The sequence below is a fragment of the Peromyscus californicus genome, unplaced genomic scaffold, assembly GCF_007827085.1.
Source record: "Peromyscus californicus insignis strain IS unplaced genomic scaffold, ASM782708v3 Scaffold_20__1_contigs__length_68692818, whole genome shotgun sequence".
NCBI classification, from domain to species: domain Eukaryota; kingdom Metazoa; phylum Chordata; class Mammalia; order Rodentia; family Cricetidae; genus Peromyscus; species Peromyscus californicus.
This window is the reverse complement of record NW_026294503.1, coordinates 40,663,363-40,770,487: the sequence shown is the minus strand read 5'-3', so window position 1 is coordinate 40,770,487 and position 107,125 is coordinate 40,663,363. Positions and strand designations below refer to the sequence as shown.

The 107,125-nt window shown below is 50.8% G+C and overlaps 2 protein-coding genes across 2 annotated transcripts; both read left to right on the top strand.

Annotated features, from left to right (window-relative positions):
* The first annotated feature begins 17,434 nt into the window (after positions 1–17,434).
* On the top strand, positions 17,435–99,352 carry Zc3h3 (zinc finger CCCH-type containing 3). Its single transcript, XM_052748039.1, has 12 exons — positions 17,435–17,559; positions 18,842–20,147; positions 21,750–21,946; positions 49,449–49,599; positions 74,826–75,010; positions 80,524–80,566; positions 80,641–80,799; positions 80,889–80,958; positions 83,511–83,642; positions 96,132–96,316; positions 96,824–97,170; positions 98,855–99,352. The coding sequence occupies exons 1-12, from the start codon at positions 17,472–17,474 to the stop codon at positions 98,884–98,886; spliced, it is 2,895 nt and encodes a 964-aa protein (XP_052603999.1). The 5' UTR covers positions 17,435–17,471; the 3' UTR covers positions 98,887–99,352.
* Positions 99,353–104,202: 4,850 nt separating this feature from the next.
* Positions 104,203–105,740, top strand: Mafa (MAF bZIP transcription factor A). Its single transcript, XM_052747453.1, is given in 2 exon segments — positions 104,203–104,905; positions 104,907–105,740. Coding segments are annotated over 2 exon segments (1,080 nt in total). The 5' UTR covers positions 104,203–104,551; the 3' UTR covers positions 105,633–105,740.
* Positions 105,741–107,125: the final 1,385 nt, after the last annotated feature.

Here is a 107,125-nt window from a genome sequence, read left to right as displayed (position 1 = left end):
GAAAGAAGAAGAAGAAGAAGAAGAAGAAGAAGAAGAAGAAGAAGAAGAAGAAGAAGAAGAAGAAGAAGAAGAAGAAGAAGCAGAAGCAGAAGGAGCAGCAGCAGCAGCTGCGGGTTGTGCCTGTCAAAAGTGAAGCGTTTGCCTAAAAAGCAAACAAGAGGTCAAACAGATATGTATACACCAATGTTCATGGTAGCATTTACATTTTCTCTTTAGATTTTTAAATTTTTATTTTATGTGTGTGAGTGTTTCGTCTGCATGTATGCATGTGCACCATAGGTGGGTGCTGGGAACTGAGCCCCAGTCCTCCAGAAGAGCAGCAAATGCTCTTAACCACCGAAGCATCTCTCCAGTCCCCATGGTAACATTTTAAAGAGTCAAACAGATAACCCTTAAATAACCTGAATGTCCATCAATTCATGCACAGATAAGGAAAAAATAGTAATTCTTTACTGTATTTTGTTCAGTTTTGGACCCTGCACACACTCGGAAAGTGTTTTCTGACTAAGCTCCCTCACCTACCCACAGTGGGGTGCCATGGCAACTGGAAGGAGTAAGCACACTTCTACAATACACTGCAGGATGTCGATGAACTGTGAAAACACCGCCACAGGCAAATGAAGCCAGACCCAAACCAAACCAACTAACCAACCAAACAAACCCCACTCATTACTGTGCAAGTTATTCTGTATGAAACTCCCAGAATGAGCAAATCTGTTAGTGGTTGCCAAGGTCTAAGGGAAGGGGGAACAGTAACTCCTAATGGTTTTGGAGTATTTTTCTGGGGGTGTGAGCAAACATCACACACTTTTATTCTATTTTACTTTTATTTATTTATTTATTTATTTATTTTTTTGGTTTTTCGAGATAGGGTTTCTCTGTGTAGCTTTGCGCCTTTCCTGGAACTTACTTGGTAGCTCAGGCTGGCCTCGAACTCACAGAGATCCGCCTGGCTCTGCCTCCCGAGTGCTGGGATTAAAGGCGTGCGCCACCACCGCCCGGCTCTATTTTACTTTTTGAGACACGGTCTCATTATGTAGCCTCTGCTGGCCTGGAACTCAACTATATAGACCAGACTGGCTTTGAACTCACAGAGATTCACCTGCCTCTCCTCCTGAGTGCTAGGATTAAAGGCATGTGCCACCATGCCCATACACTTCTGAATATGGTAGACTCATGGAATCATGCACTTTTAATAGCTGGAGTATAAGGTAGGTTTATGAATTGCTTCTCAATAACGGCATTTATTGTAAAAACTCTGGACTCCCAGGGCGGGGGGGGGGGGGGCGCTGTAGAGATGGGTTCGATGGTTAAGAGCGTGTGTGCTCTTGCAGAGGACCCGAGTTTGGTTCCTAGCACTCACATGGTGGATCACGACCAGAGGATCCATCCAGTTCTTCTGGCCTTCACAGGCGCTGCCCAGACAGAGTGCACAGACACACATGAAGGCAAAACACCCACACACATAAAATAAAAATAAAGACATATTTTTATAAGTCTGGAGTTTAGTAGAAGCACTCAATCTAGCTATGGGCTCCCTGGGTCCCTAGTGTTCTGGTATCGCGTGCCTTGGAGCTGCTCTCGACACACACAGTTCCTTATAGCCAACCTCCTCAGGCCTCTCTTAGGTTGTGGATTGGAACATTGTGGCTTGAGCCCCAGGCTTAGTGTAGATAGAGCTCTTGAAAGTGTTCCCTCTCCCAGGCCCGGCCACGGCAGGGACAGGCTACTGTCAGGTCCCTTCACTGCCATCCCCCAGCTCTTCAGGGGTGTTTATGGGCCAAGTGGGTCCAATATTTCATTTCAAGACATGTTTCTGGACAGAGCTGTTCTCTACCAGGACCCCGGAAATTAGGAAGCTCATCCATATTTCTGACTCTAGGGATTTGCAGGCCCTCTCTATTGGACTAGAGGGACGTGGTATTAGTCTGGTGTGGTCTCTCCATGGTGAAGACTGGGCACCGGCCTGGATGGGAGTGTGGCTGGTGCAATTCCCTGTTCACATTTCCAGTACTATAAAAATAACCTGAAATAAAAAGTTCTGGACTTGTTGGCTCCTGACTCTAGGTATTGTTGGCTCCCGACTCTGCTTTGTCCCTTCCTGAGGAGGGATCAACATCCTGCCTTGGGCAAGGGGGGTATAAACCAACCTCTGTTCACCTGCTGATGCAGGCCTTGCAACCTGACCTTGAATCTAACTAGAGGTACCCAGGGCAGAAATGCCATAGCAATGGAGCCCTTCATCTCTCTCTCTCTCTCTCTCTCTCTCTCTCTCTCTCTCTCTCTCTCTCTCTCTCTCTCTCTCTGTGTGTGTGTGTGTGTGTGTGTGTGTGTGTGTGTGTGTGTGTGTGTGTCTGTCCATATGCACATACACCCATGCATGCATCCCTGTGTCTGGCCTGGGACTTGTCCTGAAGGCTCTGCAGTAAGTATGAATTAGCATATGGGACTAAGTGTTTTTCCTATAGCAGGTTCTAGGGATGAAAGAGAGGTCTCTGCCCCACCCTGAAGGTGATTCCTGGTATCCCTGAAATGTTGCCACTGCACAAAACTAGAAGCTTAGATTCAGATAAAAGGGCAACATTATCTTGTGTTGACAAAATCCCAGAACCAGTTCATCAGGTAGAGGGTCGATGGGGCTTTGGGCACACTTTGAGCTCTGACTGAACTCCTTTGCTGGTATAGTGGAAGGCCCCAAGGAGTGGAGAGCCAAGTGTATATGTATGTGTCCTCGTTCACCTCAGCTGTCAACCTGACACAACCTAGAGTCACCTGAGACAGGGGAACCTCAAATTGACTAGGTTAGATTGGCCTGTGGGCGTATCTGTGGGGCCATGGTTTTGAATGATGATTGATGTGGGAAGGCCCAGCCCTCTGTGGGCGGTGTCATCCCTAGGCATCCTTAGGTGTGCTTGGGCTGTGTAAGAAAGCTATGGGAGTACAGGCTAGGGAGTGAGCCAGGGAACAAGCCAGGAAGCAGCTTTCCTCTATGGCGTCTGCTACCATTCTTGCTTGAGTTCCTATGCTGACTTCCTTCAAAGATGAACTGTAAAGTATAAGTCAGATAAACCCTTTCCTTCCTGTTGTAGAATATTATTTTAAGGTGTGTTACTTTTTGTAACACATTTGTTTAACTCTGTGAAGCTGTGTTACTTTGCCTGTCTAAAACACCTTATTGGTCTAACAAAGAGCTGAAAGGTCAACAGTGAGGCAGGAGGAAGGATAGGTGGGGCTGGCAGGCAGAGAGAATCTATAGAAGGAGAAATCTGGGAGGAAAAATGAAAAAGGAACGAGAGGTGAAGGAGGAGGACATCAGGGGCCAGCCACCCAGGTACACAACCAGCCACGGAGTAAGTGTGAAATTAAGATTACAGAAGGAAAAAAAGGAAAAAGCCCTGAGGTAAAAGGTAGAAGGGGTAATTTAAAGTTAAGGAAAACTGACTAGCAACAAGCCAAGCTAAGGGCAGGCATTCATAATTAAGAATAAGCCTCCACATGTGATTTATTTGGTAGCTGGGTGGCAGATCCCCCAAAAGTGTAAAAAATCAACAACACCACCTCCCCTTGGTTGGAGTGTTTTATCACAGAAACAGGAAGCAAACTCATACAATATGTGTATGTTGTATGTATATGTGTTTATATCTGTGGGTATTGTGTGGGTATGTATATGTTTACTTGTTCATTTGCTTGTACATGTAAATTTATGTGTTCATGTTTCTATATGAGCATGTGCAAATGTGTGTATCTGTAAGTATAGATATATTCGTGTTTATGCGTACACATTTCCTCAGTGCATGTGTTTGAGTGTATTAGTGGGACTTGTGCCAGGCCAGGGGCTGCCCACTGCAGGAAGCAACTCCATCTGACATGCCAGGTCTTCAATCCCCCCTGGTCCTCTTCCAAGCAGTACCAACCCTCATGAGCCCTGCCCAGCTTGCTCCTTAATTCTATCTCTCCAGTTGGGCCAGCTCTAATCCAGGGACAGTGGGAAGTGGTCTTTGTTTGTTTTTGTTCTCTGAGACAGGGTCTTTTTATGTAGACCAGGCTGTCCTCAAACTAGATCCCCCTGCCTCTGCCTCCGGAGTGCTGGGATTAAAAGTTGTTCGCCACCAGAGTGCTGGGATTAAAAGTTGTTTGCCACCACCAATTAAAAGTGTTTGCCACCACCACCTGGCTCACATTTTCAGGTCTTTAATAATAACCCCAAACCAAAAGTTCTGGCTTTGTTGGCCCCCAGACAGCTGGTCTGAGAGGGCAAGATGTGAATAAACATAAAAGGAAGGCATTTGTGTATGCAGCGTGAGTCCCCATGCCCTCTCCAGCCCCCATTCAGTGGCTGAGGGCCCCTAGTTCCTCTTGAGGGCTAAGGAGTCTGGAACACATTGCTGCAACTCCCAGACACCCTGTGTGACAGGCTTCCTCCTTCTGACTTGGTTATGGGCTTTGAGAGGCGATGGGGGTGACCAAGGCTACCCCGGGCAACATCTGGATAGGTCTTTTGAGTTCAGAGCCAGACAGGTCTTTGGGGTGGAGCTATGACCAGGGCCTAGAAGCCTCGGACCAGGAGGGTTCTAGGGAGAGTGGGTCTCAGACGGGTCATTTGGGCGAGGCGAGCCCATATAGGGCTGCACGAAGAAAAGGAAGCTTACTGCACAGCTGTAGCCTGCCAGGATTGGCACTGGGCCAATAACAGCAATGACCCTCAGGGACCAACAAGCCTGGCCGCGGAGGAGGGATGGGTTGTGGAACACAGGAAGCCCAACGACAAGAGGGACACAGGACTAGACTAGCGGCCAGCCTCCGGGAGGTGGGTGGGGAGCACCGTCAAGGTGCTGTGACCTGCCGACCTAAGAATGGGAGGGAGGGGCTTCTATTTCGTACCCAGACTCTTGGTTTAGCTGCCTAGCCGGCCCTGGCGGGGAGGGAGGCATCACCTTGGCTCCTCCTTCAGTCCCTCAGCCTTTAGCCCGGTCTTGTGGCTGAGGCGAAGCTGAGCGGACAGCAATATGATAGGTCCTTTGGGTCCAGACGGACCGGGCGAGAGTGTCGCTTTTCAGAGTGGTCGGGAAAGGCTGCAGAAGGACCCAGGGTGTTGAGGAGTGCAGGGGAAGTGGCCAGTTGCTGCCCTCTGGAGACAGGCAGCGGGGGTTGAAGGGGGTCCCTGCTCCCTCATGTAACCCGGGCCCATCTGTAGGTGTCCATTCCTGACACATCCTTCTCGTCTTATTTCCTTTTGCGAGGGTCAGGTCCCAGTACCAACGGGATGGGTTGAAAGGACGTAGTGCCCTGTGTCTGCCACTCAAACGCCCCACATTTCCCCTGGGTCTTTCTGCCACACACTGCTTTGGGAGTAGGGCTTGTTTTTCAGGAACTGATAATCCATGAAGCCTGGGACTCAGCAGGTGGAAGACTGGAAGGTGAGGCTGAGGCAGAAAATTATGGGGACATGGGAAGGGAAAGGACCCCCCTTCCCCTGGAGTCAGATTGAAACCTCTCATCAGTTGAGAAGCAAGATCTAGCATAATTAACGTTTGCAGTAAAGGCTGCTGGCATAGAGATAACATTCTCATATATAGATATTTTATGTATGACTTTGGTTAGGACCTCTCTCCTTTCAGTGTTAGTTGTTGAGGGGATCCCTGTAGGTGCCAGACAGGGAAGCTAACCCCTAGAAGAAATGAGAGTGAAAACTTTGCAGATTGACTTTGTCAACCTGGATCAGACTTCGGGGGAGTTTAATGCCAGGGAGTTCATTGTCAGCATATTTAAAACACAACAGGGGGCTGGAGAGATGGCTCAGAGGTTAAGAGCACTTGCTGCTCTTTCAGAGGACCTGGGTTCAGTTCCCAGCAACCACATGGTGCCTCATAACCATCAGTAATGAGATCTGGTGCCCTCTTCTGGCCTGCCGGCATACATGCAGGCAGAACACTGCATACATAATAAAATAAATCTTCAAAGCACAGTTGCCAAAAAGGTTTTCAGGTAACAATCTGTCCACTTCTAGATGCACAACAAAGCTTAAGGTGCATAGAAACTCCTTTACAAAGTACATGTGACCATGAGGGTGGGTTCTATAGCAAAAAAGGCCTAGAATCTAGTGTGGTATCTGATCAATAGCATAGAGGTCACCAGGCGTTGGTGGCGTACGCCTTTAATCCCAGCACTCGGGAGGCAGAGGTAGGCAGATCTTTGTGAGTTCGAGGCCAGCCTGGTCTACAGAGTGAGATCCAGGAAAGGCACAAAACTACATAGAGAAACCCTGTCTCGAAAAACCAAAAAAAAAAAAAAAAAAAAAAAAAAAAGCATAGAGGTCAGCAGGCCATTAAGTACACGAGACATCTCCCCTAAGGATGATCTAGGGAGAGAAGAATCTAAGATAATCATTCCAGAGAATTTGGGTGAGGTCTGCCTCTATAGCAACAGGTGGGTGAGGTCTGTCTCTTCAGAGAGCAAAAAGGTCACCAGGTCATTAACAAATTCCACTCCCAGCCTTCTGGGTGGGAACACAGGTATTTTATCTTCTCCATTAAGATGAGGCCCCTCTGTGTTTAACACTCCTGATTTTCTCAGTGATCTGTGGACACAAAGACTTTTGTGCCCTTAACAAGTCACCTCCTAAGAACCACCTGGTGGACTTATTTAGGTTTCTTAGCAACCTTTTAAAAAATTTTTTGAGACAGGATTTCTCTGTGTAGCCCTGATTGTCCTGGGACTCACTCTGTAGACCAAGCTGGCCTCGAACTCAGAGATCCACCTGCCTCTGCCTCCTGAGTACTGGGATCAAAGGTATGTACCACCACTGCCCTGCTTCTTAGCAACTTTTTGAAGAAAATTTCAAACTCCACCGAAATCCAATATGATTATTGTAAAACAGTCAGTTCTGGCTACCCCTTGAGGAGCCTGCGCCCTCACTGGAGTGTCTTACTTTGAACGAATGTTCTTTGAGACCCCCACATCCGTGCTTTCCTCTGAGCATCTCTCTTTCTCTTAATTCTGATGCTTAAGCCTATATTAAAATATATTTATTATACCTTACTTCTGTTTCATATTGGCTATTCCTGAAATTCTTTAATGTGTCAACAATATAAATCCCCATTTGGTCTCAGTTGAGGTCCCTAAAAGTCCAAGGGAACTTTTTAGGTAGCTGAGGGTAACACAGGGGAGCTATACCTCCTGCCTCTGCTCTCACAAAATACTGACAAGTCCACACCATGCATATGTCCCCAAGAGCCTGTTGGAATGCTCCATTCTATGGCCAAGGATGCCCAATTCAACCTAAATCACACAAATTCTCCAAAGAGGAAAGCGGTTTGTTTGGCAAGAAGTTTATTTTGTTGTTGTTTCTTTACTTTTTGTTTTTTGAGACAGGGTTTCTCTGTGTAGCCTTGACAATACTTGAACTCACTCTGTAGACCAGGCTGGCCTTGAACTCAGATCCACCTGCCTCTGCCTCCGAAGTGCTGGGATAAAGGCTTGAGCCACCACTGCCCGGCTTGGCAAGAAGTTTTTAAGGAGAGAAAAGGAGAAATGTGTATAGGTTGTTTAGACCCAAGTTGACTGGACTTAACAACTGCAGTTGATGGAGGTGTCTCTGCTGTACTACCCAAGCCATATTGTTGGAATTGTTTCAATTACAAAAACCTATGTGTAGCCGGGCGGTGGTGGTGCACGCCTTTAATCCCAGCACTCGGGAGGCAGAGCCAGGCGGATCGCTGTGAGTTCGAGGCCAGCCTGGGCTACCAAGTGAGTCCCAGGAAAGGCGCAAAGCTACACAGAGAAACCCTGTCTCGAAAAACCAAAAAAAAAAAAAAAAAACAAAAACAAAAACCTATGTGTCATGGGCTGGGCCTGCAAAGCACAGGTACATGTAGAGCAAACAATCTCTATCAGGGCTCCTGAGAAAGTCATTGTCCCAGACACATGGGGCTGAAGCCTTCTTATGTCTAGTTTTACTGAGTCTGACAAGAGGGAACTCATACCAAAATAAACAGACTTGTGGCCAGAAGTGCTCTGTGGGTCTGAGAAGCTTTGCAGTAGGGGTTGGTGGGGTGTGGGGTATAGGGGCTCTCTCTCTCTTCTCTTTCAGTCACTTCCTGCTCTCCTCTCTGCAGGAGATATATAGGCCAGCCTGCCAAGGATCTTTTCCACTACAGTGAGTCATGCTCATCTGATGGCCCCTGCTTGCTGACGTTTGTGGACCTCCGCTTGGCCAGGATGGAGAGCCAAGGAAGAGCCACACCCTGAGAGTGGAATTGAAAAAATCCCCAAACTGAGTGCAGGCTGAATCAGTGGACGAGAGAGTAAACACCCCCCACCCCCCAGTTTTTCAAGACAGTGTTTCTTTTTCTTTCTTTCTTTTTATTAAGAGATTTCTATTCATTTTACGTATCAACCACAGATTCCCCTGTCCTCCCTCCTTCCACCCCCCAGCCTCCCCTGCAACTCACCGCCCATTCCCACCTCCTCCAAGGCAAGGTCTCCCATGGGGAGTCAGCAGAGCCTGGTACATTCAGATGAGGCAGGTCCAAGCCTCTCCTCCCTGCACCAAGGCTGCGCAGTGTCTCACCATAGGCACTAGGCTCCAAAAAGCCTGTTCATGCACTAAGGACAGGTCCCGATCCCACTGCCTAGGCCCCCCTAAACAGTTGAAGGACAAAGTGTGTGTGTGTGTGTGTGTGTGTGTGTGTGTGTGTGTGTGTGTGTGTGTAATATGTATACAATGGATCTGACACTCTGTGTGTGTTCTCCAGATAAAAATACTTTTAAAATGATGACACTTTCCCCTTAGACTAGCCCCAGGACATGGAGGCAGTATCTGGGAGGTCTTGGGAGTTAGGGCTGAGAAGACAGGTATGCCAGGCCCAGGGCACACCCAGGGTGGCTTGGGACCCGATCAGGTGGGAAGATCAGAGGAATCCCTTGCAATAGAAGAGCCAGAAGGGAGCACAGGAGGATGGAGAGGGACCAGAGAAAAATCTCCCCTGGGGAAGGAAAGGAAGGAGCCTACCACAGCATGGGCAACAGGGATGTGTGACTCACAGTGGTATCTGCTGGCTGAAAGACTATCCATTCGCCGCCACAACCTGCATCAGGGCAGCTCTGTGAAGAGGCATGCTTTATGGAGAAAAAACACATAGGCAGAGCAGGGTGGCAGTGGTGAACACCTTTCAGTCCTAGCATTTGGGAGGCAGAGGCGGGTGGAATTCTATGAGTTCGAGGCTAGCTTGGTCTACATATTGAGTTCCAGGACAGCCAGGGTTACACAGAACAACCCTGTCTTGAAGAAAAAAAAAAGGCAGAAAAACCTGAGGGAGAGAGCAGGCCATGGGGAGATGGCCACAAAGTACTGGCTCAGGGTGGGCATGACCAGAGAAGGCATAGCTATCCTGAAAGCCTGTGGGGTGGGGAGGGAACTGAACCAGCATCACATTCAGTAGGTAGGTGCTGGAAGTGGCCTGCATTCTAAACGAAGTGCTGGCTTCAGGCACTGGCTCCAGCTCTATACCTGATAGGGTTGTTATAAGGTTGAACCTGTGAGGCCCAGGGATGTGGCTCAGTGGTGGTAAGCTTGCTGAGCACAAGGGTTGGCCAATTTGTAAGTGTTTTTAAATTAACTTTTTGACCTTTATTTTTATGTGTATGGGTGTTTTGCCCGCATGTTTTGCCCGCATGTTTTGCCACGCAGTGCCTGTCGAGGCTAGAAGAGGACATCAGATCACTGGGACTGCATTTACAGAGGCTTATGAGCAGTCATGTAGGTGCTGGGAATTGAACCTGTGTCCTCTCAACTGCTGAGCTATCTTTCCAGCCTCCGTATAAATGCTTTTTAAGCTTCATGATGGGAGATTCCAACCCAATCATTCTGGGATATCTTCTCTTCTCTGTTTTGAGTTTTGCTGGAGTCAATCCCATCACCACTCACACACACACATGTAAACATCATGTTAATTTTCTGTAAAGTGCTATAAACATATTTGGAATTAATAAACAATGTGGTGCTTTATATATATTTTTTTTTGGGGGGGGGCGTTTTCAAGACAGTGTTTCCCTGTATAGCTTTGGAACCTACCCTGGAACTCGCTCTGTAGACCAGGCTGGCCTCAAACTCACAGAGATCCATTTGCCTCTGCCTCCCGAGTATTGGGATTAAAGGCATGCGCCATCACTGCCTGGCAGTGCTTGATATTTTTGATGTTAATCCTTGCATATGCTTCATTGTTTCCTGTAGCTGGAGGCTTTTCTGTGTCCCGCCTGTTCCGTGGCCGTGTGTAAAATAATCACTCAGAGGCTTATATTAATTATAAATGTTTGGTCGATGGCTCAGGCTTATTACTAGCTAGCTCTTACATCTTAAATTAACCCATTTCTATTAATCTATGTATTGCCATGTGGCCATGGCATTACCTGTCTGCTAGCATGTTGCTCCTTGGGTGGCCTTTTTCTCCTGTATCTCTGCTTGGATTTCCCGCCTGACTCTATGCTGCCTTGCCATAGGCCAAAGCAGTTTTATTCATCAACCAATAAAAGCAACACATATTCACAGCGTGCAGAAGGACATCCCACATCAGTTTCCTAATACTAAAATATTCAAAAGGAATCACGGGGCTACAGACATAGCTCAACAGTTAAGAGCACACATTGCCTGTGAAGGTCAGAGGACAATTTGCTGGAGTCAGTTCTCTCTTCCACTACGTGGGACCCAGTAATTGAACTCAGGTTGGTTGTCAGGCTTTGTCACAAGGTTCTCTACCCACTGAGCCATCTTCCTGCCCCTGGAAGCAGACTGCTTTTACCTTCAATTTGACAAATGTAAGTGCCAAGACCAGTGTCTGTAAAATAACTGTGACAGTGCCCATCTCAGTGACATTTGCCCATCCCTGGACAAATCTACCACCCCTGTCCTCCCAGCAAATGCCCAGGGCTCTGCTGCAGCCTCAGTACTGGATCCCAGGAGTAGAGAATTCATCCAGCACAGAGGACAATCTTAGCGCCCATGCGTTTTTGCTGCAAATAAATCAAAACTAAACTTAGTGGCTTAAAACAACATCCAAGTTCGGTGGTGGCGCACGCCTTTAATCCCAGTGCTCAGGAAGCAGAGGCAGGCGGATCTCTGAGTTTGAGGGCAGCCTAGTCTACAGTGTTAGTTCCAGGACAGCAAGGGCTACATAGAGAAACCCTGTCTCAAGAAGCCAAAAAAGAAAAAATAAAAAAGACTGCAGGTAGAGCTCTGGAGAGACAGCTCAGAGGTTAAGAGCACTTGTTGCTCATGCAGGACCCATGTTTGATTCCTAGCACCCACATGGCAGTTCATAAATACCTGTAACTAGAGGTCCAGGAGACCCAGTGACCTCTTTCAGCTTCCTTATGAACTGTACAGATGTGGTGCCTAGACACATATGCAGGCAAAATACTCATATGCATTTAAAAAAATCTTAAAGAAAAGACTGCAGATGGAGATTCCATTTCACAGAGTTTGGAGTATTTCTTCCCCCTTCTAAGTTTTGCCAAGGTCTAAGTTTCTTTAAGTGTTGAGGTGTGGGCAGGGCCAATCCATGGCCACTAGTTCTGGTACATAAGTCGCTCATGGGCTTGTCCCCTTGGCCACTCCCTTGGGTACATCTGGCTGTAAATGAGTGAAAAGAACCAGAAACATTCCAAAGTTCAGCTGACAGTGTGGCAGTGAGGAGGTTTGGAGGCACAGAGACAGGACTGTGTAAAGAAGGAAGCAGGAAGCAAAGATTTTTTTTTTAAGAATTATTTATTATGTATATAGTGTTCTGCCTTCATGTATGCCTGCAGGTCAGAAGAGGACACCAGACTTCATTACAGATGGTTGTGAGCCACCATGTGGTTGCTGGGAATTGAACTCAGAATCTCAGGAAGAGCAGCCAATGCTCTTAATCTCTGAGCCATCTCTCCAGCCCGCAAAGATGGTTTTGATTCAACCTCTCCATAAAGAAGTTCTATTTGGGAGTGGCTTCTCACCTTGCTTTCTGAAACCTCCATATGAGCCGTCCTTCTGCCTAGACTCCCTAGCCAATGGGTTGTGTTCTTGCCTGTGTGAGCAGATAGATGCTTCATTAGAAGCACAATTCATGTGGCCATTTTACTCATATGGATATTTATAGATATGTATTTGTATGTATGGATGCATGTCCATGCCATGGCATGTGCCTGGAGGTCAGAGGACATCTTCATGGAATTAGTTTTCTCCTTCTACCAGGTGAATTCCAGGGGTTGAACTGAGGTCATCAGGCTTGATGGTAAACACCTGTACCCAGTGAGTCATCTTGCTGGCCCTTTATATATTTTTAATTTTTTTGCTGAAGATATTTAATTGCTTTTGAGAAAAAAGTTTATATTTTAGAACATTTCCTACTCCCTGTACTTTTTATTGTTGTAGAACTGAATTCCCGTAGTTAGCCTGAAGAAATCTTTAATTTTACTTATTGTGCACGTCTGTGGTAGATGTGTAAGAAGTAAATCTATGAGGTGAGCTTATGGCTCATCACAGAGTCACAGATAGGCAGGAAGCAGTAGGTCCCCTTCTCCTCCCTGCTGGTGGCTGGTGCCTGCTTATCTCAGAACTCTGGGAGTTGGAAAGTTGCAGTCTGCTATGTGACTGAGCCTATGATCAGAAAAAGGGAGGAACCTCAAACTACAGAATATTCATTAGAGAAGACTTTCCATCCTGAACCAATAGCATTGGAATTTGGGGAAAAGGCTATACTAGAAGAGTGTGAATATTTTACCTATCTGGCGTATCAGAGTCTGGATAAGAAAGGGCATGATTTTCTCTCAGTCAGGGCCTTTAAAAACCACTATCTTGGACAGCAGAGATGGCTCAGTGGTTAAGAGCACTAGCTGCTTTCCCAGAGGGCCAGGGTTCAATTTCCAGCACCCACATGGCAGCTCACAATTTCCTATAACTCCACTCCCAGAGGCTCCAACATTCTTCTGGCCTCCCTGGGCACCAGGCATGCACGTGGTGCAAGTACATAAACAGAGGAAAAAACACCTATACACACAAATAAAATTCAAAAACCAACAAACAACCCTGTAGCTAGAGTTTTCCTGCCTGGCCCACAGTCAGGGCAAATCTCTCTCACCTGCCAGTCCCACAGCCGCTCAGACCCAACCAAGTAAACACAGAGACTTATATTGGTTACAAACTATATGGCCGTGGCAGGCTTCTTGCTAACTGTTCTTACAGCTTAAATTAATCCATTTCTATAAATGTATACCTTGCCATGTGGCTCATGGCTTACCGGCATCTTCACATGCTGTTTGTCATTGTGGTGGCTGGCAGTGTCTCTCTGACTCAGCCTTCCACTTCCCAGCTTTATTCTCCTCCTTGTCCCGCCTACACTTCCTCCTGCCTGACTACTGGCCAATCAGTGTTTTATTTAACCAACCAATCAGAGCAACACATTTGCCATCCAGAACATCCCACAGCACAACCCTTCACTGTTTTGCAACAAATAAGCTCGCCAGCCATTTTTGCCTTTTCTCTATGCTGACATCCTTTCTATGTAAAAACTGCTTCCCTTTAAATTATTAGAGTGAGGGTTTGTTTTACACACACACACACACACACACACACACACACACACACACACACACACACACATCAATGGCCTATCTGATCTTCTTCCTTTCTGTCTTTTCTTTCTTCTTTTTTTTTATTATTATTTTGCAATACAATTCAGTTCTACATATCAGCCACGGATTCCCTTGTTCTCCCCCCTCCCGTCCCCCTCACCTTCCCCCCAGCCCCCCCCCCCCATTCCCATCTCCTCCAGGGCAAAGCCTTCCCTACAGACTGAGATCAACCTGGTAGACTCAGTCCAGGTAGGTCCAGTCCCCTCCTCCCAGGCTGAGCCAAGCAATCCTGCATAGGCCCCAGGTTTCAAACAGCCAACTCATGCAATGAGCACAGGACCCGGTCCCACTGCCTGGATGCCTCCCAAACAGATCAGGCCAATCAACTGTCTCACCCACTCAGAGGGCCTGATCCTTTTCTTTCTTTTTTTGAGAACCTCTCACTCTGTAGCCCTGATTAGCCTAAAATTCTCTATGTAGAATATGCTAGCCCAGAACTCACAGAGGTCCACCTGCCTCAGCCTCCAGACTGCTGGATTAAAGGCAGGAGCTACTTGTCTTACTTTTCTATTACTATGATAAAACACCATGGTCAAGACTGAAGGAATGGTTACCAGCTCAGGACCCCCAAGACCAAGTTCTCAGCACAAAGGAGATTTACTTGTCCCAGAGGGACAGAGGGCAGGGAATAAGAGACAAAGACAGGAGACAGAGGGTGAGGAGAAGGGGAAGGGAACAAGGGAGAAGGGGAAGGGATAGCTGTCCCAGAAGTGGGGATAAAGGACCGCCTCTGGATAGAGGAGACAGACATGGCACACAGACAAATGGTGCTTTATAAAGGTAAAATGGGAAACCCTATGTTAGGGTGAGGTGCTTAATTTTAATTAGGCATGTTAATTAGGTGAGCCAAAAGGGGCTTCTGATTGCTGGACTTCAATACTTGGATAGCTGGACCTCAGTAGTCAGCTTCCGGGGGAGGTAGTGACCAAATAAGGGAATAGGCCTTGGTAGCTAGCTTTAGGAATGTAATCTAATGGTTTTTAGCAAGACAGAGGGGATGGAGGAGAAGGGCAAGGCTTGCCAGAACCATGTTTGCCATGCTTTGGCTGTCTAGAGTCCCTTCAAAGGCAACTTATAATAATAGGGACACATTTAATTTGCCTTATGGTTTCAGAGAGGTAGCATCCATGATTGCAAAGAACAGCAAAGGGCCCACATCTTGATCTACAGCCATGAGGATGAGTGAACACTAGGAATCCTGAGTCTTTTGAAACTTCCAAGCTGGCCCGTAGTGACACACCTTTCCAAGGCCACACCCCTAGTCCTTCCCTAACAGTTCTACCAACTAGGGACCAAGTATTCAAATCTATGAGCCTAGGGGAACCATTTTCATTCAAACCACACCACTTGTCCTAGTTAGGGTTACTATTGCTGTGATGAAACACCATGACCAAAAGTATGTTGGGGAGGAAAGGGTTTATTTGGTTTATACTTTCTCGTCACAGTCTATCATTGAAGGAAGTCAGGACAGGAACTCAAATAGGGCAGGAACTGATGCAGAGACCATGGAGGAGTGCTGCTTACTGGCTTGCTCCCTCTGGCTTGCCCAGCAGGCTTTCTTTCTTTTTATTTATTCTATGTGTTGTTTACACCATTAATTTATCCCATTTATCTTTTCTTTTCTTTTTTTTAAAGATTTATTTATTTGTTATGTATACACTGTTCTGTCTGCACATATCCCTGTAGGCCAGAAGAGGGCACCAGAACTCATTACAGATGGTTGTGAGTTACCATGTGGTTGCTGGGAATTGAACTCTGGCTGGAGAGATGGCTCAGAGATTAAGAGCACTGCTTGTTCTTCCATTTACCTTTTCTTGCACGTGTTCACTGCAAAGAGTCACTGGTCTGGTTCAGAGCCTCAGGTTCCTACTACACTATGGATGCCGGGCCCTCACTAGGGCTCCTCCTGGAATCCTGCTGTTGCCCTCAGTGGGCTTTCTTATAGAATTCAAGGCCGCCAGCCCAAGGATGGCACCAACCACAATGGGCTGGGCCCTCCTCCATCAATCACTAATTAAGAAAATGCCCTACAGGTTTGCCTACAACCTGATCTTAAGGAGGCATTTTCTTAATTGACATTCCTTCCTTTCAGATGATTTTAGCTTGTGTCAGGCTGACATAAAACTATCCAGCATACCACTATGCCAGATTTAATCTACTTTATCAGTTTTTTCCTTGTTCTTTGGCTGGAAATGTAGTTTAGTTGGTTGAGCACTTGTCTAGGGTAACAAAGCCCTGGGTTCAATCTCTAGCACCCTACACAACTTGGCTTGGTGGCACATGCCTATTAAATTGCTTGGGAAGTGGAGGCAGGAGGATAGGAAGTTTTGCCTAGAGTGAAATGGAGGGCATTATAGGCTACATGAAGTCCTGTCCCACAAAAGATTTGTCTACTCTAGTCATTTCATACAAGTGGGGTATTTTTTTGCCCTTTCCTGACGGCTTCATATTATTTAGCATAAATCTACATTATCCATAATGTAATAACATAATGTAATGTAATAACAGGGTCTCACTATGTAGCCCTGGCTGTCCTGGAACTTGTTCTGTAGTCCAAGCTGAACTTGAATCCAGAGATCTGCTTGCCTCTGCTGGAATTAAAAGCTTGTGCTATGACTGCTGGGCTATCTCCTTTCACTTAATACTGGGGCTTATAGGTGTGCACTACTGCCAACCAGCTCTAGACTTCATTTTCTTTTTCAGTCTTAACAATAGACTGTGCAGATATAGCTCAGTGGTAGAGGACTTTGCCAGAACTCCTCGAGGCCCTAACACACCTGGACACAGTGGCCTTTAATTCCAGCACTTGGGAGGCAGAGGCAGGCAGATCTCTGAGAGTTCATAGGCCAGCCTGGTCTACATAGTGAGTTCCAGGACAGCAAGGGCTACATAGTGAGACTCTGTCTCGAAAAAAAAAACAAAAAAAGCCACTGGATAATATTCCATTTCCGTGTGAACGGTCACTTGGGTTGTGTACAAATATGATAGAATCGGTTATTTTCTTTTTTAAATAAATTATTTATTTATATATATTTAATGTATGAGTGCTGTTTGCATGTATACCTGCATGCCAGAAGAGGGCACCAGATCCTATTCTAGATTGTGAGCTGGGAATTGAACTCAGGACCTCTGGAAGAGCAGCCAGTGTTCTTAACCACTGAGCCGTCTCTCCAGCCCCCAGAGTTGGTTATTTTGGTTACTCTTTGGTTATACACCTAGACGTGGAGTTGCTTGACCACCCGGCAACTCTACTACTGAGACACCTCCAACTGTTTTCTCGAGGTTGCAACCTTTCCCACTAACCCTACTCAAGGAGTTTTTCGTTTTAACATCTGTTACCACCCGCAAAAACAGCCTCCGATTCTTTTCTGCTGTTCTCGTGCTGCCGTAGCAAAGGCGTTAAAAGGGCACACCTTTAATTCCAGCTCCGGAGGCAGAGGAACGTGAATCTCTCTGAGTTCGAGGCCAGCCTGCTCTACATAGCGAGTTCCCTATGTTTCCCCAATCAGGAACACATAGCGAGACTCTATCTCAAAAACTAAAATAATAAAAGGGCTTCCTGAGTCCAAGAGAATTGTTACTCATCTCCTCCAAGTCTCCCAGCGGAGGAATAAGGCGCAGGAATTAGTGCGGAAGCCAGACTGCCCCGCCTCCACTTCCGGGCGCTTCAGGATGATGGCGCGTTTCCCGTTGTGCGCATGCGCCCTCGCAGCGTTGCCTGGGCGACGGTGCATCCCAGCCTCAAATCCACGCCGAGTCGAGCCCAGCGTTCTTCGGCCCCGCCTGGGGGAAACCGTCGCGCAGCGATGACGTCGCGGGGGCCTGGCTGGGCGTCGCGGACTCCGGAGATGGAGGAAAAGGAGCTGCTGCGGCGGCAGATCCGCCTCCTGCAGGGTGAGGGGGGGCCGCGGCCCGGGAGCGCGTCCACTGGTTTCTTGTGATCGCCGCGGACCCTTTCAGAGGCGGGCGCTGTCGGTCGCGGTCTCCGGACGGTCGGCTTGGGTGGGAGTATGAGCGGCCGGGTCGGGTGCGGCCCGCGGGTGACAGACCCTCTAGGCTTCGGGGCGAGTGAGCGGGCCTCGGAGGGCTAAGAGCAGGAGACAGCGCGGTGGCCTGCCCGCGGGGGGTCGCGTCGGCCGGCCTCCAGGCCCGGCCCCCCGGCTCCGGAGCGTTTCCCTCCGCTGCCGTGGAGTACCTTTCTCTCGATTCAGGCACAGCCCCCTCGTACTCTAAGGCTGACTCCCCAGGCATCTGCTTCCGCAGCTGAAAATTTTTAGAACCTAGTTGGTCTTTAGAAGTTTTAACACCTTTCCAAGATTTTCCCCGCCGAAAACACTTAGGGGTCTGGAAAGCCAGTGCTGGGCAGAGTCCAGGTGGCCTGCCCCTTCGGGGCTACTTCTTGGGGTTCCCTCAAATCGGCCCGAGGTAGCTCCCAGTCTGGGCGTGGCCTTCCTGTTGAGGGTGGAGGCAGAGACCCTGTGTGTGTGTGTGTGTGTGTGTGTGTGTGTGTGTGGGCGGGTTGTGAACCGGCCTGCGTTGCTTCTCTCCTCCTCCTGGGCTCCGTGAGTCACTTCATTGGAAAATCCTTGTGGTGGTGGTATCAGGCCTTTTCTGTGGGAGATACGGTTGTTAGCTAGTGTGGGCCGTCAGTGGGTGTATTGTGTTGTTTTGTTTCGGTCTGTCAAGCACTGGGTTACAGAAGCATCCGTTCTGAGGCGATTACTAAGGTGCAGGCTGACTTCTTTTCCATGAGTGGGCAAATAGAGGGCTCTGTGGAAGACTTACCTCTTCTTATCTGGGCACTACAGGCTTCTGTGGCCTCTTTTGTTTTTGTTTTTTTTGTATATGAAGTGACACTTGCCCTCAAAACACTATGGACCTAGGAGACCAGTGAATAGAAACAGTTATACCTCAAAAGCCACATTGCCAGAATAAGCAGACAAAATAGTAATGATGGGGAAGAGCTCATGGAATTGACAAGCCTAGAGATTTGGGCTGAACTTTTCTATGGTTTCCAGCCACTTCGGGCTGCTCTCAAGTCAGGAAGGGGCGCAGGAAGGAGAATGTGTCTAGGGTATTAGGGTAGGGGTAGTAGTCTTGATTGTTGCTGTTTTTATTATAGGCGGTTTTTAGTCACACTTCCTAGATAACTGAGCCTGTGATTCTGCCTTCTCAGGTCTAATTGATGACTATAAAACACTTCATGGCAATGGCCCTGCCTTGGGCACCTCAGCTACTCGATGGCAGCCACCTGTTTACCAGGGTGGCAGGACCTTTGGTGCCCGCTACTCTCGTCCCAGTCGGAGGGGCTTCTCACACCATGGCCCTTCATGGCGCAAGAAATACTCCCTTGTGAATCAGCCTCTGGACCCTTCGGACCCAGCCAGTGATCATGCTTTGCAGGCATCCATCAGGTCTGGGGACAGCCAGCATCCTGACCCCCAGCAGTATGTACTGGAGAGACAGGTCCAGCTCAGTCCAGATCAGAATATGGTTATTAAAATCAAGCCACCATCAAAGACTGGACCCACCAGTGCTTCAGGGGCCCAGCGGGGCTCCTTGGAAGACTATGACGAATCCTGGAATGACCAAAGACCCCAGGGAAGTGAGGTTGAGCTCCCTGGTGGACAACTGCAGCCTGCAAGGCCAGGAAGAACCAAGGTGGGTTACAATGTGGATGACCCCCTTCTGGTGTGCCAGAAGGAGCCTGGCAAGCCTCGGGTGGTGAAGTCTGTGGGCAGGGTTAGTGACAGTCCCTCTGAGCATCGGCGGACAGTCAGTGAAAGTGAAGTTGCCATCAGGGCACACTTCCCATCCTCAATCGTGCACCAACGTACTGGCGTTGCCCTGGGCCGGAAAGTAGGCCCTCATTCTGCAAGCTATGCTGAACAGCTCATTGGAGACCAAAGAGCAAATACTGGCCATGCTGACCAGCCAGCTTCCTTGGGTTCAGTGGTGGCTCCGGTCAGACCAGCAACAGGAACCAGGCAGGTCAGGGAGGCCTCACTGCTAGTGTCTTGTCGGACCAGCAAGTTTCGGAAAAACAACTACAAATGGGTGGCTGCCTCAGAAAAGAGTCCACGGGTCACTCGGAGGGCTCTCAGTCCCAGAACAGCTATGGAGAGTGTGAACAAGTCCACTTTTGGCACAGTTGGAAAGACAGAGAAGCCACAGCCTAAAGTTGACCCAGAGGCCAGGCCTGAGAAACTGGCCACATCATCCAAACTTGGACCATCTCCCAGCAAATACAAGTGGAAGGCTTCCAGCCCCTCTGCTTCTTCCTCTTCCTCTTTCCGTTGGCAGTCAGAAGCTGGCAGCAAGGACCATACTTCTCAGCTCTCCCCAGTCCCATCTCGATCCCCTTCAGGGGACAGACCAGCAGCGGGACCCGGCAGCTTGAAGCCCCTCTTTGGAGAGACTCCGCTCTCAGTTTACAAAGTGAAGAGCCGTACCAAGATTATCCGGAGGCGGGGCAGTACCAGGTGTGCATCTTTCCATCTTGCAATATCCTATCTAGGTGGGTGGAGTAGGGCTCATTAAGACTTTTTGGCTCCTGAGTTAGGGAGTTTGGAGCCATTGTGTTACTTTAGCTTGTGTTCCCTTCCTGGTTTCCAGGTTAGGGAAAAAGGAGGCCAATGTTGGGTCTATTCAGCATCACAGATGTGTGGCCCAAGCTGGGAGCTTCGTGTGTGATTTTGGGTCATGCTTCTTGTAGGAGTGAGGCTGGAGGTAGTGTTGTCATGTAGAGATGTGTCAGGTAAAGCTTGAGTGACTCAGGGTCTTGCATGGGGGGCCTCAGCAGGGATGGGGAGGCAAGAGCTCTGACACTGGTAATGCTGGCAGACCTATCCTTTCTTCTGTTGGTGAGAAACTAGGAGGCCATTTTGGGTAGCTTCCCTTCTAGGGAGGGGGGGCTGGGTTCAAAAACAGGGTGTCATGCCAGGTTAGGTGCTTGGGGAGCAGCACCCCGGATCTGTCTAGTGAATAGCAGTATGTAAATGCTGCATGGCTCTTCTGGCCAGAGCAGTGGGTTATGTGTCTGAGCTGAGGGGTGGAATAGGGGGCTGGGCTCTGCCAGGTGTGCCTGGACTTTCCTGCTCTGTTTTTATTTGAGGGCGTTAGGGTCCAGGAAGTCAAGCTTTGTGGGGTGCTGTGCCCTGGCCCAGACAGAAGCATGCACCATTTGTGTTAGGTTGGGTGACAGTGAAAGGGGCTGGGGCACTGCATTTCCAGGCTCTCCCTGCGTTGGGCTCTCTGGCCACCTTCAAAGTGTGCTGAGGTGTTGGGTGGCTGTCATTCCAGAGGAAGCAGATTGGGTTTACAGCCTAGCTGGTGGTGGCCAAGTGACCAGGCTGAGCTACTGCTTTATGAATACACATTACTTCTGAGATCACTATCCTTGCATGACTGTGGGAGACTGAAAGATGGCATCATAGCCTAGAGTATATGGTTAGGGGTCAGAGACTTCAGATCAGCTGCTGCTGGCAAATACTGTCTGCTTACCAGGCAGAGGGCCTGCCTAGGCCATCAGACAGTGTTCTTCCAAAAGACACTTCCTCTCCTTGCCGTGAATCCCCCTAAGGAAGTTCTTCCTGCTGTCTTAATTTGGTCTTTGTCTCTGTATAAGCTCATTCCTTCTGGCTCTGTGCTCCAGACAAGTGCTGTTTGTAGTTATCTGACCCTGAGTCCCATCCTCATAGTGCCTAAAGATAGATTTGTTCTTATCATGCTGTGCTGGGGACCTTGGAGGGGGAGTTTTGGAGCAGCCTTGAAGATGTGCTGGGAAGATGACATACAGACCTGAAGGCAGCTCCTTTTCAGGAGTGCAATTCTTCTCCATCAGCTTTTCCTCTAGTTTTGTGCAGGGCCTCATCTGGCTTGGAGAAGGGCTGGGGCAGGGGCAGGGCCAGGGGCAGGGGCAGGGGCAGGGGCAGGGGCTGGGGATGGGGCTGGAACCGGAACCGGGGCTGGGGCTGGAACCACTTAGAGAGTATGGCAGCCTGTGCGGTCTCCAGACGAGGAAGGTGCTTGGGCAGATCTACCCAGTGGGCATGTTGGTAGTTGTGTGTGTTTTGTTTCCATAGCCTTCCAGGGGACAAGAAGTGCAGCCCCTCAGCCACCACCAGCACCAGAAGCCATCTCACCCAGCGGCGGAGACAGGCCCTCCGGGGAAAGAACAGCCCCATTCCGAGGAAGACTCCCCACAAGGGTCTGATGCAGGTCACCAGGCATCGGCTGAGCTGCATGCCATCCAGCCGGGCCCACCTCTCCACCAAGGAAGGTATGACAGAGAGGAGGGCTTTAGGCACTGGCTGAGGGTGAGCTGCACTCTGGTAGGGTGGTTCGGAACCATGTTAGGAGGGTAGGATATGGGACCCAAGAGAGAGGCGAGAGAGAGGGGTGGGCCAGACACGGCCGGGTTCTCCTTGGGCAGTTGAGAAGGACAGGTTGAAGAGGCTTTCAGCTTTGGGTGGAGAAGATGGAAAGTCTGCTGGTGTTGCTTGGGTGTGAAGAAGGGCTGTGGAATCCTTACTGGAATCTTCTAGGTTAGCATGATTTGCTGTGTCTGTGGGGTAGAGTGGCATATAGCCTGGGGACAGCAAAGCTTGTTTTCTGTTGGTAGGGGCTGACACAGTGTCCTCCAGCCCCATAGGTGGGCAGGGGAGGGTGAGAGGTGAGAGGTCTTGAGTTCAATGGCTCCACCTGTGGTGCCTTGGGTGTGTTGGGGCTACTGAAGCTGTTGCTGCTGCCACCACTAGGGGTAGGGGAATGGATAGCCTCATAATTGTAGACAGTTACGGTGACTGCATAGTGTCCTGGTATTTCTGTTGCAGGAAGGACTGTGGGGAGTCTTTCTATCTATTCACTTACCTGCTTACCCACTAAGCATGTGATGGGCACCTTGGGGTCAAGAATTGTCATGCTGGTTCCTGAGGATGCTGAGCCACATTCCACTGGAGGCAGATGGCTGCCTGAGCCCTTGTAGATAGCCTGGACCATTGGCTTTGGGTAGTAAAGGTGTCCTGAGAACAAGAAAGCAGAAGAGTATAGTTATGGGTTACAGGGAAGGTGTAAACACTAGGTAGGCATTGGGAGTGCTTCTTGAGACGTAAGTGAGGAGAGGAAATAGTACTCAGGTATGCAGGTGAAGGCAGTAGTTGAACACAGAGCAGAAGGAAGGCCATATAGCCAATGTGCTACACAAGGTTGGAAAAGGGGATGGCCCCAGTGGAAAGGACACTAGGTCATGAGGGAGGGAGGCTCTTTTATGCCACATTAAGGAAAAGGAATAAGTTCTGATTGTGATCTCAAGGAGGGGATAGATGAGGGAGCCAGGAGACATCAGGAACATCAGGTGGCAGGATTGGGCTAGTGGGCTGGAGTAGACAGTGAGTCAGGATGGCTAGTATGCAAGGCCTTGCATGTGAGATCAAGGGGGGTCGTCATCTAAGCAGAAAATGAACTGTGGAAACAGGATGCTGAGCCTGTGGTTGGTATGGCTACTCAGGTAGCAGTCCCAGAGACAACTACTACACAACTCCAGATAGACAGACAGAGGTCACAAGGGTAGGCTGTCTACAGGAGGTAGGCCTTGCCAAGGTTTTGGCCAAGGAGATGAGAGTGACAATAGTCATTTCTCTAGGCTGGAGCCTGGATAGATTTGGCTTGCTCCAGGAACTGGCTTATCTTACTTAACTTACTGTCTGCCTCTTTACCTTGCGTGTCCGAGAACCCCAGCCTGAATGATATTCAAGGCTCTGGCCAGTCTGTTTGATTCCCTGGGCTGGGGTCTTGCTACATTGCTGAGTGGAGCTTTTCTATTTCCAAGTGGGTACAGCCCCCAAGCTCATGTGGATGTTAGAGGTCAGGGTCTCCCCGTACATGGGGTCAGTGGATAAGGGCTACCCTTTCATCTAGTGCTTGGGGTCTTCTCGTTCTGCTTCCCTCCAAGAAAATGCTTAGCCCTAGTTCCAGATCTCCTCTTCATGCCAGTACCCTGGTGCCTAGGGAGGGGCCTGATTGCTCAGTAGACTTTGGGTGCCCAGGAGTGGGGTAGCTTAGCTGTTTCTGGCCCACCCCTTCTCCAGGTCACTACTCAGCCCTACTGTGTGGCCTAACAGCCAGCAGAGGGCGCACTTGCCCCTCTTATCCCTCCATCCACCTTTTTCTGGTAATTGATTGCCTAATTTCCTCTTTATGTGAAAGAAAGCAGATATCAAGTAATTTGCAGCAATAACCTGCTAATGCTGGGCCAGTATCGAAACTCCCCTGTTCATTTCAAGTGGCAGATAAAACACTAATACATAATTATCCTTGCAAATTGGATTGTTTTAAATAACCAAAAGGCTACGGCCAGAAGAAAGCGATCCCATCTCCCTCGAGTTACTCTTGCAGCGTAATTGCCGCGTTCAATCAATTTCCCTGGCATTAGAAATTCCATCACAATCAACATTAAGCTTTATTCATTGTGATGGCTAAGAGCCGGGCCATTTCTCCTCTTTTTCTTAACTGGCAAAATTAATCAGGGAAAAGATTTTAAACATTTACCCGTGCGAAAGAGGTCAGCGCTGCCACTATATTGCTCAGCAGATAAGGGGGCTAATAAAAAGAAAATTGAATTACTAATGATCACCAGGAACCGAGTATATAAAACCTGGCAATCGCCAGTTCAGGAGAAGGAGAATCAATTTTCTTGGGACAAGGTGTGCTCATTTTTTATTTTGGCGCGTATTATCAGCAATTTAATTTGAGAGCGCATAAACAGGAGGAAACAGTTAGGGAATAATGAGCCTGGAGGTGTAAAGTGCTACAGGATATATGCTGTACACAATTTATTTGGCACAACAGATAATCGCTTTAATTGAATTCAAAACTGCATTGTTCAGCAGCCATGGGGCTGCTCATGCCTGGGGACCAGGAGTGTCAGAAAGGTTCCAGTCTGATGTGGTGTCTCCCTACTGGTCAGCCTTTGGTTGTGGGGTGGGGTGAGAGCTCCCAGAGAAAGCCCTGAGGGGGTCAAGGAGGCATGTGTGCTAGGTCTGCTGCTGAGACCTGCTTGGTCTGCCTCCCATGGACAGATGCTAGAAAAGGCATTTGGGGAGGGATGAACCTTTAGGGATGTGGCAGTTGGTAGTTACCATGTGATGCTGTGCCTTTGGTCAGTGTGGGGATGGAGGACCTGGGAGTCTTGGAGTGAGTGCCCAGGTTTACTCACCTAAGGGCATGGCCTAGAACTAGTATTGTCTTGGCTCCCTGAGCTGTGTGCATAGGGTGCTGTTTAATCTGACATACCAGCCAACTTTTCACCTGCTGCCCTAAGTTAGGTCACTGTTAACTTACTTAGTATCAGTAAGTTGTGGCCTTCTAACCAAGAGCCTCTTGGAAGCACTGGCTGTCCACTGCCAAGAAAAAGCCATTGTGGGTAGACAAGCTATGTGTCATCACTTCTCAGAGGTAGGCTTGGAGAGGAAGACGCTTCTCTTTTATCTTCCCATAGTAGATATGTGGCCATTGCTTTCCTTTTCTGCTTAGAACTATGTTTCAAAATTTTGGTCTTGGGACTTAGTAGTTAATAACTACATTTACTGCTCTTATAGAAGACCCAAGTTAAGTTCACAGCTGCTTATAATTTCGGTTCCAGGGGATCTATCACCCTCTTCTGGACTCTGTGCATATCTGTATGCATGTGTGGACACACATATACAAATCATTTAAAATAAAATAAAAAAAATGTTTTTAAAAACAGGGCTGGAACAATGACTTAGCAGTTAGGAGCATATCCTGCTCTTCTAGAGGACCCCTGTTTGATTCCAACACCCATGTCAGGTGCTCACAACTGCCTGTAACTCCAGTTCTAGGGGGTCTGACACTTCCAGCTTCCATGAGCATCCATACTCAGGTGTCCTGCCTATGCGCGCGCGTACGCACATACACACACACACACTGTTAAAAATAAAATGAATTGGTCAGGCATAATGGTGCACACCTTTAATCCCAGCATTCTGGAGGCAGAGGCAGGTGATCTCTGAGTTTAAGGTCAGCCTAGTCTACAGAGCAAGTTCCAGGACAGCCACAGGGAAACTCTGTCTCAAAAAACCAAAAATCAAATAAAATAATAAAATAAATTAAAAAAATCTTTTAAAGCCAGGCTGTGGTAGTAAACACCTTTAGTCCCAGTACTTGGGAGGCGGAGGCAGGCGAATCTGTGAGTTCAAGGCCAGCCTGGTCTACAAAGTGAGTTCCAGGACAGCCAGAGTTGTTATGCAGAGAAAACCTGTCTTTAAAAATAAAAACGAAAAACAACAAAAAATTCTTTTAAACAAACGAAAAAACCTTGGCCTTGCCCTGGAAATAGAGCCGCCTTAGGTAAAGGGTTAGTCTGTAGGTTCTGGGTTGGGGCTTGCTAGAGGGCTGGATAATAAGGACTAGATGAATTTTCACTGTGGTGCTCTGACCTCAGACCCATCTGCTTCGTAGGCTTTCACAGGGGCCTCCTGGGCATAGGCACCTGCCTCTAGTCCAGAGTTCTTTAGCATGTGAGAGGAACCATCTCTCACTTTACCATGCTAGTCCTGTGGGATGAACATGTAACATAAATGTTAACATTTATAGGTAAGAAGCAGAGTGACCACTCACTTTGGGTCACTGGCAGAAGGGTAGGTAAGGATTTTGGCCCCTTGGCTGGCCAGGTATCCCTCAATGAAGGTCCTCTTGTCCTGCCTAGGGTGAGAGTCTGCTGGGATGGGTGCTCATTCCCAGATTCAAAGTTCTTTAAGGACGTGCTCCCCATGTAAGCACTATTAGCTGCTGCTTAGCCCAGTACTCACTCTGCCCAATGCTCACTACAAAGTGGGTAGCTCTTTTGCCAGCCTTAGCCTAGAGCTGTCACCAGTGGAGGGTTGGGGACCCCTCAGATGTTCAGTGTTCTCTGGGAGCTGATCCTACCCTCTGGCTTCTAGCCATTCTGGGGGCAGCCTCCTCAGAGCTCTGGCTGGTCTTTCTCAGTGTTTGGGTGAGCCCTGTCTTTATACTGTGGTAGGACAGCTTCTCCGTTGTCACTCTTGGCTGTATAGACAAATGTGCTCAAGCCTGCTGACCTGCTTATCTCTTGTGCTTTTAGGCCCTGCCCATCAGCTTCCTCCTTTGCCCCCTTAAAGTGCCTTGGGTCCCCTGCTGCTGGCAGAGTTCCCAAGTAGGCATTTCTGATATATATGGGTCCTTTCAGACTCACTTTTTTTCAGCTGTTCTGGGGAAGAGGCAACTTGCCAGGTAGCTTTGGGCATGGGAGGAGGCTCATGCGGATCCCTCCTGTAGTCATAGCTTCATGCTTGATTTGTCCACTGATCTGTGGTACTGGGGATTGAACTCAGGGCCTGAACATACCGAAGCAAATGCTCTGCCACTGAGTTCTGTCTTCAGTTCTCTTTTTGCTTTTTATTTTGGGACAGTCTTGCTCGTTTTCCGGTTGGCCTTGGCCTCCTGCTGTAACCCAGAGAGGCCTTGACTGGTGCTCTGCTTCAGCCTCCTGAGGAGCTTGGATAAGTTACCCTTCTTACTTCACTGATTTATTTTGAAAGCCTAGGTTGTGTGTGCAGCCTAGGCTACATATGTAGTTAAGGATGATCTTGAGCCTTCCGCCGCCGCTGCCTCCCCGTGCTGGGATTATAGGCATGAGCCACTCTCCTGGCTTTCATTTCTCCTCCTTTGCCAACTACTTTGGGGCTCTTGCTTCTGATTAGGCCTCCTTTTCTCTGGCTAGGTTTGGCTCTTTAAAAGCCCTGCCCCAAGCCGGGCGGTGGTGGCGCACGCCTTTAATCCCAGCACTCGGGAGGCAGAGCCAGGCGGTTCTCTGTGAGTTCGAGGCCAGCCTGGTCTCCAAAGCGAGTTCCAGGAAAGGCGCAAAGCTACACAGAGAAACCCTGTCTCGAAAAACCAAAAAAAAAAAAAAAAAAAAAGCCCTGCCCCTTTTTGAAGACCTTTCTCCTTGGCCAAGAACTATTCATTCATGGGCCAGATCCCACCCCTCCCTAGCCAAACCCCATCTACTCTGGCCAGACATTAGATTTTGCTTCTTCAATAGGTCCTCCCTCTGAATGCCTTTCCCATCTCCAGCCAGACTTCTCTTCTCTGTGAGTAGGCCCACCCACTTTGGCTAGCCATTTCTCAACACTCTGTGTCTGCCTACTTATTTTTTGCAATGTGATCCTCTTCTCTCAGATATCCAGGGCCCTCTGCCTTCATTCAGGCAACTGCTCAGTGCCTGTGGCCAGCCTTCCAAGCCTATCTGCTTTAAGACCACACGGCATTCCCACTTCCCGCTTTTCTGCCTTCTGTGAATTTCTGCATCTGTTCTCTGTATTGCCTCACTAGAAAGATCCTGCCTGAGGGTTTTGTCCTGCTCTTGTACATAGATGTGAGTCCTTGGTGTGGGGCAGGGTGGGTTGGCTTCTTTCATTGCAGAAACCAGAGGAAGCACTGTTTGGAACAGGGTTCTCCTCTGCAGAGTGCTTCTTCTGGGTGAAGGTTGTTCTCTCCAGTTCTCTTACCACACGTGTTGGAGGCCAGTTCCTGGCCTCACTCCAGAGTTCTTGTTGGGTGAGCAAGCCCTGCTGGTCTGGGGATACCTGTCTCATCTGACTTAGGCTGGGCAGGGTTTGATCAGTATATGGGCCCAGAAGGTGTGCATCATGGTGTGTGTGATTGCCTGTTGAGAGCAGCACTGCTCATTTGGGAGATCTCAGGTCTTTCCAAGGCCCAGGACTGTTGGAGCATCATTATATTTAGCAACTGAGGATGAGAGAGTCTGCAAGGAACTGACCTGCCAGTAGAAACAATAGGCCTACCTGTTGGGATATTGTTCCTGCCTGTGTCAAGTGTGCCTGGTGGGTCAGGACCAGTGATGGCATGCCTGGGGGGTCCGTGAATATCCCATAGCACTGGCTGGCTGTGGGATGGCATTGTCTCACTACTTGTGCCACTGAGGGAAGTTGGGGAAATCTAGGAGCAGGCGTGTTGGCAGATGAGAGTGCCCACACACTGGCTCTACAGCAGCACTGTGAGCTGCAGTCTCTCAGGTGCCCAGTCCTCTGCCTGGCCCTGAGCTGTGTGGTCTCTAGGGAGCTGACTTCCAGTGGAGTTCAGCCAGAGAGCCCAGAGTGGTAGCACAGAGCTTTAGGAGTGGCAGCTTGGTTGTGACAGCATCTTTCCTTACCAATAGCCCTTGGTGGCCTTGACTGGCTGCTCTCTCTAATGCAGCCCAAGGCATGGGTCTTATCTTGTAGGGGAGCAGGGAGCTGCAATCAGAACCCCAGGATAGACAGCAAGAATGCATGTTGCTTTCTCTCTAGTCATAGTCCAGCTTAGGTAGCCAGCTGATGCTGTGGTGAGAGGGTTGTGGAGGTACATTGGAGCCTAGGGTGCTTGTTGGGGTGCTCAGGGAAAGCTTGGTGCACCTGACAGGGAAGGGCTCAGGGCCAGGTATCTGAGTGAGAGGTCAGGCTTGATAGGCACTATTTAATGCTGGGTGCTGGGATTACCCACATTAGCTACAAGTTCTAGAACTTGGCTGAGATGACTGTGCACATAAAGTCGCTCAGCCTATGTGGACTGGTTGGTGTCATTGTCTTGCTGAGGGAATTTGGACCTCCTGTGTTCTTTGCACTGCTGTCTGGTTTTTGTTTTTGTTTTCTGTGAAATGAAGAGTTGACTGGCCCCGGGGTCTCTCTGCAGATCAAGGAGCTGGAACCTTTAGGTGTTTCAGACCAGTGTGGTGGTCCTCTGTGCTGTGTGGTAGCTGTAGCTGCTGCCCTGTCTGGGAAGCCCTGCCCAGTGCCTCAGGGGTCTGCGATCCATTGTTGCTCACTGGTTTGCAGCTGGGCTGTTCGATTTTACTACGGCAAACACTGTTAAAGGGCGTGAGAGCAGTTAAATCTGGAGTCCTGCTTTCATAAGGGAAAAAAGAAAATGCTGAATTAGGCTCTGGGAAAGGCATCGGCAGCGATCCTTGGATCTTGCATAAATTATCAGGCACGCTGGAGGCCTCCAATTTTACGTTTGTCGAAACCATGCTAATTAATTATTCCACAAGAATTGGCATGAACACACATGTGAGCTTGCCCCTTCTGACTCCTGGCTTGGGAAGGGTGGTGGTATCAGGGTGGCTAGAGCTTGTATCTCTGAGACAGCAGGCCCCCTCTGGCTTAGGACAGTTTGGCTAGCTCCTCTGTAAACAGAAGTGAGAATAGTTCTCTTGACAGTTTCCTCCTGAAGACTCGCCGATCTTCCATGTGTCCTGACTGACTTTGAATCAAATACTACACCTTGGCTACTGAGCATAGACTGGCTTAAGAATCTCAAGAGCTTAGCTTAACACTGGGTGCTGGGCTGCACAGTTAAGCTTTGTCCAGCTGCCTCTTGCTGGGCTGTCAGGGCCCATGGAAGCTGCTGACTCCTTTGAGGATACACTACGGAGCCCCCAGGGATTTTCCCAGGAAACATGGCATAGGAACTGTCCTGGAAATCATCCCCCATGACCTGGTCTGTACTCAAGCACAGTCAGCAAGGCCTAGAGGCAGCATGTGGATACAATTTAGCATACTCATCCTTTGTTTGCTGCCTGACAGTGGGATGGGTGCCAGCTGCAGGCAAATGCCCCTAATGTGGAGTTAGTACCAATTTGTGGTAGGTTGTAGGTTTCAGGACATAGTGACAGGGCTCTAGGTAGGCCAGGAAAGGGGCCCATACCCAAACCTGTGTTACGAGTGTAGGATAGATTCAGGGGTCAGGGCACAGCCCATGTGCCAGCCTTAGTGTATAGCTTTCCAGTGTTGGGCTGTGTCCTGATAGTGGGCAGCTTTCCAGTAACCTTTTTGTGTTGGCTAGTCCCCAGTTAGGTGGTTGGTGGTCTTAGGAAGGTCGTCAATCTCACTGTAATGGGGCAGGTGACAGAACTCTGTGAGCCGGGGGCATACCCCTCTGGTCGGGAGAGGTACTTGATGAGTTCCACCCAGCTTGTTCCTGTGAGTGCTGTTTTGTCTGTGGTACTGTGTCTACAGTGGTTCCCTGCCTGATATTGCTTCTTAAAGCATTTGGGGCTTAAACCTGGGTATCCTACATGGGTTTGGCAGACGATGCTGTAAGGATTCAGACAACCCCTCCCTCTAAATCCCCAAGTCAAGATGTTTCACATGATGGAGAGCAGAGATGGCACAATGTACCAGACAACCTGGCTTTGGTCACCAGTTCATGACTTAGGCTGTTCAAGGGCTCTTCTCAGGTCTACTTTTCCTAAGATGGGGGACCCTCTAGAACCATGCAGAGCCAGAGGCAGCAGCACTATGATTAGTGCTTTGAGACATGAGTCCTATGGAATGATGTTGGAAGTTGCCTGACTTAGAAGGGTATACTCATGATGGGTTTGAGAGCATTCCATGTAGAATTTTTTTACTGCTTAAGACAGCTGGACAGGTGGGTAGTTGGGACACAGTGTTCTGGAATAGGCAGGGTTCCTCTTGTCTTCTTGCCAGGGAGCCTTCCTGGGTTGCCTCTCCACAGGGAAAGGACCTGACCTGATCTCCTCTGGTCAAGGACACTAGATAGAAAGGGTATTATTCCCTGCAGAATCGCACTGGGAGCTTCAGGGCGGCACCCCAGCTAGGGCTGGCTGAGGAGGACAGCCAGGCCTATGGGGCATAGGAGGTGTCTGCCGAGGGTTCTGGGGAGAGGTAGCTGAATGTGGAGCCCCTCTCTCTTCATGGACTGGCCTTGTGGTGAGGAGCAGGGTATGGCTTCATGGGGCTAGAGGTCAGACTGCCATTGCTGCTTGAGGGTTGTCCAGAGACCCTGTTTTGCGCCTGTGCTGGAGCCCAATGATGACATTCTGAAATTAGCCAGGGTGTGTCTGAGTTTGACATGAGCAGCCAGCTGGCTGGGCCTGTTCCTGCTGCTCTGCTTAGCCAGTAGTTCTGGGCCTTACGACTGACAGCTATGTTTAGGGTCTCTGAGGTTATGCTTTGCTCAAAGAGTCTCTAAAAACATTCTTTGGCTCTTTCCTTCATGCCTGGGTCTTCTTATTTTTAAAGGGAAATACATGCGTGGGTGGGGTTCATCTGGTTCTAGCTCAGGATGGCTTCCTTTCCCCACAACTTGATTTGGGCATCAGGGCTACTGGACATCAGATACTGGTGAGTATCTGAAGGCAAGGGCTGTAAGTCACTTTGCCTCCCATGCCAGGGACCCTGATCTGCCCCGAGAGTGAGGATTGGTTGGGGTTAACAGTGCTTGAAAGTCAGCAAGCAATGAGACCAGATAGGGAGGGGTTCATGTTAGGACCTCACCTACCGCAGAGTCTGGTCAACCTGAGTATCTGAGGAAGCAGTGGGTGGGATGGAAGCTCTATGGCTGTCTAAATGTGCAGTCTGTTAGAATTTCATTCTAGGTGTAGCTTTTCAAAATTATTACATTTGTGTGTGTGTGTGTGTGTGTGTGTGTGTGTGTGTGTGTGTGTGTGTGTGTGTATACATAGTGTGCCACATGTACCACACCATGCGTGTGGAGGTCGGAGGATGCCTTCCACCATATGGGTTCTGGGGATTGAACTCAGGTTATCAGGCTTGGTGGCAAGAGCTTTTATCTGCTGAGCCATCTTGCTGGCCTGCTTTAGCTGTTTTCTGTAAGTTAACTTGGTTTTTCTCCAAATACTTTATAGTTTTCATGTGACTTTTCCCCCTTTGACCCATGAGTTATAAAAGGTACTTCTTAATTTGCAAACATGTGGGGATTTTGAAGTTATTATTTTAACTAATGATTTCAGTTTGTGTGTGCAGTTGGATTTCAGACCATTTGATGTTTCTGCAGATTTATAGCTCAACTTGTGGTTTTGTAAATTACACTTGAAAACAATGTTGTTCTGGCTGGCCTGAAACTCACAGAGACCCACCTGGCTCTGCCTCCTGAGTACTGAATGCTAGGATCAAAGGTATGCACAACCACATCTGACTTTCATCTAGTCATTTTCTCAAGTCCAAGTCTAGAGAAAACCTGTTAATAACACTTTAATGCCTTTGTGCTGCAGTTTGAACTCAGGGCCTTACAACTGCTTTGCATGCTTTGTGGCACTGAGCTGAGCATTCAGCCTGCCACAGTTGTTTTTAAGTTTTTCAAGACAGGGTTTCTCTGTGTAGTTTTGGTGCCTATCCTGGATCTCACTCTGTAGACCAGGCTGGCCTTGAACTCACAGAGATCTGCCTGCCTCTGCCTCCCGAGTGCTGGAATTCAAGGCATGTGCCACCACTGCCCGGCCTCTTTTAAACTTTTTATTGATTCTTTGTGAATATCACGCCATACACTTCAATCCCACTCATCTCCCCGTCCTTTGATATCTGCCCTCCGCCCTTGCAACCTCCCGTGGAAGCTGTGGCGTGTCACGGCGTGTCACACAGTATACCCTTTTGCCCAGACAGCGTTATTTGCAAATATTCATTGCAGTGAGTCGTTGGACTGGCTTGAGGAGTCTTCTGCTACACCATCAGCACTGGATCCTCTCTGGGACTCCTCGCGGATAGCCTGTGTTGTTGCCCTGTGTCATGGAGAGCTGCGGCTTTAGTTGTTTCTATGTACTTGCTCCTTGAGGAGTTACTGCAGTCAGAGTCTAGGTCAGGCTGGCTGGAAGGCCGTTTGTGGTGCTCTTGGATGGAACTCCCCAGACTGAGGCCTCCCCTTGCGGCCTTCCTCTTGACAACTGCAGCCTTCCTGGCCTATGTCCTCTGTGGGAACATGTGACTTAGATGGAGATCCATCCTCTCATGATGTCTTGCTCACTGGAATCTGGAACTGAATGCCTTCCTTTCCCTTGATGCTTCGGTCCCTCTGGTGGTTCCACCAAAGGAAGATCTGTAGCTACAGGATCTGGGGGTGTGGCCGTCCCAGGGCTGGGCTATGTGTGATATCATGGGAATTCCTGGAGAGGAGACTGCATTCACTGTAGCCTTCTACTTTTCGTGGATTTTCTGATTGTTCATCCCCTCTCTTGTGTCCATGGACATGGTTGTGGCTTAGTGTTGCCAACAATAACTTGTTTACTGTAAAGGGTTCTCATTCCTTACACAGGAGGAAACATGGATGAGACAAAGCCTGCTGGAGAGGAAGTCTTCAGGGCCAGGAGTGGTCAAGAAAGCACTACATTCACATAGCTGGGGCCTTTTGAGGGCTCACGGCCTTCTAAATTGAAGATTTAGTCTAAATGCATAGAAATTGATGAAATTTACAAAGAAAATCTATAGCTGGGTATGGTGACTATAAATCCAGCAGCTTGTGATCATTAAGTGTCCAGTTATTTGTGGCTTTGTTTGCATGTCTGTCTCTCAGGCCTGGCAGGAAGGAACCCTGGCCTTGGAGATAAGCCCCTGGGTCCCAATCTTTGTTTTGGTGCTTTTGATCCATGGGTCTTTAGGGGCTTCCCCAGGGGCCAGCAGCTGTGCATGGCCTGCATGCTTATTTCCACTGCTGACTGGTCCCTGCGGAGTCAGGACAAAGTATCCAGTTTGTGGACTGGCAGGTCACTGCTGTAGAGGAGTCTTCTGACTAGAAGCAAACCCCTGTCTTCCCCATTCTCTTTCACAGCCCTGAGTCCCACAGCCCTGAGCCCTGAGCAAGGGAACATGGCTTTCCCCCCTTTGCCCTGAAGGTGATGCCCAGGGGGAGATGTTGGCTGTATGCAAACACTCAGAGGAGCTAATCTTCTCCCCTGGGGCTAATGCACAGGCTGCCATGGATGGGCACCTGTCATATAACCAGTCACAGGCTGCTGCCTGGCCTTCTGCTGGTTGAGGGGGGTGGAGTAGGCTTAGGGTCACAGCTGGTTCTGGGCCTCCTGTCTCATTTGGATCTCTCAGCCAGGTAGACCTGGCTAATGTAGTTCAACATAGGGCCTGACTAGAATCTTGCCTGTGTCCTTTCTTTCTCCTCCTTGGAGAGTATGGCATCTACCTGGGACATCAGAATTCAAGTAAGTAGCCCACTTCCTGCAGTGAGTTGGTGTTACCTACAGAGGATAATTCCTGGGTCATGACCTTGGGCTACTTTCTTAGTCCTAGCCACCCGAGAAAAAAGTTTTGGAAAGGGCTGGATATTCTAATAGTTGGAAGCAGAATCCCCATGTGTCTCACAGGATGCCCTAGAATTCTGAGTGCTTACATGAGTAACTTCCTTGAGGCTGTGACAGTCCCAGCCAACTATCAGGAAACTTGTTGAGTCTCAGTGGATGACAGGTTCTGGGGAGTTGCTATCTACCTGACATAGCTGTGCTGAGGGAGTAGATTTCAGAGCCCCCCTGAACCTGCTCCATGTCAGCTACCCTGCTCCAGGGCCCACTTGGGACATGCTGAGGGAACCCAGTGCTCCATATGTATAGGATAAAGTACTGTGCTCAGAGATCTCTGTTCATGGCACATAGACCCCTCTTAGCTTGTTAAAGTATGGTTGGGGGAACCTATGAGATAGGTTGCTGTCCTGGATGCCTTTCCTGTGGTACAGTCATCAGAACCCAGGCTCTTACATGCAGGGCTGTGACTGGTACCTCAGACTGCAGACATCCTGTAGTTTGGCCCTCCAGCCTGTCTTGTCATCCTTTGTCATCTGCTCATCTAAATTAGTCTTAAAGCTGGGTGTTTCTTCTTTACAGAGAATTCAAAACTGCACCGGCTCTGATGGGATCTGGCAGCTCTTCTCTTAATGCCCTTTCTGCATCAGTACAGAGTGTGTAAGTGGTAGGGTGCATGGCTCTGGTAGAAGCTCTGGCTCCTGCGGTGGGTTGGTGTCACCTACAGAGGATAAATCCCGGGTTGAGATATTGGCTACTTTGTGGAGCCCTAGCCGCCTGAGAAGGTTTTTGGAGAGGGTTGGGCAGTCTGGCATCTGGCAGCAGAATCCTCATGTTTGTCTCTCAGGATGCCCTGGAGTTCTGAGGGTTTCATATGTGGACACCAAGCCCGTTTGAGCTATGGTCATGCTGCAAAGTCTAGTCCTGTGTAGTCATTACTGGATGTCTAGAAGGTTGAACTAAGACCAGTGTTTTGGGGATTGTCTCCCGAGACTTGTTTTCTAGGCTCAGACCATCATTTGCTCTTCTCCACTCTGTAGTGCTGCGAACCTTCTTCCTTCAAGCCCAGCAGAGGAGCCCATGCTGGGCTTGCCCTCCTGGGAGATATCAGTCTAGAGTACTCATTCCTTTCATTTTTTTTTTTAGGACCTCACCTGCTCCAACTCCAGAGGCCTATGTAACATCTGTCTGTCTTCTGTAAGCTCCTCCTTGGGTCCTGGAGAAGCCCACCTGGCTTCTGACTATGCCTTCTAGATGGGCAGGGTCAGTGGTAGTTCTGCCTTTGTATCTAGGCTTCAGGTCCCAGGGTGGGGTTCCTTCTATAGGTCTCGTGGTCAGGTGGGCCATGGGGGCAAGGCTTGGGTTGTTGATACTGGTTTGGGATGGTTCAGGATTATCTGCTATTGTGTGAAGCTCCTCTGGGTGCTGTTAACCCAGAGAAGGCACCCCCCCTTGAGCCCTCAGTCCTTGGGTCCTGTAGGTGAGTTTGAGGGCTGCACCTGGGAGTGGGTCAGTACTGTTTGAAGATCCATCCACCAGTCTGCCACTGCAGCTGTCTGCTCTAATTCTAGTTGACTGCCACCTGCTGGGCTGTGCACCTCTCAGCTCTTCCCCAGACCACAGCGTGGTTCCTTCTGCTCCCTCCTTCCCTCCTTGTTGGAGGGTCTTGTGGTCAGATGTATTCCTGGCTCTCACAGGTGCTGTGCTGTGCTATATTGACGACCCTTCCTCTCCAGGACATCCTCTGGCCTCGTACAGCAACTACTGCTTCCTGGCCTTAGGCGCTAGCAGGTTCTTCGCTCCTGAGGGGACATTACCAGGAGATGTTGAGGCATATGATGTCATTGCTACTGGATGAGAGACTCTGGAGGAAAAGGATGTATGTTTCATGTTTTGAGGGTGATAGTGCCTATCCTACCAGTGGGCTTCATTTGAGGCCAGAGAGGGAGCCCTGCTGTCTGTTGGGGCCTTCACTGGGCTGAGGGTAGTGGGAAGTTCTTGCTGATTTCTCAAGGCCCCAGTCTGCACTGTCAGCTCTGTGGGCAGGCCTTGCATGTGTGCATGCCTGCATCTGTGTGGGTGTGTGTGTGTGCAGAAGCACAGGTGAGCATGTTTTCTGGAAGCTGTGATATGAACCAGATCTTTTTCGAGAGTAGTTCTCACCCTGCCATCTGACTTGCTTAATGGGCCTGTCCTCGGTGCTGATCACAGTGCAGGCTCAGTGACGGACTCCCAAAGGTCCTGGCAGTGAGGCCTAGGTCCAAGGGTTCTCCTCTGCAGCTGGCCTACTTCTCCATAGTAAAAGGCCAGGGTTGCCAAGAAGGGCCTGGTAACCCAATGTTAACAAGAGGAAGACAGCTTCTCCTTAGTTGTGGCTGTCTTTATAGAGTGTGGTTTCCAGGCTTCTTTTCAGAGCATCTTTTCCTGGCTCTGACTCAGGGAGTAGAGGAGGGATTCCAAGAGAAGGCCAGGCTGTGCTGAGCAGGATGCTCATGCCCTCTGGGGGAGTTTGTAAGATGAAGTTAGGACCTCAGGCCATCTGGCAGCAGCCACTCAGCTTGTGATTTATCCTCTTGACTCCAGAGTCCAGCCAGACTCCACTCGTGGGAAGGTCACATGCAACTCACAGCTATGGATAGGAGGGAATGAGCCCAGTGGTGGTTCAGTCTGTGGCTCTTTGGGATAAGCTGAGGCTGTTTCCTTACCTGACTGTCCAATGGAATCATTTAATAACTTAAGCAGCCCAGTTTCTTGGGGGCCTCAGAGACACAGCCTGACCTTTGGGCTCTCCTCCCACCTTGCCTTGAACATCATGCTGATGTTTACATGGCAGGGCCTGGCGTTCTGGGGATGTAGCTAGCTGTGACTAACAGAAATTGAGGGGACCTGAATCTCCATTAAAAGGTCACTATGGCCTGTCCCCTGAAATTGAGGAGGGTCTGAGCATTCTGCCTGTACCTCACTCAGAGCCTAGAGGTACTGTGCTGGCACAGGCAGGCCCTGTCCTCTGGTACTGTGCTTATGCCCATGCATATCTGGGAGTCTGACTGACTTCCATGTGCAGGCATGGTCTCTAGAGGGCATGGGGACATAAGCATCCCAAGGTAGAGGGGAAGGATCACAGGGTCCCCAAGTCACAAGGACGGTAGAGCAAGGATGAACCCAGTTGGGTGAGCTGGGGCTGTCCATACCCTTAGCGATAGGGGCATCAGGGTTAGGAGCAGGTTTTCATCTTTGGTGTGTGCTACATTGTGGTTTGGGGCTCTAAGTGGTCCTATGGGACAGAGGGAGCACTGTGCCTCTGCATACTTGGAGCTAGTGTCACAGCAGATCAACGAGGTGAAATCATCGTGATCCATGGTCCAGGCAGGACCACAGTACCAAGGAAGGTCCTTTTCCATATGTGTAGAGTATTGAAGTGGAGAAGGCTGTCCTCTAGTCAGCCTGGGACTTGAAGTTAACTGGGGAAAGCTGCAAGCCGGTCAGGGGCTACCTGGGCAGCCCCTGAGGTGCAGGGCAGGCCTGCTTCCACCCTGTGGTGACAGCTCTCTGATGGTGGGTAGCACTGTCTTCCCTTCTTCCTTCACCAGCCTGTAAGGTCGGGTAGAGTGATGGTTAGAAGGGGAGGGGAGATCCAGCCCCCCCATAATCTATAGCGACTGTCACACAGCAAACTACTCCCATTTCATACAGGCGGGTCAGGTGTCGTGCACGATCGATGGCTAGCGCACAATAATTACAGGAACTAGCAGCTTGTGTTGCTTGAGTGACTTTAGGAAGAGTAGGGTCTCAATCTTCCCTCTAATAGGGCTCTGACAGTCTGAGGCGGCAGCGGCTTTGGTGGCTGAGTGTTGGGCTGACAGTGTTGTCATTAAACACCAGGTAGTGTGGAACAACAGAGAATACGGATCTTGCACAGGGGGACAGGGTGGTTGACAGCAGTTATTTGTCATCACCGAGCTGCCCAAACTCCTCAGACTGCAGTGTGAATGGCTGCTTAGGGTGACTTATGGCCCTGTCTGGGGCTGCCGTTGTGATTTGATAATCTGTAAATGTTTGTCAAAGATGGATTCCTTGTTTCCATGGTGCTGCATTGAAGGCTGATGACAAGCCAGCTGTGGGCTAGGGGATTCAGACAGCCACTGAACCATGTTCACCCGAGAGGACAGAACAGCTGAAGTTTCTGGGTCTCGGTCAGGTACCTGAGATGGGCCCAGGATGTGATACCAGAGAGCCTCCTCCTCTCACGGGGCTGGGTCTCCTGCTATTTTTATGTTGGGTGAGCATATATGTATGTGTGTGTGTACACATGTGTCCCTGTCTCTCGTACAGATTCTGACTGGAAACTAGAAGGCCTGTTGCTCTAACTGCCCATATGACTGTAAAGTCCTCCTCTGCTGGTAAGGACTTGAGGCATGTTTTTCTACCATTTGGGGATTCTGGCAGGGCCTTCCTAGAAGCTAATGAACTTCTACCTGCACGTTGCCTTGCTGCTGTTCCCAAGGAGCCTGCTGGACATACTGGCCTTGTCCTCAGAGTACAGAGCCAGGGTGTTCAGGAGGGGCCTGAGATGCCCCATCATCTGTGGGGCTGCTTGTGCCCACCCCTAGACCTAAGGACCTGGCTGCTTGTGGCATGTCTTTTCCCTTTTGATTTGCTGGGAACTATCAAACACAGGAAAAGTAGAGTGATTTATTAGACTCATAAAAATTCATACTTTGAGATTCCAGTCATCCCACATCTGAAGCTTGTTAGAGCACGGTCTCTGGCAGCTCCTGCCGTGCCAGCATGGTGGTGGGGAGGGTTCACCAGTCGCTCCCTGCCTTAGCTGCCATCCTGTCTTATTTAGAAAAACAGACAGACAAGCTTTGGAAGCACAAGGATGACTCTTTCTCAAAGGAGGGTGGTTGGGAGGGCAGGAGTTTTGTTGTGATAATACAGATGTAACCTTATGGGCTGTGTCTTCATGGGTGAGAGTAGGTGGGTGGAACTCCTTGCTCTAAAGACCTGGGCTGACACTGGTCAGTTATTGGAGCATTAAGTATGAGTGGTCTTTGGGACTAGTTTAGGTTGGCATTACACTTGTGTGCAGACAGACAGAAATCTGCCTATAGTTTGTGGGCATAGATGGAGACATGGGCATGGGTAGAGGTGTGGACAGGCATAGGAGGCCAAGTTCAAGTGGGCAGGCATGATTCTAGCAGTTGTCATGGACAGGGGATGCAATGCCTCTGTAATCATTGACAGACTAGTAAGAGTAGGAGTTGAGCCCTATGTGTCTTTTAGAGGCTCCTGCAAAGACTGTTTGCCCTGGTACCCATGTGGCCTGAGCTGGACCCGTGTGCTGAGCCTCTGTGTTAGGTGGTATAGGCAGGCTGCTCTCAGTTCTTGTATGTCTCGCTGTTGTTGTCTTATCAGTATATTGAAGGGCTGCCATGACCTTCAGTTCTGCCATATGGTTGGCATTGTTTTATGTGAGAGCATGAGAAGCAGAGAACTCTCTGCTCTAGTGACAGGGATGTCAGGTCATTTGGCTGCTGCCTCCCTAAATAGTTGAGGGTCTAGGGCGCCTGGGAAGCTGGGGCCAGGGGCAGGCCTTCAGCTTTGTCTGCTTTGATTTTGCTTCCTCTCACAGTCGTTGGTCCCCACAGCTTGCCAGTGCCACCATCAGGGAGGCAGGTGTCGTGCATGAACAGACTGGGATGCAGTTCTCATCAGTACTGATGATTTCCTGTGCTCTAAGAGGCCCTGCTGCTGGCCGCCTGGCTGCCGTGACTGAGGGTGAGAGGCAGCACATGCTCCATTCGTGGTGTCTGGAAAAGGAAAGCAGTTAGAGCTTCCTAGCTAGGTGTCAGGGACCAGAAGGCAGAGGGTAGGCTTCCAGTGGGTCTAGGTAGGGTCAGGACCCAGTAGACAGACTTGGGACCCCGCTAAGAACTGGACTTTATGCTGTCTGGGTATACAGTGGCATGAACTAATAAGTGGGAAGCAGTGCTGGTTCTATACATCCATGGTCCAGTGGAGGGAGTTATTGCTGGGTGGAGTGAATGGGGCCTGAGTGAATGAGGTAATGTGCCTCAGCTCCCTAGAAGCAGATGCCACACACTGACACAGCCAAGCCTAGTTACAGACTTTCTTCCGGATAAGAGGTGATGATGGAGATGGTCAGAGATCAGAAAGCTTGAGAGATGCACACTAAGGAGCCTCCACCTCTGGCCTGTGGTCAGTCTTTGACTTTACCTAGTGTCAGTAGGGACCTCGCTGTTGGTGCCATACACAAATGTTCCTCCCCAAGTGTATTCCCAAGCAGTAAGCTTAGGGCTTCAAGGCTGGGTTCTGCAGGAGCTATCATTTCCTTTGGCTGGCCCCCGAGCAGGATGTCCTAGTTCCAGTATAGAGTTACCCGTAGTTTGGTCTGGCACAGAGCTGAGCAGGCTGGGAGGATGAAAACTGGAGCCTTGGCTTTACCTTGTATAGGAGCTATTGGTGTCATACTTGGAAAGCTGGCCACTGAGGTATGGAAAAAGGAAATTAGATTGTGTGTGTGTGTGTGTGTGTGTGTGTGTGTGTGTGTGTGTGTGTGTGTGTGTGTGTGTATGTGTTTTGCATGTCTGTGCAGAAACCAATCTATGTGGTACAGCTACAATCATACACTGAGAAAAGCTGAGGCAGAGCCTGGGGCAGGGGCATTTGACTCTGTGGTTCTAGGCAAGCTTTGGTATGGCAGAAACAGGAGAGAAATGGTCCTGAGCCAGAGACGGTCCCACAGTCTTATGGGAGGAGCAGGATGGGTTTTTGGTGGCATAGGGAGTCCCAAATAGAATAGTCTCTTTTGGATCCTTTCTCCTCCATTATAACACAGGAGTGTCAGAGTCTACCTTGTTTGAATTTCCCTCAACTACCTCAGGGAATAATAATCACACATACCTGTGTTCCCCAGGAGTGATGAGCTGTGGGCTGAGGTGCCCCCCTGTGGTCAGGAGGTGGCTGATTCCATGGTCCTCACTTTGGTTAGGTCTTGCTATGGCCCCAAGCTCTGGTCACTCTGACTATGCCACCTGGCCACAGTGTGGACTACAATGTGCATTATCTCAGATCCCAGCCCCAGGCCTTTATAGGGTAGGGTATGTCTGCTCGAGTCAGGAAGAGCCTGCTCACCCAGGAACGGCTCTTGCCCGCCCTGCTTTCTGTGAGAGACACAAAGTCCTGCTGACACTGCCTCTGCTCCTTCCTGCTGCACTAGTGGGCACTGTGCTCCTTCCAGGCCTGTGGGGTTTGCAGACAGCTCAGATGTACGTCACGGTTTTAAATGTAGGAGCAGAGGCCTTTCAGAAATGTATGCTGCATGTTCTGTTTAGAATTTTGTGGCCATTTTCCCAAGAGTGCAATTCAGCAGTTGTGGGGAAGAGGCTGTCTGACAGGGCCTTGTGCTGGCAGGGTACACCATACTGGCTCTGCAGAGACAGACCTGAGTGCTGGCCTCTTATGCCTGTCTATATGTAACATGTAGTCTTTCTGCACGAGTTGTGGAGGGGGACAGGTTGCTGGAGAGGACTAGTGTCCCCCAGGGCACCTGCTGACTGCAGCAGAAGAGACAGGGCCTCTGGGAAGTGGGAATTGCATGGAATAAGACGGTATCCCCTCCCATTGTGCTGTCTCAGCTGCTGAGAGTCTGCCCAGAAGCCACTAAGCTCAAATGGCTTCTCACTACCACTACTTCTTGCTCATCCCAGAATAGGCAAGGGGTCCATTCTTGCCCCTCCACTGCTGGACCTGCCCTTCAGCCCCTTCCTAGCCCAACTCAAGAAAGACAGGGCACTGTCACATGAGCAGAACACCCAGGCTTGAGAAAGGGGCCTGACTTGTCAGGTCCTTGCTGAGTACCTGGCCATCTCTAGTTTATCTCTCCATTTTTACCAGGGATTAGGGTACCCTTGTCTAGGACTGTCCCTGCTTCTTGAAGCCCTGGCATTTCTCTGGTCTTGGCCTGTGGATGTAATCTGTGATTGCCTCTGCTCTTCAGAGCCAGGTTCTCTGGAAAGTTGCTCTGGAATGTCTGGAATGATGTTTCCTGTCTTGCCCCTGTGTGTACATATGGTACTGGACCATCTATTGTAACACAACTAATTAGGCAATTAATTGTGGGAAGTGTACTCTCATAGGATAACGGCTGTGCCTTGGCTCTGGAGCCCTTCTGCAGTTGTGGGGACTCAGGCACAACTCTTGAACTATGGGATGGCAAGAATAGTGTGTAAGGCAGAAGAAAAGGACTTAAAGAGAAAGTGGGTGGGCATGCAGGTGTGTGGTAGTATTGGGTCACATTAGGGAGCATTTACCAGGCCAAGGTGGTAGGCATAACCCCATCTGTGTCAACATGTTCCTGCAGGCTCTTTGTACTGGAGCTCACTACCACCGGCCTGTGCCAGTGAAGGAGGTCAGACTGGTGGTTGCCGCTCCCTACCTCATGCTCATGTTTCTTCTCCCAGGCCAGTTGCACCAGGACAGACCCTGAGCTGGCCTAGCGCTTGCATCTCATCAGAAACTGTGACACGAGGAGGGAAAGACCCTTTGGACTCCTGTCCCTGACAAAAGAGAGTTGGATGTATACATTTAGCCAGTGCCACCGTGAGCTGGTTAGAGACTGCCCATGCTGATCATGAGGTGGGGACCATGGAAGAAGATGCTGTTGATGGACAGACAGGACAGCTAGTCTAGGAGCCGAGTGGAAAGGGAAGTATAGTTTATGGAGCAGAGTAGAAATCAATGTGGCTTCTGGAAGAGCTGATCCGTGATGAGTTCTTAGAGTTGACTTAGCCAGTGAAGAGTATAGACAGTTTGAAGATATTGAAGAAGTGTCAGGGTAGCTGTTGATAAAAAGCAGATTAGGCAATATATGAAGAAAGTTGAATCATCTGGAATTAGAGGCAGCGAGCCTGACTGGGCAGATACTCTCAGCCCTGTAGCCATGTCTGTGGCTTAGTCCCCTGTCCTCAACCATGAAGGGTCCTCAACCTGGGTAGTACTATAACAACTCTGAGAAGCCAGCTCCAGATGGCCTTCTGTCTCTGCTCTCTCCGCATGTATCCTGGAGTGCTACAGTCTTCCTAGGGATCTGACCCCTGCCTGCCTGTTTCCCAGCATCTTCACTGTCCAGAACTTGGAGTAATTTTCAGAGTTCTGTCAGGCAGGTCATATTCTTCTTTGTAGGCCCCACTTCTCCTGTTCCATTGGCATCTCTGCCTGATGGCTGACCCTGGCACATTCTGTGCTTGGGTGCCAGTTTCTGGCCTCCATCTTAGCTGACCTGGTTGGAATGGAAGGATATTTTCTTAAGCCAGAGCTCACTCTGCTGAAGACTCCTACTGTCCTGTGCTAGCCATCCCAGCAGAAGCTGCTGCTGTTTCACCTGCCTGTTTCTGGGGCCCAGCTAGGGTTGATGGACACCACTCTTGGGCGTGGTCAGAAATTTTTTGGCTTTCTGCTCCTGTGGATGGGGCAAGCCTCCACCTCAGTGTCTTTTCCTTTCCTAGGGGAGCTTGTGTGGCTTTTGTGGCCAGAATGCTTCCCTTGGCTCTTCAGCTGGCTGGAGGAAGAGGTGGGGAAGCAGCTTTTCCCTGGGTTGCCTTAGGTATTTCTTTGTACAAAGTACTAGTTCTCATATCACCCTATATATTAACTGGTTGTGAAGTTAGCAACTTATTTTCTTCCTAGTCATTTACCTTTGAAGTCCCATAAAAGTCTGAACTGCTTCTCAACTCTTGCCTGGGACACCTGTCAGAGGATTCTGCCATCTGTGGTGGAGCCACTTAGAGAGCAGTGCTTCTGGACAGTGGCTGACTCCTAGACCCCAGGTCATCCACTTAGAAAGCAGTGCTGCTGGACAGTGGCTGACTCCTAGACCCCAGGTCATCCACTTAGAAAGCAGTGCTGCTGGACATGGCTGACTCCTAGACCCCAGGTCATCCACTTAGAGAGCAGTGCTGCTGGACATGGCTGACTCCTAGACCCCAGGTCATCCACTTAGAGAGCAGTGCTGCTGGACATGGCTGACTCCTAGACCCCCTACTCAGCCACTTTGGGGCTGTCCAGACTTTCTGGACTGAGTGGTCTCACTTCTTCCCTCCTGATGAGGGAGGGTACAACCATGCTCTTGAGAGTCCCCTAGAGCTGCTGCTCCTGACCAGCCCCCAGCCTGGGAGTGAGGGTGTTGAACCTCACAGCCAGAGAGTTCAGCCTTGGACAGGAGCTGGAGCCCTGCTGATAGATGGGGCTCATATCCCATTCAAATATGATGCCAGCAGTTTTTTTGTAGTTTGTCTTCCATTGCGGTAGTAAAGTTTTTAATTAGGAAAGCTAATGAGTTCGATTAGTCATTAGAAGTGACCTCTGGACGGCGGGCGGAGAGGGCTGCATGTGTGGGCCTGATAACACAGCTAGGGCAGCGTCGGCAATAAAGGCGCGAGGGCCTTGATTTGAGTGAAGCGTGCCACAGGGGATACATCATGCGGAGAAAAAAAATTACAGCCCTGGGAGTCTGTAATGAAGGGAATTAAACCAACATCCTATCTAAATAACATGATTATCTACACAAAACCCTTCAGCCAGCAAGGCGGGGTGGGCTGCCCCCACCTGTGTCCTCTGGGAGGAGGGCCCAAGCTGTTCCTGACAGTGAGTCTGGCTGCCCAGGAGCTCTAAGTCTTTAGCCCCCGTCTACCAGGGAGGGGCCCATCCTCCTTGCAGCCTGTCTGGTCCCTGTGTGCTAAGCACAGTCTTACAAACCCTTGCTCCTGCTGGCTACTGCATCCGGTTTTGTTTCTTTTTTTTTTTTTTTTTCATTTCTGCAGCCCATCTGTCTGACAATTTGCCCTATATCCCTGGGGTCATTGTCATGAATATATCTAAGCTGTCTACCCAGAAAGGCTGGGCACGATGAATAGTTTGGGACCAGACTAGGGGATGCAGCCCCACTATTGGGTGGACGAGCTTCATAATCCTCTTTGTGAATCCTTCAAATCGTTTTACTCTCATGAGAGAGCTGTTCCTTGGGACCATGATAGGGGTGATGTTGTGTGAAAATGTCCCACCTTGCTTTACAGTGATAGGAAGTCAGAGAGTCTGAGTTGTTACCTTTTTTTTTTTTTTTTTAGGTTTTTTTGAGACAGGGTTTCTCTGTGTAGTTTTGGTGCCTGTTCTGGATCTCGTTCTGTAGACCAGACTGGCCTCGAACTCACAGAGATCCGCCTGCCTCTGCCTCCTGAGTGCTGGGATTAAAGACATGTGCCTCCACTACCTGGCTGTTACCTTGTATTTTCTTGGTGTGACAGTTGGACACTAATAAATGAAATGCAGGAAGTTAGTGAAGAAATTTGATCTTAGGCTTGCTAGCAGAAGAATGAGAACAGCAGAGACCTCAGCCTAGGTGCTGCCACTCAAGTCCTGACTGTTCTGAGCTGCTGCATAGGGGAGATCCTTTCTAGAATTCAGTCCTGTGGGAAGTGGAGGTGGAGGGCTTCCCTGAGGAGGTGTAACATCTGCTGGATAAGGGAAGGTTATGGTAGCTGACAAGATGGCCAGGGAACAGGAGCAGAGCCGGTTTGGACCTGGTGCAGGTTGTCAGGTGGAACATGGTTCCAGCACAGCCCAGCCCTAGCTCTTGCCATTGGAGTATGCTGGGCTGTAGAACTAAGCTTTGTGGCTCTAAGCTGTGGGTGAGTTTTAGGATTTGTGTCTCAGTAGCCATGCATAAACTTAGGAGACCCATGAGCAGGGCATGAACAGAAGAAGTTGCTGGTTAGTTATTAGGAGTCCTGGAGCCTTCTGTGTATTGACCTTAGCATGGGGAGCAAGCAGGTTGATCCTTGAGCATTGCTCTGGTTGATATGCCCTTGTCTACTGGGAATGCTGGCCTCAGATAGCCCAACTGTAGGCTTCCCATGTAGAGAAGGAATGGTTCCAATCGGCCACATTCTCGTCTCAGGAAGAAGCAAAAGCCTGGGGCTGGGCTTGCAGGCAGTGAGGTCATCTCTGGGTTATTGACAGTGAGGATGCCTGTGTTCTTGAGCTCTTAGTTGGAACAAACTCATATTGATCGTTGGCCTCTCCTTGGTTCTAAGACCTTGAAAATCCAATTCAACAAACATTTATTTATTGATACCCACTGTGTACCAGGCTCTCCCCTGTGTCCTAAACATGTTGGGTTATAGGAGCAGTGCTCAGAGTTGCAGATTCACTTTGGTAACTCAGCGAGGATCACAGATTTCCAGGTAACGCAACTTCTCTTAGATGTATTATTATTATTATTATTATTTTGGTTTTTCGAGACAGGGTTTCTCTGTGTAGCTTTGGCACCTGTCCTGGAACTCACTTGTAGCCCAGGCTGGCCTCAAACTCACAGAGATCTGCCTGACTCTGCCTCCAGAGTGCTGGGATTAAAGGCATGCGCCACTACTGCCCAGCTATATGTATTATTTATTTAAGTTTTCTGAGACATGGTCTCACTTATGTAGCTCTGGCTGGTCTAGAACTCACTATGTAGATCAGGGTAGCCTTGAATTCAGAGATCTGCTTGCCTCTGCCTCCTGAGTGCTGGGATTAAAGGCATGTAGTGTGTGTGTGTGTGTGTGTGTGTGTGTGTGTGTGTGTGTGTCTGTGTGTGTCTGTGTGTGTCTGTGTGTGTCTGTGTGTGTCTGTGTCTATGTTTGGGTACGTGCATGTAAGTGTAGGTGCCTATAGAGGTCAGGAAAGGGCTTCAGAAACTCTGGAGCTGGAGTTATAGGTGGTTATGAGTGCCCTGATATGGGTGCTGGGAACCAAACTTAGGTCCTCCGCAAGAGCAGTAAGTGTTGTTAACTGCTGAATCATCTTTCCAGCTCTAATGCAGCTTCCTGCTTGGTTTCTGAACTCCTGTTTTCTCCTTGGTCAGAACCTGCTGTTCTTAGAGACTCGGAGAGAGACAGACTAGGAGATGGGAAATAAAGTAGACATGAAGGAGAGAGAGACTGAGACAGACAAAGATGGGAACAGAGAGAACCAGAAGGGGGAGAAAAAAAGAGAAGATCAGAAAAATAAAATAAAATAAAACTTTTCAAAGCTGAGAGAGAGAGAGAGAGAGAGAGAGAGAGAGAGAGAGAGAGAGAGAGAGAGAGAGAAAGAATCAGAAAAGTTGGTGAGATGGCTCAGTGGTAATGGTACTTGCTGCCCAGTATGAGGACCTGAATTTGATCCCTGGGGCCCACATGGTGTAAGGAGACTTCCCTCAGTTGTTTTCTGACCTCCCCATGGGCGGTGTGACACATGTGCGTGTGTGCATTCACCTACACATAAGTAAATAGATTAACTAATACATTCTTACTGAGTTCTTAATAGAAAAGAAAAGAGAACTTGTTGAATAGGGTGTGATGGCAGGTGGAGGGAGTAGCTGGGATGAGTCATCTAGATGCTGCTATGGCATCATTTTGGCTGACATCTGCCTCTGTTCCCTGGGACCAGATAGCTCTTGCACTGTCACTCTGAGGGTCACTCAGCCCCAACACAACCCAGGAGGGCTTTGACCAGGTGACCCTGAGACAGTCAGTGTGTGTGCTGACTGAAAACCTGGTTGAAGCTGTAGCTCTGCTGCAAGTGGGGCATTCAGTGCCTGAGGGAGGGGGCTTTCAGTGACATCTCAATGAGGAAGGACAGTTGTGATGTGGGCACTGTGGGTATGTGGGCTCATCTTTTCCCTGGCCTTTCCAGAGCCTGTTTGGCTGAGGTGCTGCTTCAGGAAGCTGAAATGTGGGAGCTCTGCTGGTCTCCAGCAGATTACTCTCAGGAACTGTCACAGCAGCTGGGTCACTCAGAGCTCCTCACAGCCTGAATACAGAGCAGGGACAGACAAGTGTCTTTGAGTGTTCCTGGAGCAGGAGGAAGCTAGGCACAGACTGAAGGGACTCAGACCACCTGGGTATGTTTGGCTTGGTTCTGTTCAGGGCCCCGTGTCTCATGCCAGAGGGGAGCAGCCATGAGAGGCAGCCGTGTTAGCTTTAATTATCTGGGCAGTTAGAGCTGTACATTATGAAAGTCGGGCAATTAGGCGCGTTCCTTGAAGCTATGGAGAAATTGCTGGCTATCAAGTGGAAGGGAACTCGGGCAAAACAGATCCCTGCTAATTGCAAGAAACATTCAGCAAGAAAAAGCCATCGTGGATATCACTCCACAGAATGTTATGAAAACAGTGATTAAGTACATAAATCTGTTTGGGCATGGTGTTGGGAGGTGCTGGAGAGGAAGTTGAGTTTTCTGGTGCCCCTCCCATGCACAGGGGCAGGACTTTGTCTGCTCCAGCCTCTGGGACCAACCTTGGAGTTTGGAGTCCAGGGGTTCCTGGTATGGACTCTCACTTGTAAGGGCTCCCTGTTGCCTGGGGATCAGCTTGCTGGGCTTCTGCTCCTACTGGGAACAGTCATGCAGTGTCCCCATCCTGTTATGATGGCTGTGAGGATGTTCTGGGCTCTCAGAGGCCACACCACCCACCTCTGAAAGCCTTAGCTGCCAGGCTCTCTTTGGAGACATCTATGTGTATGCAAGGAGTGAGGCTGGAGGCCAGGGGTGATAGAGATTCCTTTAACTCAGAAAATAGCCGTGGGCCCTTAGGGCTTGCTAGCCCTGCCTCTGCTGATCCATGCTAAAGCCTGCGTTTTCTTTGCAGCCTCCAATGCACACCTGCGGACTCCACCCTCCAATAAGGTGATCAAGACCCGCTATCGCATTGTCAAGAAGACCCCAACTTCTCCCCTCAGTGCTCCATCCTTCCCCTCATCTCTACCCTCCTGGCGGGCCCGGCGAATCTCATTATCCAGGTAGGAGGGCCTTATCTAGGTGTCTACAAACCTGGGTACTGGCTCACTGTCTAGGCATTGAGGGCTGAAGATTGAGACCTGAGGCTTCTGGGATCTCAGCTTCTTCAAGGATCTACATGGTGTGCAACATCTTAATTGACAAACAGCCTAATTTTTTTTTCATTTGTTTAGCAATTTGTATAACATATACACAGCCAGCTTGCTTATATGGCATGCTTACAAAAATATATGTGTGCGTATGTCCACTGCTGATGTCAGCAAGCCTACTAATTTGTGGGACCTCATGCACCATGGGTACAGCTGCCCCGACATATTTGGGTCCTCTACAATGAGCTGTCCATGGGTGTCCTTGCTCAGAAATTTCTAGTGAGAGAAGTCAGACCCTGAGCAGCCTGTGTGAAAACTACCAACATATTAACTGTCAAGAATGATGATGTAGCCGGGCAGTGGTGGTACACGCCTTTAATCCCAGCACTCAGGATGCAGAGCCAGACGGATCTCTGTGAGTTCAAGGCCAGCCTGGTCTACAGAGTGAGATCCAGGACAGGCACCAAAACTACACAGAGAAACCCTGTCTCAAAAAACAAAACAGAAAAACTAACCAACCAAACAAAAAAGAATGGTGATGTAGGTTCTTCATTGCCCTGCCTAGGCCGTCTCAATGAATGCACTGGCCTTGCTATAGCTACCGTGTCAGACAGCCACAGGGTAGGGACAGCAGTTTACAGGAAAAGCCTGTGTGTGGCATTTGGGGGTCTTCTCTGGGTCTTCTGGGACATTGCTCCCCACTCGTCTCTTTGTTTTTAGGTGAGAGTGTCCTACCTGCAGACTCAGGGAGAGGTGGCAGTCCAGTGGATAGGTAGGGAGCAAGGAGTGGCGTAGCCTTGCGCTGGGGGAGCTGTCGGTCCGGAGACTGGGCAGGTCCACTTGTAGGGCAGTGCTTCCCAGGGCCTGCCGCCCTCCAGTAGTGCTGCTTTGTCAGTGTTCCTGCTGCTGCCCAGAGGAGTCCAGGTTGGGCTGATACCACAGGTACATCATACCGTGTGGACAGCCCTGCCTGCTCTGGGGCCTGTGGCGGCCAAGTGTGTGTGGGTGTGTGTCATACACTTACTAGCTTGTATGTCCAAGGTCTGCTGGCCTCCTCCCTTACTACTGGCCACACCAGGCTTGGCCCTGTTGCCGACTTTTCTGGAGGCAATAGCTGGAAGTATATTTTAAATTAATTTTACTGCACTTTTTGTAATATTTTTGTTTTAAATAGATTTATATGCATCTTGGGGGCTATTTCTACAAATTTATGAAGATAATTTTTACTCTCTCGATAAGGTTAAATTTACACCTGCTATTTCCATATTAATTCACATTGCTAAGTGGATCTAATTTTCTTCCGTTCCTCTATCTGGTGAGCATGGCCTTTCCTAATGCAATTTCCCCTTCACTAAATCACTGTGATCGGGAGTCATGATCGAGCTAAATTAACTTAAATTAATTTACTTAATAAGAGCCCCAGATCATCGTGAATGAGGTTCAGATTTATTGATTCTCAGCTAGTGAGAACCTCCCCCTCCTGCAGCCAGTATTAGTCCTGCATCCCTCCTCGTGGGGCGTGGATAGGGGCACAAGGTAATGCTCCTTGGGGACCCAGCCATCTGTTCCCTCCAACCTTGGAGAGCTAAGCAGGCTCCAGGTTTCAGCAGGGCTTCCTAGGAGGGCCCTAAAGGAGTCCTTATGTAGAAACTTGTGCCCAGGCTCCAGTGGACTGAGAGAGTCCTGGAAAAGTGAACTGTTTGTTGTAGGTCTGTGGGTGCACAGTCAGTGGGCATGCCACACAATCTCTTGTGGAGACTAGGAGGTAAAGAGCAGCCAAGTCAACTGGGCTCTTCTCTCTAAACTTCCTGTCCTGTAAAGGTGGTACCTGGTGTGGTTCAACTGTATGGGTGGGCAGGAGGTGGGGTGGATATTCCCTTTTGATGGCTCAGGACCCACAGCCATAGGTGTCTGAAATGAATTTATGGCTAGGTAGTAGTTGTGGCTTCCTGGCCTCAGTGTTCTCCCTGTACTCAGAGGTATAGTTCAGCTTACCAAGCTGGACACAGTTGTTGAGGGTATGTAGAGGGCCTTCCACTCTTTCCTGACCACTCACCCTGGTCACTTCTAAGCCCTTGTCAGGTATTTGGAGCTCTTGTGGGTCATGACTTCTGGGCCTAGGGCTAGGGAAGGAGCTAAGCTTAGGTATACAGCTCTCATGAGACCCTGGAAAGAGCGACTGCCAGCAGATTGGGCCTCCCTTACCCAAGGTCACCCATGCCCTGGTGTGGCTGCTTGCTCAGCAGAACGGCTGCCAGCTAGTTGTTCGACCTGCTATCGCCCGCTGCATACACTTGGGCTTGGCTTATTGAAGCAGAAGAAAGGGCTTGTCTCTAAGGCCAGCGGTGAAGCTGGTACCTGCTTCTCTGCTGTCTGTGCCCTGTCAGAGCCAGGGGCCACAGTGAGTATTTGGCAGGCTTGCTTTGGTGCAGCTGACTCTGAAGGTTTCTCAGGTCTCTGTGCAATAGAAGGGAGTGGGATGACGTTGGATTCAGGCCACCGTAGATCAAGGACTGCGCAGTGAAGAGAAAGCAGTGCACTTTACTGGGACTCACCTTAGGCCCATAGCTGCCTCCTACTTGGGGAGGGAGGACATCCCTGGAGGGTCTGGTGGGTAGCCTAGCAGTCTTGGAAGTTTTGATGGACAGAGTTGGAGAGTGGTGAACACATGTGGTGGGGTGACTCAGCACGGATAGGAGGTGGCTCTTCTCACTCTTTGCAGACACTATGGTTAGAGATTTGACCACTGGAGAGGATGGGTTGCTACATGACCTTGGGTGGGTAAGCCACTTCTGGCTTGAAGCCTTCGTTTCCTAATCTGCCCTTGGATTGGCATTATTCATTCTGAAGTATCAGAAAGGAATAGCAGGTAGTGAGTATGGAAGACATGGACAGTGAGTGGCAGGGAGGCTCCAGGGTTTAGGTGGGTCCTCAGAGGCCCAGAGACCAGCCTGTTTGGCTCATCCTAAGCAGAGCTTGTCAGTGACTGGGCAACATCATAACTTGTGTGAGGCCTCCTTACTACATCCTGGGGCCTTGTGCCTGTGTTCTTCCCTCCCTGCTTTCCTGGGGAGGCAGAAAGTCTCTGCACCTTGGGCAGTTAGCACGGCTACTGTTCTGGGGAAAGGCAGGGTGACCATCTTTTTCCCTTCTGGGAAGTTCTATACATCCCTTCCTTGGAGCCTAAGGTGGCAGTGTAGGGGAACTGCCACCATCTGTTGTCTCTGAACACATTGTGCTATGAGGTGATCTTACTTTAAGGTCATGAGAAACCGATGGTAATATGCTGACAGAATACTCCCAGGAGGGGAAGTGGGTCCTCCTTCTACTGTTGACACTCTCTGGGCTGGACATGGAAGTCAGCTAGTGACCTCAGATCTCTTTGGTTGGTCAATGCTTGTCTCTGTCTAGGCAGAAGACTGGGAGGCTGCTGAGGTACCCTTAGGACTTTGAGGTAGTCCCATTCTGGGTCTCTGAGGATGGGCATGCCCATTGAGGCTGTGGTTGACAAGCTCATCTGTTGCCCTGGCCAGGTGGATGCATAGAGGCATGTGACAAGATGAAAGGACCACAGTCCATTCTGGTACAGGACTCTGACTTTGAGGGTAGTGTCTGTGGTACCCATCTCTGTCTTCTTGGGTGCTTGGCAATGGCTGTTGGGTACTGCTCAGCTCTGAGGCTTCTCTGTTGAAAGTGATACTTAGCTCATGCACAGAGGGGTCAGCAGGATGGAACCATTGTTTAGTTAGCTCAGTCCAGAGCCTGGGAGCCCCACTGCACCTCACTTGGCCCCAACTCAGCCGCCCAGAGCAAATCCCCGAGCATTGCACACCACTCTTGTCTTGGCACAGGGCTTGTCCCCAGGGGTTTCAGGCCCAGATCCAGCCCAAGTGGCCCAAAGGATGCTGTGCAGGCCCAGGGTCTGAGATACAGGGGCAGAAACTGAATGGGGCTTCAGAGAGGAGCCATCCTAGAACAGCACATCAGCATGGCGGGCGGGTTTTTTTCCCTAAGATTTGTGGATTTGCTTGTGTCCTTGTGGCTTTCAGCAAGTTCATTAATCTGAACTGAAGCTGAAATGTGACTTATATCCCTAAACTGCCTGTCACTTTTTTTCTTTCCCCAAATTCATTTGACATGAAAGTGCGAAATAAACAGAAGCCACTGTGCTTAAGCAGATGAATCGAGAGGCTTTTCCAGCCCAACTACAAATGGTCCTGTCACAGAGCTGCTGCTTGCTGGGGTGCCTTATTTTATTTTATTTTGTGCCCGTGCGGTAAATCTTAAGTAATCTCTGTGCAGTTTGACGAGGTTTAGGCCAAGATTCTGAAAGGCTCTGAAACGCTTCCCCCAAAGTGACGTCTCATTAAAGAGGATTCAGCCAAGGATGGGAGGTGGCTCTACTTCACGGCTGCTTCCTGTGCTCTGTCTCTATGTGTTTCCTTAATGAGCAGGTGCACCTACTAGCCCGGCTGCCAGCAACCGCTCTGCTCTGCCTCCTGCCTGCTCTCTGTGCAGGGGACTGTCTTGTGACTGCCAGGGCTGCCACAACAAAGTGTCACCATGTGTATGGCTCAGAAGTGGGAATTTGCCTCTCACTTCTGGAGGCCAAAGTCTGAGATCAGGGTGAAGACAGATTGTGGGGGCTGGGAAGGACTTGCTTTTGGTTTACTGGGGGACATCTTCATATAAGGGAGAAGAAGAGAGCTCATGGACATTTGGTCTTTTTACTTAAAGGACACTCATCCCATCCTGAGGACCTGATCCTCAGGCCCTAGTCTGATTCTTAATAGCCTCCCAAAGGCCCTGCCTCCAAATGACATTTCTTAGATCTAGAGCTGCAGCATTCCATCCATGACAGGGGATGTATGGTTCACTGTCAGCTAGAGCTGGAGTTGCCACAGCTTCCAGACATTCTAAGAGAGTGTAGTAGTAAGAGGTACTTAGGGTGATTCCTTATGAGGCCAGTGATCCTTCTCTCCAGCATTACTTCCACTGTGGTCTCCTCCCTGGTCTTATACAGCCCTCTGGCAGTTTACAAAGGCCCTAGCTCAGCTCAATATGGAGTTCTATTCACACTGATGGCCTTAGATGCCAAGGGGCTAAGAGTGTATTAGGTTAGGGCCTGTTGGAACCTAGGTCCTAGTAGGGATGGCAGTTGGGAAGTACATGGACAAATGAGTAGCCACTGGTAGTACACGCTGAGGTGCTGAAATCTGTCCAAAATGGCACATTGGGGTTTGGTCTGAGGGAAGACCCATCTGGAAGCAAGGCTTTTAGGGGTTAGGGCAAGGCAGCACAGGCCATAGCAGGAGGGCCTGCGTTTCTGTGGCCTGGAGAAGAGTTTAGAATATCTGATAACAGGAAAGAAGCTGGCTCCCAAGGCAGGGTCCATTGGTCTGCTCCTGGGCCAGTCCAGTGTGGGGTATCATGAGGTATTAGGATGGGCATTATTCCCTCCAGGTGAGGAACAACTTGCTAATGAGGCAGCACCGTTGTAAGCTCTCCTTGGGGGTTGCCCCCTCCAGCTCTGCAGGTGAAAGGTGTCTCTAGTTCCAGCTGTGGTGGAGAAAAAGGTAGGCTTACTCAAGATAGTCCACCTCCCTCCAGGGCAGAACTGGGCCTCTTTGACTGTTATCTCAGCCTAGGCCATGCTTTGGCCTTAGGGCCTGCTACCACAGTGCCACTGACCGTCAGACTGCCTTGTCCCCGTCTCAGGACAACCAGTTCTTCTGCTGTCAGGCTTCCTTCCTTAAGACCAGGAACTTGCTCTGCTGGGTCCCTCAGCATTTGCAGCTTTGGCCTTGACTGTGAGGACCTCATCCAGGTGGCTTGCATGTTGTCAGTAGGATGAGTGGCTTATATCTGAGCCATAGCTCTGAGCCTCACTTTGTGCCTGATACTCTTGCAGGAGTGCTATGTTGTAGAGGTTAATAGGGGTGGTAAGGAAGGAAGACGGGATCCCTAGGGTGGTCCTGCATATAGTGGGTACAGTGGTTAGAAGCATTGCTGTCCATCTGGGAGGTACTACAGCCTCCTCTGATTCCCTTTCCTCACCTTAGTGTCAGTATTGGGAATGTGAGTCAAGACTAACCTCCTTACATACAAACACAGGGTTGCATGTATGCAAAGGCTGTTACCCCAGGTCAGGAGATCTAAGAATAGGGGTTTCCTGATTCACACAAGGCCAGGACAACAGGAAAGGAGTGCCCAATACTGTGGTTCTGGGGAACGGGGTCTCTGGTGGGTAGCATAGAATGGTGGTCATGTGGGTTAGGTTATTCACCTGATTGGCACCTATATTTTACTTGTTGACTGTGTGGATGTTGTAACTCAGGTCACAGTCCAGCTTCCTGACCTTTCTTCCAAGCTCCATCAAGTGGGTGTCAGCGGCAGCGGCAGGCCACAGTGGGTGAGGCCTTCCTTCCTGCTTAGGGACTAGATCTGAAGTGCCTGCCAAACTGAGGACAGCCCATGTGGTTTCTGTCTCGCTCTGGTATCATCACTTGTGTGTTCCCTAACTCAGCAATCATTGAAGACCCCTGCCTACCTGGAAGCTACAGCCCAGCAGAGGCCAGCCGGAACATGTCATTGTTCCTAGGCTGAGAAGAACAGCAGACCTAGGTATAGCTCTCAGGACTTCTCTGAAGCGGTGGTGCCTGTTGGTGAGTGGAAGGTCATAGGCATAGCAGTGGCCTCTTGGTAGGGGAAATGATATAGCCTAGATTGGTAGATCCTAGGGAACCCCATAGGAGGCCAGGGAAGTAACAGTGCAGGTACTCAGCTGGGTCTGTAGTAGAGGAGTCTGGCCTTAGAGGATGAATATGGGGCCCTGGAGTGGCCAAGCAGGCCTGGACAAAGCAAGCCAGCCACCCTGTCCCAGCTCTTGCTGTAGAGTGACCGTGGTGGATATAATATCTGTGAATGGAGTTATGCAGCTTCTGTCCCATGCAGGGCCCACTGGGGCCTGCTGAGGTGGCCTGTAGATGGCTGCCAGCAGGTCCAAAAGCCATAGCTGCTGGGCCTGGGCTAGAGGTGGCACTGGTCTAGGGCTGGAGCTTTTCTGAGTCTGTCCCTTGGCTCAGGGTCACAGGCTGCCTCCTTGTTCCAACTGCGTCAGCGGTGCCTAGCAAAGGAAGGAGGAAGGAGTTGCTCTTGGTTCATGGCTCACATGTTCCCTTTCCCAACTAGTTTCTTACTTTGATTTTCTTTGAATAACTTTTTTATTTTGCTATATTTTGTACTTAGAGAAAAAGGTGCAGAGACAATATAGACCTCTAATATATTCTTTACCTAAGCCTACCAATTATTTTCATTTTGCCCATACACTGCTTTGCCTTTTGTGCTTTTTGAACTGGTTCTTGAGGACCCGTCTTTGTGGTCCTACACAAGTCTCTAGGCAGGACGGACATCTGAGGTCCAACTTGATCTCTGTGGTTATGTACTTGGTGAGTAAAGGCCCCCAGGTGTTGTGTGGAATGCCCCTTCGTTGGGCTTTTTAGATGTCTTTTTGGAATTAGGTGTAGATTTGCTGTTGGGCAGGAAATGTTGTAGAGGTTCTGATGTGTTCTTGCTCAGTGGAGCTACGTGGTCCAGGAGCTTCTGGCCAGCCCGTGTGGCACAGGTTACTCTGATCCATCGTAGGAGATAGTGAGAACGTGGTTTGTTCCCTGTTGAGTTGTTACCCAATCAGCTAGACCTGTGAGGGATTTTCCAGTCCCTCTGTCCTTCTGGTGGGTTGATGGAACGCTGCCTGTAAGTAGTGACCCCTTGATGGTGTGTAATGGTGTGGTCCTGAACTTACACTGCTAAGTAGGCTGTAATCGGTTCTTATCATTGTTTATTTTGGTCTTCAGTCAGTCCTATCCTTCAGGCTAGGTTGGGTTCTTTCAACAAGGCCTCATCGTTCCCTGGACACTTACTTTTTGTGGGACAAGGTGCTCCAGGTTCACCCTGGACTTTCCCTTCTGGGGTCCTGCAATCAGTCACTTCTTGATAAAAACCCTGCTCCTTATGGTGTGCCAACACTTAGCTAGTCTTTGCAGTGTGTAGAAAGCCTCCTGTGGTCAAGCATTAGTAGTGCTGAAATTTAGTCTTGCGCGAACACACCTTGCCATGTTGCTTTTGAATTTCCTCTGTATCTGCTTGTGCTTGGATGTGTGTTTGTGCACACACCGCCACTGGCACCGCCACCACCAGTCTGTGGCTCTCTCCGACCCAGAGAATCCTCATCCATCAGCATCAGTCTGTGTGTTCATTTGTTCAAGCCTGGAATGCAAGTTTCATTCTTTCCAACTAAGCACAGAGAACAGCGAGCTTACTAAGTAGAGTAACACACTGTTCTTGACACGTGGTGAAATGTAGACGTCTAAGTGTTGGAGCCTGGGAGTCTTGATGAATGCTGTATGTGCAGCACTTGCCTGTACAGGGACACATTCCTCTGCCCTGCCTGGGTCCTGCCTCAGCCCCAGTGCAGCTCCCATCCAACTTTCTTTTCTCCCTTAGGCTCACTTGTTTGTTCCAGAATGACACCTATGTTACTGTCCCTCACTTTGTTCCCACAGTGCAGTGGATCTGTTTTATGTTCTCATGTTCTCTCTCTCTCTCTCTCTCTCTCTCTCTCTCTCTCTCTCTCTCTCTCTCTCTCTCTCTCTCTCTCTCTCTCGTTTCTCAAGACCGGGTTTCTCTGTGTAGCCCTGGCTGTCCTAGAACTCACTCTGTAGACCAGGCTGACTTTGACCTCACAGAGATCTGCCTGCCTCTGCCTCCTGAGTGCTGGGATTAAAGGTGTGCCCCACCACCACCCAGCCCTGTTTTTGTTTGTTTGTTTGTTTTTTGGTTTTTTTCAAGACAGTTTCTCTGTGTAGTTTTGGTTCCTGTTCTGGATCTCACACTGTAGCCCAGGCTGGCCTCAAACTCACAGAGATCCGCCTGGCTCTGCCTCCCGAGTGCTGGGATTAAAGGCGTGTACCACCACCGCCCGGCTCAGCCCCTGTTTTATACTTCCCCCTGTGGCTTGTTTCATATTGATGCAAATTCTCCTTGGTGAACGTTTGAGCTGACTCTCACTTGAGAGGTAAGAGTGAAGGCTGCCAAGCACCTGTGCACACCTGAGCTTCCCCTTTTCTCTAGCGGGGATCACTGGAATATGGAGAAGACACATATCAGGTTATATGAAATTGCCTAGTCTTCCTTACTAAGGGTAGGATTCTTTCTGTTCCCCTTATACCTGATGTTATTGAGTTGTTGTTTGGTTTTGTTTTAATTTCTACTGTCAGGGTGTAGCAGAGTCTCACTGCATCCCCTGGTGACCATGATGTTGAGCACTTACTCACAGCTTGGTCAAGGCCCTTTGTTCTCTTCCTTTGTGAAAGATCCAGCCAAGTGTTTTATTCTACATGGTGGTTTATCTTTTCATTCTTGGGCCGAGGGGGTGCCTATGGTTTTTTACAGTACCATGTCTTCTTTTCCTGCCCTTTCCTTCATGAATCAGCCTCATGGATTGCCTAGGGCTCAGGAAACAGGAAAGTTGTGGGCCTCATTCTGGTGCTTGCCCTCCTCTGTCACCTGTCCCATGCCACACACATATAGTGACCTGCACACACTTACCTCTCAGGCAGGCAGTCTGCTAACACCATTGTGCTCCAAGCCCTGGTCCCATGCTTCTATCTCAAGGAACGTTTACTGGATCCCATTCCCTGCCAGCTCACTCCTGTCCCTCCCTAGCCTGGTCAGAGATGCAGGCCTGAGTGTGTCTATTTGGGCCCTGTGTGTACCCATTGTCAGGCTGCTCACTCATATTCCGTCTGATACTTTGAAATTTGAGAAGTCGGTAAAGAAACCAAGTAGGATATTGCCTGTGGGGAACAGGAATTGCATTCAAGGTAGCTAGCTCTCTGTCCGCTGTGCAGAAGAAGCTAAGCAAGCAGCAGGTGTTGTCAGCCTGTAGCAGGAGGTCTCGGGGGGCTCTCTGGGCCTGGGGAGGGCTCTTGAGGATGAGTCCTGGAGCTTTCATTCCCCTCCTGCTTTGGCCCCCACAAGCTTACCCCCGTGGTGTTGAGGGAGGCCTCTTCCGGCAGGTTTTTTAGAATTTTATTTTATGAGAACCGGCGGTTACAGCTCCCCAAGTGCTGTAAAAGTTAATGTGATGGCCTCCCTGCGCCTGTGCTCATTTTTATAATTTTTTATTTTATGAAACAGGACAGGGAGCTTAGTGACTTATTACTATTCATTTCGTTTCAATGCAGTAAATATTGATTCAGTTGGGGGTTTTCAATTTAAACCACTCGGCGATTATATAAAATATTACTGGCTTCTGAAATTATGCTTACCGATCCCTTCGGCTGCTCATTAAGGAAGGAGTGCAGTTTTTAGATCGCTTTGCCTTCATCATTCTAATAAATGGGCTGAGGTCCGTTTTTGCATGGAAGGTGTCACAGAAGTTGCTAGCAGGGGCTTGACAGCATGGATGCAACTCTTAATTTGGAAGTCATTTCAAAGAGTGCCTCGGTTATTTATTTCTGTTTGAGGCAGGCAGGCAGGCAGGCAGGCCTTTGAGCTTGGGTCTTCTGTGGTGCTGGGCTGCAAGGCTGAGTGGCATCCTCCTGAGCCGGACACCTGCTGCTTCCACTAAGGCTGAGGCCCACGCCCTTTCAAAGCCTTTCAGGGAGGGATGGGCAGGAATGCCATCTTGTAAGGGTAGCAGCTAGCCCCTGACCAACATTGAGGCTGGAATCTACCTGAGGGGTACAGGATTCTCAGGAAGAGAGGGTACTTTCTCAGAGATCTTTTTATTTATTGTTACTTTATTTATATGTAAGGTGCTTTGCTGCATGTATATCTGTGTATCAATTGCATGTCTGGTATCTGCAGAGACCAGAAGAGGGCATCAGATCCCCTGGAACTGGAGTTATAGGCTATTGTGAGCCACCTTGTAGGTGCTGGAAATTGAACTCCAGTCCTCTACAAGAGCAATAAGGTCTCTTAACTACTGAGCCATCTCTCCAACCCCTTCTCAGAGATCTTTGAACCCAGACCTTGCTAGCTGGTGGGACAGAGTCAAGACTGAGACTTGGGTCCCCAAGGAGGAAGCTCTTGGGTGCCAGGGCCCAGCTGGTGTTGATGGCTGAGTTGGTTCCTACTGTCTGAGAGGCAGGACGTGAACATCGTGCTTTGCCAACAGGTACCTTTCTTAGACTGCCCTCAGAGCAGGAAGCCAGCTGGAGCTTCTGCATCCGGCTCTGTTCCTTTGCTTGGTCACTCCACATCTAAGTTGATAGCTTTTGAGTAAGTTCCAGAATGACCCTGTGACCAGGACAAGTATGTTCTGGACTGAGAGTTCCCTCCGAGACTTCAGTGCCCCTGTGTTCCCAGGTAGGAGCAGAGCCTGAATTATCCCTCAACTGCCTCTCAAATTCTGGAAGAGTAGGACAAGGCTGTAGTCTACAGCATCCTCTTCCCACAGAGTCACACACCCTCTGACAGCTCTTCCAACATTGCTACTGCTGTTTTACCAGGATTTCATGGCTACTGGCACGCAGCTGAGAAGCAATGGCTGGAATGTTTGTGATGAGACCGTCTGAGGGGAGACAGGGAAAGGGTACAGGCTAGGACCAAGAGGCTTCCGGACACATAGGCCTAGGGTCTTGGACTTGGAATGGCCCCATGTTGAGGCCCTGTGGGGCCAAAGGAAGGCAGGGCAGGAGCAGTGATCTGTTCCCCTGCCTTTCTGGAGCTTCCATTTGTCCCTCTAGCCTTTGTCCTCTAGGGCAGCACTGAAGGTAGACAGACCACAACACGAGGGCGTCAGGAGGTGCTAGGACAAGGAGCCATCCCAGAGCAGTACCTGCACGTCCTCCCTGCCCGGGGCTCTGCACTGATGCCCTCAGGGGTTGTCTCCTGCTGGCCCTTGTGATGTCTGTGTCTCCTGAGGCAGTCTCAGTCTGGTGTGCTGTGAAGGGCTGCTTGCCTGGGAGTTCATGTGCTGTCTTTTCTTCCTTCTTCCTCTTTGCTCTTGTCCCTCTGTGATGTCCCCTCTCTGCCTTCGCTCTTGCCTCCTTGTTTGTGTGGAACTGTGCTTGACCCTGAGGCTCCATGCATAACTGGGAGATGCTCTCCAGAAGATGCTGCCAGGCACAAGGAGGCTGAGGCCTTCCCAGCAGAGGAGTAATTGCTGTGCATGGATTCTGTAGTCCCAGATGCTGCTGCCTTGAGTACAGGCCTGAGGGATAGCTCAGGTGGGCACACCCTGACCTTCCTCCAATCTGCCCTAGACCCAAGCTTCCTGGAGAAACCTTGCAGCTCAATGCTTTTCCCTCCAATGGACTAGTCTACCACAGCTCTATTGCACATGGACAGCCTTCTTGGGTTGGGATGATGGCAGAAGGCTAGGACTTGGGGGTAATGGGCTCCTCTTTGTACCTACTGAGGAATTTGTGGACTCCAGATCAAGGCTGACTTCCAAGACACTGGGTGTTGCTCCTGTTCCTGAGCCCCATGTTGCAGAATCTGATTTGGAGGGTATAAAGGTGACTGCCCTCTTTCCCCTTCTTGATGGCTTGTGTGACTGACGGTCTGTCTAGTGTGATAGACCTATAGTAAAGAAGGTCACAGTCAGACAGGTGTGACCTTACCATTCTGGTTTGTAGATGAAGGGTTGTCTCTCTTCCTGTTGTGAGTGAATCCTGAGGGACAGGACCCAGGAGGGCCTCAGGGAGACTCTGCCACAACATAACCACAGACCACACCATGAAGTGTTCAATGACAGAGCTGGAAGGCACATCCTTTCCGTTTGTGTGAGGATGGGTGGTAAGAAGGAACATTCAGAAAGCCTGTAAGCTTTTCCTTCAGCTTAGAGAGCACTTGTGCTGTCCATGTGCAGTGGCAGTTGGTGCCTGGGCCCCATGGGTGAGGGCAGGCATGGCAGTCCTGGCCATACACAGCAGAGAGAAGTGGGGATGCTACGGTGACAAGGAGAAACAGAGTATCTTTGTCACTCGGTGCTACCTGGTGCCTTACATCATGAAATGCTGTTTTAAATACCTCTTTTAGCCTGGTTTTAGAGGTGGTAGTAAAGTGTCATTCAAATAATCAATACCATATCTAACTTCCTATATATCAATCCTCCAGCTGATCTTACCTCAAAACATGCTTCAGCTCTCAGGGCTGGGCCTGGTGTTGGGATGGTGTGTAGTGATGGCCTTGCCCTAGAACCTGAGAAACATGGCATTTTTAGCGATAGATTCCCTCCCATGATGGCTGCTATCTGAAGGGATCATGCTATTTCTTGGGTGCCTGCCAAATGCTCACTTAGGATCCAAGTGGGCTCACCCCAGGACCCCACTGTATCCTGTTGGGGAGGAGGGTGGCCAGGGCTGGCATCTCTGTTGTTACAGTACTTTCATAAGTGTAAGAGTGTCCCCAGGGGGCATGGGCTCTCAGGTCAGGGTGAGGCCCCTCTTTTGTCCTCTTTCACCTGCCTCCCAGCCTCTCATCTCCATTTACCCCCTTATAATGCTGTGTTCTCAGGTGTGGGAGTGGATGACACCCTCTCCTTCCCCTGAGCCTAGGGAACAGGCCTCCTGTGGGAGCTGCCTCCTCCTGGGTCCTTTGGTTTCTGCCCTCCACCCCCTCCTTCTCCACCTGGCATTTGGAAGTCTCAGTGCTTCGCATGCTGCCTGGGCAGCTGAGGCTCATGGAGGCCTGCAGTGTGCTTTGCTGGTGACAGTTGACCTGGTGTATAGATTGGAGTTGAAGTTTACGAGACCTCCTTTTCTCAGGAGCAGGCCCAGGTACCCTGGTCAGTGCAGGTGGGTGGGCAGGTTGGGACCCTAGCTCCTGCTGAGCCGCTGCCAACACCACGCCAGGCTCTTGAGGGCTTTCCCCAAGTCAGCAGGTGCCTGTGGCTGCCTGCCCCTCCCCAGAGCTATAGTCCCTTGTGTAATTTGTAGGGGGATGTCTGTTAAGATTGCGCCCACTTCCCAAGTCAGCACTTAATTGGCAAGGTGCTTGATTTAACAGCGTGGGAGCCTCCACCGGAAAAATGGCTTGAATAAATCTCTGCCTGACGCCAGAAAATAGATATAATCTCAGCATTAACTACATTAATAGTAGCAGGAGCTGAATTAAGAAAGCCATAAAGCATAGGTGGGAAGCGTAAATTATGGTCTCTCCTCCCCTGAGTGTTTGGGTCAGGGAGGTCGGGCCTGGGCGGGGTAAGGGCTTAACCACCGAACCTGAGCAGGAGCCTGAGCAGGAGCTGGAGGGACAGCTCGGACATGTCCTGACTAGGGGTCTTGAGGGTCTCAGCTGTAGGGGGTTATCCTAGCCCTTCCTTCCCCCCGGCTCTTGTTTGTCCCAGGTCTAGGGAATCCTGGCAGAGTGGGCAGCAGTGCCATGAGGTGCTAGAAGAGCCCTGTGTGTCATTAGGAGTGACAGAGCAGGACTGAGTCTGCTAGAGCAACTGACTCCAGACCCCGTGCTGCGCTCTGAGATTTGCACCTAAGAAACCTCCTCAAAGGAGGCACTGTCCCGTTGCTGGTTGGACAGCTGGCCTGAGGGTCACCATTCTTCCTTGTTGTCCCTATGGTCTTCCCAGGGGCCCTCATATGACGACAGGGTCTCTGCTAGGACAAGTGCCATTGCCTGGGCTGTTGTATGGGTCTGGTGCGGGGCTGTTCTTAGTTTTGAGAGGCCCGGGTGGACATGTCCTGCAGAGGAAGTTGTGTGCTGCTCTGCCCTGTCTTTGGTGGCCACTGTCATTAGACTTGTGGACTCTTGAGTTTTGCTTTAGTGCTTTAATTCACCTTTGCTTGTTATAGCCACTTGCCTCTGGCTTGCCTGTTTCTCGTGGATTCATAGGACCCTTGGAGTGTTCACAGTGTCACCTTTGTCATTTACCCAGCTCCGGTTTGCTTTTCTGTCTAGGGTCCTTTGCCAGAAGGTCCTATTTTTCTATGCTGTGAAGTTTCTCTCCCTCTTAAGACTCCATGTATCAGTTTCTGTAGACGAGCCTTCCCTGAGACCCCCCTGCCTGTACCTACACCAGTCTGATCTCCAAGGCTCTGTCCTGAGGTTTTCCTGTAATAGAAACTTACAGCAGACCCTAGAGAGTGCCTTCTCTTTGCCTCTTGGTGTGGATTGGATTGTGTCCCATTGGAATTCATAAGGTAAAGCTCTGACCCTCATGGAACCTTATTTGGAGAAGAGGTCTCTGGGAGTGAGTAAAGTTAACTGGGGTCATACATGTTCAGCTTTAATCCAGTCTGACTGGCGCCATGTAAGAAAAGGAGACACAGGTGCACACCTGGAGAGGACCTAGTGAGAAGAGCGGGAAGGCGCCATCTGCAGCCACGAAGGGAAGCCTCCCCTGGGACCAGTCAGTGGCACCTGGGTCTGGAACTCTCAGCCTCATGAGGAAACATGTTTCTGTCGTTGAAGCACGCATGCTTTCTGTGGGCAGCCTGAGCCGGGTACCTTACCACAGGTCCTCAGGCTGTACAGGGTGCTGTGTGTCGCAGTAGGCTTTCTCTCATGCCTTGTCCATTTTGCTGTTAACAAGTGTCTTGGTTACTTTTTGCCTTGGCATCTGCCCACAAAGCTGCTCTCAGCCTTGTTGGACATGTCTTGAGGTGACAGAGAACTTTCATGTTTGTGGAGTTCAGCCTTGGGATGGATGAGAGGATTAGTAAATAAGACAGCTAGGTTCCCACGCTGTTGCCCCAACTGCAGGCAGTTACAGCGTCAATGTTGCAGTCCCTCTGTCTCTTACTGTAAAGTTAACTGGGGTCCTACATGGTCCGCTTTAATCCACGGGAGCCGTGATGCAGGTGTATGGTAGCATCTCACTGAGGGTGTGTGTGTGTGTGTGTGTGTGTGTGTGTGTGTGTGTGTGTGTGTGTGTGTGTGTGTGTACGTGTACACAAATGGGGGTCAGATGACAATTTGTGGTGTTGTGGGTTCTCCTTCTACTGAGTTCAGTCCCAGGGATTGAACTCAGGTTGTTACGCTTGGCAGCTTAGCCTTAACTTGCTAAGCCATCTTCCCAGCCTTTCACTTTATCTTGACAAGTTAATGTTGCTGAGTGTCTTCCATACTTAGCATTCTGTGCTTGTACTTTTTCATGGAGTTCTTCTTCAAGTCTTTTGCCTGTGTTTGCCTTTTTATTGATTTGCTGAAGTGCTGTGTATATTATGGATATATTCTTCCCCTGGATGTCTTCTTGCATTCTAGGGCTTGCTTTTTGTATTGCTGCTGCTGCTGAAGCCAGGTCTTGTACATGCTAGACAAGTTCTCTACTACTGAGCTACACCAGCAGTCTAAGGGCATGCTTCTTTTTTTTTTTTTTTTTTTTTTTTTTTTTTTGGTTTTTCGAGACAGGGTTTCTCTGTGTAGCTTTGCACCTTTCCTGGAACTCACTTGGTAGTCCAGGCTGGCCTCGAACTCACAGAGATCCGCCTGGCTCTGCCTCCCGAGTGCTGGGATTAAAGGCGTGCGCCACCACCGCCCGGCAACTTCTTAATGCTCTGATTTATCATTCTTTTGTTTTGCTTTTTCAAGACAGGGTTTCTCTGTGTAGCCCTGGCTGTCCTGGAACTCAGAGAGATCCGCCTGCCTCTGCCTCCCGAGTGCTGGTATTAAAAGCATGGGCCACCACTGCCCTGCTATCATTCTTTTCTTTTATGAATAGTGTTCTTTGTTTAAGAAATATTTGCCTACCCAAGGTCCTATTTTCTTCTAGCAACTTGGAAGTCACCTCTGAGTCTATGATTCTTCTTGGGCTGAGATACCTCTCAGAGGAGATAAGGAGCTCCCTTAACTCACCAAGCACATGGGTATCAGCCCTCACTCAGACCCTGAAACGCTAGGCTGGTTGTTCTGGCCCCTCCGTTTTTTACCAGTGGATGGGTAGATCGTTGGAACTGTTCCTTACACTTGTTCTTCCCGGCGAACTTTAGGGAGTCCTCTTGTAGCCTTCCCCAACAGCCTTTCCAAATCGACGAGACTGCACTTTCTTTGACGCTTTGTTTCTTGCTGTGTGTGCTTCCTGTTCTCCATGTTAAGGGAGTGCCACTGCCTCCACATGTGGACCAGATACACCTGCTGTGAAGTTCTTCTGAGTTCTTACTACTTCTTCTTCCATACGTATTATTCCACCTGGTTTTTGCTAACATCTTGGAAGGATATCGATTCTCATATACATTTACCTGTTCATCCCTCTAACTCTAGTGAGTTTTTATTGTTGAGCCTTGTGGTCTTTCTCTGGTGTTGGTATAGAGGCCACTTCTTAGTTAGGCTTCCCCCATATAGGGAGCCAGCTGAATTCCCTACACAGTCCCCACACATGGATTTTCCCATGGCTTGGTGGAAGAGTGTCGTTCTGGGTCTACTTAGAAAGTGTGACCTATGGATACCTGAGGACCTAACTATGCCCCTCAGCAGCTGACACATTGGTATTGAGTGGGTTCTGGGCTGACAATATGGGAAAACTGGTGCCCAGTTGCAGAGGACTGAGGGCACTGCCTGTGGTATATACCAGCCATTACCACCAAGGATAATTGTGTTGGCCACTGGGCCCCAGCCTCTTTACCCATGTTGCTGAACTCTGCACTCTGAGTAGGGCCATTAAGGCCTAGCAATACCTGTTTTTTGCAGCTAACATACAAAACACCAATAGCTTCAGCCGAAATGGATTTTTAAAAGTGTCATTTTATGGAGAATTTTACTTTCCATCTTGTTGTTTATTAGGCTCTTAAAGGGAAAGCTTGTAATGTATCCATTGATCGAAATACCAATTGAATAGACGTGAGCACATAAAGTACATAAAATCGCCCAGCCCCTCATAATAGGGCAGCGGCATTTGTAACGGAGGCAGTGCAATTAGCTTTACCCACCGCCACTGGGCTGGGCTGGCAAGGGGTGCCCCAGAGTCACTGTTGCTCATTAATGTGAGAAAGTGGGGAGCAGGATCCCTTGAGGAGTGATACCCTGAAGAGTTCTTGGGTGACATAGCAGAGCTCTTCCTTGGAGCCCTGGTCATGGGTCAGCCTCAGGCCCTGATTAGCCAACTTTGTCTCACCTCCTTCGCCAACAGCCACCCACTTGCACCCCCTGCCTAACCACGGCCTTACCTGCCCCACGCTGACCTCTTTCCTTTGGTACAGTTTACACGGTCAGCCTTCTCCATGTGTGTCTTTACCTTCACTGTGGCCCTCCAGGGCAAGATTGCCCTTCTCCTTTGTGCATGGTGCCCGGATCCCAGGGATAATGAGTCTTCTTAGTTGCCCCCTACCCCATGCCTCTGCTCTGCTTGTCCCTCATGGCCCTGGTAGTCTTCTCCCCAGGCCTGTCTTCTTGGGAACCTGAGATGCTGGGTTGTCCAGGTCATTGAGGTAAGCCTGTCGAGTGAGGCTTCTCTCTTACAGAGCATTTCACGTGCTGCCCTGCCCAAGCTGTGCAGGTACTGAAACCATTAGGTAGGACTAGCACTGGGGAAAGGGGTGTTTGTATTGCTTGGTACTCACACACATGCTCGTGTACTTGCACACACACAGGCACACATACTAGCTCACTCTCCTGAGCTGAATGGCTGGGGTGGGCCAGTCGGTTTCTGGTGGAAAGCCCTGCTAAGCAGTTTAGTGCCTGTCACGGCGGCTCCGCCTGACCTACTTGGGGATTCGCCGTGCAAGCTGCCTCTTCTGCTGACTGCGCACTCTCGGTCGCTCAGCTCCAAGCTTCAAAAACCGTGCTCCATTTCCTGAAAAATGCTTCCCTGGTTGTTTTCTCTGCTCCCCAGCCAGCCTGCCCAACTCCTGTTCCATCACCTCCAGCTTGGGCAACCTGGCCCCACGTGCTGCATTCTCTGGGTAGCAGCGTTGGGGTCACTACCCTGCCCTCATGTGTCCCCTGACCCTCCTCCTCTTTCTATACCATTGTTTCCTTGGAGCTCAGCCTTTGATGTATACATGGGTACCTTGTTTGTCAGATCTCCTTGACCTCTCCAGCAAGTCTCCCTTATTCTGTCTCCCACTATCCCTGCCTGAAACCGACCAGAGCTTTCCAACACACCCTCGTCCCTGCCCTTCCTGAGAGGTCTTGGGAACCCACACCTCTGCTCCCATATCTGGCGTATGCCCGTTAGTACAGGTTTCCAGAGCTGCCTACATTCCACACAGCATGGGCCTTGTCCTCTGGGAGTCCTGGGTGACAGATACATGGCTAGGTAGGATCCATGCCTTTCTTAGGCTGGGAGCATCTCACCTTCACTGGCTATTGAAGAAAGCTTCCCCAAGGACAATGCCTGAGCTTGGACCCAGATCCAATCATGTCTTCAGGCAGGCAGAGGGACATCATGTGCAAAGGCCCAGTTTCGGGGGGAGGGACACAATACTTTGAAGGCTCTGCAACTTTCTAGGGTAACTGGAATTCTAGACTAGAGAGAGGGAAGGTTTGAACATGGGGGCAGTAACCAGAAAGGATGCAGGAGCTCAGCCCTGTGGACCTCTTGTGAAATACATGGGATGAGGAAATTGGGGGAACTTTATCAGTTGTGTAGTTTCAAACAAATGGACAGGAAAGAGCAGGTGAAGGGATCCTTAACCTGAACCAGTAGAGACCAGGCTGGACTCTAGGATATCAGCAGAGGACAAATGGATGAGGCCTGGGGTTGGCGGGAAGGTAGCAAAGCCTTAGTTTCTGAGAGGTCTGGGAGGCAGAAGGTTCTGGGAATGGAGGTAGACAGATTAGGGGAAGAGGGTGGGTATGGGGCAGGAGGTAAGTATAGAAAGCAAGTATAAGCAAGTGTTATTTGGACTGGCAATGAAGGGAGGGGGACAGACATTGGCTTTTGTTTGTTTCTTATTGGAGAGAGGTATGATCATGTGAATGTGTGTGTCCACGTACACACATATACATGGAAGCCAGAGGCCAGCCTTAGGTGTCGTCATTCATTCCTCAGGAGCCATCCACCTTGCCTTTTTTTTTTCCTTTTTTTATTTTTTTGGTTTTTCTAGACAGGGTTTCTCTGGGTAGCCCTTGCTGTCCTGGAACTCACTCTGTAGCCCAGGCTGGCCTCAAACTCACAGAGATCCGCCTGCCTCCACCTCCCGAGTGCTGAGATTAAAGACGTGGCCACCACTGCCTGGCCTACCTTGCTTTTTGAGAGAAGATCTCTCACTGGTCTGGAGCTCACCAAATCAGCTAAGCTGGGTGGCCAGTGATCCCCGGGGATCTGCTTCTCTCTGCCTCAGGAGTACTGGAATTACAAGTATGCACCTCTGCACTGGCTTTTGACATGTGTCCTGGAGACTAAACTCTGCATGTCAAGTGCTCTGCAGATGGAGGCATCTCCCCAGCCACCTGTTTGTTTTTAACAGGCAAGGCTGGAGTGCAGTGGATAGCAGCAAGAGCCAGGGCTGAGCTGGGAGGCACAGGAGGGTTCTGGGTAGGACTCACTGTCTTCACTTCAGTTTACCCATAAACTGTCTGTGCTGTCTGGTATGCTAAAAGGAAATGAACTTCAGGTCCCACCTCCTTGCCCCAGCTTTCCCTCATCAGCAGTCTTTGTAGAGACCCAGCTCTGATCTCAGTATCTGTCGTTCAAAGATGCCATTGGACCTGATATGTGTGGCTTCCAGGTTTAGAATTACTGGGCTGTGGCCTGGGCCTCTGCATGCCTCCTGACTGTGCCCTGCCCAGACTCTTCGAGGGTCCCTGCTCCCTTACTGCCTGTGCTGGGTCTGTACTGGTCACACTGGTCTCTAAGAGAGGGGTGTGTTGCATGTCAGGGTCCCATGCATGAGGACATTACAGAGCCAAGAGAATGGTACCCAGAATCTGGGTTGCAGAGGCCGGGCTGCCTGGAGGACTGTGCCCACAGAGAGCAGGTGGGCAATTGTTAGGACTAGCTGTCCTTCAGATGCCTGTCCCCCGAGCCGGAGGCTGCAGCTGGTGACATAAGTGTTGGAACATTCTGTGTGTCCAGACCCTGTAAAGCTAGGGAAGGAGCAGGCTTAGCCATCCAAGTACCTTCAACCCCATCACTGCCTTTCTGCCATCCCAGACAGCTTCTGGCTTGGAAGCTTCCAGTGCTCATAAGGAAGTAGACACACAGCATTTCTTTTTTTCTTTCTTAAAAAAAAAAAAAAAAAGGAAAGAAAGAAATAAAAAACTACTTTTGAGGTGTGTGTCTTTCTCCCATTATCACTGCTTTTCATTTAAAATGTTATCTCCCCCTGCCCCATCCTTTGTGCCCCCCCAAGGGGAAGAGGGGAGGCCCAGCCTCACCCTGGTGTAGTCAAGGTTATGGTGATAAATCCTGGGGCATTGTCACTTCTATTCGGAGTAAATTGGCTGGCCGCTTTCGGGCTGAAGGAAAGATAATTTGCTGTAGTATTTCAAATGGATTAGAAATGGATTTGAAGGGAAAGTTCATGCCTCCCATTACAAAGGCGAGAAAGAAGACTATCTTAAGGCACTGTTCCCTCCCTGGCCTTCATTATCCACGCTTAATACCTTTCCTATTTTCCAGCGTTAATGAAATTTCCTGGCGGCATGGGCCTGCCGGACGGATGGGAGAAGCCTTTAGATCTGCGGCTCCCGTTGCAGAAAAGGAATTACAGAGCCGTGCCGTGAGGGCAGGCGCTTGCAGGGTCCTTGGCCCTGCTATTATCTCATTAATTTTATCCCCTCTTCTCTGTACAGTTCGTTTCCAAAGGCTGTCCTCTCCATTAGGGTAACAATTTACTGGAGTGCTGTGACACCCATGGCAGTAAAAAGCTACAAGGCCCCACCTGGCGCCCTCTGCTGCGGCTTCCAAAGCCAGTGAGCTGGCGGGGGTGGGGGTGGGTGGATGGGTGAGGGAAAGGCCTTTGCCTTGACCTGGTTAAGCCCCGGGGTCCAGCCAGATCCCCTTGAGGTCTCATCCCTAGCAACACCCAAATGTAGATTTTTCCACACAAGGCTTCCAGGCTCTCGGTTGAGCAAAGCAGCAGGTAGCACCTGTCCCCATTCCCTGCAGGCCCTGGATCCACGGCCCTTTGCACACACAGTCAGGATAAGAACAGAGGGGCTGCTGTCCTGCATCTTCCCAAGTAGCTCCACAGATGGCCCACAGTTGTTACCACCATCTAATGAGCAGTTTTTGAAGGAAGAAAGAGAAAGGGACAAATGGCTATTTCCTGATCATCCGTAAGAGTTGAAGCATGTCAAGCCAGGCATGGTGTAATCTCGGCACTCAAGAGGTCGAGGCAGCAATGTCTCTGGTTTGAAGTCATCTTGGCTGTATAGTGAGACCTTGTCTCAAAAAAGCAAAGCAAAATAAAACAAAACAAACATGTGGAATAACTCCTACTGTCTTGGGAAGAATTGTAACCACAGATGAGCCTTTTAGCTCTGAAGACCAGTCATGAAAAACTGGCTTGTTCATTTGAGGGTGGAGGCAGTGAGAACCAGGTCTGGGCTGAGGCATCCTACCTAGTCTAGTCTGAACCCCATGCTTTCTCCTGACTCCTGGCTTCTTGAGGCAGGCCCTTGACGGTCCCCAACTTGAGACTCCCTGATGTATAAGGGAGGGGCTGCAGGCCTCCTTCTTGGGCAAGTGCCTGAAGAAATAAAGGAACTCCCAGTTCTGGCTGGGCCTGGATAGGTCTGTGGCTGCCTCACACTGTTTTAACCTGTGGCTCCTTTTCTGTGACTACATCTAGGGAGGAGTAAATGGGAATCACATTCAAAGCTCACTGTGCATTACACAGCTCCCTAAGATGCCTCTGGAGGAAAAGCATCAGGTGTGTTCTCACAGGGCTGGGCAGATTGTAGTTGAGCATGAGTATGCTTGTCTTCTGACCATCATATTTCTGGTAGCTGTGTATTTGCTCACATTGTATAGCATAGCGTAGCTATACACTGTGTAGAGATGGAGTGCTTGGGAGAAAAGAGAGCCTGCATGGATCCCAGTCAGGAGCTCATCAGGTCTTCTGGTAAAGACCTGAGCTGACTTCTGGCTTCAGTTGTAGGGTGGCCAGAAGCTGGATAAGAGGTCACTGCTGGAGCATGGTCCTCTCCAGTCCCCTCTTCCACAGACTGCTACTCTAGCCCCAGGCTGGTGGTTGCAGGGATGTCTTCCCTGTGGATAGTGAGGAACCAGCCAGTCTCATGTTGAACAAACTCCAGCAGCTACTGCTACAGTATCAGTTGATTTTAACTGAGGATTTGGAATTAAGTTGAACATCCCATGTGAAGTGGCCATAGCTCTGAGTAGAGGTCAGGACAAACCATTGAGCCTCTAACTGACAGGGTTGACAGTAGATCTCTCTTGGTTGGGCCTTTCCTCATACCCAGTGAAAGCCAAGCGTACAAAGTCTGATAGACTAGATCCTAGAGGTCACAGTCTCGTAGGATTCCCGTCTCCAACCCAGATAGTACCCAGCAGAGGGCTGGCTAATGAAGTATGTGATGGGTAGGGCAGTGAGTGGCCAGGCAGACCGATCCCTGCAGCCTGGCTTCTTGGCAGGACTCTTTCCCTCCAAGATTGGTGTTTGTGAACTTGAATTTTAATTAAGAGAAACTGGGTTAAGTGCCTTCTGTGGCCTCCTACCACGGTGTTTGTACTTACACCGCAGCTTTGGTCCCCTGACGGCTGGCTCGCTTTGCTCACATTATCTCACTAATGAGCCCTCCGAGGCCACTGGCTGGCAAGAGTTATCCCAACTTGCAAGTGGAGAGACCAAGGCTCAGAGGGGCTATGGTGCTGGGTGGTAGAGCGGTAGCTGAGCCCAAGTGCATGGCTGCCTTCCCCTGGTGCTTTTCTTTTTGGGTGCCCCCCCCCCCCCGGGTTACAGGGAGTGCTGCAGGTGTCTTGGCAAGGCAGGCAAGCAAGCAAGTCTCCTCTGGCTGTTATTCTGCAGTTCAGCTCTTGGGATACCTCCTCGGCCCTAGTTGGCTGGAGAAGAGTCTGTTACAGCTGTGGGATCCCAAGAGACTTCAGACCTTGCTTCCCTCAGGAGCTAGACCTGGATAGGCTACAGGGCCATGGGCGCCAGTGGGGTCTGGAAGAGAAGGGTCACAGCCCTGTACCAGGCAGGAGATGTTGCCCATACCTTCCATTTTAGCTGTCCTCTTGGAGAGTGAGGACTGCTGTTATGAAGGCCTCTGTGTACTCTATTGATACATACCTGGTGCCCATTGCTCACATTTGCCACTAGAGGGCAGTGCATGCAGGCTGTGATCATGTGATAAGTAGTGTCTGATTTACATAAACATTACATACCACCAAAATGTATCTTGAAGATTGGCTGCATGCTGAGCCCTCTGGGCTCACCTGGCTGCTGGGGCACCAGGTTCCCTCCCTGAGGACAGTCTGCTCAAATCATAGCTAGCCTAGGGCTGTCACATCAAGGCCCTTTCTCAGCTTGTATAGTTCTTGAGCCTCCAAGGGTCCTGGGGTGTCTGGTAGACCTGAAAGCTTGAAAGGGTGGGGAGCAGTAAGGTGGTCTCTGAGGTCCAAGACTGACCTAGCTTAGGTCTATACTCCAAGTCACCAACCCTACAGCTGCCCCTTTACCTCTTGAACAGTAATTTCTACCCCATACAGTGGGCATGGTGAGGTTGAGACCACCCTCCTACATTCTCAGTGCAGGGCTCTCTGAGCAGTGGACAAAGAGAGGGTACCATGAGCAGTAGTCCATGTTGATCCTATGACAGCTTTTGTCTTGGGGCACAGTTTCTACCATCCTTGGCAGAAACCCAAGTGGGTGTCATATACTGGTGCCAAGGGGCCAGGGCCCTGCACTGCTTTTCAAAATACAGTGCTCTACAGAACATCCCCAGCATGGAGATACTCACCAGTGCCCAGGCTTGGAGACAGTCTGCAAGGACAGGTGTGTGTTGGAGGCCAGTCCTCTCTGTGGCCCATTGGAGCTCATGAATTTCTAACCAGTTTGTCAGAAGTCCTTGGCTATTGCTACAGAAGTGTCTCTATGAGAGGTAAGGGGACAGAGGTCTCCTGGCAGCTGGACCAGAGACACCCAACAACCCCAACTGTAATGTATCCCATACAGCAAGTGCTTTAGGTTGGGTTTAGCACTGACCACCAAATCTAAGCTTATTCTGGGCCATGTCTAATAAACAGTTTGTTGTCTCTGTAGGTCCATGGTGCTGAACCGCCTGCGTCCAGCCATCACTGGAGGCGGGAAAGCCCCATCTGGTTCCCCTCGGTGGCGCAACAAAGGCTACCGCTGTATAGGAGGGGTTCTCTACAAGGTGTCTGCCAACAAGCTCTCCAAGACCTCCAGCCGGCCCACTGATGGCAGCAGGGCCCTCCTTCGCACAGGTGAGATGGAGTGCTGGAGACTATGTGGATGAGCACTGAGTGTCAGTGTGTCTCACTTTCTCTGGGCTCAGCTGTGGGCATAGCCATATAAGGGGACAAGGCCAGGGTCCTGGAACTTAGAGAGCTGAGAGAATGAATGCACCCAGAGGACTGGATGGGCACAGGGCTTTAGGAGCTATCCCTTGGGAAACTGAAGGGGTAGCCAGAGTGGGGGCAGTGTCCCCTGGGAGTCTGAGTGGCGCTGGCCTCTTGGTTGGCTGAGCAGCCAGATTTTCTGTGAGAGACCATACAGGAGCACCTGTGTTTTGCTCTTGGACAAAGGATGAACCAGGTAAACATGCCTGGCTGAGCGAACACCTGGGGCCACGGCACCCCTAATCACATTGGTGATGCTTCACCAACTGTATCTGGAGGCAGACATCACCACTGCTGCAAGCCCCCTGCAGCCTGGGGACAGGCTGAGGAGAAGGAAATGCTTTGGATATGCTTATTGTACAATTAACTAGAAAAGTATTTTGGTTTCAGTCCAATCTTATCCTCTTCTTTGCCCATCAAAAAGCACGGCAAGATTATGGGTTGCTGTGGAATTCAGAGCTGTGCCCAGCTGTGCCCAGCAGCCCTATTCACTCACCAGAGGGTCTGGAAGGAGAAGAAATCAACCAGGGAGAAGAAGGCAGTGCCGAGGGCAGTCCTGGGTTCACGAAGATACAGGGACTATCTCATTTGGGACAGCCAGTTCTGTGTCCCTGCCAGGCTGTGCTTGAGAGCTGTGCTTCAGGTCCAGAGCGTCCAGGTGCTGTTCTCTGGACAAGATGCACAGGGAACACAGCTCCTGACATTTATTCCTTTAGGGTGGGAGAGCCTGGTAGGCTCATTTAAGAACTGTGGGAATAGCCTGGGCTCCTGCCCTGACTCTTACATGCCCTTGGGTCTCCGCGTCCCCATCAGTACCCACTGTAGTCTTCCCTGTCCCTGTGCTTTTGCTCTGTCTCATATTCCAAACACTGTCGCATACTCCAGGCTTCCTAAGCACCAAGGCTTGGGATTAGGACTGAACCTTGGGCTTGGAAATAAACCCTCTCATCTCCCTACACTGACCACCGTTACCTAGTGACTGCCACATGGTCCTGTCCTCAGGTACAAGGACTAGCCGTCTTGTGCTGAGTCCTGGTTTACACTGTGTCTGGCTGGATGGACCCAGGGCATGGGGCTTCACCAGCCACTTGAGCTTCTTGTATCCCTCTTATCTGGGAGAGGCAGAGATGAGAGGTGTAAATTCTGCCAGGGCAGGCAGTGGCGTTGGACTTGGCCTCTCATAGTCCTTCACTGGGAGATGATGGGCTCTAAGCTACAAAGAGGCTGGGCTGCTTCCCTGTCCCTTCTCACCGGGAAGCTGTGTCTGTTCCTGTGATCCAGGAACCAAGTGCCGAGTTCTGTAGACTCTGCCTTCCTGGCTCCCACACACACAGCTTCCACATCACCGTGATATGAACAGTCTACCCCCCCTTACTCTGGGCCTGGCTCTTTTGCCCCCCTTTCTTGGCTATAGACCCAACTAAGAAGGAATTTCTTCTCCCATAAGTCCTTGCAGCCTTCTTTCCCAGTGCTCTAGCAGCCACCTAGAGCCTGTCTTCCATTTAGCCAGCTGCCTAAGGAAACATGTGATGAGAGCAGGGTGGGAGTCCCAGGGGGCCTCTCTACCACTACTTCTACCCCTGTCCTGGCTCTTGCCAAGGCTTCAGTCTGCTGCCAGTCAGGACTGTCATTGTCCCTGACCTACCTACCTAAGCCTTGGCAGCCACTCTAGGACCTTTCTGGGGCTTGCCCTTTCTCTCCTTGGGATGGGATGTGGGGCATGTTGAAAGACACAGGCTGGCAAGACCACTCCCTTCCTTCTGAGCCAGGGGAGATGACCAGTGAGCTGGATAGCACCTGCTGCCTGGACACCCCCACATGACCCCCACCCCACAGTGAGGAAGGTAGATTGCTCCCAACAGTGCACTACCGCTGACTGGCCCACTTACGCTAGTCATAATTAAAGAAATAAATTTCCTTCTCTAGTGTCAGCAAGCCTTTGACTTCACAGGAGGGATGGGGCACCAGCTCCTCCTCTGGCCACCCCTCCAGGCCCTCAAGGATGGAGTCAGCATTAGCCGTGGCTTTCTTGGCTTTCTGAAGTTCAGCCCACTCTCCCAAATCTACTTGCTATTCAGATGGCCCAGTTCCTTCACCCTTGCCCTGAACTTTCCTGGGACCTGTGTCCTTGGTTGGCTGGACTTGCTGAAAGCACAAAGAGCCTGACGGTCCCTTCAGTGAGGGACAGAAGTCTCCGACCACAGGCTAGCCCTGGCTTCTTGAGGGCCTCCTGGCCAAAGTGAAGCAGGTGTGGTTGGTAGTTCTCTGCTGACTAGCCACCTGTATGTTCTTGGGCAAGGGAGGTCTCCGCAGCTTTTTCTTTGGTTTGGTTTTTGACACAGGGTCCTTCTGTTATGTAGATCTGGCTGTCCTGGAACTCACTCTGTAGACCAGGCTGTCCTCAAACTCACAGAGATCCACCTGCCTCTGCTCCTGAGTGCTGGGATTAAAGGCGTGCACCACCACACCTGGCCCCCTGTGACTAATGATTTGTGCCCTGCCTTCCCCTCCCTGGGCACCATGAGGTCACATTAGAGGGGCATGCAGGGAAGCCTTGTCAGCTGCACTCTAAGGGTGCAGAGCTACCAGGTCATGGAGACACTACTTACTGCTGTTCCTCTCTGTGACTTCCTCTACCATTTTGGTTTTCTTTCCAAGACTGCAGCTCTAAGTGCCTTTGTTGAATGTGCCCTGCCTGGACGTGGCAGGCTCTCAGCTGAGTACACCTGAGCTTTAGGAAGCCCTTGCTCCAGCCTCCTGGGAGCAGCTAGACAACTCAGCAATGGAACTGGGGACAGATACCTGAGCTCAGCCCCTTGTTTGCCTGGTGGGCTCTGCCAGAATGATAGCCAAGTGCTGAGGAGGCTTTGACCTCTCTGAAAGATGAGCTCCCTTTGAGGACCAGGGAACAGACAGGACACTGAGCAAGGGTGGAGCTGGACGGAGCCAGTATTTATTTTGGGAAACTCCAGGAAGCGAAAGTGCTCCAGAGTGCACAGCAGAAGCAGCACCTTATGCTCCCAGGTCAGGGTGTGCTGCAGCTTTTTGCACCTCTGGTTGCTTCTTTTCAAGCCAGCTACTTTATGTGCATTTTTAACACTGCAAAGCATTTGGAAGGTGCCTCCCATCCTTGTCAAAACTCCCACCGTGAACCCCACGCTGATGTGTTTTTAAAAGCAGAAAGTGGAAAGATGAGAAAGCTGCTCCCTACCAGGTCCTGACAGGTGGCACGTGATGCCCACGTGTCTCTGGCTGGGAGCAGATGGTGCCAGTGTCACCAGCAGGCTGGGCGACAGCCCGGGAACCGGTGCTCATTGACAGACTATCACATTGCACGTCACTGGTTACGAAGACTGGCAGGTGTGAGTGTGTGTCTGTGCCACCTGGACAGTACTCCACTGCCACCCTAAGGACAGGTGTCCTCGGCTACAAATAGAGCCACCCTAGGTTCTTCCTTGCTTCTCCACACCCCGAGACCCTTGCCCCACCCTTCCTTTCCCTTAGAGCTTCCTCCTCAGGCCCTGCGGTCCTTCCTGGACTCTCAGCTCCCTGTCCCTACCTTGAGGCCTCAGTCATGCCCCGACTGCCTGAGCCTGCGTAGCTGTGCAGTAGAGTCCCGCTTCCCGCTGGGACCCATGGATGCCCTTTTTAAACTCAAGGGCACTGAGGTGAAGTGTAGGGCAGCCTCTGACCAGAGAGCCCCACAGAACTGCAGGAGGGTAACGTCTGCCCTCACAGCTCCTTTAACAGACTCCTCAGGGACTTCCTAGCAGCAGACAGGGTTCCCTAGCAGGCCTGGTCTTGCCTTGGGCCCAAAGTCCCTAAGGTACCAAGGTTCAACCCTTGGTACCCCTGTCCAGGGAGGATTTTAAAAGGGTGTGTGGGGCTCTCAGGGCCAAGTAGCTTACAGAGTGCCCAGGGGAGAGGGTCTGAGTTTCCAAGCAGTGAGGCATGAAGGGCTGCTGCGGGTCTGGAGCCAGGAGTGAGGAGTGCTGCTCTGGAGCAGATCACGGGTGCTCTGATCATAATAGAGCCTGGTAGTGTGTGTTCAGGCACTTAGAACATCCCCTTTTAAAACCTAGATGGCTTTGTCATCGCCTCAGGTCCTCAGAACTTCTGAGTGATGTCACACTTGTGCCTCTCATGCTGTATTCATTTCAGCAGCTGCTCGGTAGGAAACCGGATCTGCTCTGGGAAGGGTCATGTGTGTATTTGAGGAACCAGGGGAAGCCATCCTAAGCAGGCCCTGCCCTGCCCGCCCTGTAATCCTGGGGTTGGCCTCTATCTTTAAAAGGCAGGCAAAGCTGTGTAGTGAGCCTGGGCCGCCTCCACGTGGAAGCCGTGAGGTTCTCAGGGAGCCCCGTTCCCATCCCATTGTCTTCATGCCACATTGGTCACCTCAGAAAGGCCAATTGGATTTTGGTGTGTGGGAGTTTGAGGACTATGAAAGGGAGGGAGCCTTCCAACTTTTAAGTAACAAGCTCCAGTTGGACCCAGATACCCTGTCTGCAGCCACTGTGCAGAGCTGCAAGTCGCATTTCCAGCTGTGCCAACACATTCATTTTTCCCCTCCTCCTCCTCCTCCTCCTCCTTCTCCTCCTCGTCCTTCCTCCTCGTCTCCCCTCCCCCTCCTCCTTCTTCCACCCTCCTCCCTTCATCCTTCCCTCTTTCCCCTCCCCCACCCTCCCCTCTCCCTCCCTCCTCTCCTCCCCTCTTTGCTCTCTTCCCCTTCTCCCCCTCCCCATCTCCCCCCACTCTTCCTCCCTCCTCTTTCTTTTTAACAATCCTTTAAGTCTAAGAAAGCAGTCTCTCTCCTATACAGCCGGGCCCATTTTCTCTACCCTGGTATGAGTAGCCCCCTCTCTTTCCTTCCCAGACTCTACAAAGTTAGATGCCATCACCCTTTGCCATTTGTATGATGGCCTCCTTGGTAGCCAGGCCAGGGACAGAGCCTAGAGACATGTCAATGGGCCAATCACTACCTCAGCCCAAAGACCTGCCCCATGAGCCAACTGGGCACTGAGGAGCAGAAAACTGGGAAGCCAGTAGGGAGCCAGGAAGCACCAAGTCGATCTTAGGGAGCCTGGCTGGTTGGAGACATCGGGGCTGGCAGGCTCTTCTAGGCCTTGACCCTGGCATGCTGGATCCAAGGCTGCCCACCCTCAGGGTAGCCCAGACACAGGACCCAGCAGTGCCCCACTCTTGATGCTGTGTCCCCAGAGGGAAGGGCTCCTGGAAGAAGCATCTATGCCTGAGCTAAGTTCGAGGGGACTTTGCCTAGATGGTTTGGCAGGAAAAAGGTATGAGTCATCCAGGGAAGGGTAGGTCAGGGTTGCAGTTGGGCTGTGGCCTGATGTGACCTGTTCCTTCTCCCGCAGGACGACTGGACCCTGCCACCAGCTGCAGTCGTTCCTTGGCCAGGTGCGTCCCTTGAGGCTGGGAAGGTAGGGGCTCCCTGCTCCCTCTTGGGCTCACAAACCTCTCTCTGTGTGTAGCCGGGCCGTCCAGCGAAGCCTGGCCATCATCCGGCAGGCGAAGCAGAAGAAAGAGAAGAAAAGAGAGTACTGTATGTACTACAACCGCTTTGGCAGGTGTAACCGTGGCGAGCGCTGCCCTTACATCCATGACCCTGAGAAGGTGGCCGTGTGCACCAGGTGCCCTGCCCAGCCTTACTGACAACTTGGGGGGTTAGTGGCAAAACCTGGCACCAGCCCTCCCCAAACCTTCCTATCCCATGCTGCAGATTTGTCCGAGGCACATGCAAGAAGACAGATGGGTCCTGCCCTTTCTCTCACCATGTGTCCAAGGAGAAGGTGAGTACCATGTGGTCAGCAGGCCTGCTCTTCCAGACATTCCTGGGTGCCATCTAGCCTCCAGACAGACTGGACTGCATAGTTTTCCTTGGTCTTAAGTTAGCAGCTCCCGCCTCCAGTGTCCACAAGCTCACGGAGTCCTCCAGCTCACCCCTTCACTCCCATGGCCCAGCCGTGCTGTGCTGCCTTTTCCTCCTGCTGGAAGAAGCACCAAACCTGGGGTCCCAACATAGCACATGTGAGAGTCTCCTCCTCCTGTCACCTTCGCCCCAGGTCCTGTAGTGATGCCAGGCTACTTCTCACCTCCACTACAGGAACAGGGGAGGGAAGCCTCCTAGATGCTCCTGTAGTATGAGGAGGTCAGGGTCTTCTCTGTCTCCTGTCCCAAGACTGCCATAGATGGAGTAGTGGTCAGAAGAGCCATGGCAGCACAGCCAAGATTGCAATGCCCAGGTGTGCCCAGCCTGGAAGGATGGAGAGCACTGCAGTCAGGGCCTCACCTAGACCCACTGACCTCTGAGAAGACGGCCGTGAGTGTGTGGAAGGGCCTGGGGCCAAGGCCGCAGTGCAGAGGAGGCGGGTGGGTGAGGCCTGCTGCTGCTGCTCCGACAGCTTTTCCCCTTGAGAAGCTTGGAGAGAATCAGCATTTTTCTCCCTAATCGAGCTTCGAAACTCTGTCGTGAGCAATTTGGAAATTCACGTCGAGTTTCAGGTTCATTAAGCGCCAGCTCCAAAGCCCGTGCGCACTCCAAGCTGTCTAATGTGTGGGCCGCACCAGCGCCCTGAATTAATGTTATTGTTATTTGTGTGGACGTGGCGGGGTGCAAACAAGGTTAATTGAAATGAGAACGCAGTTTCCTCTTGGTAACGGCCCCGCTCTGACAGCCAGGAGGAGCTCTGTTTGGTGCGAGAGTTGGCTTTATTATTCCTTTTTATTAGAGCTAATTTGGGCTCTATATCAAAAACCACATTAAGGGAATTGTCTACAGCTTCACCACCGCCAGCCCAAACAGGGCCCCCAGCCCCTCTCCCCTCCGTGGCTGCAGTTAAAAGACAATTAAAAATAAACTCTTGCTCAGTAAATCACCCTTTGTTTCTTTGATTTCCCCTCCTCTCTCTACTCCAGGGCTGCTGCCCCAGCCTCTTCCTCCTTGGCCTCCCTCAGACAGGTTCCTGTCTTGCCCTCTCCCACCTTGCCCCAGAAAAGTGACTTTTTAAAGCCCATGGATTCCTTGGGTCAGGAAAGTACTCCTCAGAGCCACTGCTAGTCTAAGTGTGGGACATGTGTCAGCATCTGAGATATGCATTTTGAGATATGAGTGACCTCCTGGGGCTGAGGAGGATGTGCTGGGTGAGGACAGTGACAATGCCCATTCTCCAAACAGTCCAGAAAGGACTGGTGACTGGCCCGTGGAAGGGGAAGGAGCAAAGTTGCCTAGAAAATTCAGAGGTAGCCTCTTCCTTGGATGGTCTCAATCCGGGTCCCGTTGCCCATCATCCCCTCCAGGCCCACTGGTGATAACAAGTAGCGGTTGTAGCCAGCAGTCATCAGGGCTGTTGCAGCTCTCTACTAAGAAAGGAACAGGGTATATATCTAGCTCCTGGGCTGAGCCACTTGCCCAGGCCTGTCCACCCACAGCTGCCAGGGTGGGTCCAGACTTTCTGCTCCAGGACCCAATTTACTGATGGACTAGACCTTGGTGCTACCATGTGGCCAGTGCCTGACCTGGTGTCCTAGATGTCCAGCTCCAAGTCTGCCCCACCTAGATAGTAGAGCTATGTCCCAAGGCTCCTAGGATACACCAGGCCATGGGTTGGTGGTTAGGAGCCCTGTGTACTGTGTTCCTGGGTAGGGAATAGCACACCTAGGAAAAGCCACTGCTGCCGACTGCCCAGCTCCATATCTTCATTTGGGCAGTTAGAACAGATAAGGAAGCAGGGGTTTGATATGGGAAGATGACTCCCTGGACCCCAGCTGCTGCTGGCTGGCTTTGTGTGTTCATTCTTTGTGGGTTTTTTTTTTTTTTTGGTTTTTCGAGACAGGGTTTCTCTGTGTAGCTTTGCGCCTCTCCTGGAACTCACTTGGTAGCCCAGGTCAGCCTCGAACTCACAGAGATCCGCCTGGCTCTGCCTCCCGAGTGCTGGGATTAAAGGCGTGCGCCACCACCGCCCGGCCTTTGTGGGGTTTTTGGTTGGTTGGTTTGGTTTGGGTTTTGTTGGTTTGTTTGTTTTTCCCCTGGAATCTCTCCATACAGCCCTGGCTAATCTTGAGCTTACTATGTAGACCAACCAAGCTGGAACTCACCAAGATTCACCGGTCTCTGCCTCCCAAGTGTTGAGTTTAAAGGTGTACACCGTTTACAACCCAGCTTTATGTCCATTTCTCCCTCCCACCAGGAGGACCATGGTGAGGGTCTTCAGGAAGGATCTGAGTGGCTGTTGTCCAGCCGTGGGACCCTCTCGGGCCTGCAAGTCCTGGTGTTTTTACTTGTAAAGTGGATGTGGTGCAAAGGTACAGACTTTTTCGCCCTGACCTTTCTCCCCTCCCACAGATGCCTGTGTGCTCCTACTTTCTGAAGGGGATCTGCAGCAACACCAACTGTCCCTACAGCCACGTGTATGTGTCCCGCAAGGCTGAAGTCTGCAGTGACTTCCTCAAAGGCTATTGCCCGCTGGGTGCAAAGGTGAGGGGCTTGGGCGGGCACGGGACAGGCTCGGGCGGGCACGGGACGGGCTGGTAAGCAGTCTTCAGGACTCCGCACTGACGTCGGGCGTCTCGCACAGCCTTAAGGTGGTCACTGTAATTCTGCCCATCTCGCAAATGGCTCAAATGACAGCAACTTGGCCAGGGTCCAACAGGGCAGCTAGCACCCCAGGTCCTCATGCAAGGGCAGCAAGGGGTTTATAGTAGAGCCTACCCAAAAATGGAAGGGATAAAGTAGCTGAGATAGTGAAACCCAGGGAGATTGCTGTGGGAAGTAGTAACTGAAAGAGATGTCAGAGGTTGGAAGCTCTACAGGACCGAAGGAGCTGTGTGAGCTGTGTGGCTGCCTGCTTCCCTGAGATGCTGGGGAGATGTGTGTGTGTGTGTGTGTGTGTGTGTGTGTGTGTGTGTGTGTGTGTGTGTGTGTGTGTGTAATATAAATATTATATATTTATATATATATATCTCACTTCCATCTCACCTATGGTGGAGGGCTGCTGGTAAGGGTGACCTAGGGCTGCATCCCAGTGGAGGTACCCAGTGTGGAGTTAGGGTTGGGAAATGGGTAGGAGGGCTAGCACCATATCCCGGAGTAACTAGCATGCTGCCTCTTCCTAGATGTCCAGGACTACCTGTCTGGTTGCCCAGGCAGCTCAGTCCTACCTGTTGACTTTTATGAGAAACTCCCCATAGCTGAGCTAGCATGATCTTACCAACTGCACAGCTACAGGAGAGCTCTGGCGATCTAGTCCTCTTCTCCAAGCCTCCCCTACCTGAGCTCCTCATGCTGGGGTTCTGTGCCGGAGGTGGGCCGAAGCATGGCCAGGGGCTCTTGGCGAGGGCCCTTTAGTGCCTGGTATGTAGTGAAAAGCCGTGACACACAACTCGGGCCCGTGGAAAGCCCCTTTGCTGTCTTTCCTGTCTGTGGGTCTCCCCGCTCACTCCCAGCCTTGCTAGTGAAGTGAAATCAAGGCCAACAGGCAGTGTGGGCTATGTCAGTGCCAGGCCAGCCCCTGTCCCAAGAACCCTTCCGAGCTTCACATCACAGGGGGCACCAAAAGCACAGTGTATGTGCTCCATCCTACCTGGGCACAGCCCTCTAAAGCTGCCCGAGCTTCTTGATACTTCCTGTCTTTTGTCCTGTCCACCCACCAAAGTGGCTCGAGTCTTCCTTCCAGAGGACACAAGTGGTGACTTCCTTGAGCCTACTGATGCTTCTGTATTGCTACTGACAGCGTGAGCTTGACAGGAGCTGTCGGGTCACCTTGAAGGGCACTGGTCCCTGGCAAGGAAGTCCTTCCGGGGAGGTGGGGACTGGCAGGCCTTGGCAGGGGCACTTCTAGGCGCTGGCCCAGGTGAGGGGCAGGACCCCATGGAGGCTGCAGCTGATTATTGTAAAATATTCCAATTTAAATGAAGATATCAGAGCGATATTTAAGTCCTGCTTCTATTAGTGGAAGTGCTTACTGCGTCCCTTTCTGCGTGTCAGCGCTGCGTCCCTGCCGCATGATGGATAGCAGCTTGTAATTATATATGGGGGAAAGCGCTGAGCAGGCCGGATCCAGCGGGAGGGGAGGTAGCAGCCTGGGCCTGTGAGGGTTAATTTTATTCTCTAAATAATATAAAAAGTGCTGAGTCGTCACCTTGTGCCTGAAGTAGAAGTCCTCAAATGGGCCCTAGAGAGTTTATAATATTCCACTGAATCAAGTGAAACTGTTAACCTTGCTTCATAAAGCCAGGGCTTGTTAAAGAGGCGCGTTCCCTTTCCTTTTGAATAATTTAGGCTAGGAGTAAGTCTCTGCTCCTTCCCTTTCTGGGGGCCATGGGGCTGCTCCAGGTCTTACCACTTGGGGTAGCCTCTGCCAGCTGGCAGACCAACTCTCCTGGACCTGAGGACAGATTGGTGACGGCAAGCTGGTGACTCTTTTGTAGAATGCCTCTCACTGTCAGGGTCTGGTGCATCCTCACGCTAGAGTAGAAAGTGGCAAGTGTGTCACTGTGTCACTTCCTCCCACTCCTGGTTGTGACTTAGGGCACACTTTGATCACTTGACGGATGTGATGGCAGCTTTGCCTCAGCATGTATCTCCTTAGATCATGAGTATTCTGTGTAACGTGCCCCTGGGCGCAGAGCAGGCGAATCTGTTCTCTGTATATGTATACCTGTGCATTTTGGGTGTGCGTGTGCATGTGTGTGCCTTTGGGCACCATCCGTTTGTGTATAGGTGCATGTGTGTGGAGATTGTGTGTGTGCGTGTGCCCCAGCTTTCTCTCCCTCTCTGCCGAACCCGCTCACAGCTCTCCACTCTGGCCAGTGCCTCCTGCTCTGTCGCCTCCTGCTCGTGCTTAGGCCTGTCCAGGAGCCCTGGCTGCAGGTTTCAGCGCTGTACTAATCCATCCCCTGACCCTCTTGGCTACTGAAGCACCCCAGTCCTCCCATAGCATCTTCGGTTTTCCTGCCCATCGCCACATATTACCTGTGCCTTGTGAGGGGCTGTCCTTCAATCAGCCCAAATCTTTATTTTGGGGTGCAACCCTTCTATGTTCCCCATAATTTATGAGTCTGTTGAAGGGCCTATCTTCATCCGTGATCACAGAGAGCTCCCATATTTGGTACTGCTGACTCTATTAGTTGTGGTGAGGTGGTGTGGGTAAGGGTCAGACTCCAGTCCAGCCTGCCCTGCCACTTGTAGCCACGACCCACACAGGTCTTAACCACTAGAGATGCTTCTTTGTCTAGAGATGGGGCCTCTGCCTCCCATGTGGGGCTGTGATGGTAAAAAGAGCCATGTGACGACCGTCTTGTGCAGGCTGCCGTGTACTCTCTGGACTCCATTGTTGATTTGCTCGTCATGTGAGGCCTTTACATGGTGTGCCTTTATGTAGTGAGTATATTTCTCAAGTGAAATCCTAATCTGTCCTCTTGCCCTCTGAATGTGGAGGCTTTAGAGGAAGTAACGGATTCATTGAGACGTAACTCACAAAGCACTAAGTTTTGGTGTCACAGCTTTTGGTATATTATTTTTTGTTTCTTTTCGGTGCTTGGGACCGAGCCTAGGGCTTCATGCACACTAGGCAAGTACCCCAGCATAGAAATAAGTCCTCGTTGCTCATGTTTTGTTTGTTTAGTTTGGTTTGGTTTGGTTTTTTAATTATGGCATGAAATGAAAAAGAAACGTTGTGATCCAGAGCTGGGATGTGACTCCATGGTAAAGACCTGCCTACCACAGCAAGGCCTTGAGTGTGAACCCCAGAGCTGTGGAGCAGATCTGTGGCACACCATGTGTAGCGGTGCTCGTTGTCCTAGCCATTCTTAAGGCAACAAGTCTGTCTTTAATTCAGTTTACAGTCCTGAGCCAGGGCACACACCTGTAATCCCAGCACTTGGGATGCAGAGGTAGGAGGATCAGTGCAGGTTTATGCTCAGTCTGGTCTACATCCCGAGTACTAGGCCAGCTAGAGTCACACAGCAAGACCTGTCTCAAAAGTAAGTACATAGTCACAGTAATCTGCAGTTACCACCACTGTGAAATATTTTCAAAGCTTTTTCAGCACCCCAAACTGAAATACTACAAGTACGTTAAACAGCAACTGTCCTTTCCTCCCTGTCCCCAACCTGGCAGCCTTGTCTAGGCATTTCACATGATAAAATCAGCGTTTGTTCCTCTGGGTCTGGCATCTCAGTTCTTTTTCTCAGCATAGTGTTTTCGGGGTTCATGTCACAGCATATATAAGAACTTCATTCTTTTTTATGGCCATATAATATTCCATCACATGCATGCAGGCATTCTGTCCATGCCTGCATGTCTGTAAATAGACATGGCTTAGTGCCACCTTTTGGCTGCTGTGAAGGATGCTAGAACACTGGCATACAAGTATCTGCTTTTACTTCCTTGCTGGATCATATGTCAATCCTATATTTGTCTTTTTGTAAAGCTGCCAAACTGTGTTCCATGGTAACTGGACGACTTCACATTTCCATAAACAGAGAATCCTCCCCACCGCATGTTGTGAACTCCTTTGTTAACGCTGATAACAATTTTGTATGGCTTCCTTGGCATTTTTGAAACATAAGATTGTCATCTGAAGACAGACAAAATGTTACTGCTCCATTTCAATCTGAAGGCTTTTTGTTTCTTCTCCTCGCCTAGTTGTTGTGGCTGGAAAGTCAATACTGTGTGAATAAAGTGGCAAAAGTGAACATCCCCCCTCTAGTTTTCCATCACTGAACATGATGCAGCCTTAGGCTTCGTATGAAGTGTGATGTTGTAGTTTCAAGGTAATGCCGACCTTACGGGAGAAGTTTAGAAATACGTCGTCCTTTCCGGTTATGAACGGTTGAAAAAACTCAGGGCTAATTCTTTGTTGAGTGGTGTAGTAGAACTCAGCAGTGGAGCCTGCAGTCTGAGGCTCTTTCTGGAGCGGTCTTTTTACTCAGTGCTCTGGGATAGAAAGTGAGTTTTCTGGAAGTGTGTTTGGCCAGAAGTTCTAGCATCTCATTGCTCTTTGCACAGAACAGCTGTTTTGTTGATCTTTCTCCGTTGGTGTTTTTCCCTTTTCAAATTCGTTGTTTTCTGTTCTTTTTATTACTTGTTTCTGCTTGCTTGGCATTTCTTTTGCCCCTTTCCTCTGGGTTCCTGAAGTGGGAGCTTAGAGTACCGTGAAGTTCCCCTTTTTCTGAGCATGTTTGCTTAGCTGTGTCCCCAGCATTGTGGTGCTGTGCTCTCCCTCAGGGCCTCATGTCTCTCCGGCTGCTGCTTTCTGACCAGGGCTTATCCAGAAGTGCTGTTCAGTTTCCAGGAACCTGGAAATGTTTCTTGTTGTCTTTCTGACCTTGATTTCATCCCCTCATAGTAAAGAATATACTCTGTATAATTTTAGTATTTCTCTGCTCCTATCCCCATCCAGCTTGGACTCAAACCCATGCTAGGCAAATGCTCTACACTAAGCTACATTTCATCCCCAGCTATTTCAGTTTCTAATGGCCTGTTTGGTTTTTTTGTTTTGGGTTTTTCAAGACAGGGTTTCTCTGTGTAGCCCTGGCTGTCCTGGAACTCACTCTGTAGACCAGGCTGACCTGGAACTCAGAGATCCAATTGCCTCTGCCTCCTGAGTGCTGGGATTAAAGGTGTGTGCCACCACCGCCTGGCTCTTTGGACCTGTTTTGTGACTCCGAGAGTTGTCTGTCTTGGGTATTTTCTACAGGATGGGAGAGCGCAAGCACCAAGACCCAGCTTTCCTTCCTAGCTGCTTTTTTCTCACCAAAATATGTGGTTTGTTGCTGACCTTCAGTTGGAAACAGCTTGCATTTATACCTGTAAACGCAGCCACATTGTCATTTCTGTAAAGGCTTTAAACTGCGGTTTGCTTGTTTGTTTGTGACAAAATCTCACTATGTAGCCAAGGCTAACTTCAAACTTCCTATCTATTTGTTTCCCAGGGGTGAGACCACAGCCTGTCCCCAGCTGTGCTTGAAAACATGTCGGACCACAAATGCCAGTTTTGTATTGTTATGTGAGAACCTTAGACCTCAACAAACATCACCGTGCAGGGAAAAAGGAGGTGCTGTGGTGCCCTGAAAAATGTTTTCTGTTGTTGGATAAAACATTCTGTGATTCCATAATAGATTTTGCTATTGAAAGATTTTTAAAATTTTTCCTTTATTATTATTGTATGCATATATATGTATGAGCATATATTATGTGTGTACATATGTATGTGTGTATACATATACATATACACATATATACACACAAGATGTGGAGGGGGTATGCGCATGCTGTGGTGCGTGTGTGCAAGCTGGAGGACAGCTCTGGAGGCGGTTCTCTTTCCACGGTCACATTGGTGCCAGGAACTGGAGCTAAGTGGCCAGGCTTGTGCCATCAACTCCTTCACCCACTCAACTATCTTGCTGCTCCTAAAGATGTTTTTGAGCTCTGTATTATATCCTTTCGGAGTTTTTGTCTAGCTTTCTTTTTTTTCCTTTCTTTCCTTTTTTTTTCCTTTGAGACTCAATATGTAGCTAAGGATGATCTTGAACATTTGGTCTTCCTGCCTTTATATCCAGAGAGCTAGCTGGGATTACAGATGTGTGCCACCCTGCCTTGAGTTATGTGGCTTGGGGCCAAAACCCTTGGGCTTCATGCATAGTAGGCAAGCATTCTGCCAATTGGGCTATATCCTTAGCTCCTAGGCATCAAGTTTTCATGAGTCTGTTTATCTCTCCTTCATGTCAGTAAGTTTTTTTGTGGTTGTTGTATGTATACACGTATGCATGTGCATATGTGCGTAAAGGCCAGAGATTGACATCAGATGTCTTCCTTAGTTGCTCTTCTTAATTTTTGAGACGGGGCCTTTGACTGGCCATATTGGGAAGCCCTGGGGATCCTCCTGTCCCTATCTTCCTATGACTGAGATTACAAGCATGCTGCCGTACCTTCCTTTTTACCGAACTTCCCAGGGTCTTGGTGCTCATGCAGCAAGCACTTTACCCGATGAGCCATTCCTGCCCCCACATAGCTCTTCTGTAGGGCCGCAGAGGTGGCTCTTTAGGAGGACCTGGGCTTGATTCCCAGCATCCATGTTGGCTCATGGTCATTTGTAACTCCAGTTTCAGGGAATCTGATGCTGTCTTTTGACCTCTGCAGGTACTAGGTGCACATATGGTACACATACATACATGTAGGCAAAACACTAATATGCATAAAATAAAATAATTTTTTTACGAAAAAGTTCTTTTGTTTGGTACATATGCATTTTAGGTTTTACTTTATTAGGTTGGGCTTGTTGAGACAGGATGTCTTTGTTGGTCTAGAACTCACTATTTAGAGGAGGCTAGTCTCTAACTTGTGACAGTTCTGCTCCTGCTTCCCAGTGCGTGATTACAGGCAAGTGCAAGCATGCCAGGTGGGGCATGTGCATTTAGGGTAGCTTCTTCCTCTTGACGGCATCCCCTCATATAAGGCCTTTTGGCTCTGTCTGCTCTGCTGCCTCCTTTTCAGATTGAGTTATGGCCATTCCTTTCTCCAATGGATCAACTCTATGATCTCGCCTTTTTCTATATGTGTGTTTGTGTGATATTGAAATTTTATTTGTTGTTATTGTATGTGCCTTGAGTATTTTGCCTGTATGTATGTCTGTGCATCACTTGTATGCATGCAGTATCCTTGGAGGCCAGAACAGGGCATTGGATCCCCTGTAACTGTAGTTACAGAACGTTGTAAGTTGTCATGTGAGTGTAGCCAGTGCTCTTAACCTCTGAGTCACCTCTCCGACCCCCCACCCCACGTATTTTTTTTTCATTTTATTTTTAATCATGTATACTTGTGTGTGTCTGTGTGTGGGTATGTGCACATGAATGCAGGTGTACATGGAGGCCAGAGGCATCAGATCTGTTTGTGAGTTGTGAACCATTTAACATGGGCACCAGGAACAGAACTCTGGTCTTCTGGAAGAGCAGCACATACTCCAAATCACTGAGCCATCTCTTCAGGCACACTTTCTGGAAGTTTGTTTTTGGTTTGCTTGTTTATAAAGATTTATTTGTAGCTGGTCAGTGGTGGCACACACCTTTAATCCCAATACTTAGGAGGCAGAGGCAGGCAGATCTCTGTGAGTTCAAGGTTGCCCTAGTCTACAGAGTGAGTCCCAAGGATAGCCAGGGCTGTTACACAGAGAAACTCTGCCTCAAAAACCAAAAAAAAAATTATTTATTTATTTTTATTTTATGTGTGAGTATTTTGCTTGCGTGTATTCTGTGCACCACATGTGTGCCTGGTGGTGCTGAGGCCAGAAGAGGGTATTTGAGTCCTGGAACTGGAGTTAGATGGTTGTGATCCTCCATGTGGGTTCTGTGAACCAAACCCAGGTCTTCTGCAAGAGCAGCCAGTGCCTTTAACCTCTGAGCCATCTCAAGTGAAGCTGGAAAGAGAGAGAAGATGAATGGGAACAGCCCTGTCTCGGGCATCCGTGAGCCACAGTGATGAACCAGAGCTCAGTGAACACTGCGGGGAAAGAGAAACCTGTGGTGGCCATCTCAGGAGCAACGTGTTTGTTCTTACTGTTGCAGTCTAGTTTTTCACATCTTTTATTTTTTTTTTTTTTTTTTTTTTTTTTTTTTGGTTTTTCGAGACAGGGTTTCTCTGTGTAGCTTTGCGCCTTTCCTGGAACTCGCTTTGGAGACCAGGCTGGCCTTGAACTCACAGAGATCCGCCTGGCTCTGCCTCCCGAGTGCTGGGATTAAAGGCGTGCGCCACCACCGCCCGGCTCACATCTTTTATTTAGTGGTCTGTATATGTGTGCACACACACACGTGCCTGCATGCATATTTGCCACAGCATGCAGGTGGAGGTCGGGACAACCTGCAAGCCTTGGTTCTCTTTCCTTCTGCATGTGGGTCATGGGGATTGAACTAAGACCTCAGAGTTGGTGGTAACTGCCTGAGCTGGTGAGTCATTTCACTGGCCCAGGTTCTTCTCACTGCATAGCCTTGGCTGTCCTGGAACTCAACTATGTAGACCAGACTTGAAGAGATCCAGTTGTCTCTGCCTCCTGAGTCCTGGGATTAAAAGTGTGGGCCACCATGCCAGGTCTAGGAGGTTCTTTATAGTAAGAATATGTTCTTTGCCATCACAAATTTGCCTAATTTCAACTTTGAATTAAGGTTGGATTTTATTAAATAATTCATTTCTATGGAGGTGATCTAAAACTTTGTCCTCGTAGTTATTAGCCTTGTAATATACTAATTTCTGTTTATCAATCTTCTTATTTTTTCTTAATTTTTATAAACCATTTATTTGTGTATTTGTGGATATGTGGATGAGTGTACCATGTGCATGCAGGTGCCTTCAGAGGCCAGAAGATGGCATTAGATACCCTAGAACCTAGTTAGGGTTAGTTGTGACTTGATTGACATGAGTTCTGGGAACTGAAGCTGGGGCCTCTCAGTGTTAGCCAGCAAGCCATCTCTCCCACCCTGGCTGTCCTGGAACTCACTGTGTAGACCAGACTGGCCTCGAACTCATAGAGATACGCCTACTTCTACCTCCAGAGTGCTGGGATTAAAGGCTTAAGCCACCATGCTTGGTGGTCTTTTTTCTTTTAATTTTTATTTATTGCTGCTGTGTGTGGAAGTCAGACGACAGCCGTGGGTTTCGCTCTCATTCCAAGCCATTGTGCGGATTCCCAAAGCTGAACTCAGTTCATCAGGCTTTCAGAGCAAGACTTTTACCCACAGGACCGTCCTGCCAGCCCCCAGTCGTCTTTCTTTACTTAACTTTTACCTTTTGTTCGTTGATTTTCTCATGTCCTGGTCGCTTAGTGCCTCTTCATGCAGCTTCTTCAGGTGCAGAGTTGGCCTAGATGGTCTCCTCATGTCAAGCTTTGTTCTTTTCCAGACTCTCTGGCCGCATAGACTGTGGTTCTCTGTTTTACTCTTCTGTGGATTTGATTTGTTCATGAAGTAGAATTGTGTCTTGTAAATTCTTGGAAAATTATAATGAAAACTCTTTGGGTTGGAACTTCCTTAGATACTGACTGAAATTCCTTTACGGCAATAGGAAAATCCAAGTTTTGTTATTCCTTGTCAATTTTTCTGGAACTTGTCAATTTCACCTGTGTATTCAGATTGATTGGCGTAAAGCTTGTTCTTGATGTGGCATAGGTCTTTTTTTATTAATTTATTTATTTTTCTATTATCAGCTTGATACAGTATAAATTCTTATCCTAATAGTGAAATGTTTCACTGCGGGTTGCCCAGTAATTGAGTAAAACCAAAACTTATTATAAGCCACAGTCATCCCAGGGTCCCCCCCGCTATATAGCCTCCCTGGTTCTGTGGGTTGCAGTCTGGTTGTTCTTTGCTTTATAGCTAATATCCACTTATGAGTGAGTACATACCATGTTTGTCCTTCTGAGTCTGGGTTACCTCACTCAGGATGATATTTTCTAGTTCCATCCATTTTTTTTTTTAAGTGCAGGTGATTGAGTCAGAGGCTTCGCACACAAATGGCTTACACTGTATCACTGAGCTGCGCCCTGCCTCATGGCTCTGTTCATCCTCAGCATCTAATTTTGCTTCTGTAATAGCATTGCCTCTGTGTTGGTCCCTTGCTTCCTGATTATTAGTTATGAGAAGGGACACCTTTTGAGTTTCTTGGCTTAATTCCTGCTATGTTTTACCTCTTTCCTTCACATTTCTTTGGTTCATTTTTCTGCTGTCTCTCATCTCTGGAGATGGGTCCTCTTTTCGACACAGACACCAAAGGCTCTAGGATTCTAGGGACTACACTGCCCTCCACAGACGGTGGTGCCCTGTCATAGTGTCCCTCATAGAGTCCAGCTGACAGTCCAGCTGCTTGTGGAACAGTGCAAGCCCAGCTCCAGATGCTTGGGTATGTCACTGTCAGGCCTTTGCATCAGTGAGCGGCCTGTGTCCCTTTCTGGGAGTGAGGTGGACCCCATCTCTGTGTCCTAAGCGCCTGTGTCCAGGTCTGGGAGTGAGGTGGACCCCATCTCTGTGTCCTAAGCGCCTGTGTCCAGGTCTGGGAGTGAGGTGGACCCCATCTCTGTGTCCTAAGCGCCTGTGTCCAGGTCTGGGAGTGAGGTGGACCCCATCTCTGTGTCCTAAGCGCCTGTGTCCAGGTCTGGGAGTGAGGTGGACCCCATCTCTGCTACCTAGGAATTTTCTTTCATCATTTGTGTTCTCATCATAGCCCTTGGATGATCTAAAGGAAGTTCTTTACTTTCTTCCTAGGGTTTTTGGTGTTTTTCAGGAACATTAGACCAGTTTAGCACTTTCTGGGAAGAATGTACATGTGTTTTAAGAGGGACAAGTGAAAGTTGTTTTTCATTCAATCAAAAAATTTAACATGTAATCAATGGAAAATAAAATTCCATATTTTGCATTCTCTTTTATTTTCCTGCCAAGTTTAAAGTCCATCATGTTTCAGTGTATCTCTGAAATTTCATCTCATTTTAGGTGCTTGTGGGCCACAGCATGGAGTAGCGGGGTCCAGGCTGCCTCTGAGCCGAGGTCTGCCGGTCTGTTACAGCTTGATGAACAAGTTTGTGGGGCCCTCGGCACTACTTGAGTGACACTGTTCACACTGTACACACACCCCTGCACTGACTCACATGACCACATGCTCACATGCATGCTGGCGGTGAGTCTTTTGTTCTCTGGCCATTCCAGCTTTTATTTTCTCTCTCTGTCGGCCTGCCCTGAGTTTCAAGCCCAGGTTGCTAGCTGGGCCCAGTGCACAGGAGCTCACATTCCCTGTAGGGGTAAATAAGTGAGTCTGTGAAGGGAGGAACCTTGTCTTCCCCTGCTTGCAGGGCAGGTGCAGCGCCCACACCACAGGAGCACGTCCCACTAGGGTGCTTACTCTGCGCAGCTCTTCTCTTGCAGCTGGACGCCTGCTGAGAAGTGCGTGTCCCACTCTGTGAGACTATCTGCCAGGCTTTGTCCTAGTGGTGGGAAGCAGGCTAGGGGATACCCTTCTCCCTCACAAGATCCATTCTAATAGGGTGGTCGTAAGGCCTGTGAGTCCTGTTTCTTCCTGGCCTACCATTCTATACCCATGACTTAGCATGGGCTGCTCTGGTACCGTGACTGAGTTTTCAACTTTTGACAAATCCTGTGAGTTCAATGGGGTGTCTCATTTAGACCTGGGGCTTCTTGTTTCCTGGTCCAATGGGAAGTATAATTTGGGTGCCCAGGATTAACTAGGCTCTGGTTCTCTCTGCCAAGCTGTGCCCATCCAAACTGGGTGGGAGGTGGTAACCCTCCCTTGGAGAGGCTTTGGATTTGTAGCAGCTGGACTAGAGTAGAGCTTGGGAGCCCTGAGCACACATCTCTGGGTCTCCCCCTGGCTGGGCCTAGCCACTGTACACTGGGCAGAGGCTGCTGGAGTCCCTGGTGTGGTCTGGTGGACAGAACTGAATCTAAGTCTTGGCCTGGGACACCTGCTGCCTGGCATGCCCTCCCCCTAGCCTCTACACTGGTATAATTAGCCCCATGACAGGTGCCATGGATCGAGTGCCTGGCCCAGCCCTAACCCAGTGATGCCCGGCCTCAGCCGACCTGCCTTGCCTGCTAGCCTGGGCTCCTGGCCCAAACCCTATCCCATGAGGTCCCCTGAGGCCTCAAGCCCCACCCTCCTTCCTCTGCTCCAAACACACCCACTGGAACAGAGACAGACAGACAGAGCAGATAGGCAGAGCCCCAGCAATGGCCTGGCCTCAGGCTCTGGGAATCCCCAGGCAGGTGCTGGCCCTGGCCCTGCCCTCAGTGCATGTCCAGGTGGAACAACTCTAGCCTGGTGGCCTCATCATTCCAGCAAGCAGCCTTTGATGAGACCTGGTGGGCAGCTTACGGGGTCAGTGGGCTCTCACTGGGCTGTATTTGGCCCTCCTCCCTGTGTGTAGCCATAGCATCCGCTTAGCCCTACCAACTATTATTCTTCCCCTAGTGCAAGAAGAAGCACACGCTGCTGTGTCCTGACTTTGCCCGCAAGGGTATTTGTCCCCGTGGTGACCAGTGCCAGCTGCTCCATCGTAACCAGAAGCGACATGGCCGGCGGACAGCTGCACCTCCTACCCCAGGGCCCAGTGATGGGGCCCCCAGAAGCAGGGCCTCAGCTGGCCATGTACTCAGGTGACAGGTCATATGGGTGCTGCATATATGAGCTTAAGTGAACTGGAGGTGGCCCGTCCCTGCTCTAAGGACATTTAGGACCCTCTGGGGTAAAGTCTCTCCCCAAAACTGTGGGCTTTAGATCCAAAAGAGAATCTCAGTCGGAGGCAAGAGCTCCTAAGATGCCTATATTCTAGATCCCTAAATGGGGACAGAGTCACAAACACCCCCACGCATGGAGACTTTCCGAAACCCTCTCCCTACTTGGTGGGAGGAGTATGCCCCTGGAGGATAGGGAAACCAGAATTGTGCCCATCTCCTGTGGATTGTGGGGACTCCCTACAGATGAACCCTAGGCCCCTTAGATCTGTATAGACATACCCAGTAGCCTCTAGGGTTGGGTATGGAGGTGAGGGTCTAGAAGCCCTGTTTTAGGATAGGTGCCGTGCAGATAATTGACAAGCACCCTCTCTCCAGGATCTGTGGGAGAAGTCACCCACCCTCACTAATGTTCCCCCTTTCATGCAGGAAGCATTCGACTGCTCAGCGCCCTGCCCGACAGATGTCCGGTGGTCTGGCCTCCAGAACTGAGGCCCCAGTCTCGCCCCCCGACTCCCCAAGGGTATTAGCCTCCACCTCTACCCTGTCTTCAAAGGCCACCGCTGCCTCCTCCCCTTCCTCCTCCCCCTCTCGTAGCTCCCCCACCCCATCCTTGGACCAGGAAGAAGCCGCCTCTGTGACAGGTGGGACAGGCTCAGGAACAGGCTCCAGCAGCCTCTGCAAGCTGCCATCCTTCATCTCCCTGCATTCCTCCCCGAGCCCAGGAAGCCAGAGTGGGCCCCAGTCCCCCAGGAGCCCCCGCACCAAGGACTCAGGTGAGCAGTCTAGCCCCTCCTGGACCTTTTAAAATGTGCACTTCAGAATGGCATCTCTGGGTGGGGCCTGGGAGTCAGTGTACCAGGTGCCCAGGGCAGGCCAGTGAGGAGCAAGCACAGCAGTGGCCGCCTTGAAGACCACCCCAGCGAGGGCTGATTTAATTAGAAAGCACCCATTTCTGTTAATTTGTTCTGGAAGATCACCGCACACTCCTGGAGAGAACAGATGTTCCCTCTCCCCAATGAGCGTTTGGGGCTTGGTAAATGGCTCCACTCAGCCTTGTTTAGGAGAGAAAAGAGGATTTTATGGCTGCAAACGACCCTTTCTGTAAACATTTTACAGCTCTCTGCGCGTTTGAGTGACGATAAACCCCACGCAGCTCGGCGGGCTGCAAATTTGCGACCATACGGCTATCATTTTATTGTCATATTTCACGGCCGTAACGTTAATGGAAGATGCTTGCTGCAGACTTCTCTAACAGCCCCACTGAGCACACTGAAGCGCCTGCTGTAGGGGCTGCCTCCCGGCTACATCGTCCTTCTTGGGTGCAGAGTGGATGATACCAGGCCCTTGCCCAACTGGAACCTAGATGGGGCAACAGTTCTTTCCTTGTAGGTGGCCACTGGCTAGTGAGCAGCTGTGGACCCTGAGGCAGCATGTGTCTGTAAAGATCATGAGCCCAAAAGTTAATCCCAGGGCCAAAGGAGCCACAGGGTACTTAAACCCGACATATAGTTTGGACAGACTAGAAGAGGGCTCCAGAAAGCTCCTGAGGCTTGTTCAGCCAGGAAGGGAGCTGGAGGGGCAGGTGCAGCTGAGCCTGGGACAGTATTTGGCAGGAAGCCTGGCTGTGCCTGTTGAAGCAGCCCAGAGGACAAATGGGGGCTAACCTGGCCGAGGCTGTTGAATCTGCAGGCCCAGCTGCTGGGCCTCACTCCTGTCTTTGGCTGGCTGGCCAGTGAATGGAATTAACAGCCCTGAAGAAAGGAACCCCGCCATGAGAGAGGTCTACAGGGGCACGTGGGCCATGCCACATAGCCACATTGAAATAGCTGTGGCCCGCGGGACACTGTCAACCTGGGAGGGTGACACAGAACATTTATGAAGAGAAAGCTCTCACCAGGCAGGAGCCCTCGGGACATGCTACTCCGGGGACCCTCTCTTTCCTGCCCCTCCTGCCTCCAGGCCCTGTCAGCTTCTATTGGTCTTACTCACCTCACCCCTTTTGGGCCACCTGCTTGCACACATCTCAGTTTTCCATGTGGGAAGCACACCTGCCTTGTCTGTGTCTGGCAGCCTTGCTCCCAGGTGTGAGTGTGGCATGTGCCTGCGTGTCTGCATGCACCCGGTATTTATAGCTCAGCTTTCAGAGTGTTGTGGCTCCCACCCGTGGGCCGCCCACTGTACAGGGGCTGCTGGCCCTCCTAAGCTGCCACACAGTCCAGGAAGACCTTGAACTGGCAGAGTCCCTAGCCCCCTTCCCTCTCTGCCCCTCAGGGCCTGGCTGGTGGCAGGGACTGAAGAGGTAGCTCAGAGCCGGAGGACAACTGGCTCCTTGCAGACCCTTGCTGGCAGGCCTGGGCTGCCAGTTTGCCCTGTCCTGAGCCTCAGCCAGAAACCTGGAGTGGGGAAGTTCCTTCTGGGCTGGAGTGGCTTGATGCTTGACCTTTGCTCTCTATGTAGGGAAGCCGCTACACATCAAACCACGCCTGTGAGGCTCCCTGGGGACCAGCCCGCACCTACCTCAGACCCTCACCCCTGGAGAGGATGGAGGCTCTACCCACCACTGCTCCTGAGGAGAAGCAGCCTGCCACTGAGCCCAGCTGGGGCTATAAGCAGGGGCACATAGCTCCCCCATTTGGCTTACAGCCTTTGGAGGCCTTTGTGTGTCCAGGCCTTGTTCTCCTTCCTCAAGCCAAGGCCCTGTCCATTCCCTGTTCTTCCCCCTGCCCCCCACCCCACCCAAGGCACTCAGCCTCACACTAGGACTTATCCCTGGCTCCCCACCCATCAAGATGCCATGTGAGGTTCACCCCAGTCCGTCTCCTGTGGTGGGTGTGTCAATAGCTGTAGGATTTGTGCCCAGCCCTCCCCATCCAGGACTCCTGCCCAGGGAAGAGGCTACTGGCCAGGCTTCTCTGGTGGGCATTTTATGTTCAGCAATAAAGGTTTTATCCTGTGTCTAGTTGGTCTGTCTTGACTACTACATAACCACAGGACCCTGGACATACAAGAGAGGAGCCCTCTACTACCTTTGGCAGGACCAGTCCTGCTCTGACCAACTCTGGTGTGACTCAGGCTCGGAAGCAGCCTTTCCCCCTGGCCAAGTCAACACAAATGGGGTTTGCTGGGTTTCAGAGCATAATCTGATGTTATGTGGGACAGGCTGGGACCAAGGCAGAGGAGGAGAAGGCCTGGGTACCCTGGGGAGGAGCATGGCTTGGAAAAGCCGCCTCTCTGCAGGTGTCGCTAGCAGACTGGGTTGAGATCCTGGTTCCTTCTGCGTAGACACTGGATAGGGAAAACAGCACACAGGGTCATTCAAGTGCCCCTTCCAAGGTTGAGGCATGGACCATCCAAGGATTTGCTTACAGGCCCCCAGTGACGCAGGCCAGCAACCTCCTGGTGTGTGTTCTGAATATTTGTATAGGTCAGCTGCCGCCCATGCTGTAGTGTAGTGTGTGAGACCACCGCCATGTAGCCTGGGCCCGTGCTCCCCTCTGTGACTCAGAACCCCAGGCCCCTCGGCCTTTGCTGTGCCAAGTCTGTCCTTCAGGATCCTGGTGCCCAATCCACACACAGGTGGTAAAGACCTCTGCCCTCCAGGCTATAGGAGATAGAGGTATGCCGTTTCACACTCCACCACAGCCCTTCCAAGGAGGTGAGTTTCCTCACCTAGGCCTCCGTGAGAAAACACGTTTATCCACAAAAACTGTCCAGCATAGGCAGGTCTAGCCATGTAGCCCGGCACCCCTCACCATCACCCTGTCACTCTTATCAAGGCCTTACTGTGGAGAGTTCAGTGGAAGGGTGGGCTCTGAACCTAGACTAGTCCAAAGGAAAACCTGAGACTCACCCATCAGTGAATGAATCAGAGTCCCCTGATACTGGACCCCTGGAGCTTGATGGGCAGGACCTGTAGGAGGGCCAAGGTGGGTTTCTTCCTGTCGGCAAGTCCAACCCAGCCAGATGTCCTTGTCTGGCATGAACTGTGGCTCCTAGATGCCTGATTGGGGGGTTGCCCTGTGCCACCTACAACCTCGGCCTTAAGTGGACCCTCCTTCATTGTTTAGCCAGGGTTCCCATATGAGCACCAGCAGAGGAGGTGGGGTGGGGGATGGAGGAGGCACACATTGCTGGACCAGTGGTAGAAGGCATGTCTAGAATGTGAAATTAAGTCCACTGAAATGAAGTACCACCCATCCCACAGCCACCCAGGGCCATCTCTGTATCTCCTCCCTGTGCTTCTTGGGTACCCACCTATGAGACACTATGAAAAGAAAGTCTCTGGCGAACAGGTCTGTCTCCCTCCTCTCCCTGGGTAGGAGGAGGATCTGTCTCCCTCAGGTAGACCTAGCTGCAGGATACCAGGCTGCAGCATTGACTTATTCCCTGTTGCCCACCTCTTGCCCTAAGGCTGATACTCCACAGGTTGGCAAAGGGCTCCTCAGGCTGGGATCCTTAAGCACTCTGGTTTCATAGGTAGGTTCTAGGCGAGCATACCCTCATGCTTTGTGCTCACTTCCCCAGTGAGCAGCACTGCAGGCCGGACTCCTGACCAGCCCAGTGGGCACCTGTACTCAACTGGTACTGGTATAGGCGGAGACAGACATTATAGGTGCTGCTCTTCTGGCCCTACCTCACCTTCTTTACCATATGCAGGACTTAGCAAGCACCTGACAGAGGCACATGCAGCCTCCAGACCATGGTGGATGGGCTGGAGATCTTCCACCTCGCAGGAGAGTGAGCAGCGAGCAGCTAGTCCTCACACAATCCAAGTCCCAAGGAACTAAGTGAGATGTGGGTGTATATGGGCAGCTGCCAGGGGTAGGGCCTGCTGGACAGGGCCATGCCATAGGAACTCATGAGCCCCACCTCCCAGTTGAGGAGCCTTCCAGCTACATTGATCAGAGGGCCCAGATATTGCTTCCTCTGAGTGAAGGACCCAAGGGTAGAGAATGTTCCTGGAGGTGTATTTGTCATCCAATAGGCGTTGGAGCTGTTGAGCTGAGTATCCGGTACACTGAGCCCAGTAGCAAGCAGCAGCCTTGAGTAGTCTCAGGAGGTAGGTGGTACTGGTTGTTTGGGGTGGCATCATGGTCACCCTAACCTTCCCATTACTTCTCACAGTCCAGTTCCCCTCTACTCAGAGCCCTTGAAGAATCCCTGGGCCACATGTGGTCTCCCAAGCTCCTCAACATCCCCCCACAAGTCTGACCTTGATCCAGCTGCCCTGGCTATTCTGCCAAGCAGTCCGTCCCAGCCCAGGCTATCTCCCGGCATTCAGGGCTCACCCTTCCCTCTGCTCAAGTCTGAGGCTCTCCTGTCTCCTCAGCCTTCCCCACACTTCACTCAGCCAACCCAGCAGCCTCCAGCCAGCAGCAAGTCAACAACTGTCCTAGAGTCAAAAACAAAACAAAACAAAACAAAAAACCAAACAAACAAACAAAAAAACCCTGTCGTAGATGAGACCACAGCTCAGTGCAGCCTGGGAAATGCCAACAGAAGCGAGTGCCAGGCCCTGCCTACTGTGTTCCTTCCTGACCTGACGCCCTGAAACAGTGAGTGAGCACACTTTTTGAGGTGCTATGCTTATGATGGTTCTTGGCACACTGGGAGGGAGTCAACATTCTCCTTTTGCTTTTTTCTTTTTTTTTTTTGCTTTGTTTGTTTTTGAGGCAGGGTTTTGGTTTTGTTTTATTTTGTTTTGTGTGTGTGTGTGTGTGTGTGTGTGTGTGTGTGTGTGTGTGTGTGTGTGTGTGTAGCCCTGGCTGTCCTGGAACTTGATCTGTTGACCAGGTTGGCCTTGAACTCAAGAGATCTGCCTGCCTCTGAGTACTGGGATTAAAGGTGTGCACCACCATACCTGCTTGCTTTTTTGGGTTTTTTTTTTTCTCCCTTTTTCTTACTGTAGGCAGGCAAAAAACAAAAACAAAACAAAACAAAACAAAAAAACAAAAAAAAAAAAAACAGGCCTGGAGGAGGCAGGCCATCCAGTATCAGCGTTTCCCTATTTTTTTTTTTTTTTTTCAGTATGCCCAAGGCCACATGGGATGCAATGCCCAGACCTGTAGCTCATCCTTAAGACCCTGGGCTTCTGGGACTCAGCCTTTTGGCAAGCTGTAGGAGACATAGGCTGCTGAAACACTGGCTCACTTGGTGAGACCTCATGATCTATCTCAGACTCCCCTTTGCGCCCAGGTTCACCGATAGATACAGGTCGTCTTGGACAAAGCCTGTTACTGTTCACAACCTGTTTTCTCATCTGTAGAATAGACATGTCCCCTGACATGGCTGTGGGTAAGTACCACCTCAGCACTACAGAGTCCCAAGCTATGTGTTCCAGCGATGTGTCTCTGAAGCCTCCTCTGGGACAGGCTGAGGGGAGACTTTTGTGGGGGGGTCCTCACGCTTCTGTTTGCTTCCTCCTGCATAGAGGAATATGAAGGGGAAGAGAGTCAGGGCACCACAGGACATCGTGGGAAGGAGCTGGGAGCTGTTCACTCCTAGCTGCCGGACGTTCTCCCTGTAAAATAGCAGGCACCTGTTAGAGGGAGCAGGCAAAGCCTCTGGCATCATGGCATCCTGGGATGGGTATCTTGTGAACATCCTTCCAGGCTTTTTTCTGTGCACAAATGGTTTACATTGAAGATTTTTATTTTTAATAGTTAAAGGAGTATAACCGCAATACAGACAACTGAGAGGGGAAAAAACGCCCGCTCTGAGTCATGCCCAGCTGTTGCTCCTAAGTGCACACTCCTTTTCCATCTTCTGTTGGGGTCAGGAATTCTGGGGGGAGGGGGGGGTCGCAGAGCTCACACCTCCTTGTCAGCTACCCTCCTTCTTCTTGTGTTTCTCTTGCGCTGAGTCTGCCTCCCAGTAGGTGTAGAGAGACATTCAGCGGGAGTGAAGATGGCAATCTGTTTTCCACCTGCCACCTCAACGTTGTCTCACCCACCCTGCAAGGCGCCTCCAAACCGCAGTGGTGGGCAGCTGGGTCTGAGATTCCTTGTGGGCCCCGCTTGGCAACTCTTGGGCAGGCGTCCAGGCCTGTCAGCCCCACCGCATTCAATGGGCCCTCTCTCTACTCAGGTGGCCCCCGAGACCTGCTCCCAACTAGCCCCATGGTGGTCCATAGGCATCTGTCCCTCTCCACCTACCACACCGGTCAGAGAGGCCTGCGGTTCCACCGTGCATCCCGCCGCCGCCGCCCGAGGTGCCAGCAACTTTGTTGACTGAATTCCTGAACCCGTCCCAACCACAGGATAAAAATAGCCGGCGCTCCCGGGCAGCTCGGAGTCACCGGTGTCAGGATGGTTAGAGGTCCCCGTTCTGGGGACTCCAGGCCGGTCGTGCCCGGTGCGGGACACAGCCAGCTAGGCCACCTAGCGGAACCGAGACGTCGAGGGAATCCCCTGGGCGCACCTTCACCGCACCCTCTCTGCCTGTGCGATCCTGGGACCTCAGGGCCCCAGTGGCAGAAGTCTGACGCTTGGTCTCGCGCCCTCCGCTGTGCAGTCCCACGCGGCGGCCACCAGGGGGCCCTGCCCACTCCTCTTGCCGGCGGCCCATCCCCACCCCTTCCCACAGCTGTTTCCCGCAGGAGATTGACAGCTGGGCTCCCGGTTGCCATGGGGATAGGCAAATGAGGGCGGCAGGGCTGGGCCTCCGATTGGCCCGGGGGCGCCGGCCCCCACCTGGGGAGGCGGGCCCAGGAGCGCGTCTCTATAAAGGCTTGCGCGGCTCGCCGCTGGGTCGAGGGAGGCGGGGCCGGCCGGCAGCGCGGGTGGGGCGCGGGGCGGGGCGGGAGAGCCCCGAGCGCGGCAGAGCCCGGGGCGCGGCCTCTGCACCCGCCAGGCTGGGACGGCGGAGGAGCAGGAGGAGGAGCGCAGGATCGGGGCCCTTCGCCCGCCCGCAGCGGGCCGGGGGGCCGCCCGAGAGGCCTGGCCGGCGGCGCTCCCTGAGCGCAGCCCGGAGTGGACTGCACGAAACTTTTCCTGCACCCTTCGGCGGCGCGACCAGAGCCTGCGCCCACCGCGACACGAACCTCGGCCCGGAGGGGGGGAGCTAGGGGGAGAGAGGCCCGCGGCTCCCCCCGCTCCCCCGCCGCCCGTCGGGGCGCGGCCGGGCGCGGCGGCGGCGGGGCTGGGGCCCCGGGCGATGGCCGCGGAGCTGGCGATGGGCGCAGAGCTGCCCAGCAGCCCACTGGCCATCGAGTACGTCAACGACTTCGACCTGATGAAGTTCGAGGTGAAGAAGGAGCCGCCCGAGGCCGAGCGCTTCTGCCACCGCCTGCCGCCCGGCTCGCTGTCCTCGACGCCCCTCAGCACGCCCTGCTCTTCGGTGCCCTCTTCGCCCAGCTTCTGCGCACCCAGCCCGGGCACCGGCGGCGGCGCGGGCGGCGGGGGCGGCGCGGCTCAGGCCGGGGGCGCCCCGGGGCCGCCGAGTGGAGGCCCCGGCGCTGTCGGGGGCGCCTCAGGAAAAGCGGTGCTGGAGGATCTGTACTGGATGAGCGGGGTACCAGCACCACCTGAACCCCGAGGCGCTCAACCTGACGCCCGAGGACGCCGTGGAGGCTCTCATCGGCAGCGGCCACCACGGCGCGCACCACGGCGCGCACCACCCGGCGGCCGCTGCGGCCTATGAGGCCTTCCGGGGCCAGGGCTTCTCGGGCGGCGGTGGCGCGGACGACATGGGTGCCGGCCACCACCACGGCGCTCACCACGCTGCTCACCACCACCACTCCGCCCACCACCACCATCACCACCACCACCACCACGGCGGCGCGGGCCACCACGGCGGAGGCGCGGGTCACGGCGGAGGCGGCGCGGGCCACCACGTGCGCCTGGAGGAGCGCTTCTCCGACGACCAGCTGGTGTCCATGTCGGTGCGGGAGCTGAACCGGCAGCTCCGCGGCTTCAGCAAGGAGGAGGTCATCCGACTGAAACAGAAGCGGCGCACGCTCAAGAACCGCGGCTACGCGCAGTCGTGCCGCTTCAAGCGGGTGCAGCAGCGGCACATTCTGGAGAGCGAGAAGTGCCAGCTCCAGAGCCAGGTGGAGCAGCTGAAGCTGGAGGTGGGGCGTCTGGCCAAGGAGCGGGACCTGTACAAGGAGAAATACGAGAAGTTGGCGGGCCGGGGCGGCCCCGGGGGCGCGGGCGGGGCCGGCTTCCCTCGGGAGCCCTCGCCGGCGCAGGCTGGCCCCGGTGCAGCCAAAGGCGCGCCCGACTTCTTCCTGTGAGCGCCGGACCCTGGGCCTCGCCGCCGCCGGGGACAAGTTGGCGCGGGCCGCCCCGGCCTCGGCTCGGACTCGGAGGCCCGGGACGCACGCGCGCGCGCGCGCGGGCGGTGCAGCTGCCGTGGTCCTCCGGTCCGCCCTGTGCGTCCCGCCGCCGCGAAGCTCCCAGCTCCAGGTAGCTACCGCGGTGCGCCTCCTCCGCCGGGCCACCCGCTCTGAACGTCCTCGGGGGTCGCCGTCTAGATGTTGTCGAGGTCCCTCGGCGCCCCGGGAATGGGGAATACTAGCGAAGCCCGAGCCAGGTCTGACTTCCTCGGCAACGTTCACTTGTACAGACGTGGAGCGCAGTTCTGCGTCCCGACCTCCGCCCACCCGCAGCGGGGCCGCGCTGCCACCAGCTCCCGGTAGCCTCCGCCGGCCCTGCGCTCCTCCGTCGTCTTTCTTTCTGTCTCTCTTTCCTAGCCCTGTTTTTACTCCTCCTCCTCCTCCTTTTTAAAGCGGTCTTATTTTCGCAACATGAATATTTATTTTGCTTGATAATTAGAAAACCCAGAGGCTCCCTCGGAGGTCGGCGAGTGCCCGCATGTGCCCTCGCTCGCTCGCTCCGAGGGGTCCGGCCCTGCCTGCCCTCCAGCCCGCTTGTCCCCACCCTGTCCGGTTCTCCCTATAGAGGAAGCCGAGGAACTTACCTGCGTGTCGGTCCCACTGCCCTGCTATACTCGACTGGGGGAGGGGGGTGGGGGGTGGCCGTGCTCAGCCGGGTGGGGGCTGGCCCGGACTCCCGCGCTGCTATTTCTCTATGCACCAGATCGTATTTATGACTCCTGGGGAAATATATCTTATTTTAACCTTCCAGAGAATCGAAAGAATTTTAAAAGTAATGCACAGTTCTAGAAGAAAATTTTTAAAGAGGAGGCTTAGGCCTGAACCTCCTGGCATGGGCGGGTGGTAAGGTGTTTTTATTTAATTTAAATGGTGTTTCGTTTGTGGAATCTTTTTTAAAACTTGGTCGCTTTTTGGACTAGCCAGGGGAGAGGCCCGGCGGTGGGCACTCTCTAAACTGGGCGCTTCTGCACGGGCTGAGATCTGGTTTTCTGAGGCTTGGCTCCGGTGCTCTGAGGCTCCTCCCGTCCTCTGCTGCTCCCAGGCGGCTCCTGCTGAGCCTTCGGAACAGGACGCTAGACAACTCGTTGAAAAAAAAATTGTGTTGTTGGTTTTTGTTGTGTTCTTTTTTTTTTTTCATTTGTTACGAAACTGAGGAAAGGAAAAATTAAAAAAAAAATAAATCTGTTTAGATCCAAAAGTCACTGGAACCTGGCTGATGTGTCTGTGGCTTTCATTTTTTACATGTTTCCCCTGGAACAGGAAAATATGGAAGTCCCTGGATTGAGTGTTACTTGAGCTGCCGTGTCCAGAGAGGCAAGAACAGGGAGAACTTGACGAGGAGGCAAATGTATCTGTCAGTACCCAAGACAGCATTCTCTGGCTGGCCTTCT

Coding starts and splice junctions, on each gene's coding strand:
- Zc3h3 (XM_052748039.1), top strand. CDS start 17,472: ATGACGTCGCGGGGGCCTGGCTGGGCGTCGCGGACTCCGGAGATGGAG. Junction 80,567..80,640: donor TGCAGTCGTTCCTTGGCCAG/GTGCGTCCCTTG, acceptor CTCTGTGTGTAG/CCGGGCCGTCCAGCGAAGCC. Junction 83,643..96,131: donor ATTGCCCGCTGGGTGCAAAG/GTGAGGGGCTTG, acceptor TTCTTCCCCTAG/TGCAAGAAGAAGCACACGCT.